At 30.3% G+C, this 144,179-nt stretch overlaps 9 protein-coding genes, 1 long non-coding RNA gene, 2 other non-coding genes and 4 pseudogenes across 29 annotated transcripts; 8 read left to right on the top strand and 8 right to left on the bottom strand.

Moving 5' to 3' along the window:
• Positions 1-1,165: 1,165 nt before the first annotated feature.
• Positions 1,166-2,422, bottom strand: LOC124830829 (heavy metal-associated isoprenylated plant protein 20-like). Its single transcript, XM_047304676.2, has 2 exons — positions 1,832-2,422; positions 1,166-1,536 (listed from the first exon to the last, which is right to left on the bottom strand). The coding sequence occupies exons 1-2, from the start codon at positions 2,193-2,195 to the stop codon at positions 1,391-1,393; spliced, it is 510 nt and encodes a 169-aa protein (XP_047160632.1). The 5' UTR covers positions 2,196-2,422; the 3' UTR covers positions 1,166-1,390.
• Positions 2,423-3,084: 662 nt separating this feature from the next.
• On the bottom strand, positions 3,085-3,158 carry TRNAV-CAC (transfer RNA valine (anticodon CAC)). The gene has a single exon. It is a non-coding gene; the product is annotated as a tRNA-Val (tRNA).
• Positions 3,159-3,381: 223 nt separating this feature from the next.
• Positions 3,382-5,574, top strand: LOC124830819 (large ribosomal subunit protein uL29). Its single transcript, XM_047304660.2, has 4 exons — positions 3,382-3,540; positions 3,650-3,785; positions 3,881-4,037; positions 5,385-5,574. Exons 1-4 carry the CDS (start codon positions 3,537-3,539, stop codon positions 5,457-5,459), a joined length of 372 nt encoding a protein of 123 aa, XP_047160616.1. The 5' UTR covers positions 3,382-3,536; the 3' UTR covers positions 5,460-5,574.
• Positions 5,575-25,591: 20,017 nt separating this feature from the next.
• Positions 25,592-27,736, top strand: LOC124830818 (exocyst complex component EXO70H1 pseudogene; annotated as a pseudogene).
• Positions 27,737-47,652: 19,916 nt separating this feature from the next.
• Positions 47,653-49,629, top strand: LOC124830817 (3-ketoacyl-CoA synthase 12 pseudogene; annotated as a pseudogene).
• Positions 49,630-62,467: 12,838 nt separating this feature from the next.
• On the top strand, positions 62,468-73,043 carry LOC124830815 (putative NOT transcription complex subunit VIP2). 14 transcript variants are annotated; one of them, XR_015780441.1, is made up of 17 exons: positions 62,469-62,661; positions 62,792-62,969; positions 63,320-63,458; positions 65,766-65,877; positions 65,952-66,133; positions 66,263-66,644; positions 68,306-68,515; positions 68,596-68,697; positions 69,670-69,758; positions 69,873-70,049; positions 70,206-70,625; positions 70,708-70,760; positions 70,845-70,886; positions 71,141-71,285; positions 71,396-71,479; positions 72,689-72,787; positions 72,904-73,043. XR_015780441.1 is itself a non-coding variant. In XM_088093376.1 (16 exons), the coding sequence occupies exons 3-16, from the start codon at positions 63,441-63,443 to the stop codon at positions 71,453-71,455; spliced, it is 1,869 nt and encodes a 622-aa protein (XP_087949502.1). In that variant the 5' UTR covers positions 62,468-62,661; positions 62,792-62,969; positions 63,320-63,440; the 3' UTR covers positions 71,456-71,982. The 14 variants fall into 14 exon arrangements, 13 of the variants coding, with proteins under 13 accessions (XP_087949502.1, XP_087949498.1, XP_087949496.1 ...); XM_088093376.1 differs by lacking the exons at positions 72,689-72,787; positions 72,904-73,043 and having other exon boundaries at positions 62,468-62,661; positions 66,269-66,317; positions 66,432-66,644; positions 69,876-70,049; positions 71,396-71,982; XM_088093369.1 differs by having other exon boundaries at positions 72,689-72,923.
• On the bottom strand, positions 65,794-65,877 carry LOC124830833 (small nucleolar RNA snoR35). The gene has a single exon (XR_007028209.1). It is a non-coding gene; the product is annotated as a small nucleolar RNA snoR35 (small nucleolar RNA).
• LOC124830814 (ankyrin repeat-containing protein At5g02620-like) lies at positions 72,803-76,735 on the bottom strand. 2 transcript variants are annotated; one of them, XM_047304646.2, is made up of 5 exons: positions 75,867-76,735; positions 75,428-75,507; positions 74,600-75,168; positions 74,108-74,517; positions 72,803-73,696 (listed from the first exon to the last, which is right to left on the bottom strand). In XM_047304646.2, the coding sequence occupies exons 3-5, from the start codon at positions 74,934-74,936 to the stop codon at positions 72,803-72,805; spliced, it is 1,641 nt and encodes a 546-aa protein (XP_047160602.1). In that variant the 5' UTR covers positions 74,937-75,168; positions 75,428-75,507; positions 75,867-76,735. The 2 variants fall into 2 exon arrangements, with proteins under 2 accessions (XP_047160602.1, XP_087949505.1); XM_088093379.1 differs by having other exon boundaries at positions 74,600-75,507.
• Positions 76,736-82,061: 5,326 nt separating this feature from the next.
• Positions 82,062-85,392, top strand: LOC124830813 (receptor-like protein kinase HERK 1 pseudogene; annotated as a pseudogene).
• Positions 85,393-87,041: 1,649 nt separating this feature from the next.
• On the bottom strand, positions 87,042-87,808 carry LOC124830832 (uncharacterized). Its single transcript, XM_047304680.2, has one exon. The coding sequence runs from the start codon at positions 87,788-87,790 to the stop codon at positions 87,302-87,304; it is 489 nt and encodes a 162-aa protein (XP_047160636.2). The 5' UTR covers positions 87,791-87,808; the 3' UTR covers positions 87,042-87,301.
• A 3,179-nt stretch (positions 87,809-90,987) lies between these two features.
• Positions 90,988-91,822, bottom strand: LOC124830812 (histone H4). Its single transcript, XM_047304642.2, has 2 exons — positions 91,677-91,822; positions 90,988-91,586 (listed from the first exon to the last, which is right to left on the bottom strand). Exon 2 carries the CDS (start codon positions 91,548-91,550, stop codon positions 91,239-91,241), a length of 312 nt encoding a protein of 103 aa, XP_047160598.1. The 5' UTR covers positions 91,551-91,586; positions 91,677-91,822; the 3' UTR covers positions 90,988-91,238.
• Positions 91,823-101,238: 9,416 nt separating this feature from the next.
• On the bottom strand, positions 101,239-103,459 carry LOC124830827 (uncharacterized). The gene is made up of 3 exons (XM_047304675.2): positions 103,053-103,459; positions 102,286-102,459; positions 101,239-101,721 (listed from the first exon to the last, which is right to left on the bottom strand). The coding sequence occupies exons 1-3, from the start codon at positions 103,386-103,388 to the stop codon at positions 101,497-101,499; spliced, it is 735 nt and encodes a 244-aa protein (XP_047160631.2). The 5' UTR covers positions 103,389-103,459; the 3' UTR covers positions 101,239-101,496.
• A 3,437-nt stretch (positions 103,460-106,896) lies between these two features.
• On the bottom strand, positions 106,897-109,010 carry LOC124830811 (uncharacterized). 3 transcript variants are annotated; one of them, XR_007028208.2, is made up of 4 exons: positions 108,770-109,010; positions 108,573-108,697; positions 107,563-108,436; positions 106,897-107,453 (listed from the first exon to the last, which is right to left on the bottom strand). It is a non-coding gene; the product is annotated as an uncharacterized LOC124830811 (long non-coding RNA). The 3 variants fall into 3 exon arrangements; XR_015780426.1 differs by having other exon boundaries at positions 108,573-109,010; XR_015780427.1 differs by having other exon boundaries at positions 107,563-107,685; positions 108,573-108,983.
• Positions 109,011-122,959: 13,949 nt separating this feature from the next.
• On the top strand, positions 122,960-123,941 carry LOC124830830 (ruBisCO-associated protein-like). Its single transcript, XM_047304677.2, has one exon. The coding sequence runs from the start codon at positions 123,007-123,009 to the stop codon at positions 123,808-123,810; it is 804 nt and encodes a 267-aa protein (XP_047160633.1). The 5' UTR covers positions 122,960-123,006; the 3' UTR covers positions 123,811-123,941.
• A 10,076-nt stretch (positions 123,942-134,017) lies between these two features.
• LOC124830809 (kinesin-like protein KIN-5D) lies at positions 134,018-140,661 on the top strand. Of its 2 annotated transcripts, XM_047304641.2 has the most exons (23): positions 134,018-134,171; positions 134,246-134,552; positions 134,665-134,794; positions 135,067-135,222; positions 135,311-135,787; positions 136,084-136,181; positions 136,276-136,432; positions 136,532-136,601; positions 136,773-136,849; positions 136,958-137,011; positions 137,100-137,180; positions 137,271-137,382; positions 137,573-137,659; positions 137,747-137,922; positions 138,012-138,173; positions 138,247-138,354; positions 138,427-138,585; positions 138,696-138,779; positions 138,865-139,070; positions 139,161-139,262; positions 139,332-139,441; positions 139,535-139,686; positions 139,788-140,661. In XM_047304641.2, exons 2-23 carry the CDS (start codon positions 134,377-134,379, stop codon positions 140,007-140,009), a joined length of 3,156 nt encoding a protein of 1,051 aa, XP_047160597.2. In that variant the 5' UTR covers positions 134,018-134,171; positions 134,246-134,376; the 3' UTR covers positions 140,010-140,661. The 2 variants fall into 2 exon arrangements, with proteins under 2 accessions (XP_047160597.2, XP_047160596.2); XM_047304640.2 differs by having other exon boundaries at positions 134,064-134,552.
• Positions 140,662-142,217: 1,556 nt separating this feature from the next.
• LOC148196801 (uncharacterized) lies at positions 142,218-143,204 on the top strand (annotated as a pseudogene).
• The last annotated feature ends 975 nt before the right edge of the window (positions 143,205-144,179 follow it).

The raw sequence follows: 144,179 nt of genomic DNA, 5'->3' as shown, positions 1-144,179 counted from the left end.
ACGAAATATGTTGTAATTAATGTTTTATTGGGACGTTATATACTGTAATTTTAATAATTTTTATAACTAAATTTATAATTTATTAACATTTTTTACCATCATAAAATTGAATTGAGAGAAAATTAACTTACCTAATACATGATATTAATGATTTTTATATTAAGTTTAACATTTATCAATATTTTTTTTACGTTCATGAAAAACTAAATTTACATGTTTTGAAAGAAAAAATCAAAGACTAATAATTATAATTTAAAAACAAAGAAACAGAAAACAAGTAAGTGAAAATGCACATAGGAATGATAGATTAAAGACATTACAGAGAAGTTAATTAAAGATAAAAGTTTTGTATTGGAGTTAGGGCTAAACCAACCTTAATCTTGACCTTAACCCACGTAAGAGGGGCTCTAGGGGTTAGACTATTAGTTAATCTGATGTGAAAATAAACTCATACTTATTAGTTCTTTGAGAAGGCTAATTAGATTAAGATGGATCTTATTGTACTGATATTACATTCTTTCAAGAAATTAAATTAATAACACCTTACACTTTTATAAACATTGGATTTAACCAATGTTGGACACATTCGTTGGTTTGGCTTCTGAATTGGGTCATGACCCAACAGTATGAGGAACATTAATCATTAGCTTGAAAAATGAATACGAGAAAACAGAAAGTGTTTGATGAAGAATGTGTCCCAGACCAGCCTGGCCTTGAATGTGTGCCTACCACTGACTCGCATGCATTACCCTGCCTCCACTGGTTTGTTATCTAAAAAGCGAAGCTACCATATTCGACCCAGTGGGGAAAATAAAAGACTGTAACGTTGGAAGTCCCACTACGAAATAAGGCCAATTTATATTATAAAGGCCTCACCTTATAAACTGGTTCTATTGAGTTAGGCTTAAAGTACATTTCTATATATTATATATTATGTAATGCAGCTGAACATGTGCACACGTTGTCATGTTTATGGTTACGGAAATATGTACACACTCAGACACATTACTGTTTAGTGCTCAACATCAAGATAATGAAAAGAATACCTCTCATTTTGGAGACAGAGCTGCTTTTCTTGGCTAGTTTTGGTTTGAATTTCTAAACTTTTAAACGTGACCATTCTCATAGATAACTGAAGTTTCACTTGAATATAACAATGCTAAAATCACTTAAAGAAACTACATATAAATTACTTGGAAACAATTCAACTTGAGCAATCAGTAAACACAAATCAACAACAACAAAAACTGCATTCCATTCACCAATCTAACTAGACAAACATCATAAACAAGCTTGACACATACATTGCACTAATACAAACTCTTACATACCAACAGGTGGGGTGATGGAAGAGAAGAAACTAAGAGTAACATGTTAATTTTCATCGAACTCACGTTGAAGGAAAAGATGATTTTGGAGATTGCCATAGCTGTGCATTCTTCACCTTTGACACACTTGCCAGAACCTCTAATGGCGTCACGTCTCCGATTACTGTTACTTTCTTAGCCTCCATGTCTATACTGAATGATGTTACTCCTACACCCACATAATTGCAAAAAAAAAATGTATATTAGATTCATCAACATAAACTTTGACCCTATTAAGCCATTGAAGAAACCATAAACCCCATAAAATGCATTAGCACTCGCTGTATTTTGCGTGCTTAAATATGTAACAAGATTTATGTCTGATAAATCATCACTGCTATGAACATTTTGAACAGTTTCTTACTTAACCCAAATACACAGAAAATAAGGAATTAAATTTATATAAATTTAGAAACACTTTTTCCTTAGCTTTTCTATGAACTACGGTGGATATGTAAACCGACCTTCCATTTTTGAGATGTGTTTTCTAACTTTTCCTTCACAGGCTCTGCAGTGCAATGACACCCTCAACACAACGTGGTTCTGCAGGGTGGGCTTGTGTGAAGGAATTTGATCAGAGTCAGACACCCAATCACCGAGGAGATATAGTGTGGAAGATGATGAACCACTGGAATTCTTACTGCTAGAAAAATTAAAATTACTGACGGAACCTTTTCTGCGCGCGTCACTGTGAGGCAAAGGGTTGATAGGTAACATGGATGAACAAGGAAGACGAGGTTGGATTTTCCTTCTAACACCGGAGTGCCTTTTGGTGCTTCTACGTACTGTGGAAGCAGTGGAACAGCAGAACAATTTCATTCCTTTCATGGCTGTGATAATATTTGTGTGAACAAACCCAGCAATGCAGTGAAGAATTTGAAGAGGTTGCTGAGTGTTGCAAAAGAGTCATGCAACTGATACCATAACTTGCTTTTGATTTTGAACTTGAAACAGGAAGAGAAGGGAAAAAGGAAAAGTTGAACGAAAAAAAAATTAGCAATAGTACGTTCCACTACTGCAAAGTAGAACTGGGTCAGCTCAGTTCCATTAAAATGTGTGTGCTGTATTACATCTTTAGACTTTTCCATAAAGAACTTGACTTCAATATATCATCCCTTAGAAAATTTTGAAGAATGCTTATAATACTTCACATTCAATTCTTTGAATATTGAGCATCCGCATTTTAATAAAGCTGTCAAATGGCTGCTGCATATTCATCTTGATCACTACCAACTTTTATCTTAATTTATCAGTTTTTTATGCGTAAACTTCACCATTATATAATCGACCAGGACAGAGCAATTGCATCTTTTGTTAGGCAAAAGGGCATGCATGGCGCATTTATAGATCAATGATAACGTGTATTGCGTAATCTACCATCACAATTGCATATGTTTTAGACAGAGATTCTTTGTTTATTTTAAACGAAAATTGAATACGTAAAAGTATTGCGGATAACGTACTAGTGCACATGCACTGTCGTTAATTTCTGGTTGGATGCAAAACAGAAACGTTCATTAATACTTTTAATACATTGCTTTAGCTGTGGTTCGGACAGTGAGTTCAATAATATAAACACTCTTTTCAAGATGATGTGTCTCCTTCATGTTTAAACACTCCCATTTTCAAGATTCTGAAAATGAACAGATGAATTTTTGTTTCCTCAGAGAAACAAAAACATTTTATGACAAAAACAAAACTTCAGTAATTGGAAAAATGTCTGAGCCCGGGTTCGAACCGGGGACCTCTAGTGTGTGAGACTAGCGTGATAACCAACTACACCACCCAGACTGATTTGGCAAAGTTGTTTTTTAATGGTATATAATACCAATAAAAAATGTTATCAACATACTTAAATAATTTTTAACGAACTATTATAAAAACTGAAATAATTTATTTTAAAAATAAAATAGAAAAGTACTGGAGGGATATTTTTTTACTTCAATTTTTCTAAAATAGGGGTGTAAATTTAGAAACAAAACGGTGTGGAATAACAAAATACACTGTTCTCTGGGTTATGGTTCAGGCCCAGATCCACTTGATATGTTAAACTTTGTTATGATTTTGTGGATTAGGGTTTAGTAAGAAAAAGAAGCAGTGCAACCGAGTAGGTAGGGTTTCTCTCTCTTTCGATCCTCTTATCAGCGCCAGGCGACCTTCGAATTAGCAATGGGTACGATTCAAACTATCTCTGTCTTCGCTTCTTCGATGCTGTTTCATTCGATACGGTTACGATTTCGTTTATGTATTTATATTCTAATTTGTTCTGTGCAATGCAAAAGCGAGAATCAAGGTGTACGAGCTGAGGAACAAAACAAAAGCAGAGCTTCTGAACCAATTGAAGGATCTCAAAGCAGAACTCGCTCTCCTCCGCGTCGCTAAGGTCACCGGCGGGGCCCCAAACAAGCTTTCCAAAATGTGCCTTCCTTCTCTTTTTGATTTCATTCAAATCCTTAATTCCTAATTCAATTCAAATTAATACGAATATTCATGCATTTGTTGTGTGAATGCAGCAAAGTGGTCCGGCTTTCGATAGCGCAGGTGCTGACGGTGATTTCCCAAAAGCAAAAGGCAGCGTTGAGGGAGGCTTACAAGAACAAGAAGTACCTTCCTTTGGATCTGCGCCCCAAGAAGACCAGGGCTATCAGAAGGCGCTTAACTAAACATCAGGTACCATTCATGTTTCGTTCTTCTGTTCTTTTTCCCTGCTCTACTGGGTTTTTGGATAGACCCTTGAAAAGTCTATCAAATTGGTCCCTGAACTATATAAAAATTTACCGACTTGGGGACATAAACTAATGAATATTCAATACACGTGGATAAATTTTATATACTTTTATTACTCCAAGAACTGTATAGGGGAGATTATTATCTCAGCTCAGGGAGGGACTGAATTGATAGCTATCTGTTATGTGTGTAAGGTTGATGGATGAAAAAGTGAAAAGGATGAAAAGTAAAGAGATAGTGTATCTGGAGAGGATTAGATTGTGTAATGGCTCGAAATTGCTGGCTGTGTTTCAATGAGTGTAGAAATAAGGGCGTACTTGATAATCATTGATTAAAAAAATCATAGGATTTGAAAGTGTCTAGAAATGGTGTATGTTTACAACGTTTTCTAATTGCATTCCTCATGCTTTTTTCCAAATAGTCTGTTTTGAGCTTAGCTAAAACTTTTTAATCTGAAGGGCATTAGGTGATAGGTTTGAGCATTTTTAGATATCAAATTGGAACTGTATTGGTTTACATATTCTCTTGTCTTCAACGAACTATCTTTTTAGCTGGATTGGTGGTTAAATGAAATACAACTATTGTATTAAGCTGTACATTCTATCATGATGATGATTGTAGATTGAAGAATTATAGTTCAGGTGGCATCTAAGTATGGTTTTTGCTGTTATGCGTGCATTATAAAACGTACACATATATACCCAAGCATATAGCTAGTTCCCAAGGTTACATTGTGCAAATGGCAATCCATTATTCGGCTTGATGCCTGTCTTCTGGACCTTTCAATAAATAATTAGATGATGACTGATTGTTTTCTATTGTTTTTATCTTCCAAGATTGCATCTATCTGCAGCTCTACTACATTCCTTAATCTATTCTTTAGAAAATCAATTATTAGTAGGTATGATGGTTGATGGTTCTGATATCATTTAATAAGATATTTTATTATAGTTTGTCATAAATAATTTTCTATTACCTTTGCTAAGGAACGTGATTGGATGTTTCACCACAATCAGGACTATAACTTGTCCTCAAGATGAAACAAGAAACTTGATTGGAAGTTTCACTGTTAAGCTTTTATGTTCTGTTTCTGGCTAGTTTAATATAAAGGTGAACATGCTATTTGAATTCCTTGTGTTGATTTGGAGGAATGGATCTATTTTGTATAATATTCCGCGTGACGTTTGCTGTGGATTGTTCTCCTATTTTGAGCTGCCGAATCGAGATAAATGTTTCTTGCCTTATAGGTTTCTGATATATATCTGAATGAATTCGCCGTCTTTTTTACAGGCTTCATTGAAGACAGAGCGTGAGAAGAAGAAGGAATTATATTTTCCGATGCGAAAGTATGCTATTAAGGTGTAATGTTAGATCTTAGTAAGGATTATAATTTTGGAGACACTTTCTTTTGTTATTTGAAGTACGATTATTTTTTCGGTCGCTCATTTCTTATGTCATTTCTTTCCGGTTTTCATTTTAATCATCGTTAAATTGAACTAAATATTAGTTTGTTTTTACTTTAGGTTGTTTTTCTTTGTCATTTATGACGATCTTTCGATTTTGTATATGCTCGTAAGTAACCTATATTCTTTTTATACACAATTCGCCAGTTAATATAATCCGCAGATCAGTTTGAAACTTTTCTAGTGGCGTGAGAGCTCAATTTAGTTGAAGATATATGATATTTGGTGCAGCGTTAAGTTTTGAAACTTCTCTTTTCCTCATTCATTCAATTAAGGAAACTGCCCTCAATTACTACATTTGAAAGGATGAAATGAATGTTGGTGTTTTACTATCTTTAAATGTTGATTTTAGTCCTTATTAAACTTTAACTTAATTTTAGTCCTTATTATTAAAATTTAGCTTAATTTTAGTCATTATTAAAATTTAACTTAACATGGTCATTGTATTTTAATCATAACAACAGGCTATTTTAATCATAACCACAGGCTTTTGTCCCCGTTGAAGGATTAAACTCACTCTATTTTTGTTGTATTTTTATTGATGAATATTAAACTCAAACGTTAAGAAATCAAAAACATTATTCGATGGTAATTGTGAACTTGTACGTCAATACTATAATCCCGTTGGAATTACAGCTAAACCTAACTTACTAAGTTAACGATCATACGAAGTCGATGCTCTGGTAAAATGGCTACACATTAACAGATATTTAACTTTAGGAACATGTGTTGGTGAAGGAAATGACATTGATGGAAAAGTGGTCGGTGGAAAACGTATGTCTTGGATTGGAGGTACTTTAGGAAGATAACAGGTGCTTTGATTGTTGGTGACTTTCCAATTTCCACCAATTTTCTTTTTCAATATTCACCAACATCCTTGAATTGTCTACTCCTTCACATTACAAAAATAATATTGTTGAATAATGGCAACTTAAAATTGTGTAAGGAATATATACAATAATAATATATATATATATATATATATATATATATATATATATATATATATATATTAGTGTGTATATATATATATATATATATATATATATATATATTAGTGTGTATATATATATATATATATATATATATATACACTAATATATATTAGTGTATATCCAGGTTAGGAGAATGGGATGATCGAGTGGTCACAAGTCCTAAGCAACTTTCAGCATAATCTCTAATCAAGCTTACATATAAGTATTACTTATTAGGCATTACGCCGTGATTATAGCTATGTTAATCATAAGCTCATCTCAAAACCTATAAATATCTGAGATAGGAGATAGATTATTATATTTATTGTGAATTTAAAACTTTACTATCATAACCGATCGACTAAATTATTGACTTAAGCGTCAGAGTATCTTTAACAAATATCACTCACACGACTTAGAGTTTAGACATAAAAACATAAAAGAATTTGACTAAGGATACATGAGATAAAGCCAAGTGACTAGAAAAAAAATGCGAAGAAGTGTTTGATTATGATCTCCAAACCCATATCCAAAACACACCCACATGTATATATATATATATATATATATATATATATATATATATATATATATATATATATATATATATATATATATATATATATATATATATATATATATATATATTACAAACAACTCAGTTAAGAAATATTAAACTTGCAATTGTATAAATATTTTCTAACGGAACAAAGTATTCAGTTTAAATAATTTTATTCTTTAATAATATAACTCAACTTTTGTTAATTCTTTCGGTTGTTTTCAAGTGTTCCTATTTGAGATTGTTTTGGTGCAGAAAAAAAAATTGGAACGAAATTTCCTTTTAAACATTTTAGAATAAATTGATTTTTAGTTTGTCTAATTTAGAAAAAAAGACCTCTAGAGGTTCAACAGATCTATTTTCAGTTGTTAGAGGATGACTATGTTTGGAAAGTAGCAAAAGAGTCTCAATATTTCCCACACATACATTAATGTGGCGCAGCAATGGAAGATTGAAAAAAAAGTGCAATGACTCTAAAATGTCAACTTGTAAGAAAAGCTAAGGTAGATAAGTTATTTGAAATAACACATTGCGTTTAATTTGTGTTGGTTTTCTCTGTTATCATTATTATTAGAAGTAATAATTCCATTTCGGACAAGTTGTGTTAACTGTCTAAGCGAACAAACTTGACTGCTTATATGATATAGGATGGTAGCTTTAATTAGATAGATAGCCCCCAAACATGTCCTATTCAATTGTGACGGCTTTTAAAATACCCCATTTTTTAATTAAATATCAATAATCTCGAACACATTCACCTTTCCTTCGCATTATGATTATGAAAATAAATATAAATAGTTTTTACGATAAAAAAATAGTTTTTATTTATGTTGTAGGTGATTTATATATATATATATTTACCACTGTGTCTTGTTTATAGTTCAGGCTTAAATGCTTACTTGTCCCACGTTAATAGGTGAATTTCTGTTTAGTATCCGATTTTAAAAATAAAGACATTGAGTCATATGTTATGAAAAATATATTAATAAAGTCTACAAAGAAAAAACAAGTTCAACAAATCATCAAAGAAAAAAGCTGAACAAGAGAGAAAAAGCTCGACAGCAGAAGAGAGAAGATAAAAAGTACGACCACATCAGCATGGACTTAACGTCGTTGATGTCAACTTAACGGACATGACTTTATTCATATATTTTTCATAACATAGGACCCAATGTCTTCATTTTTAAAACCGGATACTAAACAGAAATTCAGCTTTTAACATAAGCATAAAGTAAGCATTTAAGCCTTTATAGTTTTATAGTTTATTATTCACATGACCGTGTGATACACATAAACAAACAATAATACAGGAAATATTAATATATAATAATAGAGATTAAAAATATTATATATATATATATATATATATATATATATATATATATTACTTTGTTAAAATATTTTAACCTTTCTTATTTAAAAAACTAAAATCTTTAAAGAAGAATTACGTATTTCTTATGTTGATAAAATATTAAGTTTGCTATCCTTTGTAATGATACGATTAAGAAAATTATATATGGATTAATGAGGTCGATACATTAACACCTCTAAACATATTATAATACTGTACACAGGATTTTTTAAATGATTATGAAAGTATTTTACTCTTATTTTATGTAGTAAAAATAATGACTAATACTCAAACCGCAATTTCCTGAGGCGTGTAGATCACTGTCCTTAAGGACTTATCCGCGGTGTATTGCGCAAGCCCCCCAGGATACAACAGGAACTTCTCAGAATTTCTGAGGATCTCAGAACTAGCAAGGAACTCTAAAGAGAGTATAAGAATAAACCCAGAATAATTTTAGAAGAGGAAAAGAAGAAAAGAAAAAGAGAGAAGACTGACTTGGGATGTTTTTGGAATGGGAGAAAAACACTCTATTTATAGAGTTAGGAAAGAATATAATCAATAAAAGCCATTAAATATTTTACCGTTGGAGCACTTAATAAAATGAATATGAACGTTGTTGGCAATTAAAGTTTTGACCGTTGTAATCCAACGTTTTCTTTTGCAATAATCTAACATTATTACAACAATCCCCCACTTATTGCAAAAGAAAAAAATAAGAAACTTTTATTCTGGGTATCATAGGATGTAATGCATCAGAGCTGGTATAGCAAGCTATATGAACCAGTCTTAGATTTAGAAACTTAACACACAATGTAGTTGGTATAGCAAGCTATATGAACCAAAGACACTTGACGTGTGTTAGAGGTTTATCAATCACAATACAACCCCACAATTCTTGCTGTTATCGCTGTGTTGCGCTAAATAGGCCATGCGCGTGCCCGGTATTCATGAGTGCTCCAGAGATCATGCCAAGATCTCATGCAAGCGGCCCCACTCGACACTCATATAGGTGATTTCATCAAGTGTATGCTGCAAATCATACACCACCCATAAGGGATATGAAAATCATTAAAAACTTTGTTTAAGCTAAAATTCTTTCACCACGTAGAATTTTAATGACAAAGTTTAACCTCTCAATAATGCAGTCTCTAGCACTTTCACACACACCATAGGAAGGGACAAAATTGATTAAAATCAATTTAGTGCTATCAGAACTAACAAGTGACTTGTTTTTACCCATATGAACCTTGTTCATGGGATCTCCAATCACAAAGGTTGGGTTACCATCACTTGTTTGTTTGCAAGTGGCTTAAGTCCCATTCCCCTCGATGTTTCTAATAACATTTGTCTTCCCAGGGTTTTGTCAGAGGATCTGCTAGATTCCATTCTGACTTCACATAATCAATAGAAACAGTTCCACTCTTTAGTGGATGTTTCACCAAACTCTTGATTTTAGCTATAGCTATTGCCGATTGGCAATCACGGTGTATCGATACCGACGGGGTTGGTTTCATTCCTAATGGAATGTTCGCTAAGAAGTTTTTCAACCACTCAGCCTCATTATCAGTCATCTCAAGAGCAACAATCTCAAATTCATTGTTGATCTTACAATAATTGTTTGCCTGGCTGATCTCCATGTATTCGCACCACCCCCAAGTGTGAATACATAACCATTAGTGGATTTTGTCTCATCTAAATCACAGATTCAGTTATCATCATTGTACCCTTCTAGTACAACGGGAAATCCACGATATTTAATGGCATAATCCATTTAACCTCTTAAGTATCTCATAAGCCTAGCAAGTGCATCCCAATTTTCCTGATCTGGATATTGAGTATATCTACTCAGTGTACCTACTGCATAAGCAATATCAAGTATATAAAGCTCACCAAGTGCAGTAAGCTCCCAATCATATGGGCATACTGAGGCTGAGATAATGACTGTCTTTTATTTTTCACTAATTTAGAACTAGCATCATAAGAGGAACTCATTTGTGTCAGGTCATAAAACTCAAACTTCTTAAGAAGTTTCTCAATATATTGTTCTTGGGATAATAATATACTATCTCCCTTTCTTATGATTATAAGACCTAAAATCTTAGAAATATTTTATTTCTAACAACAATTTCATTCTCATTCTCTATCTGACATTATAGTTATCTAAAGTCTCATTCTAAGAATAAAATATGCTCAATAGGTTCTACTCAAACAATAGATAACCAACAATAAATAAATGTCATTCCAAAATAATAGATCATAATCATCATTAAAATCAAATTCTCAATTAATTAAAATCCCATCAACTTCCTTTTTAAATCAAATTAATTTCTCTTTCAATAAATTAATTTGATTTCCAATTAATTACTAAATAAATAGTAATAACTTTGTTCCCATAATTATAATTATAAATTAATACTTTCATATCTCTTTATAATTTAATTTCATTAATTAATTTCAATAATTACTTAATTCTATTTTTCATTTACAATTGATTATTATTAATTAAAACAATATTATGAGTTCTCCGACCTGCACCCAACTGGCCGAGAAATAGTCCGAAGTTTGGGTTTGCAGTTTAAGTAGTTCAAACTGAACTAATCCCAGACACCGGGTCAAACTCTGGCCTGCAGCCCAAATAGGTCCAAACTGACCAAACACAGTCCGACGATGTCGGAGCCACCACGACAAATCTCACGGTCAAAAAGGAGTAACTCCGCTGACAACCACCACGAAACGGTTGTCACCGCCATCGCAACCACCGTGAGAATCCAAAACGAAGGTCAGAACAACCCCCACATCTCAAGATCGAAAAACAAGAATAGAAAGTCCCAAAAATCTCCAAATGAAACGCGACTAGATCAAGAGCACAAGATTTCCCACACCAGAATTTTGACACTCAAAAAGTAAACTGGGAAACAAGAATGGAACTTCTCAAAATGCAAATTGAAAAACAAGAATAAAACACCTAAAAGAAAATTCTTGAACATGATCAGAAATCCCCAAAACGCAGTAGTCTCCTTCCTCGTGACTCAACCCAAAAACACAAAATTAGAAACCTCAAAATCCCCGAATCGAAACCCTAACGTGAACGCCATGCTCCACCACGAGAATGCCAACAAGCAGAGACCTTCGCCGCCACAGAGACGCCAGAGAGCGAACCCACACGTCGCGGAAACACCGCGCCTGAGCCACCAAACCTGATCTCCACTCCCAAAGAGAAATCGCTGGAATCAGAGAAGAAGAGAGGGAAGTTCCCTATTTTGATTCGAGCCTTGAACCCATAAGAGTAAGGGAAAGAACTTTCCCGTGCACGCCGCAACTCCCATTGCTTGAGTTCTTGGTTCAGCGTGAGACAAAGAGAAAAGGGAATGAAGCTTCCCTGCTTTACGAGCTCGAACCATGGCGAAAGAGGAGAAGAAAACCCTCCCTGGGTGGCGCGACGAAGAACCCTGAGAATCAACAAAGGACCACAAAATGCTACGAACAGAGGTAGAAGAAAGCCCCAAACCACAACTCGGAATCCTAATCCCCAAACACGAGATCTAAAATTCTCAAAACGGAACCTTCACTCAGAAGCCCTGTTACCGCCCGGAGGCCACCACACAGCAAACGCAATCCAGCTCTTCTCGCCGCCGTGAGGTTATACTTCTGCTCAAGACGCAGAGCCCTAAGATTTGGTTGTCCGAGAGAGAGTGGGAGAAGAAAGAAGCTTGAAGCTTCTGATGAGCAAGAGAGATTTGAACAGAGAGGAGAGAGACGGGAAAATGAACGAAAAAGGAGAGATGAGAAAGAGCTTTCCACCCTAAACAAGGTCTTCAGACTCGAAAAAGGAAAAGGCTGAATCCCAAATTAAAATAACCTCAAAACCCTAATTTTTTTTTTTTATTGTAATTGTCCTTAAATAAAACCCTACTTTATTATATCCTTAAAAAAAAACATTAATCTCTCCTGATATAGAATTCAATTACGTGAATTCTTATAGCATTTCATTCTGTGATTTCTTATAGAATTCTATTACGTAGAATTCAATTAGTTAGAATTCAATTTCTTGAATTTCAAAAGGATGATAACGTGATAACGCACAAGAAACAATACAATTTATTTATAATTACATGATCAACCCAAAAATTCATAAATCATTCTACCACACCAAAATATTCAATCATGATACTAAACATTCAATTAAATTAATCACAGTTTAAATGCAAAGATAGTTTTCCATAATCATAAGAAGATACTCAAGAAAATGTTCAATTCACCATAAAGTAAAGAAAAGTAAGCTTTCCATACCTTTTTTACTTTTCACAGTAATGAGATTGAAATATAAGTCCTTAAGATTGTAGTAAAAATAATGACTAATACTCAAACCGCAATTTCCTGAGGCGTGTAGATCACTGTCCTTAAGGACTTATCCGCGGTGTATTGCGCAAGCCCCCCAGGATACAACAGGAACTTCTCAGAATTTCTGAGGATCTCAGAACTAGCAAGGAACTCTAAAGAGAGTATAAGAATAAACCCAGAATAATTTTAGAAGAGGAAAAGAAGAAAAGAAAAAGAGAGAAGACTGACTTGGGATGTTTTTGGAATGGGAGAAAAACACTCTATTTATAGAGTTAGGAAAGAATATAATCAATAAAAGCCATTAAATATTTTACCGTTGGAGCACTTAATAAAATGAATATGAACGTTGTTGGCAATTAAAGTTTTGACCGTTGTAATCCAACGTTTTCTTTTGCAATAATCTAACATTATTACAACATTTTATACATATTAAAGTCATTAATATTATGAAAGCTAATTTCTAAACAACTATAACTTTATATATATATATATATATATATATATATATATATATATATATATATATATATATATATATATATATATATATATATATATATATATTATGATCTCATATTCTTTTATAAAAATAATAATAACATTCTCAATCTTGAAAGTATAACCGCAATAATAAAATTATATCTCATTTACAATTTAAAACTATGCAAATATTAATTATATTTCGAATGAAATTAGGATAATATTTTTTGAATGATTTTTATTAAATAGTTTTCAATAGAAACTAATACTTAATTTATAATAAATAATATTCGTACTTCTTTTCTATATGAGTGATTATTTTTTCTATTCTACAAAATATGATGCAAAAATTTCTACCTTCTCGCTACAAGACATTTTATTGTATAAGATCTAATCAACACTAAAGTTAGCATATCTTATTTTTTTTAATAGATTTTTTACTCAATGATATAACTAAAATTAGTTTATATATAGTTTCAGGACCTCATACAATATGAAAATTAATTTATATCATCTAATCTCATCATACATTATATTAAATCATACATATCCACAACACACACATACGTATATCACACATTTTTATCTTAATAATAAAAAATAACTTTGCTCTATGACCATAAAAATAAGACATCCAAAAAATTTATGCGTATAAGTTATTTACAACAAAATATTAAAAAAAAATTGTCTGAGGAAAATTGTACTTAGATTATATCATTTCATGCTAAACCATACTCATGTTTCTTTAATTTTAGATCTCTTTGAATAAAATTATATTTATATTTTCTTAAATTTTTAAATAAACATTCACTTGTATTTTTAATGAATGATATTTACCAAAATGACACCAATTTTCTTGTTTTATTTGAAAATATAATATCAACCAAAATTTAAATAAAAATATTAATAATTTTTGTTTTAAATAAAATTAAATATTTTTTTATAAATAACGAAATAAATATTTTTTTATAAATAAAATAAGAGAAGTGAGTACCATCTTATTATTATAAAACCATAGAAAAAATTAATGTGATTTACTAAAAGCAAGAAGAAAACAAATGCTTATTTAAAAACTATACAAAAGTTCAAATGTTATTTTACTAAAAAAGCAAATAAAAGATATATATTTATTTAAATATTAAATAAAATATGTGTTATTTAGAATAAGCCAAGATGGTAATATCAAGAAATACTTAATAAATATATTCGCAAGTTGACTTTAAAAGATAAATTTTAAACATAAAAATAAATATCAACGTACTTTTTTTCAGAATATTTAAAATATCATAACATTTCAACGAGTATACATATTTTTAATAAAAGATATATTTCATAAAAAAGGCGCATAGATATATTTTACTTTAATTTTAAAGTTCATAATCATATATAAATTATCTTAACATTTGAAATAATTTAGAAAAAACTTATTTAAATTTATAGAAAAATTATAATTCTTATAAGTTATTCTATAATTTGATTTGATTTTTTTGGTAAGTAAAAATGAAATGTTTTTAATTTAGTAAATTAGTGATTAAATTTATAACAAGATGGAGACCAGTATTCCATAAAGATAAAAACAATTTGCTATAAGAAAAAATCACAACTCTTTACTCTTTTTTAGTTTAAGTGAGACTTATAATACCCTCGCATAAATAAAAATTTATAATATAAAAGGTTTTTAGTACTAATACCTAACAAAATTTATTGAACTATAAATATTTTTAAAAAAAGTATTACATACAATATATATATATATATATATATATATATATATATATTATAATTAAAATGTTTTAAAAGAATAATTACAAAATTTCATATATAATAAATAAAGGATAATTTATATTTACCCGATAATTTTTAAACTTTAATTCATACATGAAGTATTTAGCATGCAACTCAAAACTTTTATTAGTTATCAATTTAAATAATTTATCTATTTACTTATCTCATCTCTCTATATATAGTATGATATTTTACGAACATTATTGAGTTATATATTAAAAAAAATCATATTAGGTATATTTTATCATATCATAGACTTAATATAATATTCATTTAAATTTCGTTAATTATTATGTACTCAAATTTGTATATATCTTATTTACATTTCGTTGATTATTATGTACTTAAATTTGTATGTATCTTTTAGTTTATTTGTTGAGTCTAGATTCAAAATGCAGATCCAAACATATACTAACTTAGTTACGTCAACACATACACAAATTTTTTATTAAACATTATGTATTCCCTAAAATAACGGTCTTTAACTTCCCTAACTTATGCATACATTTCTTCACATTTTTAATTATCTTTAACTCAAAGATAGTATTACTCATTATATTTTTTTAATTTTATATTATTTTTTCAAGTCTAGATAAATTTATACCTTTTCAATATCAATGTTGTTCATAATAATGAAAATATATATATATATATATATATATATATATATATATATATATATATATATATATATATATATATATATATATATATACATCTATATATATACATATACATATACATATGTATATATACATATACATATATATGTATATATATATATATATAGATATATGTATATACATATATATATATATATATATATGTATATGTATATATATATATATATATGTACATATACATATATATATATATATATGTATATGTATATATATATATATATATATACATATACATATATATATATATATATATATACATATACATATATATATATATAAAAGATATTTATGCATTAAAATATAAAAGTTATTCACCTCACAATATTAAAAGAATTTTTCTTTGTGAAAAAATAACATTAATAAATCCTATGAGCTAGGGACATAATATATGAAAAGGTGAGAGATAAGAAATTGAACTTGCATATTAATAATTTATTCCCACTTGCTAAAAACAGTATAGTATCTCAAAGAAAACTCTATAAGTTGACTTGTAAATTTTAATGTGTATACATGTGTTATGAGCTAAAATAAATTATATTTGGTTGATATAGGATTTATTGAAATTTAATGATATACATAACACTTGCAAAAGTAAGGATTTTTTTTATGAAAAGATAACGGAGATTATGAAATTCAAGCATTGATTATTCCATGTTTTAATGAAAAATTAGTTATATATATTAACAAAAATAAATAAATATAATCATCTCTCTTTATATAATATATATAATAAAATAGTTATATTAAGTGAAAATATTTTTGAGTATTTATTTAATAAGAGTAATTTTGTTTAAAGATTTTTTCTTTGACAGGTGGTTTTAATTTTTAATTGTATATTTATTTGGATTTATCCGTAAGGAGTGTATTAGAAATAATGTTGTCAAACAGGTCATTCAATGTTTGATCCACTTTGGGTTAGTTACTTAATGAGTCAACTCAACCTGACTTATTTATTAGAATCTAGTTCGGTCCACCACGAGTTGGTGGGTTAAATTTAACTCACTTAATTACAATTTTTTTTTTAAATTTAAAAAAATACAATTTTTTTATAATTTAAATATAAATAATTTCACTCTAAAAAAGATAATTCAAAATAAAAAAATTAACATACAACTCAAATGTAATCCAAAAGCAAACTCAAAAGCAAATAAATAAGTTTATAATGTTGATAATTTTTGTGTCACTTATCTATTTATAAAATGTCTTCAATTATAAATTTATAATATTTTGCTCTTTTGAATTTTTTTTTTACTCTTGTTTACAATACAATAAAAAAATGTTAACTAATAATGAAAAAGATATTTTTTTAAACCCAACCTAGTCAAATAGAACATGTAGTAAACTAGATTGGTCAATGGATTCTAACCCCACTAACTAGGAGCATAAACACATTTTTTAATATATTATTTCTAAAAGCTACAAAGGTAACCATTTTCAAGTAATAAATTATTTAAAAAGAAATAAAAAAACTCATTAAATGAATGTTTTCTCTTTATCAATTTCATATTAATTATGATTTAATAGTTTATTGAATAATTATAGATAATAACTGAAATTTCAATTTCTAATATTGATTTTGAAAATTACTAACTTATATTTTTATATATATGTATCATGACTATGATACGTGGAGCTAATAAATCTAGATATTATAATGTTTTGAAATATTCTAGTTATAAATTCATAATATATATATATATATATATATATATATATATATATATATATATATATATATTCCTAAAATTTATATATAATGTTTGATAACCAAAGATAGTTTGATTAATGAATATTATTAAAAACTAAGCGATTAATATAAATTTATAGTTTTTAAAATTAAAAAACATTAAAAAGAATATTAAATTTCTTCAAGAATTATAGACACAATTTAACATGATAAATTCAATGACCTACTTTTACACTTTGAAAAAAAAAATGATAGAGAAAGGAAGAAAAGTGTAAGATAAAACTGAATCTAAAGTTTAGCATTAAAGAGTTGATATATTAATAACAAAACAAAATAAAATTCATTTTAAAATTTTGAATTAAAATCGAAGTGTAAAATTTACTCTATTGATACTAATAAAAACATATGTTTACATATGTATTTCCATTTTTTATGATAATAAAAAGTAATAAAATTATAATTATAAAATAAATATAAATAAATGTTATAATTTTATTACAAATAATTTTTATTTATTTAGTAATTATTTTATTATAAATAGTTATTTTAATTTTAAAAATAGTTAAATTTAAAAAAAAACTTTAAATTAAAAAAAATAAATTAGAAAAAATTCATTAGAAATTAAAATTAGTAAAACAATTATTTTAATTAAAAAGGTAATCAGTTGCTAAAAAGTACAATTCAAAAATAAATATACAAACTAAAAAGTTAACCTCTTTTGCATAATAGTATAGATAAGAAAAATAAATAAATTTAATATTTTTAAATTTTAAATAAAATGTAATGCAAAAATTCTGTTAATTTATTCATAACCTATTAATAAAAACTAACGTTTTTTTCTTGTATTTCCAACTGAAAGATAATGTAATTGAACAAATTAAAAGAAATAGGAAAATATATTAGAAAAGATAGTAAAACATAGTAAAGTCTTTGAGTATTATTTTCACGTTTATTAAAAAAAAATATGAAAATGAAATGATAAAGCAAGTGGCAAAAGTAATAGTTGACTATTAGTGCATATGAATATATAAGTGTAATGAAGCCAAAATTGCTGACCAAGTAACTCCAAATAGCTAGAAAATAGGAACAGAATTCCTTAAAGGAGGGAAATGGTCCAATTTAATTAACACCAAACCTTAATTAATTAACATGTTTTACTTCACTAATTTCGAGTTTATATGATCTGCATGCATTATTTATAAGACTCTCATCCTATCTGCTGCCCAAATTGAACTTCCCAGTCAACTATTTCAAGTGTTTCATTTTTTTTTAAATCATTTTACATATTTTTAATAAAAAGAGAGTCTGACTATCTTAAGAGTTACAGGGTTGTTACACAACAAAGACTCGTTTTCCATTATTTTTTTTTCTATTTTTTTTTCTATTTTAAAATATCAAAATCAATATTGTTAATGTATTTTGAAGACATAACATAAAACAATCTCAATAGAAAATATAAATTCCTCAGTATAACATTCAAAACTCAGAAATAGTTTTTTCATTGTGATCATACCAAAAATGTATCACACCCAATTTGTAATTTTTAAATTTTAATTTAAATTTTTTAATTCAAATACTTTTATTATAAATGACAATAAAAATGGATGTGGATTTGAGTTTTTTTATATTAATTCTCAAAGAAAAAATTCATGTCTCTTGTTTTATATCTAATGAGCTTGAAATTCTTGCTTCATCCCTACATTCAAAATAAAGATACATGTCATGGTCATATATGATATTTATTATTTCAAATATTAATTAAATATATTTTACAAGAAAAATAAAGATTTACAATAAAAATATTATATTATTAAAAATCATAATTTAGAAAGATATTCATTTTTTTCTTTAATATTATCATTATAAAAACATCAAATAACAATTAGATAAAAAAAATAAAGATTAACTAATTATATAAAAAAATAAAAAATATTTAAATGTATATCTTAAAAATAAATTAGAAACCTAAAAGTAAAATAAAATTCAAATAATATTTATTATATTATTTAATAAATTAAAGATATTTTATTAATTTAAAATAAAAATAAGTACAAACACAAGGACAAAATAATATATATATATATATATATATATATATATATATATATATATATATATATATATATATATATTGATCTCATTTAAAAATATGTATTACTCATACTTAATCAACACACAAAAATTTCATCAAAATCAAAAACAAATACAAAATAGTCATAAAAATTCATCTGTTTTCCTACTTTCTATTCATAAAAAAACTTAAAAAACAGAAAACAAACATGCCCAAATAAAAAGTATTTGATTTTCACATTTGATATATAGAGAAGTATATGTTTCGTATATAGTTAATGTGATCGGATGTTAACCCCTTATCACCTTTATTCTGAGTGTCTTTCAAACCTAGCTACCTACTTCACTCAAATGTAATATATCATAATTACGATAAACAGTTGACACTTTTTGTTGAATTTAACACATTATTACAATCTTCTTTTATTTTACGTTTCTCACACTAAACTTCTCAATTTTTAAATTTTTCCCAAAAATCTCTCTTATTTTATAAATATTTTACACTTCAATAATCATTACTTTTGTATATATTTGAGAAATATGTCATAGTTATAAGTTTTTCTTAGCTTACAAACCCATGTTTGCATGAGGATTAGTTTTCCGCCAATTCATAAGTATACTAAAACAAACATTAAATAATTATTTGAATTAAAGAAAAGAATAATAGATTATAAAGTAAGGTTATAAGAAGTGAAAAATGAAATAGTTTAAACCAAAGAAGAAAAAGTAGGTTAAAAAGTATTCTGAAAGAATAAAAATGTGTATTAATGATATAATTAAAAAAATGAGGTACATTGTCTTTGTACTAAAATTTATATTTAATCAAATACGAAGAAATGTTTAAATACTCATAACTTATATTGACTTAAAAAAGTATGTGTGGTACTATTTTGATATCTTCTTATAAAATAAGAGTTTATTATTTAATAACCATTAGTATAATTATTTTTTAAAATATTATTTAAGCAATATATGTTGAAATAAATTTCAAATTAAAATAAAAAAATTCATCACAACGTGTTAGTAGTAGAAGAGTAGATGAAAAAAATTGAGATTTTACCTTCAATAGTTTAAAATATAAACTTAAATTCATATACCATCAACAATACTACATAAAAGGGAATTTCACATCAATAGAAAACAATAGAAGCATATTGTAATTTTTTTTAGAAAAGAAAAAAATTGTAATCATGTATAAAAATTAAGTAGTACATTAGAATTAAAAAAAAATAAAGATATGCAAATATAAATTAAATTACAATCATCCAAAATTAAAAGATCATTAGGAAACAATAACAATATAGTTTGTGGCTTTTGCATAAGGTTGTTGAGATTTATAACCTCTATACATGATAATGGAAAAACATGATGTGCATGGTCAAATATGAACATGGTCAAATATAGGGACACTACCATGTACATGGTCAAATGAAAACAAGGGCAAAATGGAGATCCACTAATATTTTTCATTAGTTTATAATAAATGAAAAAATATGTTCGAGATCACATATTTATTTTTGAGTGAGTAATAATAGGATAATATATATTTACATTTATTTAAGATTAGATGATAAAAAAAAACTTTTGTATCATTTAAAATTAAAAAATAAAATATAAAAAGATAATACTAAATAAATATAAAAATTTATATGTAATATATATATATATATATATATATATATATATATAATTTTCTTTTTCTTTTTCTTTCATATATGAATGGACCAACCATGTACAAGTATGTCTGTCTAAAAAAAACACCTTTTTGAAAAGTATACAAAATCTGGCTTAAATGTTATAATTCAACTTCTCTGTTACAGTAAACAAAATTATCAAAGTATTAATGAGATGCAATAAACTAATATTTCAAAACATATTTTTAAGAAATAAACAATAAAAACATTAAGTCACATGAATAAGTATTTATTGTTTTTTTGCTTAAATTAATTTTAAACAATCCTTGTTTATTTTGTAGGACTAATTCTCTTTTACTTCTTATTAACTTGATTTTTATAATTTAATTAGTCATGATTTCGCTTGTTTACTATTGCAAAAGTGTTAATTATATAGTGTATATACAATATAAAGAGTTCATATGTGTTGAATAATAAGAAAAAAAAATTATGATATTTAGTGAAATAAAAGAAAATCTGAGAAGTTAGAGTAATTTATTTTGATAAATTATGACTTGCAAAGGGTTTGAAAATATTAAAATCATGTGATAAAATTATGATAGTTTAAAATAAAATTGAATTTAGTTTTTTAGAATTTCAGGTTAAGAGGTTTTAAATATTGAAATGGAAAAAAATGGAGATGAGAGACTTTACAAACTGGTCAACCATTTTTCAGTAAAGGTAACCGTCAACGAAATTAATTAACATGTAATATATATAGTGATGCAATAAAAAATAATATGTAACAGCTGTGATGTAGTAAAACAAACGATAAGTTCCATTCTGACTGATTCGTAACATTATCTTATCCCACTATTCCTACTAATATAAATTAATTTGTATGTATTATAGAGTATATGGGAGAAAAACTGAGTCGTAAAACATATTCAAAGGAAAATAATAGCTACAATTATAATAATAAGACGGCATTTCAACTATATCTTTTTTCATGTTTCCTTGCTCTGTATGACGGCAGAGACTGGGTCGTTCAAGTCACCAGCACACAAATTCATATTAACACATATTTTTAATTTTTTTTAAAGAATTATACACTATACATTGTATTTGATTTATAAATTATAATTATACAAATCATTAATTATATAAGAGTAATTTATTATAAGTGATGTTTTTATAATTTACATTTTAAGTAATATTGATACTTTAATCTCAACTTATTTTAAGTAATATTTTCTTTTAACATTTTACTATTTAATATTTTAATTTATGGAGTTGGATTCTCAATGGAAGGTAAGTTAATATTTTCTCAATCTAAATCATCTCATCATACATATGTATTGGTTTTATATACATATATCTTCAATATTTCATTCAAGTGTGTGTATCATCAAACATAGTGTGTATTTTTACTTAAATTGTGAACTTATTAAGTAGTACCTTATTGCTTAAATGATTCATGTTGTTTAAACTTTTAAAAAACTTTAAGAAGGAGATAATTGATTCATTTTCTTCCTCATTTGAGCTCTCAACTTCTAATAAAGATTCAAACTAACATTCACTCTCACATCAGACAATAACACATGTCATTGCATAAATGATATAGTTATTGTATCAAGTCAAAAACTATCATAATTCATTTGAGAAGTGTTCATTCATTACTTGGGTGATTTCATAGGAAATGTTTTTTTGGTATCTTTAATTCAAGTTATAACTTGATACATGAATATTATTGTTAAGCAACTACACGCTCGAGCCATTTTAAAGTGGGTTGAACAAGAATATTCTGTCCAAATGTTAACTATCATGAAAAATGTAAAAATTAATATATATATATATATATATATATATATATATATATATATATATATATATATATATATAAATTTTATGTATACATAACATGATCCAAACAATGATATTGATGATCTTAATGGTTTTGACATAAAAAATTCTAAGTCTGTCAAATGACATCGTTAGAGTCAATTATCACTTTTAAGGTATTGTTCGCTTTGAAACTTGAAATTATATCACAGTTTCATCTTTAACAAAAGTCTCAAAGGGTGAGAGCTTGAAATTATGTCACAGTTTTATTTTTAAAAAGCGTCTCAAAAGTGAAAGAAAGAAGATATACTAAATTGACTTGACCTCAACTCTTAAGTGATGTGAAGGTGTATCGAAACATAAACCCCAAACTAAGAGGAATGAGGATTTGTCTCCTAACGGAGGATTAAAGAGGTTATTTGTTGCAACAAACACCAATATTTTAATTTCAAGTTCGTCAAATAATATCGTTAGGATCAATATGTATATCCAAAGTATTATGTACTTTAAAACCTAAAACTTCGTCACAATTTTATCCTCAAAATGCATATTAAATAAAAGTATAAAAATATTAAACTTTCCTTAGTCTCAATTCCTAAATTATATAAAACTATTGTATATATCAAAACATCTCATACTTGAATTATATATTATAACAAATTCAAACCTATCTCCAACACAAATAAATCAAAACAATTTCATATGTAGATTATTTGCTTCCAAATTTTATGCAAGAGTAACTCCAATGCCTAAAATCTATAGAAATTCTTGAAGCACTCATAAAAAAATTCCAAGAATTTAATCCATAAAATTATCATCTTTAGTTACCGAGATTATCGAAATTTTTTATTCTTTAACTGATTCAGACAAATAAAGTATAAGCATCCCACATACAAAGAAAAAGAGAGAAAAAAGATATAATAAAACCATTATAAAAAGCTAAGAATTTACCTTCATCGAGATCATGATTAGCCTATATTAACCTATATGATTAATAAAACATAAACAATCAATAAAAAAAATATAAGAAGAAAAAAATAATTTTTTAAAACTGATCTAAAATCCTTTTTAAAATACTTTTTATTTTCATTTAACTTAAACTTTATTATATGAACTTAATAAAATCAGTTCTTTCACGTGTCTTAAAATTATATTTCTACTTAATACCCAAACATATATTTTTAAACTTAATTCTTCGAATAATTATTCTTTGGAAAAAAAAATCCTTTTAAGCTCAACCATTTTTATTTAAAACATGTTAACGTTAAAATTTACTATATATAATAATCTTTATACGGTACGGTCCTCATGGGGCCGTCTTCCCGTGACTGTTCTCCCGTGGACGTTTTTCCGTGGACGTCCTTCCGTGAACATTCTTCCGTGATTGTCTTTTTGTGATTGTTCTTCCGTGGTCGTCCTTCTAAGGTCGTCCTCCCATGACCGTCCTTCCTTGGCCATCCTCCCTTGGCCATCCTCCTTTGGCCGTCCTTCAGGTTTGTCGAACGGTAATAATTCATTAAGTTTCTAATGCAAATTAAGGTGTGATTGGATCTTTATTAGGCTAGCGAAAGGTAAAGGCTCATCATCAACTAGTATAAATAAAAGTTTCAGGTATGACTTTCGAGACACGATGCACATTACACACATCACTTGCTTAGCTAACCGATCGATTATATTATTAACTTGATCGTCGGTGTGCCTTTAACAGGTACCTGTCTGCATGGTTTTGACGAGAAGGAGAGAGAGCGAACACAACTTGAAAGATGGAAGACCACTAAGAAGTCTGTCTGGTCTTTAAAAGGACTTGTATTGCTTTGAGTAAGGGACTTCTACCCTATACCTTTGAGTAAGAGACTTCTACCTTATACCCGAAACAATCTCAATAAAGTAGATGTAAAGAAAAATCTAGAAGGCTTGGGATCTCACACTGCGGTATAATTAAAAGGCTAGAAAAAGAATTTTTTTTCCGATCTTCAATTCGTATTTAAATAATCTTGAAAGTAGTGTAATAAGACTTGTTTATTCATCCCTCCCTAATTTCAACTAAAATAGGAATGTTGGTTTTTCACTTTTATTTAAAAATTAAATAATAATTTTAGTTTAAAATATTTTTTAAACTGAAATCATATCAATGTAATACCACTTTTTTATTTTTATTTAAAGTTTGTATGTGAGTATATACATCTACTCACTCATTGATAACATAACACAAACTTCTTGATAGTCATTGGTGGACCAATTTATCCTTTAAATTATGAGGTATTTTAGTAAATATAAACATAACTTAATTTGTTTTTGTTTTATGAACATATATAAAGTAAATTTATTCATTAAAATCATTGATATTGATCATCAGATGTGGATAAATATCCATGCTAGTAATCGATGATGGCTGCTTTAGAAATTAATTTGAAAACAAAGTTGCGAATTGTGAACCACAAGTTTCCCTCCCTCGCAGGTCACTCGTTCAGAAGAAAAATAAAAATAAAGAAAAAAAGAAGAAAAAAAAAAGGATTAACATTTTGTACAGTTATACTATACCGCGTTTGGTTTGCAATCGCTATCCTCGTGCCTTTACCTCCCTCGTTTTCATCTAAGGAAGGAATAGAATCTTGGAGTGATTGAGGTCTATAAATACCCGCCAAGCTCAACTCAAAACCACCAACACCAAGCCAAACGCCAAATAGAAATCAAAACGCAAACTCATTATTTAGTTGCAGTGGCGTTTGGCTTGCCCTGTTCTCAACTAAAATGCCGAAAATGGGACTCAAAAGCTTATTCCTCTTTAAAACATCACCATCACCACCTTCTGCAAAGCCCTTCTCCCACTCCTTATTGGACGAAAACATTGAAATTGCACGCTCTATCATTTCCAAATGGGACCCTATTCCTTCTTCTCACCAAACTTCTTCTCTCAAACCAGCAACCGTTCCTCTTTTCAGCAACACGCGTCAGGAAGCCAAACAGTACCTTAAGGCCGTTACGAGTCTGCAGTCCACTATGCATCACCTCGTTGCACTCGATTCCTCCTCCGAGAGCCTCGTTCAAGCCCAATTCCTAATGCAACTCGCCATGAAGAGGCTCCAAACCGAATTCTATCGGATTTTAGCCGAAAACAAGGACAATCTCGATCCTGAATCCGTCATTTCCACCGATCGACGGAGCAGCAGTGTCTCCGAGGACGAAGACAATTTTTCAGAGGACGAGTACCGCTTCGCCGGCAGCACGGTATCCACTGTCGCCATGGCGGATTTGAAAGCCATTGCGGAGTGTATGGTTTCCGCGGGATACAGCAAAGAGTGCGTCAAGATTTATATCATAATGAGGAAATCGATCGTGGATGAGGCGCTGTATCATTTAGGAGTGGAGAGGCTGAGTTTTTCTCAGGTTCAGAAGATGGACTGGGGGGTTCTGGAGTCTAAGATTAAGTGCTGGGTGAACTCCATCCAGGTTGCCGCACAAACTCTGTTTCGCGGCGAGAAATCGCTCTGCGACTACGTTTTCGGTTCGGCGGAGAGGAAGATCGCGGACTCGTGTTTTGCCGCGATTTGCAGAGATGGCGCGGCGACGCTGTTCGGCTTTCCGGATAACGTGGCGAAGTGCAAGAAAACGACAGAGAAAACGTTCAGGATGCTGGACTTGTACAACGCGATCTGTGAAAATCAACAACAAATCCACTCCATCTTCTCGTCCGAATCAACCTCCTCCATCGTATTACAGGTGTGCGCTTCAAAGGCGAGGCTTGGCGAGGTCATTCGGACGATGTTAATCAACTTTGAATCCGCGATTCACAAGGAATCTTCGAAGATTCCAGTGCCTGGAGGTGGAATCCACCCGGTCACGCGCTACGTCATGAACTACATCGCGTTCCTCGCCGATTACAAGGACGCGCTCGCCGAGATAGTTGACGATTGGCCGCAGAATCCGTTGCCGGAGTCTTACTACCGCAGTTGCGATCGCGAGGGAGTGAATCGCTCGTCGGGGATAGCGGAACGGATCGCGTGGCTGATATTGGTGCTCCTCTGCAAACTCGATGCCAAAGCGGAACTGTACAAGGAGGTTGCGCTTTCCTACCTGTTTCTCGCAAACAACATGCAATACGTCGTCGTAAAAGCGCGAACCTCGAACCTAGGGTTAATCCTCGGCGAACATTGGTTAACGAAACACGAGCTGAGGGTGAAAGAGTACGTTTCCAAGTACGAGAGCGTTGGATGGAGCAAGGTTTTTTCGACTCCCCCGGAAAACCCAACGGCGGAACAAGCGAGGGCAATTCTCGAGAGTTTCGTGTTCGCATTCCGTGAAGCGTGCAGGGCACAATCATCGTGGGTCGTGCCCGACCCGAATCTGCGTGACGAAATAAAAGCATCGATAGCTACTAAGTTAGAACCAATGTACAAAGTGTTTTTGGAGAAATATCAGCTCGGGCCGGATGCGGTTTTCGGTTGTTCGCCCGATGATTTCGAAAAAACTATCTCAGATATTTTAACGGGTTGCGTTTCGTCGTCGCAGACAGCTCCTTCTCCACCGCATCGCTTCAAACGCCGGTGATGTTGGAGCACGCAGTCGGTTGGGCCCACACATTGTTTTTATTGTTTTTTTGTTAACGGTAAAGGCAAGAATGTGGGTGGAGTGGAATCTTAGATTCGTCTCCAGTATGCAGACAGCTTATTTTATTTTAATTTACTTTTTCCGATTAAGGAATAAGTTTTAGGTGAATAATCCCCCAACCATGGAAGGATAAAGTATATTTTGTAATTTAAACTCTCACAAATTTCAATTTTTTTCAAAAGCTAATTTTATTTGGGTTGCACCACTGTCAAATTTTGCATCCAAATTCGTTTGACATTTTAACAGTTGAATAACTAACTATTAAGAAAATCTACATAAACCAGAAGATAAACACATTTATTATCTTTTATGAAGATATGAAAAACTACAAGTCTTTAACATTTTATTTCTTCTATCTTTAAGAAGTTATAATAATACAAAGACTAATTACATTTCAACCACACCATGGAAAACTTCAATCCAAATCTGCATAGCAACATACAAATCATTATATAAAACACTACGCATTCACGTATAAGCTGAAAATGTCCTTATATAATGACCTCTATCACCCCTCAAGATACCAGTATTAGCCTCATGTCATCGAAGAAAATTTACCTGTCTCTTAAATATGTCATTTAATAAAATCGAGTGTAGAGTATACAAAAACAAAAGTGGTTGCTTGAATTTCTCATGATTTATGATCTTCCATATGATCCACACAATATGCAGATTTATGTGGTTGGTTAAAAATATTGGTCCCTTGCACGAGTCTAAATAGGATGGTTGGGGTTACAAACATAATGTTGTTGAAAATGAAGTTCAATCTAATTTAAAATCATTTATGTACATTACAGCTTTGGTTAAAATTGAACCAAGAACTCTCAAGCGATCGATCATAAAAATATCAATACAAACACATAAATTTACGTATCTGTCCAATCGAAGACACTACTGGTATTGAAGGCAATGACCAATATAACTGAGTTATCTTTATAATAAAGTTTATGATGTCATTAAGTCTTAACTGGGCTCTCAAAAAGATAAGAACCTTAGACATTATAAATAAAAAAAAGATAAATAAGATAGTTACAAGTGTCTTTTATTATTTACATATTCATTAGTGTTGGAAATCTAGTGTGAAATTTTATATTGGATACAAATGAAAAGGTATAGTAGATGAAGATCTATTAATTCATTATCTTAAGAATTTTTATAGAGTGTATATAGTTTGACTCAAACCTCATTAGTATTTGTATTTTTTTCATAAACTTTTTTTTCCGATAAATCCAACAATTAGACTATCTAAAACTATTGGTTGAGTTTATTCGTCTGAATTTATACCTAAATGTTGTAAATCCCATGTCATGTAAATTATTAAAAATTGTGAAACTTTCAATAATCTTTTTAATAGTATTAATATTTATAAAATTTTGTTTTATATTTCGTATATGTAAATGGGATAAATAAGCTATAATTAAATTAGTTATATAGTTAAAGTTTCTATAATATGATATTATATACCATAAAATTTTGATACAAACATATTTAATAAATCAATTATACGAAATTTAAAATGATATAAATTTATAACTCAAAACAATGAAAGAAAAAACAAATTCTAAATAAGTTGATGTTAAACATCAAACTTTGACATTTGAATTATATTAATTTTTCAAAATCTATCATATATTATCATAGTATGAAATTTTATTAAAATAAAAAAATACATAAATTTTACATTAAAATCATGAATAAAAAAAATTATATTTCATAAAACATAAACAAACTATATATATTTTAAAAAAGTATAATACAAATACACGAAGCTTAAAGATTAAACCACTAGTAAAAAAATCTATGTGGGTCTTGAGATAATTTTCTTCAAATTTTTTTTAGGTTTAATGTCTCGGTAGGTTCCTATTTTCGGCGTGAATCTCAAATAGGTCCCTTTTCTTTTCGGCGTCTCAATTGGGTCCCCATTTTTGTAAAATTGTAACAATTAGGGGTCTGCCGTCAAATTGAACAAACGGCCGTTTAATTGTTTGTTACGTGGCATGAACAGTGTTTTCAGTAATCACACGTGGCATGATTCCCATCTCACACTGACTTTGTATCAAACACCTTCTCTTCAACCTTGCCACGTTAGCCCTATCATCTTCCACCCACTGAAACCCTAACCCTAGCCGCCACTGCCGTTCCGCTTCCGCCGCTCCCGCCAATGCCGCAAGTCGTCGCCACGGCTAGAACATCATCTCCTTCCTTTCTCGCCGGCGCATCAACGGACCACAACGGTGCCTCAACCAAGACCGCCGCCACCTTCCTTCTCCTTCGCGCAAGGGTTCGAAGCCACCACGACCGCCATCTGCGAGTTCGTCTTCGCATCACCAACATCTCGCCGCCGTCGCACAAAGTCACAGTCCTCTTCTCGGAACCCAATCGCACCTTCATCTCGGATCATCACCTCGCGATCTTCACCAACCATGCCGCGACCACCACTAACCTCCCTCACCTCGCGAGCTTCCTCGCCGTTGCCCAACCTCCATGGCAGCCATCACACGCCACCGCACCTTCCCGCTCTATAATCGAACCTGCATAAAAACCAGACCTGCAAAGAAGAACCCAACAATCACAAATCGCACACTGTTAGGCGCAGGACCCATGGCTTCCTCAAGCGGAACATGTTCGGGTTCATCCTCTCTGCTTCAGAACTCGGGTTGTGTGTGAGAAGGAGAGGGGAAGATGAAGTGGGAATTACCACTGTGCCCTTTCTCTAAAGCTGATTTAACTTCATAGTTTTTAATACAAAACTCTTTTTTAATTCCACGTATGATTACTGAAAACACTGACCATGCCACGTAATAAACAATTAAACGGCCGTTTGTCCAATTTGACAGTAGGCCTTTAATTGTTACAATTTTACAAAAATGGGGACCCAATTGAGACGCCGAAAAGAAAATGGACCTATTTGAGATTCACGCCGAAAATAGGGACCTACCGAGACATTAAACCTTTTTTTTACTACCCCCAAATTGTTCGAACTTTGAACGCTTGTGGTTTGCAAACCAACTGGACCTTTACTTTCACTCTGAACTATTAACGACAGTCTTTTTATTTGTTATTTGTTTATTTACCATAATTAAAATGGTAACTTTTTATTAAGTGAAGTGTTGGTATGCTAAACTTAACATGATTTCAATAAAAAAAATTATTCAGAATTTGTATTTTATTTTCATACTTAGAGCATGTTTAAATATATGAGATTATATATTATATACTTTTTAAATATTTAACATTATTGTTTAATAGACATTCTTTACAATAGCCCATCATCATCTACACTTTTCAGCGTCTCTCTTTTTCAAACCGAGTGTGAGTATTTATCAAAGAGTCAATAACTTTGCGTAATAATGTTGTAATAAAGATGAGTAATCAGAATTAATTACCTGACCTCTTGTCAAATATATATTTATAAATCTTATAATGGACTTACAATTATGTTTAACACATTGATTATCAATAAATAACTTTCATTATTCCTATTAATTTCCAATTAACAATTATTATTCTTATTAACTGTCCATTAATAGTTGTTATTGTTCTTAATATTATCAATTAATGTCTGTTCTGGACCGATCAATTATTTTCTCGCTCGATGGTTGACCGCCCAATTCTTACATGAGATGGTCATACAATACAAAAATTAATTTTGATAAAAATACATGAAAAGAAAAAACAAAAAATTTCTCTAGCCTTTATGAGACCTAACTAATATTAAAAGATAGTTCATAATATTAATCTTGTCTTAAATTTATAGATATTTTAACATATCCCTAACATTAATCAAATAAGTACAATTATTCTGTTTTAAAATAATTTTACTAAATTTATCATTTCAAATCTCTCTCACAATTAATATATTTACTAGTTGAGCTTCAATTTCAATATACAAGATGATAAATCAACAATTAAGGTAGTATTTAATAATTTAATTTTAATAAATATGTAAATGCATTGATTATATGATTAGAGTAATTATATTATCCAATGTAGTATACTTGTTTAATTTTATAAACAAAACTACAATATATGTATAGTAAACATGTATTTTTTCAATTAAATTCTTGAGAAATTATTATTAAATTGAATTAATTAAACAAAATTTGATCATAGCTTATACATATTAAAAAAATATTAAAACAAACTAACTATATATGTGTATACGCGCGCATGTTAATAGAGTACATAAATTTATATATAGAATAATTAATTCATATTATTTTATTTTATTTATTATTATTTAAATAAATTATTTTAAAATGGGCTATACAATTCGAGAAATATTTGTCTTTATTTATATAATTTATTAGTGTTTATAAAGAATTTGACTGCATTAAAACATTGTGGTTGAAAATATAAAAGTATAAAGTGAAACTGACATAAACAAAGAACGATTAATTTAGGCCTAGTATTTATATGGTTAATTTTTATCTTTCTTAATTTCTGTAAGTGCATAATTAAGTATAACAAAACGGTAGTATTTATTAGGAGACAAGATTGAAGATGAAGTTTCGATATTTTGGTACAAATTGAAAATATAAAAAACAATATTTTGTTAACCTTCTGCAGTGCTCAATAATAATGGCCATAAAATAAAACGGAACAAGAAGCTGAAGAAATTAAAAAAATAAAAAAAAATCTAAGAAAATATTTCTCACTTAGGACTTTAATTTGTTTCAAATTGTGATTTTATAGTTTAAAAAAATGAATAATTTTGTTTAGATATATCACAAATATTTTAGTTAAATTTTTCGAAATTTAGAAGTAGTTTTTAATTTTGCTGTAAGGAAAAAAAATGATGATAGAAATTATAAACAAAAACTTATATTATTAATGAACATAAATATAGGTATAAATATTCTGACTTTTTATATTGTGGAGAAGTTTTTCCACAGCTTGGTTAATTGGTTTAGAAATTGTGGAAAGTTGCTATAGAAATTTAATAAGAAAATAGGGGTACCTAACATTTCTCTGTTTAGTTTAAATTAAAGTAATTAATTAAATAAACAGATTAAATTAAAATAAATCAGGTAACATCATGTAATTCAATGATTATTAATTGATCTGACTCGGACTGAGTGCTTTAATTTACACGGTCCACACCACACCACATATAAAAAATAAGTCACTTTTATTTATATAATTAAAAGACATTATAACTTTTAACAAAATTAGATCATTTTTAATTTTGTTCTCCCTTGATTTTAATTTTTTAATATCAGACTTTCAGAATCCGTAATTCATATTTTAAATGGATAAAGTTTTATAAAATTTTATAAAACCTATTATCAGACTAAAATTTTATGTTAAAAAAATTATAAAAAAAATTTACATCATGTGTATATTTATCAAATAAAAAGAAACACACATTCATTCTTAATAGTCATCACTACTAATTCCTTAAACATCCTGAAATATCTGCAACTCACGTCAAAATGATAATTATCACAAAGAAAAAATAAAAACATCAGAAGTTATTTTTTCTTTTAATTCACGAAAGCCATTTTAAAAAAAAAAGAAAAACTATTTGTATGTTGTATATTCTAGAAGCCATTTTGGAAAGTTATTTTTCACTTTCAAATTTAAAAAAAAAAAGGAGGTATTTTTATATGGGGTGCAGAAAGAAACAAAATGAGATGCATGAAGAAAGTGTCATATCTATGCCTGAACATTATATTTGACGTTGGGTCCTTTTTGGGTTTTCTTTCGGTTTACAGAGTGTTTCATTCTACATCTTTTTCAAGATCTCATCTTCTAAAAATTTTGACATTTCTCACCTCCCACATTTTTAAAACTTTCAATTTTAACTTAAATAAATATTTTTCCATTTTCTTTTCTTTTTTATTAAAAACAATTTTTACTAGCATAATAATAATTTAATTTAATTTAAAATTTAAATATTATTTAAAATAATTTTGTATTTTAATAATTATTAAAATATAATTTATATTATAATAATAGTTATATTAAAAACATAAAAATAAAATAATAATAATAATAAATAATAATAATAAATTTAATTTAATATATTCAAATATATTAAATTATAATAAAGTATTAAAATATATTTAATAATTATTGAATTTTAAATAAAAATGAAAATTTTAAAAAACTTATTTATATATTAAAATCTGTAAAATACGTTAATATTTTTACTTTTTATTTAAAATTTAATAAATATTAAACTTAAATAAAATTTATAATATTACTTCTTATATTTTTATATTTTAATAATTAATAAAACATAATTTATATTTTTAAAATAGTTCGAAAATTAAAAAATAATATGAAAATAAAAATAATACTTAAAATCATATTTAATATATTAAGTTATATTAAAATATTAAATTAAATTTAATAATTATTAAAATTTTAAAAAAATAAAATTTTGAAAAATTTGTGAATCGATATACATATTCGATAAGTTATGAATCGGATATCATAGCCGAATGGTTTTTAAAATTTTATTTTATATATAAATTTTAATAATTATTTAATTTAATTTAATATTTTAATATAATATAGTATATTTAAATATTTTATTTAATATAATTTTATTTGTTATTTGATGAATAATAATTTTAAAATTTTATTTTTTATTTAAATTTTAATAATTATTTAATTTAATTTAATATTTTAATATAATTTAATATGTTTAAATATATTAAATATTTTATTTAATATAATTTTATTTTTATTGTTATTATTTTTATTTTTATTGTAATTATTATATTTTTATATTTTTAATATAATTATTATTATAACATAAATTATATTTTAATAATTATTAGAATATAAACTTATATTAAATAATATTTGAATTTTAAATTTAGTTATTATTAAGGTGTGTAGAGTTTTTTTAAAAAAAGAATAACAATATATTTATTAAATTAAAAATATATTTTTTTATAAAATTAAAGGTGTAGGATAATAATGAAATTTTAAAAGTAAAATTTTTGGAAGTATTAGAGGAAACACTCCTACTTATACTTATATAGCGGTCCAATAATAAAAACAGCAATTACTTGGTGTACCCTCACAATTTCCTCCCTTCAAATTTTCAATGTAATCATTTTGCCCTTTGTAAAACTAACTTCCCGAATATATATTCTGGAAACTTTCTAAATCAACTTTACACTGTAAAATTTTTGAAATATTATTTTCGAAACTCATTAAATATATTTTGGAAATAATTTTTTCGAATCGATTTTTCAGAACAAACTTTTTTGAGAATGAATTTTTCGAAACATCCCTACATGAGTTGCAGATCAAGTTTTTTTCTGCGCTTTTTTTTTTAAATTTTCTCTGCAACGATTCTTCTCTCCTCTTCCTTTGCAGTAGTGTTGACGAAGGATATTTAAGTTTTTTCCTCTCTTACTATGGGGTGCAGCTAGAAATTTCAGTGGCGATGAAGGATATTTAAGTTCTTTCCTTTTTATTGTGGGCTGTACTTAGTATACTTGTGGTGCAGGAAGCAATATCCAATGTAACGAGGTTAAAGTTGTGTTGCCACCAAGAAAAGAGAAAACGATAGAATTTATTTTCATCCATAAAATTTCATCCGTAATTATAAAATTTTTTATACTGTTTGTATTATCAAATTGTTTAATTTAAAAATATTTTTCTTTAATATTTTATATATTTTTCTTGTATTTAATACAAATGTTAACCAGCTCATAAATAATTTAAATTTTAATAACCCAAAATCACATGACACATAAAAGTCATTCATTAATACATACACGTAACGTGTTAAGCTATTCCTAATCCATGAACAACTAAATTTGAATTTCAGTGTTTGTAGTATTTTTAATTGTAAATTTCAAAATCGGTATTTAGTATTAAAGTTTATTTTAAATAAATAAATAGCATATATTAAAAAGAATATAAAAATTAAAGATTTCACAATGTTTACATAGTAATACATACAGGAGTAAGTACAACTAAAATTCTCATCTTACAGTCACATAAGTTTATGTAAAAAATAAATGCATGATAGTTGTCGTACAAAAAAAAAATACATCAGCAGTCAATAAGACAGGGTTTGTTTTCAGTTATAACATTCAAACGAATTCTTGTTTTTTTTCCTTAATTTGTTTTTCTTAATTGAAATGCAAACTAGCATTAATTAAATATAATAATTTTATATTTCTTTTTTAGATAAAATTTAAACCAAAATTCGTGGATTTAAATACTCATATAGGTCTAAAGCTTAAAAATATACATATATTTTTAGGAAACATGTCGAAAATACGTCCTGCACTCCCCCAGAAAAAAAATCTATTTTCTCTATCGGTGAACATAAATAAGAAGTTAAATTATTTCTAAAGCAACTCTAAAGGAACTGAAATTAGATTAATCAAGTAAAATATATATAGTGATTTTGATAAATTTCATCTTAATTTTTCTATATGGTACTCTGGAAAGAAATGTGTCTTCTATTAATTTTAATATTGTAAAAAAAAAACATCCATATTGTGAGATTTTAAATTATTAGAATACATCAATATATATCCTTTGTTATGGCTAAAATTAAAATTAATAGGTTCGAGGAAGAGAATAATAATTGAAGTTTCATCCAATAGTTCGGCTATGGGTGGAAAAAAATTAAATGTGTTCATTATTTAAAATGTACTTGGAGAACACTAAAACTGAAATTGACCACTTCCCTTGTGGGTTGTTGGATGCTGCAGCAACTCCACGTTTTCATCCACCATGCAACTTACAAGCCCATTAATTTCAAAGCAAACAACTTGAACAAAAAATCCACAATCAAATCAATGGATAAATGTGTAGGGAATATCACATCAACTAAGAATAAAATAAATTTTCATATATTAAAATTTATTTTTATGATATTTGTATAGTATAATTGTCTTATCAGCTTAAAATCGAAGGGTTTTGCAAGTCTGAAATTTCAAAATATCTAATTGATTAGCCAATTAATTGGACTAAACGAAGATTAATGTTATGAACGATTTCATTAAACTTAAACAAAATTATTATCATTTGAGTTGTAATTAAGTCGGTGCTAATCTAAAGTCTATTTCGGAATCTATAAATACAAGTTTAAAGTATTATAATAAGTTGGTTATATTTAATACGCATTTATTGTTAGTATCGCTAAATAATGATAGCAAATATGGAGTAGAAGAACAAATCACAAATCAAAACAAAAATTATTGAATCTAATGTTGTCACTAGTTATTAAACCAGCTTACAAAGTGAATTGATGAAAATAATAACGTAATTTCATCAAAGTTTGGTTTCTTGTTTAACTTTTATAATTTTACAAAACTTTACATACGTTTTTATACACACTATTTTTTTCTGGATGTTTTATGTTTTGTTTTTCTGGTTTGGATTGTCTCTATTGAACTGATAAATATCATTAATTTTTTTGGACACATATCGTTTAGTAGATAAAAGTGTTAAAGTATACACTTTTTATTTATTTTTTCTTTGTTGGTTTCTTGTATTGTCCTTATTCAATACATTTATTTTTTTATGGTAAAAAAAATGCTAATTTGTGTGAATCTTTTTTTTGTTGCAAAAATGTCCATTAAAGCAATTTTTTTTAGTAAAATAATTAGGGGGGAAATCACGGGATTAAATAATTTTTCAGTAATGGGAGATATTTTTTTTTCGGTAATATCTTCTTTAGATATAATTTTGTTTAAAAATATGGTTGAACACTAAATGAGTTATAAATGAACCTTGGTTTAACTAGTCCATGTGCAACATTTTGATATGCATTGCATGAATATCAACGCATTTATTCCCACCACGTAAAGCAAATCAAAGAATATTAATAGGATAATTCCATTTTTTTGCCATGAAAGAGAGATACCTAATTAACTACCTCTGAGATAAATCTGATGACAAAAAGGGTATAATATTTGTTATATTTTTGTATTAATCCACCTTTGTTATTATTATCAATCCTTCATTGTGTAACGTGAAAATGTTAAACAGAATATATAATACAACTAAAAAGGCAAAAAGAAAATGCTGATTTGAAGTTCTGTACGTGACAGACACAATTAATATATCTTTTTCATTCTACCTATTCACAGGTTGCATAATCTTACTAATAATAGTATAATTATGTATTATAATCCATGACAGAATCATAATTAACATTACAAACCCTATATAACACGTTTTTATCATTAACAAATACTAATTCAAAAGCATGTCATTTTAGGAATCTCATTAAATAGTTATACTCATAATTTCGTAATTGTTTAGCAAGTCTGCGCCCGAAGAATCATGATTCATTAAGAGGCCATGTTCATGGTTGGCAATGTACCACTCTATTATTACTATTACTGTTCCTAGCAATGGAAAAGCAAATTGATAGCAACACAATTACATATATATACGTAAGGATTGATGTATACATAAAACTAAATTGGTTCGTTATCATTCATGGCAGACAACGACATGGAAACTTCGTCGTAAACAAGGAGCTTAATTACAGCATTATCTCACTCATTAATTTGGCCGAAAATGTTTGGTGTTCTTCTTCTGCTTCAAAAGTTTTCCATAGCTTTCTGCAAAATTTTACACTTAATATACTCGCTCCATGATTCTGTCGTAATGGAGAAACTACTAAGTATTTTAAATATCATGATGTTTATTAATTTTTACATGAGATTAATTAAATAATATATTTTTTAACATATTTAATTAGTAATTTGGTGTTTATATTTAAATTTATGATTAATTTTGGTCTGGTATTAAAACAATTTGAGAGTGTTACATGTTAAAAGAAATTTCAATATAAAAAATAATTCAGATTTTGACTTATAACACTTTTTAAATAAAATTAATATTATTTTAATGAAAAGAATTAAATTGATTTTATTTAAAAAAAATTGGGTAAATTTAGAAACAACAGAAACTTCGCTTAAAAAAACTAATAGTTTAATCTTTTGTTCTAACCAATTTCTACGATTGATGGTTACAGTGTTTAGAAGAATTTGTAAAGATCTTATGATATAGATAAACCCGAAGAGTGTAGGGACTTCTCCACTGAATTATTGAGTTGGTTGTTCTAAGAATTTGGCTCATGTATTTATTGTTGTCTGGTCTTATTAGAGTTCTAAATAGGTTTGTCTTGGTGGGGGAATTTATAACTTTTATTTTTCTCATCTTCCATTAGTTTAGTTTATTTATGGCTTAAATATATATATATATATATATATATATATATATATATATATATATATATATATATATTGTCAATTCTATTCGGTAGAATATTTTTTAATGTGATTTTAAATTTCGTATTTATGTTTAATTTGATATTTATTTTTTATGACATTATTTAAATCGTTAACCGCAGATTATACACATTGGCTGTGTTTAAATGAGTTTATGGTTGCTTACGTGATTGTTCTAAAAAGTGAGAGTTAATTATGCTGCCATCGAACCATGTTGTCAACTATCATTGGAGCCACCACTAGACCAGTTTCGTTCTTTCACCACCGTGATGCATTTGATTCCACCACCATCGTGAGTGCAACACCAGCCAAGGGAACCACAAACCACCTTGCACCACCAGCGTCTTCATGTTATCTCCTCCACTTGCACTTTGAACCACCGTACGTGAGCCTTTAACGCAAAATGTGAATCCATCTTCTTGAAGCCCCTAATAGCAAACCACACCTAACAGATATCCATAATCAAACCACCACGAGACAAAAATAACGACGAACCACCAAATAATCGTGATAGTAGTACAAGCAGCATTTCAACCAACATTGAATCCTAAATCACAAAATCCCAAATTGTGAGCTTCACAAGATGAACCACCTCACGAAAGCAACTTACCGTGAGTATTAAGGATGACAAAAATATTCGTACTTACGGGTATCCGTGGATAAAATTTGTCATAAATAGTTAGTACCTTTGGGTATTTATTAACTGCGAGTAACGAATAGTAGGTATTTTAACATCTGCTTATGAATGGATCGGTTACAGGTATCATACTACTCGTACCCACGAGTATCCATTACCTATAAAAAAATAAAATAAAAACTTAATTTGTATTTTATTAAGTTAAATTTAATTAAAATTAAAATTAATTTATATTTTATTAGGTTGAATTAACTAAAATTAAAATTAATTTATATTTTTATTAGGTAAATTTAAATAAAATTAAATTTGAATTTATATTTTATATTTTTTTATTTTTATTTTAAAAATTATAAAATATAATTTTCTAAATATTCGCGGGTATCCACATGTACTCGCGGATTTTAAAATATACGCAAGTATTTTTTAAACAGGTATTCAACGGGTAATGGGTGAACTTTTTTGTTGCGGTTCGGATAATAGGTAGGGCTATCTATACTCGACTTGAACCGCTATCATCCTTAACGAGCATCGAACCACATTGTTATCCACCACTGGAACCACCACCAGAGCAACTTTGTTCCTTACCATTGTGACGCATCAGATTCCACCACCATAGTGAGTGCAACACCACTTAAGAGGAACCATGAACCACCTCGCACCACCAACGTCTTCATGTTATCTCCTCCACCTACACTTTGAACCACCATCAACCTTCATCGCAAAATTCAAATTCTTCTTCTCGAAGCCCCTAATCTCAAACCATTTATCACATATCTAGAATCGAACCACCAACCAAACGTGACAACAACATAAGAAAAAATTCAACCATTATTAAACCTTAAATCAAAAAACCCCAAATCATGAGCTTCACAAAAAAAAAACACCTCACGAACGCAACTCATCACAAGCAATCAACCATCACAACAATGTCAATGTTGTGTCGCCGCAAACTTGAAAACGCAAAAGAATAATTGCATCAAAACACGTATAAGAGCATTTTGCAACCTAGACATAACTAGAGTTGTAACCTCGTCATGGTCTGTTGAATCAGTCTCGTCGTCGCATAAGCAACTCTCCCTGTGTATGACGGACCATATAAGCAACAACTCATTCAAATATTATCAATATGTAAAGTATGTCGTTAACTATTGAAACGGTGTGATGAAAAAGATCAAATTAAAAAAAAATTGAGAACATATCGGACATCCAAAAAAAGTCTCACTTTGAATAAATTGTCAAAAGTAAGAATAAAAAAAGAGTATTTTATTTTTAACAATCTTTATTGATTTGATTTATTATAAAGTGGTAATTTCCTTAAAGTTTGGGATCCGTATATTATATTATATAATATTTAGTAAACTTGCGACTCGTTAATTGGACGAAAAATGTTCTTGGTAGTTACTGATTTATGCTACATAAGGTCATTGTAACATGCTTAAAAGAACAGGGGCAGAAAGGGGAATGCACAAATAAAATAAACACGGAGCAAGAGATGGCAGAAAATGCATGCAGCAAAACCGTTAGGAGAAGCACACGTCACAGGAAGAGAAATCAGTATTTGGAGGATTTCGTTTGACGGAGGACACATGTGTCTGATATGAATCTTTCTCTCAACCTCTAGACTCTCTGAACTTTCCCTCTGCTATTTCCTGCTCACTCTGAAATAATTCTCTGCATTAGGGTGGATCATTACGCTTCCAGATCAGCCCTCACCGACTCATTACATTATTCTATTACTATTGCATTGTTGCTGTTTGGTTGTAATAGAATAGAAACTTCACTGTTATATATATACACTCTGCTATACAATTTTACAATAAAAAGAATTACATACGTTTCATTGGTGCTTTCATTGCTCTTCATGGCTGAAGCTACACGGTTGAAGGATCTTCAAGCTGAATTAAAAACCCAAGGTAGTGAGATTCAAAGGTTGTTGGACCGATTTGAGCTGCGAGATCGTCAACAACGCGAATACAATGCACAGAAAGAGGCGGAAAATCAGCATCGATTTGATCAAATACAAGCAACATTGGAACGCTTGTTGCTGGAAAAATCAAACCATCAACAGCATGAAGAGTCGACGACGAACGCTTCACCAGGCCCGTTGAATGTTGCGCTTCCTATGAGGAATATTTCTCTGGAGTTTCCTCACTTTGATGGAACGTCATCCGTGCTTAGTTGGATTTTCAAGGCGGAGAAATTTTTCAACTATCATAATACTCCGGATTTGTCTAGGGTGGAGATAGCGGCTATGCATTTTGAGGGTGAAGTGGTGCCATGGTTTCAGATGTTACAAAGGTTAGCTGCTGTGAAGACGTGGGTAGATTTAACCCGTGCTCTTGAGTCGCAATTTGGACCTTCGCCCTTCGATTGTCCAATGGCGGAACTGTTCAAACTGCAACAAATAGGTTCGGTATCTGAATATTATTTGCAATTTACGTCTCTGGCAAATAGATCAGCAGGTTTAAGTGATGAGGTGCTGTTAAATTGTTTTTTGAGTGGGTTAAATGTTGATATCAAGCGAGATGTGATGGCCCTATCCCCAATTTCATTGTTGAGAGCGGTGGCTTTGGCAAAGCTATATGAAGATAAATACAACCCTACAACCAAACCATCTTTCCTTAAACCTATGGTTTCCACATCTGCCATGAAACCTCTGTTTCAACCTCTGCAACAAAATTCTCAGAATCAGGGAAGTCCTCTGAAAACAACCCTTCCACCTCTGTTAACCACTCCGAGTATTCCTCAACTAAAAAATAGCAATGTGAAGAGAATTAGCCCGGCGGAAATGCAATTGAGAAGAGATAAAGGCCTTTGTTATTTTTGTGATGAAAAATTCACTTTTAATCACAAATGTAGCAATAGACAACATCTTTTCTTGCAATTAGAAGAGGAGGATGTGACTGGGCATGGGCAAGATACTGTAAAGGATCCAAAAAAAGTGGATATTCCAAATCTTTTAGTGGAGGAGCATCATCTATCACTAAATGCTTTGAAAGGGGGAATCAGTGTGGGCACTATTCGGTTTTTAGCTCACGTTAATCAACTTCCTGTGCAAGTCTTAATTGATGGTGGTAGTTCGGATAACTTTTTGCAGCCAAGGATTGCAAAATTTCTAAAACTTCCAGTAGAACCGGCTTCCTTGTTTAAAGTGATGGTGGGGAATGGGAATTACATGACAGCTGAAGGAAAAATTGACCAACTTAAGGTGCAGGCACAGGGTCATTCCTTTATTTTGCCTGTTTTCTTACTACCAATCTCAGGTGCAGATTTAATTCTTGGAGCTAGTTGGTTAAAAACAATTGGTCCTCATATTGCAGATTATGATGCTTTGCAATTGAAATTACTTCATGAGGACATGTTTATTACATTACAAGGAGACAAGGAATTGGTGCCAGCTCAAGCCCAATTAAATCACATCAGAAGAATGGTGCAGACTGATGCTATAGCAGAAATTTACAATCTGCAGTTATTGGACGAAAATCTCAACTCTAGTACCTTAATGGCAGCACAGACAGATATGGAACCTGAGTTAGCTCTTTTGTTGCAGACTTATGGTATAATTTTTGATACTCCTCATACATTACCTCCTCCCAGATCACATGATCATGCTATACCCTTGTTGGAAGGCTCTAATCCGGTGAAGGTTAAGCCTTATAGGTATCCTTACAGTCAAAAAGAAGAGATTGAAAAGCTGGTAGAAGGAATGCTTAAGGATGGTATTATACAGCATAGTAAAAGTCCTTTTTCTTCTCCTATTATTTTGGTCAAGAAGAAGGATGGCTCATGGAGAGTTTGTACAGACTATAGGGCTCTTAATGCTATAACGGTCAAAGACAATTTTCCCATTCCAACAGTAGACGAACTGATAGATGAACTTTTTGGTGCTTGCTACTTCTCTAAGTTTGACCTTAGATCTGGATATCATCAGATATTATTGAGGCCAGAGGACCGACACAAGACAGCTTTTAGAACCCATCATGGCCATTATGAATGGCTAGTTATGCCATTTGGATTGACTAATGCGCCAGCTTCCTTTCAGAGTTTGATGAATGATATATTTCAAGGGTTGTTAAGGAGATTTGTGTTGGTTTTTTTTTGATGATATATTGGTGTATAGTTGCAATTGGAAGGATCATTTATACCATTTGGAAGTTGTCCTTAGCATCTTGCAAAGGCATAAACTCTTTGCAAGGTTTTCTAAGTGCAGTTTTGGAGTGACACAAATTGACTATCTTGGGCATACCTTGTCTGGTTATGGAGTAGCTATGGATGATAGCAAACTCGTTGCAGTTCGTACCTGGCCGCAACCTTCAAATTTAAAACAATTGAGAGGTTTCCTTGGCCTCACAGGATATTATAGAAGATTTGTGAAACAATATGCGACTATAGCTGCACCCTTAACCGAGCTCCTAAAGAAGGATGGGTTTCACTGGACTGAAAAAGCTACTGCAGCTTTTGAACAATTGAAGATGGCAATGACATCTGCTCCTGTATTGGCTATTCCTAATTTTAAAGAACCTTTTGTGTTAGAAACGGATGCTTCGGGAATGGTAGTAGGTGCTGTCCTAAGTCAGAACCAGCATCCAATTGCTTATTTCTCCAAGAAAATGTCACATAGAATGCAAAAACAATCTGCATATGTAAGAGAGCTGTATGCAGTTACCGAAGCCTTGGCTAAATTCAGACATTATCTCCTGGGCCACCATTTTGTCATTAAAACTGATCAACAAAGTTTGAAGCAATTGTTGGAACAAACTCTCCAAACACCTGAGCAACAATAGTGGTTGCCAAAGTTCTTAGGATATGACTTTGAGATACAATATAAAGCTGGGAAGGACAATATTCCTGCAGATGCTTTATCAAGAAGTTTTTTCATGGCCTGGTCCGAGCCACATTGTGTATGGCTTCAACAGTTCGTGGAGCTTACAAAAACATATTCGAAATTGTCTAACTTGTATAACCAATGTATTCAAGGTCAAGGTCCCAATTCCGAATATTCTGCCAAGGATGGTATTCTTTTTTGGAGGGGTCGTATCTTGGTGCCTAATAATTCCACGCTTATTAACCAAATCCTGCAAGAGTTTCATAATTCTAAGATTGGAGGGTATGCAGGTATCACCAAGACAGCTAGCAGAATTGGAAATCAATTTCATTGGCCTAATATGCAACAGGACATTCGCAAATTTGTCAATGAATGTGTGGTTTGTCAACAAGCAAAGGTGGATCACGCTTTACCTAAAGGGCTACTGCAACCGTTGCCTATTCCTCAACAAGTTTGGGAGGACATTGCAATGGATTTTATCACCCACCTTCCAGCTGTTACGGGGTATACAACAATCATGGTGGTGATTGATAGATTGTCCAAGTTTGCTTATTTCATTCCCTTAAAATCAGATTTTTCCAGCAAATCTGTTGCCGAAGCATTTATTGCTCAAGTGGTAAAGATCCATGGAATTCCCAAATCCATTGTATCTGATAGGGATAGAGTTTTTATTAGCTCCTTTTGGCAACACTTGTTTAAATCTCAAGGAACAACTTTAGCCATGGGATCCGCGTATCATCCTCAATCCGATGGTCATGAATGTGAATAGAATAATATCGGTATTAAAGTGAATATTTAGATTGATAAAAAGGTTTTGATTATTCATTTGCCCAACTTCTTGATTTCTCGGCATTTTTATTGCAAACATAACTACAATTTCTTCCTCCACCACTCATGTGCTTTTTAAGATACACTGATAATTTTGTCCCTTGCATATATCTCTATTTATTTACTTTTTTTGCTGTGCTCTTCGTGTGTTTTTTCCTTTAAAATTTTTGTAACCATGAATTACTCACTTCGTACCTTTTGACTAAGTTAAAGGTCATCACAAAGATTTCTTCATACGCGTAATGGTAGGCCAGCCCGGTTGAGCTAGACCTGTTTTGTGATTCCTAGAATGCATGTTACTATAATTTTGATTGTAACTATCGGATATGGGTAGTATTTGCAATAACCATACTAAGATGATAAAGAGTCTTTTGTGAAAAGAAGAATAGTAGTAAAAAGAGTTAAACTCAAAATTTCTTTTACTCTCTTTTTTAATTTTTATTACTAAATTAATCTTATAGCTTCACAAACATAAATATATAAGTTATTTTTATTTTTATTTTTATTTTTTAAGGCAGTATTTGTAAAGAATATTTAAATGGTCTATTTCTTTTCTTTACAAGCGTTGTCTTCTTTCTTCATGAAGACGTTGACTTCAACGTCAGAACCAAAAACTTCTTCGGACAATAAATATTCGGCTGAGGAAAGACACACGAAACTACTCAAGCGTTGTCTGTTTTCTTTATCTTGCTTGGCCTTCTGTTGACTTTATTCAAAAGAAAATATAACTTATCCATGCATTAAATTGTGAAGGACGTATTAGGTGTGCATCGATTAAGCTATTAAGTGCGGAGTTTATTTCGTTAGCTAGGATATTGTTCACCTAGTCTTAGATCGAGATGCGAAGATAAAAACTTTAGTTAGTTTTTATTAAATGAAAATATGTTTAAAAACCTTACGTATATTAAAAATTATAAACATATATAAATTCTTATCTTGAAAATATATAAAATTGAATTAAACTTAAGTTAAATTCTTAATATGTATTAAAGTCATTAAACCTGATAAAATTTATTATTTATTAAATCTATTTGATATTGTAAATTTACATAACTTGATTGTCTTTTTAGGAGGAAAATTTTTAGATACTAGAGTATATAAGCTTGGTCTATTTATAGATAGTAGTAGAATATTAATATTTTACTCCTCAAAAGTCTAGGTAGTATATGCATTCGCCCTAGGTCATATTATATAGAATATGGAACACGTTGATAAGAAAGTGTGTGTAATTCCAACCATTTAAATCTAGGTATTCTTCTTTTTGTTTCTTTCGTTTACTTTTCCTTTCCTTTTTCAGTGGCACATATGCACTTTGCTTGTGGCCACTAGACTGCAAAAAAGGTGCACCGTAAACTTCAATTTGTCTATCCTATATAAATTCATGTCACAAGATTACGAAAAACCATTGCAAACAATTTCAAATCATTTTCTGAAATTCTCATGTGATGGGAGATCAACAATATTAGAGGATGTTTTGATGTGATTTTTGTTGATAACGAGTTAACAGCAATGAAAACTGACTAAGCTAATAAGATGGCGATGCTCATGAGGTCTAGGTTTTTATAAATATATATGGTCATCTTTCATCAAGACATCATATGTAAATATCATATTAAATTATTTATTTTTATCATAATATTACACTTTATAATGATCTGGACTTCCTTCAAAAATTGAAATTGACTTAATTATTAAAATTTTGATAATTTTTTATTGATTTTTCAAACTTCCCTTGTCAGAAGATTTAACATTTTTTATACATGAGTAGCCTACATGAAGAAAATATAATGACATTTTCATTTAAATATATTAAAATAGACTATGATACCATCAATGTGTTTTTATAAAGAAGGGTCTTTTATACAATAACAATAAAATATTAACCTAACTCACATACAAAGATACTAACGACATTTTCAACATAAAATTTTAAAATAAAAAGTTTATGAGCCTTTATTTTTTATGATATTCAACTTTTTTTATTTTTACTCAAGAGCTAAAATTAAGAGTCGTTTAAATTTTGAAAAAAACTTCACTCCTAACATGATATTTTTAAGAATGTATGAGAATAATAATAATCATTTAATTTTATTTCTGTGCATTGGTGTAGACAATATGTTATAAATGAGTGTTGAATGATTTTATGTATATGTAAGATTAGTGCGTATTATATCTACGAATAATGCACCTTCTTCCTTAAATGAGGATAACCATATGACAAACCTACCATTGATGTGTCATTTGATTTCTATACTATTCCATGCAACTTGCTTATTACAGCCTATATACTAGCTGGCGTTGTAACATTTGAAGAAATTGGAGCTTTGATGAAAATGTCCTATTATGGAATAAAGACTTAACCACAAAACTCTTCCTAGCATGCTCATACTGTGACCATTGCTTGCTTGCTTTCTAGTAATAAAGGTTGACACGAAAGCTTCAAAGACATAAGTTTGTTGGGGGTTGAGGTAGCTATACTAATACCAATGCTATTACTGTTCCTGTTGAGCATTGACATTTGGATTACCGTCTACTTTTCACATTCTCTCATCACTCTCACACCTTATAAAGTACTGCCATTATTTGAATTTCCAACCCACCAAATTATTTCTAACCCTTAAGTTCACTTTCTCTTTCTCTTTCTCTCTCTCTCTCTCTCTCTCTCTCTCTCTCTCTCTCTCTCTCTAATGGAGTTCATCATATTACTTTATGGTGCAACAATGCTGTACTTGTGCTTCCTGATCTGGAAATTGTTTGATCAGAGAAGAGACCAAGAGTGTTACATATTGGACTACCAACTGTACAAGCCAAGCGATGAAAGAAAGCTTGGAACCGAATGCTGTGGCAGGATCATAGAGAGGAACAAGCATCTGGGTCTGAATGAGTACAAGTTCCTCCTCAAAGCCGTTGTCAACTCCGGCATTGGTGAGGAAACGTATGCCCCAAGCAACGTCATCGAGGGTCGTGAGGCAGCTCCGACACTGAAAGATGGTGTCACGGAAATGGAGGAGTTTTTTCATGACAGCATTGCCAAGCTCCTTGCAAGTTCAGGCATTTCCCCCTCGCAGATCGATGTGCTTGTGGTGAATGTCTCTATGTTCTCCGTTGTTCCTTCCCTGACTTCAAGAATCATCAACCGCTACAAAATGAGGGAAGACGTAAAGGCTTACAACCTCACTGGGATGGGTTGCAGTGCCAGCCTTATTTCGCTGGACATCATTAAAAACATTTTCAAGTCACAGAAGAACAAGTTTGCTGTTTTGGTGACTTCCGAGTCTCTCAGTCCAAACTGGTATAACGGCAACGACAGATCAATGATGCTTGCCAACGGTTTGTTCCGGAGTGGTGGGTGTGTCATACTTTTGACAAACAAAAGATCCTTCAAACACAGGGCCATGATGAAGCTGAAGTGTTTGGTGAGGACTCACCATGGGGCTAGAGAAGATGCTTACAGTTGCTGCAATCAGAAGGAAGATGAGGAAGGCAGGCTTGGGTTTTACCTTGGCAAAAACCTTCCCAAGGCAGCTACAAGAGCCTTTGTTGATAACCTAAGGGTGTTGTCACCCAAGGTTTTGCCTACTAGAGAGTTGCTGAGGTTTATGGTTTTGTTCCTCTACAGAAAACTGAGGGAAAGTAGTTCCCTTAAGTCTTCGAGTGGGGGATCTAGTAAGTCTAATAACAAATCTCCTTTGAACTTCAAGACTGGGATTGAACATTTTTGCCTGCACACAGGAGGAAAAGCTGTGATTGATGGGATTGGAATGAGCTTAGATCTGTGTGAATATGACCTCGAACCAGCAAGAATGACACTGCATAGGTTCGGCAACACATCCGCTAGTAGCCTGTGGTACGTGCTGGGGTACATGGAGGCCAAAAAAAGGCTCATGAAGGGTGACAGAGTACTGATGATAAGCTTTGGTGCTGGCTTTAAATGCAACAGTTGTTTGTGGGAGGTAATGAAGGATCTGAACGATCGTCCTAATGTGTGGGACGAATGCATTGATGACTACCCACCAGAGTCCTTGGCCAACCCTTTCATGGAGAAATTTGGTTGGATCAATGATGTTCAAGAAGCAAGCAACTTCAAACTCCATGATTATGTCAAGTAAGGTTTCATGTGTTGTGTTCAGAATTTCTATAATATGTCTTCAGAAATTTAAGAGTTTTGATACTGTCGTTATCAAGAAACTTTCTTCCAATCATATAACAAAAAAGAAAACGGTATCAAAATTCTTATATTCTCTGGATACTATAGAAATTGTTCAATGAAAGAAAAAAAAAAACTCCAAAGTTTAATATTTCCTAACAGGCATGAATGTCACACACCATATTTGCATCTGGATTAATTTTTTCTGTAAACTATACTTATTATTGATGAATCTCTCAAGGGTTCATTACCCAATAAGTGTGCCTTCCTGTCAAAAGGGTGTTATAGTTTCCTTTTGCCTAGTCTTATTTGTTTTAATAGGATGTGATATGATAATACTTTTTTTTTCTGTGACAAAATATTATTGTACTCATTTTTCTTATATATATATATATATATATTCCTCAAATATCGTCATAATTAAAGTGAAAGGATGGACCCGAGAATATGTGTTGTGGGGGTTGTGCATGGATTCTACCTTTTTATATTTATTTTAAAGCTTAACCAAGATATGTTAACGGGTCATTAATTTTATGGTCACGACACTGCAACTTACACTCGCATTGAATCCTCCGTTCTGTCGTTGTCAATATTACATCGATAATCTGTTTTCTCAACTCCTTTATACTGCACAAGCTTTTCAAAACTTCAACATATAGATAGGTTAATTAAGGAAATTGTGATGTTAACTACTCTAAACTTGTATGAGAAACATTAACGTCATGATTAAAGAAAGTCAAAGACATAATTATACTAGGAACCAATGACTGTAAGAGACTCGTGTGAAGTGAAACACAGTTTGTTCAGGTTTTTATAGTAATTAATCCCGTGGCTTGATTTATGAGGAGTTTGAGTGTGATCATAATTTGAATGTGATAGATATAAATGAGGAATTTAAATTGTGAAACAAAAAGTTAATGTCAATTCTACAAGACAGTTTCGTGTCCCCTTGGATGGTGAAAGTAATCTGACACAAAGAAAGGAAACTCTTCCGTGCATCTCAGAAGAAGGGTCCCCAGCACCATGAATATCATATACTGAATTTGGTGTAAAGTACTAAACATTAGGTGAACACTCCTTCCAAAATCCAAAATGCATGCTAAAACATTTATTATTAGGATCGATAATTGCCCTTAGAATTTGTTTTGCAATTTTATATTTTCATTATAGTTTGTATAAATTAAGAAATGTTTAATATTATTTATCAACAAAAAATAAAATAAAGAATTAAATATGTTTTTATCAAAAAAAAAATTTCAAAATTTTAACTTGATTTAGTTTCACAATTTTAAAATTTTTTAAATTTAATGTTTTTAATTAAATTTTGTTAAATTTATTTTTAAAAACTTTATAAATTAAATAATACATAAATTAGTTAAAATGAATAAATTCTCGTAATTCTAAAAATGAAAAATTAAATTAATATAAAATTTCAAAAAATAACTAATTCTAATTTTCACTAAAAAAACAAAAACATATTTAACTTTATAAATTTATAATACATACAAATTTTATTTTATAAGTTTAATTTAATAATTAAACTTAAAATTTATTTTCTAACACAATATTATAATAATATAAAATATATTTTAACAAAATTATTATTTATTAAATTTATGGTATCATCCTAATCACAATCAATTTATTTATTAAAATCCCATCATATTATATAATGTCATCTCATTATATAAATGCAGCTTCAAATTTGTCGGAATAGATTGGGTGTCCCTGAGAAAGTGAAAATTTGCAATGAAACCCTAGTTTCAAATGCGTTTTTGGTCCCTTGCTTTAAGAAACAATGAGAAAAGGTTCTCCCAACATCACTGGACTAAATCAAACAGAAGCAGTGAAAGCTTTCGAGTATTTGGTTTGTGGATTGGTACTAGGTTTTGGGGTTCCAACATCTGGGGCATTCTTAATTCCATTGAAAGATAAAGCTATTAACTTGAATTGAAAAGGAAAAGGAAGAACTTGACGTTTTGTTTTATTTGTTTCTTGTTGATATTATTAAACTCATAATAAGGTTTATAATAAATTGTGAAGTGAAAATATGGTGATGATGGAAGAGAATTAATAGAGTGTTTGAAAGGGAATGAGATTTGGTCATTTGTTGCAGAGAAGTTGACGAAAGTGTGTGATTCATGAATGTAGGGTTTGGGATTTATGTTACGAAAGATTCAGAAATGGAAAAACCATGTGATAGGAACAGATTGACAGCTACTACCACAGTAGCAACTTGCCACAACGAAACGTGTCATAAATTTGCAACACTTTATCACAAGTTAGTGTCACTCTTCAAAGGGAAAGCTTTTACTTTTCAAACCCTACTTTCAATTTTTCTAACTTACAATTTCCCAATATTATTTTTACTGTAATCAAAGTTTTATCAAATTATAATATAATTTTTAATTATTAAAATAAAATATTTTTTTTAAGTATATATAGTTTAAAGTTTCTCATCATATCTTTTTTAAGAAAACAATTGTGTTTATAAGTTAATTAATTTAATTTTGATTTATAGAAAACAATGTAGGTGGTTTAATATTTTACCATCATGCATTTATTTATATATTTTTTTTCGTTTACATTCTGTTAAGTGTAATTTTTATCATAGATTCAATGTGGTCCTCATGTTTTATATTATATTTGTTTAATAAATTTAACAATATGACTTTAAAGAATTCAAATTTTCTGTAGAATATTAATAATATACTGATATCAGTACTTTAAAAATATTTTTAATGTATTTAAAAGTTCGAAATCGATTCTTATTAGTGTATTTTAACATCACAAACATAGAAACAACACATAAAAAACAACACATAAAATGCTTACTATAACTTTATTTGAAAATAAAATGTTTTTATAAAAATATAATTATAAAAGTAAATAATTTTTTATAATTTTACTATAAATAATTTTTATTGTGTAAATAGTTTTTTATTATGATTAATTATTTGAATTAAAAAATATTTATTAAAAGAGTAAAAGTGAAAATATTTTTTTGAAGTAATTATTTAAATTTAAAAAAAAAGTGGTTACTAGATAGATCGTTAGAATTAGAAAAATTGTGTATACAGTATAGATATTCACAATATTTTTACATTAAAATGTATTGTAAAGAAAGTATTTTTGTTTTTGTTTTTGTTTAATTAGAATATTTAATACTGATTTTTTATTTTAAAAATTACAAACTCAAACACTTTTTTAAACCTATTTTTTGCTGTATTTATTTATAAGATAAAATTATACTCACCAACACTTCTATGATTTTTATATGAACTATAATTGTTTCGGTGTAACTTGATTGTTCATCTTATACCATTTCTAAATAGTTTTTTTTTTTAAATGACATAATTTCTTTTTTAGGTTGAATTACATTTTCACCTCTCGATTATCACTCTTCCGCAAATCTTATCACATGCGGCCTTTCGAACACATTTTATCAATATCTTAAATAATGTAAGATAATTCACCCCTTAAATGTAATAAATAAATTTGTTTTTGTCCCTTCCTTAAACTATTTTACTCCTCTTTAATGTTTTCTTAATGATATAGAAATTGCTAAGAATATTTTTCTCTTTTTCTTTTTCTTTCTTAACGAGAAGTAAAACATTTTTTATCTTTTGTGATATTTAACCAATTTTAATAAAATACCAAAATACTCTTTATTGAAGTAAGAAAAGAGTAATTAATTTTAATAATTTTAAAATAATTCCTATAACTTTAATACCTTATATTCTAATAACCATTACATTAGAATATTTACATCAAAGTTATATTTTAAATTACATTAATCAATTCTTAAATTAATATAATTTAACAAAATAATGATACAGTTGAGTGATAAAATTTATAACTAAAGCGAATTGGCATATTTTATTTATTAATAAATAAAGTATATTTAATCATTTTTCGTATATTTTTAATATGTTATTTGTATTTTGATTTCAAACTTGTTAAGATAATCCCTTTCGAGATATTATTTAATGCATATAGAAGAAAGCACTTGTATATAAGTTATATTTTACATCATAATCTTATGAGATTTTCTTTTACTTCTATATTTAGAAGGTCATTTCATGCATGCATTCCAGAAGAAATTTCAGCATAATTGGAAGTAAGTTTTGGTATGATATGACTCTTTTGCTTTATGTCAAACAAACTAAACTACATCTCGAACTTCCTTCTTAGTAAATTTCTGAACATATTATCAACATAGGTGGACCATACACCGATTCGCTCTTACACAGTACGAGATTTGCGAGAAAAACAATGTTTGAGATATATAATGAGGATGCAGTTATTTTTTAACTACATTATTTACTTGGTAAAATACTGATATAAATATATAATTGTTGTATGTTAGGATGTTAAACTATCATGAGTCGTACATAGATGCTGATATTAATGTATAATACGTTTTAAAGTCTGTAAAAGATAATAATTTATGAGTAGAATAATTTTGCTACACTAGGGTAATTAATTGAAGCATGATATTTTAATAATTTGTTTTAATATCTTTTTAAAAATAGACTATGTATTATTATTTTATTAATGGATATATCTAACCAAAATCAATCACAAATTACAAATTATTATTGTATAAATTATTGTAAAAAAATTGTCAAAAGATATTAAAAAAACATTTTCCTAACTAATTAGCTTGTGAATTGGGCAGAAAAAATGAAAAGAGCATTAAAAGGAGCAATTATGGTGTGAGAGAGAGAGAGTCAAGTGCACATCAATGAAGACGCGTGAGACCAGTTTCCTTTACAACAAACTCACATGGGTGTTCATTGCCCAAACTAAACTACTAAATGATAAATAACAAGGTACACCCTTGTTTTTGGCATCGATACGTAATCAGGGTAGGTGTAACTACTTATTATTTTAAGTCTTTCAAGACAAGTGTCTTAAATAATGTGTAAGTCATAATTGAATTTATAAGTTTTAAGTTATTTAATTTCCTATTTAAAGTACAGAATTATATCTTTTTCTGTTTAAGTAGCTAGGTGAGAATATTACCTAAATGATTGGTGTAACAAATAAAATAATTTAGGCTTGGACTAAAAAACAAAGTCAAAATGAGGATTGGATGAATAAATATAAACAAAATTTTAAATAATTTTTTATCTCATTTTTTTGTTCCAAATTTCATTTATTTGTAAGAGATTATTGTGTGACTTTATTGTGTTATAAGAATTAGATTTTGAGTTTAAATCAATTTTATAAAATCGATTTATAGAATGAAATTTACATTTATATATAGTTTAAATTAACTTTGTCTTTAAAATTTTTAACACATTCTTCTTAAACTGAATAATATATATATATATATATATATATATATATATATATATATATATATATATATATGTGTGTGTGTGTGTGTCTGTTATATATATGAGACTAGACGTTAATGAGTGGTTCGATAGCAATCTTATAGTGAGTGTAATGATATGTTTAAACACAAATTTTAGTAAAATAGATTTTAACTCATGATTTTGATACAATATTAAATAATAAACTTTAAGCCTAAGTTAACTCCACAAAATCAGTTTGTAAAATGACGTTTGCATCGATATATATATATATATATATATATATATATATATATATATATATATATATATATATATATATATATTTTAAATTAACATTATCTTTATCGATTTGAGACTTTCAACATATTACGACGTATGTTTTATGAATTAAAGCTTATTTAGTATTTTTGCTTAAAGTTATAACTTTTAAAGTGAATAAATAAGATTTGTTTTAATGTTTTTTCTTAGGTTTCTTTTTCAATGTTTAAATACCCTCAAGTAAAACTAAACACGAGATAATATAAACTAGTTTTATTCTATATTAGAAATGTTATAATCTAGATGATTATGTGATTTAATCATAGGAATAGATTTTGTAAGAAATTTCAGTTTGAGTTTTGTTAAAGGTTTTAGTTTTAGAATTTTGACAATTTTTAAATTATGTAAAGTTTTTCAAATGACTCAAAGTGTATTTTTTTTCGTTTCTAGACGTAAATTAGTAGGCTTTGATGGAATGGTTTGGTGTGAAAAACCGTAATTTTAATTAAATTGTACAAGCAATATAATGAGTTGGATTAGGATATACAAATTTGATAATTTGAGCAATTTTTTAGTGTAATTGATGTGCCAAGTCTTAAATTGAGATAGAATATTTAACCGTGAATAAAATCAATCTGTGACATAGAAGCTAAATTATAAGTTTAAACATAGTTTCCTTGAAGGTAAACAGTGAATAATATATTGAAAGTTTCATATCGATTAAAAATAAAATTAATTTATAATATATAAATAAGATGCAAATCTAGTTTTGTGGGGTTTAATTAGGTTTAAAAACAGCTATTTAATATAATAAGAAGAGATTTATTTTTTTTAAGGTAAGAAGGAAAGATTTTCTGTTTGTAGCTTTGAAATACTAAGGGCACACACCCTTCGCTAAACATTGAACTTGGATTTTCTGTATTATGTTTCGTCCACCGAACCCATAACTCGGTCCATCTTGTTTTTTACTCATCTCACCACTCATAAACTCACACACCACATCATTAAATGAATTAAAATTAAGTATAAATTCAATTTACCTATAAATTTTTAATTATTTCATATTCGTGTTGATTACATAAAATACAATCCTTACAAAAAAAAAGTATTAGTCATACAAGTTATCTTATTATTAGTTGTTTGTTATCTATTTTGTAAGAGGAGAGAATGTTATCTTAATCATTTAAAATATTTATTATTTATTAACTAAAACATATAATTAGATAAATACATTTGGTTAAAAAATTTATCGTAACAGTTTTGTAAGAATTATAATAAAAAGACAAAAAAAAAATATTTAAAACAGTCTTTCCCGTATATGGGACTTAAAGGTGATATACAAAACGATTTATATTCTGTTTCCTAAAACGATTATGTGATCGTGAAATTAGAAGACAAAAATAGAGGAAGAAAAAAAGAGTTTGTAATAAAGTAAGAAATTAAAGTTTTTAACAGCATAAAAAACTAGAGTTTTTTTTTAATCTACTTTTTCTTTTTATTTAATAAAATTTTAATATTTCATATTTTTTTTAAACTCTGTTATTTTACCAATTTTTAGTACAAAAATGGTTTATAACAACACTACTTCCACATGGCATGATCCAGAATTCAACATTAAAAATATGCTCTCATAATTTTGTAAATATTTTTTTCAAATATCTATGAAATTGATGTATGTTGTGTAAAGAACTGACATTAATTTAACTTTTAAAATTTTAGAAACAACATCAACCTCCTCCCTTTTCTTTTTTTTGTTTCCATGAAATCTTGTACCAAAGTGTAGTGATAGTGTCAAACTAATAAGAGCAACTCTTTCAAACTATTTTACTCTATTTTATTATGTTGGTGTTTGTTTGGGCTCAAACTTTTATTATTTCTTATTACATTTCATATTAACGTTGGTGTTTTTATTTACTAATTGTTGTTGTGTGTCCTAAAGGTTGTATTTTTAAGTTAACCATGATTTTGTAAAATTCATTAAATTAGCTAGAAAATTATATTTTACTTTTTCTTTTGTGGTATTTTTTATTAGGTTGTATTTAAATAGACTATTCACCTTTGACATATTGGTCACATATTCAAAATTGTGAAAATTTGATGCTAAAAAACTTCAAATGATCATAATTTTTGCTATGAATCTACGATGGAGAAAAAAATTGTTGGGAATGGTGACAAATGCCTAAGGTATATTTTTATTTTCTTAATATTTTTCACCTATTTTTCTATATTTTACATTTTTTATTTTATATACGGATACTACTTACAAAATTCAAAAAATATTGTGGTGTATTTTTGTGTTGTATAATGATTTCCATGGTTCGAGTGGAGACAAATATTGGTGAAAATTTTTAAAAAGAAACCCAGAAATTGATGTATGTTGTTCCTGAAATACACTTTAATTGACGTTGCTTTAAAAATAATAAATTTCAATTTAATGTCTCTAATGATGTCAAACCTTCAAAAGATTTCATAAGTTTAAAATAACAGACATTAAAAACCTTTTTGTATTAATGAATATATCATAATATATTTTTACTTATGGACAAAAAAAAAGTGAAAAATGAAGATGTCCAAAAATGAAAGTTGTTGAAAATGAGGTGACAAACATCTAAGGTATATTTTTTTTCTTAGTATTTTTCACTTTTTTTTAGATACTCGTACTATTTCTAAAATTCTGGAAATTTTTGTGGTATTGTATTATTGTATTATATATTGACAGAAAAAAACTCACATAAGATTTGTTGTCCCTGTAACAAACCTCAATTAACATGTTATAAATGTAACAAACCTTATTTGACACATTTGCTAAGAGACAACAAACATTAATTTATTATCTCCCACTATGACTTTGAATTTTCACCAAATGTCAAAATAATTAAAATAACATATGTTAAAAACTTTTTTTGTGTTAAAGTAATATATCATTATATACTTTGACATGTGAACACAACAAAGTGAAAAATCTTAATACTTCACATAAATCACACATGAAAGATTTTATGACCAAATTATTTCTATTTTTTGTTTATATACTTAATTAAAATGTTATAAGTTGTAATAGAAATAAGATATTTCTAAAAACTTATCCTACGTAAATATTCTTAAATTATTCATATTAATGTATTATTTTTTTGTAATCAGTCTTTTTTTTATCTCTAATTGTTATCAAATGCATCTCTGTTTAATACACTACGAAAAATTCCTATATTATTGATGATCGATGAAAATAATTTCGTCAATAAAAAAACATTTAACATATTTTACTAATGAAAAAAAATCATCAATAAAATATAATTTACTAATAAATTTTAAAATTTCAAAATATCAAATTGCAATTCAACGCCTATATCCATCATGGTGAACATAAACTTATTGAAAAGATAGAAGAAGAGGAAGTGGATGCAATATTGTACGGGCACTCTCAAGTATTTGTGCAATAACATATTTGCTATGGAGTTGGATTAATCAACAGGCTCATGAACAATCCAAGAATATATATTACATATGGCACTACTAAACCTATATTAAGGTATATAAAAGTCACATTTGATATTGGCTTTTCTTTTCGAAAAAATCTGGAGTGTATAATGGAGTTGGAAATGTTTTAGAAGCTTAGTCTAATTCTAAATGGTGTTAAGAAGTAGACTTTAAATCTAACTCAACTTTACAAAACTAACTTATAGGGTGAGGTTTGCACCCACTTATTTTTATATATATATATATTAAATTGACTTTATCTCGATGTGGAACTTTCAAGAGATTATCCTTATACCGAGGTATATACATCTCAAGTATGAGACTAGACATGAGGGGTTCATATCGGATGGAATAATATGTTCAACAAATAATCAATTTCGCTAGAATACACTCTAACAATGATTCTGATACCATGTTAAAAAGTAAATTTTAAGTTTAACTCAACATCACAAAATTGGTTTGTAAAATGAAATTTATACTCACTTATACACTATTAATTAACTTTTTCTCTAATCGATGTGAGACTTCTAATCATATTCAATTATATTTTTACCATGTATCAATATTTATTTATTTAAATAAAAAATATTATATTCTATTTTAAATAGTTTTGTAAGGTTAAATGTAAGGAGGACCATAAGACAATGAACATGGCATACTTGTTGTAAAGTTTCATACTTCAAAATAAACAATATTTCAAACGTGTAATTACTCCTAACTGTATCACAAAAAAAACTTTGGAATCAAAACACACATGTCAATCTTAATAATTTATTTTATATTTAATAACTGTGAATACACTTTATCATTTAAGACAGGTAATTTTTAACCTTTTCAAAAATCTTAAACGAAAATATTACATTTTACATCTAGTATTATTTTTCTTAGAAATCTAAATTTTCCAAGTACATGTTTAAACAAGCAAAGCATCCATGATGTATATTTATAACAGTTAAAACTGTGAATAAAAATATTATTTAAATTAATTGTTTTGACAAGCTGTAACATCCCAAAATACAGTAATCACTATAATTCAGAATTAATTACAATTAACAGTAATCACAAACAGTCTTTACATTAAAACTGGATTGAAAAGCCTAACGGCATCAGTACAGAGGACGCGTGTAAACGCATACAATGAAACCAAGAGTGAACGCTCTTAAATATATAAACTAACGTGCACCAAAATACAAGCAGAGATGATTAAGACGAACGGCCTTACAAAATAGGTGGCCGAACGTTATAACTATGCTAACATATACAGCCTAAATCAAACGAGCACTCTAAGGCTCGACCTTTACTTCAACTTCAACCAGATTGGAGTCGTCCAAATTTTCTTCTTCCAGCATTGCTTCAAGGGATGCACCACCATCTGCTCACATCCACAACGGATGATCATTGCATTTGACAAGACGGACGTACATATACAAGAGACAACACAATGGAAATGCAAGGGTAAGCTTATAATATTTAATTTATCCAATTAACACATACAGTCATAATTCAATTCAAGCATACAACATGTAACTTATCATAAAATTAGCATATCAATATACATATAAGACAGACCGTCCGGACCGTATGAACCATGTAGTTACAAGCGTCCTTGCACCCGAGTGGTGTAGTAACTGATCAAATCTCCCAGCTACCACTCGAGGTTAACCCTATCTGCCCGAAGTACTCAATGGACTAGGGTCTCCTGCCATTCCCACGCATGAATACCCCCTTCTACTTGAAGGGGCGTATCACGGAATATCAGGATGGACCGCGAGGCTTAACTTATCCAGGTTCATACTTTACCATTCAATATTTCACACATCTGAGACGTTCCTCCTTGGAACGCTCGTTAAAAATCCATTTCCAATAATTCTTTCAAAGTATCATTCGCCCATAATAACAAGTTCCCTTTATTCACATTCTCATTCTCTGTTCCATTCTCATATATTAACAACAGGCATCCTTTAATCAAATAAGAACGAACTTATTACAGTGCATTTGACTTCACGTTTCTGAACAAAAGAAACGAACTATAGTCCACTTACGGACGTTAAGAATACTAAAATAGTTTAAATGGGATTGAGTTTAGAAAATCAGAGTAATACTTAGAAAATATTGAGTACAAAGACTTTAGGTTGAATTAAGAGAATAAATATCTTACAGAATAACTTAGATAAAGAATAGCTTAGATAAATAACCAGAGAAGTTAAAGTACAGAAAACAACTCTTACTGTAAATGAACGAACGTTCAGAAATTTATTTTGGACGAACGTCAATTTCGTTCGCTCAGAATTCAATAATAAGGACGAGCGTTCAGTTTGAAACCGAACCCTGCTTTGGACGAACGCTAGGTCAATGACCGAGCACAAATCAGAACGAACGCTGGATACAAACCGAGCGCTATTTAGGACGAACGCTTCGGTATAAGACCGAACGCCAATTCAGACGAACGTTCAGTATAAGGGCGAACGCTCTATAGAACGATCGTTCGACATAAGGCCGAACGACATTAAGGACAAACGCTCGACATGAGGCCGAACGTCACTGTGGACGAACGTTCGACTTAAGGCCGAACGTCACGTATTTATAAAGTTTCAAATATTTATCTAAGCTGAGCTGAAACGAACGCTCATTCACTAAATTGGGGACGCTCGTTCTCGAGCAGAATTCATTCCAAATGAACGAATTCCAACTAAGTTATTTTAATGAAAAACCGAACGGTCTATGACCGTACAGTGACGAGCGTCATTCATAAAAGGGAAGATTAAAATTCCAGATTTCTCAAACTTAACAGAATTTTCCAGATTTCATTTTTTCCAACTTTATAACATTCATTCCAGATTTAATTCACCTTCAACATCATTATCATACAGTTTCAATATCCAAATCCTTCCAAATATATCATAAACATACTCCATTCATACATAATCAATTCAACATGCTTTTTAATCAAGATCAACAACATATATCATACATAAAAGTCAGTGTTCATCCATAACAGATCAATCAAAACCAGAATTCATATCAGATCTCAGTAACCATTCATAACAGCTCAACTTCATGAAATTCATACATGCACAATAACAGTGATCATCCATACAACTCAAATCTTATATTCTTCATTCATGCAACTCAGATCATTCAACATACAGTATAAATTAAACATATAAGCTTCCCTTACCCGGATTGGATTTCAAGCTTGTCCTAGATGTAAAAATAGCTTCGTCCAACTATGTTTTGCTCAGGTTCCTGACTCTTCTAGAACAAACTCTAACCACAGATTATAGATCACTCAGTATACAAGTTTGCATGCAACTAAAACCCTATTTTTCCAGAAACCTAAGGACGAACTACAGTAAGGGGACTTACCAGGTTGGGTTCAAATTCTGTTCGGTCCAAAATGAAGATCACAGCTGGACGAACACTTCTATGGTGCAGAAATCGTGATTGGAGAAGAGGTGTGAGTTTTACAGTAAAGAGAAGTTTACTGGTGCAAGAGAGAAGTTGGAGAAGATGAGAGGTTTGGTTTTCTGAGGAAGAAGATGAATGGTTCAGGTGAGTGGAAAGATTTTCGAAAATTCATTTTTGTCCCTTCAAATTCCAGACGAGTGAGCGTCTCATTTTCGGACACCTGCAACCCCCATTCTGATTTCAGAAACTTCCAACGTGACAAGTGGCATGCTTGCATGCAGAGTTTAGTGCGTTTTAATGCACTGAGTGTGTAACGTGATGCGTGTTTCAGAGAATGATGAGCGTGGTTCTTCGTGCACGTCAGAGAGGGATAGGACCAGTTTAGGGAGTGGGTTTTAATGGCTGGGAATGAGGTGGCAAGCATTAATGGTGAGATGTCAGGATTAATTTAGGCTAATTATTAAGGGTTTCACACAAGCTATTATTTTAATTAGAAAGACACATAACTTCGTAAAATGAAAATATGATATAATATTTTTTTAAATGAAAAAGGAGATCTCGAATCTAGTATAGGTATAGTATACTTGTATAAATTTACCAAATACGCTTATAAAGCGAGTACAATTTCTATATAATATTCATTATTATTATTAAATTTTACTATAACAGTTAAGTTAATCAAATTATAACTTTCAATATAATTATTTAAAAATTAACAAAATTGTAATATGATTTCTGGATTTTAGATGTATACATTCACACGTTCCGTTGATTAGAGTAGGATAGTGAAACTATTCTCGATACTCTATTACGCTTTATCGTCTCTCAACCCAACGCAAGCCAACAACTAGTTAGATTAGAGGGAAGCTTTTGTATTCTACTTGCAACTCTCTCTCTGCATCGCTTTATTGTTCCGATTAGGGCACCCAAACTCGCTCCTTGAATCACAACCTTATCGCTCATCTTTGTTCTTCGGGTACTTTCTCATCCTATTATTCTCTTTGCGCTTCTTGATTCCAAACTTCGATCCACTTCATCGTTTCCTTCTCTACGGTCGTCCTTCACCGTCACTAATTAACGTCGTCATCACTGATTAATCTTGTTAGGTTTCTCGGAGGCACTTGATTCCGTGGTTCCGCACTTTTATAGTGTGGTTTATCATTTTCACTTCAAATTCTAAACGGAATGGGAACTGTGAAATTCGACGGTTGATCAATTTATGTGGAAATGCTTTAATTTGTGGTTGATTGCTAGGGAGCAGTACACGAAATTCTGTTGAATTTGGTATTAGTTAGCGCTGTATTTAATCACTCTTAATTTATCGTGATGTCGTTCGTCATTTCTGCGCAACCTGTTTAAAAGACATTTTCTTCTTGTAAATTTTATTGTCTGTGCTACATATTCGACGTTTTCAGTTTGGTTTAATGTTTGGCTTCTAGAGTCTGCACATTCTTAGACTGCAAAAAGGGGATAAACATATGTTTATGTATGATAATCTAAGGGTTAAGGCTTAATGTGACAATGAAATTCACTGTGTGAGCTGTTTTGCTTACTTTGTTATATAGTTGGATACGTCCTTTTAACGGAATCATATCGCATCTGATGTTGTTTTATTCGCATTTTGTTCTGCCCAGGTTGTTCATTGGTTTATGAGAGGAACTTTATATTGTTCACACATCTGTTGCTGAATAAAAAAGGGACGGGTGTTTTTCAGCACAGTGATGCCTTTTGGCTTGACGTTCTGAAATCCATGCAATGTCGAGCTTACTTAATGTAATTACTCATGTCCTGCAAAGCAAGAGGCTATGTTCGACAGTCTATCTCATTCTTTACTCAGTTTGCATTGTCATAGATTGCCAAGTTATTATAATTGAGGTCTTTTATTCATCTTCGTTGGATACATGGCTTATATGATGGGCCGTGTGTGATTTTTTCCTCAGACATCAACTTTTATATCGAAGTTCTTGCTTGCATGTTTTCATTACATCAAGTATAATCTCCTTGTCAATTCTAATCCTTGATCTTTGGTACACGATATCATGATTGTGTGATTTGAATTGTCTAGGCAATTACAGTGTGATTTCAAGGCTAAAATATGTTGTTAAAAAACAAACGTGGCATGTTGTAGGACTATTGTGCTTCACACTTGTGTGTATATTAGAAATGTTTTTGTCATTAGAATCTTTCTTGAACGTTTTGATTGCTAAAAATCTCATATTGACTAGAGATATAGTCAAATTATAGGCCTAAATATGTAGTTTTGTATGTTGAGTTAAGCTTAATTCCACTTTTTAAGATGAAATAAAAGATTTTCATAAACAGGAATTTTTGGGCTTATCGTGACACCCACCCTTAGGTCACCATGAGCCATCTCACAATATATAGTTTAGTGCTCAAGATATTCAATTCTCGGGTGAGAGACTATGTTGGAGATCTCACTGTACCTAGAGATACGATCAAATTATAGTAGATATAACTTGGTGCAAATTCAAATTTGCAAGCTAGTTTTGTAAGGTTGATTTAGATATAAATTCATTTTTTAAGATTGATAAATCAAAATTTGGATGTTTGAGATGTATCCCATTATCAAAGTAGCTTCATTTCAAATATTAACTTGTTTAATTAGAGCAGAACCGGGGTGATGTGGAACAATACATCTAGATTCCTCCTTAGACATCAACAATCAGCTTGGAGTATCAATCTAAGCCAGAGCTTGACTAGGATTTCTGATGCTCTATTATGACGAAAAGGAATATCAAATATGAATAAACTACGATTTAGGAATCCAAAAATATTTGTAACTAAAGATTAAAAATTCTTCTTAAATCCTAATAAAAAAAAACTCAAACTAAGGTACCCCATGCCAAAAGGCTTCTTATCACCTAAAGTTTTGAGGAAGGGACAAATTGATAATTATTGGTCATCAAGACCCAACTTTATTGTCTGTGCCAGGGCTCACCCTTTAATAAAATATAAAATCCTAATGTTCCTTATATATGAATTCCTTGTTGAATCCAAGTTGGAAATCTTAACATGATAATGTTTTGCTAAGAAAAAATAATTGATTTTAAATAACTCTTTGGTCCCTAAAATATAAGTTTGTTTTCATTTTGTTTCTTTCTTTTTTTCTCCTGATGTAGTCTGGATAATTTTTTTGTTTCGTTTTAATCCCTGATGCTATTGTTTCGGTCCTTATATAATTATGAACTTCTAATATAGGTCCCTCATATATTAGACAATTTTCCTTTTAGTTCTTGTTATTTAGAAAATACGGGGCCTGTTTTGTCACCAAAATTAAACAAAAATTGTTAGTCATGTTATCGCTTAACAAGGACAGGGATCCAGATGAACAAATTTTTTGTGTGAATCACAGCAGGTAATTTTTTAAGACCAAGTGTAAAAGGCCCTATATAATGGGGACTAAAAGGTTATTTAAGCCTAATCTCTAAATAACATGCTACTATTTAAATATGTTTCTGTTTCTGTGAGTAGAGAATCCAGGCATAGGGAAAACTCACTCTCTGTGTGTTTATATATTAATTGGAAATCAACTTTATATTGCCTTAAACTGAACATATAATCCTTGCTATATGTTGGCAGCCACGTAGAGTCATTCAATGTTGTAAATAGCCTGGCATTTTTCAACCCCTCTGTCTTAGGCAACTTGTGAAGGGAGGCCAACTACGATGGTGTTATAGGCCGCAATGGTGTTTTTATATGTTGGAATTTTGGCCTTCTGTATTGTCTGCTATCTGCCATTGATAACCTCGGACTCATTATATTCATACTTGTACTTTTTATAATGAGTGCTAGCCATTTTGTGTGTGCAATTTACTGGCAGTTGCCACTTTATGTATGGTTAGCATATAGTTGACTGCTGTGAACATCTATTAAAAGGTAAAATTTCTGTCTCTTGTTCAATTTTTCATGCCTGATACATGTTGAACACACTTTGAATGAGCAAAACTTTTTGTAAGTTCTCATACTATTATTGTTATTATTGTTTTGTGTAAGAAATTGTTTTCCACTTCTGGAACGGAACTGTCTTCGATGTAAATTTTAACAGAGTTCTGTTTGCAGTCTTCTCTGAACGGATCTGCTTCAAATCTTCCAGATGGTGCTGCTGGACGTTCCTTTGCTACGTCATTTTCTGGTCAGTCTGGTGTAGCCTCGCCAGTTTTTCATCACTCTGGTGGGAAAATTTTGCTAGAGTCAATCCTTTTTCTCCTCTCCTTTAGTTATATAACTGTCAGGTTCTTGCTGCAGGTTCTATTCAGGGATTGCACAACATTCATGGGAGCTATAATGTACCCAATATGCCTAGTTCACTTACATCAAGAAACTCAACGTTAAATAGTTTACCAACTGGGGGAGGAGTTCAACAACCTTCAGCAAGCCTTTCAAGTGGACGATTTGCATCAAATAATTTACCCGTTGCTCTGTCACAGGTGAATGCATTTGTGTTTGAACATCTTTAGAGTAGTACCTGAAGTTCTGAGCCGATTTACCTCTCGTGTCTGTCATTTATTTTGTGCTGGTGTATAACATGAATGTTTTCATTTGTCTATGCATTGTAGTTGCAGCTATCTCATGGAAGCTCCCATGGACATTCAGGAGTCAACAGTAGAGGAGGTATAAGTGTTATAGGAAATCCTGGATTTAATAGTAGCACAAATGGAGTTGCTGGTCCTATTCCTGGGATTCTTCCAACTTCTGCTGCAATTGGTAACCGAAATGCTGTTCCAGGATTGGGAGTATCCCCAATTTTGGGAAATGCAGGTCCTCGAATCACTAGTTCGATGGGAAACATGGTTGGTGGGGGGAACATTGGGAGGATAAGCTCTGGAGGATTGTCTGTTCCTGGCCTTGCTTCTCGTATAAATTTAGGTGGAAATGCTGGATCTGGTGGTTTAGGTGTGCAAGGACAGAATCGATTGATAAGTAGTGTTCTTCCACAAGGTATGTTTTGGTAGTCACAAGAGCAGCATTGAATTTGTGTTAATCTTTTTTTTCTAAGCAATACCTGATTGTTTTTAGTTGAAATTTTCTTCAAAAGGGTTAGAATTTTGATATTAGAGCAATGCAATCTTTGTTGCACATTGTTATTTCTTAGCTATATAATTACTTTATATCCAGCAAAATTTATTAGCTATAATATAAGGATGAAATTTTCATATACTAAATTGATTATCATGAACATAATTTTCCTTGTATCTACTTTATATAATCGGATGACAAGTTGTTTGAGCACCTTGAAATTAGTTATTTGTGACATTCATTGGTCAACATAATGTTTCTTCAGCTGTGACCACTGGACATTTTTTTCTTAAATTATTTTCTTTACATATGACTTGTAATAAAGATTAGAAAATAGTATCTTACCCAACCCTCCAGTTTTATTCACGGGGAACAATGAAATGCGGAAATTTGTATTCAAATACTTTTTTCCTCGCTTTATAATAATTGTTAATTTTTTATATTCTTCCAATACTTTGAAAAGTGAACTACAGTGTTGTCATTGGTACACAGAGTTTGGTCCCAAAACTGCCTTGATGTGATCTCTTTGATGGTGGATGCTGTGGTGGACATTACAAAGCAAGGAGGCCGATAAACAAAGGCACCCATAATTTCATTAGAAATAAATAGTATAAATCAGGGCAAGTGTAGTAGTATCCCTTATTTTCATCTATATTCAGCACATGGCTGATGTCATTGTGCTGCTTTGTTGAAGACACCATTCCTTATTGTAGGAAGCACCCCCCCCCCCCCCCCCCCCCCCCCCCCGCCCCCCTTCTTCTGTTTGAAGTATCCTTGTTGGACACGTTTCTGCGACCTCTTCGACCTTTTGTTTGAGATGTGTATCAGTTACTTCCCGTTGAATGCCCAATGAAACAATTGTCTTGTCTGTTTGGACACACGTAAGCCTACCTCTTGATACAATTAGGACAATTGAGTTGACACGTCAATATGAGTTGTCCCACACTAATATTATTATAAAATTGTACTTTTGACTGAGAGAAGTCAACTCAAAATAATATAAAATATTAAAAAATAATACCTCTCACATTTTGTGAGCCTTGTTATTGTAGAATAACTTATAATTAGAAAGTGACGTACCTTTTTCAATACTACGTATAACCTCATTCTTATTTCGGGTTTTTAGTGAAGTGATAGAGTTCTAATACGGAGTGATATAATTAGAAAGGTGGATATTATCAATTTAGGTTTTTTTTTTTTTTCATGTTACTCATACTTCATTGCAGAGTATTTGTTATGTTTGAGTGTCGTTGTTGTGTCTGGTGTTTGTGTAGTGGTCCGTGCTTTATAGCTTGTTTCTCTACTGCTCTACTTATTTTGAATTTGTTGTCTCTTTTATGTCACAGTACTGTAACCTTTGTTCTGCCAAATTTTACTGGTCTGTCTTTAAAGTAGCAAATATACTAGAGATAGAGATACAATACCTATTGAAGAACTGTTTATTTTTAGAATTATATAAATTGTTGGATTTAATCGTTTATTTGTTTGATGAACATTAGGTTTTTAAATCCCTTTAATATTAAGTTTATTTGATGTGTAGATTAAATGTGCTACATTGTGGTGACAACCACTTTTTGATTCAGGATCTCCACAGGTAATTTCAATGCTAGGAAATTCCTATCCTAGTGCTGGAGGTCCACTTTCTCAAAGTCATGTTCAAACAGTAAATAACTTGAACTCTATGGGGATGCTGAATGATGTGAATTCCGGTGACAGTTCACCATTTGATATCAATGACTTCCCTCAACTGACCACTCATCCTAGTTCTGCTGGTGGGCCTCAAGGACAGTTGGGTGTGTGAAGGAAAATGTTGTTTTGCTTGATACACTGTTCACCTTCCACAAAAAAGAATAATGTAAACTATAAATTTCAGGTTCTTTACGAAAACAGGGTATTGGAGTTAGTCCCATTGTCCAACAAAACCAAGAGTTTAGTATTCAAAAGGAAGACTTCCCAGCTTTACCAGGATTCAAAGGTGTTGTATGTACATTGTTTTGTTAATATGTGTGAGCTTGTGCATTCAGTTGGAAATTTAGCCAGCTTAATCATATTATTTTCTTGTTTTGAAGATTACAAGAACGAAAGCCTTATTTCACTAGGTGAAGTTGGCTCTATGAATCACACAATGCCATCTATCTTGATTATAGATCAAATCTTCAGAGATATTATTCACCATGAGATCTCTCAACAAATTTTCCTAATGTCCTTTTATGTCACCTTCCCTTCTTCATATGACTAAAAACCACGCAATGTACATTCCCTCTTGGTGCTTTCAGTGACCTTTTTTTAACCTGTCCAAACATCCTGTACCAATTTTCGGTCATCTTTCCCTCAATTGATGTCATAAAATTATTTGGACTGTCATTTTGTTTCCTGTATTTGTTGTATGACCTCATATTCATTTTTTAACATTCTCATTTCTTCTACCCATCTTTTTCTCGGCTCCTTAGAGTCCAAATTTATTATCAGAGTACGGGTAGATGAATTGTGATTCATGTATAATGAAATCTATGCTGCTTCTTGTGGAAGTGCTTCTTGATGTTTGCATGTACATTTACTTTTTGTGTAGCATCACTAGGGTTTTGCACGAGGTTCTTATCATTGTGCATTCTGCATCCATGTTTTGTTCTAATGTTTTTCTGATTGATTTTTATAGGAATAAGGGCACTTTTCTTTGTGTTTGTTATGTGTGTGACCAGTCATACATTTAGTGAGGATGCTTTAATGGTAGTTGTTTGTATGTGATGACATATTCTGATGATATCTTTAAGTTTGCACTTGTGAATCTTTGATGGCTTGTTGGGAATCACGTCTTAGTAGTGTTCTGTGTGTGATGTCATATTCTAATTATTTTTGGTCAACTTTGTTTATGGAACTGAGAACTGTAATTGATTAGAGGGTAGTCAGTTCTTCATCATTTGTTTTTGACCATGGTATCTGCACATAGGTGGTAATGCCGATTTTGCAATGGATATGTACCAGAAAGAACAACTTCATGATAACACTGTGTCAATGATGCAATCTCAGCATTTCTCTGTGAGTTTTATGTTGCAAAAATTGAGTTATCTTCTCCTTATACATTTCCGTGTGTTTATAGAAATATTACTGGATCAAAATACATTCTCAATCTCAATTGCCTTTAATCTGCAGCAGATGGGGCGATCTTCTGGTTTCAGTTTGGGGGGATCATATCCATCACATCGCACACAGCAGCATACCCCTTCAGTCACTAGTAATGGTGTCTCCTTTTCATCTGTAAACAGTCAAGACCTCCATTTGCATGGAACAGATATGTTTCCATCTTCACACTCAACTTATCATTCCCAGGTCAGTTAATTTTCTACTTATAAAAATGAGGCACGTGCTTTGTGTGGCAATGCACTGAAACACTGAAATGAGAGTAAGTGCCCATTTGAACTAAAGTCAGTATCTCCACCAAAGCAAGTTCCTGACATTCTTATGACTCAATGGTTTTTGGTTTAGACCAGTGGACCTCCTGGCATTGGACTAAGGCCTTTAAATTCTCCAAATACGGGTATGGGTTCATATGACCAACTTATTCAGCAGTATCAACAGCAGCAGAACCAGTCGCAATTCCGCCTTCAGCAAATGTCAGCCGCAAATCAGTCTTTTAGGGATCAGGGCATGAAGTCCATGCAAAGTGCACAATCTAGTTCAGATCCATTTGGTGCACTTGGCTTGTTCAGTGTAGTCCATATAAGTGATCCTGACCTGAAATATCTTGCTCATGGGATTGATCTCACAACGCTTGGGTTGAATTTGAATTCATCAGAAAATCTTTACAAGACTTTTCGATCACCATGGTCTGATGAACCAGCCAAGGGTGATCCAGAGTTCAGTGTGCTACAATGTTATTATGCTAAACAGCCGCCTGCTCTACATGTGAATGTTCTTTATTTTGCTTTATAATTTCATTGCCCTTAGCGTTTTGTGTTCTATTGAGGCCGAGTTTTGTGTTATGCAGCAAGGTTATTTTTTGAAGTTTTCGGTGGAAACATTGTTTTACATATTTTACAGGTGCTTTTTGAAATCTGATCTTGTTTGCATTCATATTTGACTCGCTTGATATTATAATCAGGGAAAATTGTTCTTTTATTGCAGCATGCCCAAGGATGAAGCACAATTATATGCAGCAAATGAACTGTATGCATTCACGCTCTTGTACCGTTTTTGTTTGGTGTTGTTTTTGGACGATTTAGTCTTAGTTCTGAATTACTTTAGGATTATTACATTGACTGGTTTCTTGGCAACAACACTTTCAATTTGGCAATTACTACTCATTGTTCGATGTGATTAGTCTGGGATTCGACTTATTTTTTCTGGAGTATTTAGATTGTTGTTCTGTGTTTCGTTTTATCGGAGCATAATTGTTAACGAGGCAGGGTTGTTGCTCGCAGTTACAAACGAGGTTGGTTTTATCATAAAGAACACCGTTTTTGGTTTATAAGAGTTGCCAACATGGAGCCGCTTGTCAAAACAAATACATACGAGAGAGGATCTTACCATTGTTTTGATCCAAATACCTTTGAAACAGTCCGGAAGGTTTGTTTTTGTACTTGTATACTGCATGAATGGACACGTGCATGCACCTGAAGTTTACAAATTATTTTTTTTCAGTATAATTTTGCCTCTAATGGACTGCCTTCTTGCAGGATAATTTTGTTCTTCATTATGAATTGGTGGAAAAGAGACCGTCTTTACCTCAACGTTAAAGGGGAAAAAAGAAAACCTTCAATGTAAAGTTTTTACTTGTGGATCTAGTTTGTAGGACGCAAGTCATTTCTCATCATTAGTTATCCTTCAATTTGGCGTTGATCTTACATTCGCTTCAATCTTGATGCACTGAGAGATATTACTTTTTTTTCCCTCAGCCATAATACAGTTAAAATAATGGACGTTAGGATAACCTGGCTGTCTGAAAGTAGCAGATATGGATGACCCAATGCACAGAGAAATACACCCCAGATAGATTGGATGCGGTGTTATTAGTTCTTTACAGCATACATGAAAATTCAACTCTGGAAGGGGAGTTCTTTTTAAAGATAAAAGTAAAAAGCATTAGTTTTGTTAAAATTTATCCTCCCTATTTATGATTAATATGCTTTACCTTTCATTCTAAGGTGAACTATTCACTTTAAGAGAAACACTGGGAATATAATCTGTGACTCTTTCAAGTAGTCTACAATGTTGTTGAATTATATTGAATCTTATGAAGTAATACAGGTTTCACTTTGTAGAAGTCTGTCTCGTGGGTTTTTAATTTGTAGTATATTTCTCAATTGTAGTGCGTGGGAAAGAATTTATTAAGAGTTGTACTAGCATCAAGAGACTAAATAATAGTAAAAAGAACAAAGCTAAATACTCAACAAATAACCCGTCTAATGTGTGCTTTCTTTCACTAAATTCTTTGTGCAGGCATAGGTTTCAACAGAGCATCATGCATAAAATTACTATGTGGTTGAATTAAAGTGAGGTTATAACATAAAAGGATTGACACCAAATTTTGCTCCCAAATATACTGTGCCAATTGAATCTTGTGACAAGTAGGCGAGGGGATAATGGAAGTCATTTTGACTTGAAATAATTTAGAATCCGTTAGAAACATGCTTTTTAACCTATACTAAACATAATAATTAAATTCATTGAAAATATGTGACGCTAACAATTTATATATTAAAAGCTGATCAAAACTAAAAGAATATAGTTTCATTTGGTTTATTTTTGTTAGGCCACTCCGACGCTGTATCTAATTCAGTGATTGCTTTAAATGTAAAAAAAACTCCATTTCAGAGACAGAAACGTCGGAATTGGATTATCTGTATATGCTTTGTTTCGATAGTCAGATTCACTCACCATTTTCATTCTTTTCTTCGAGGAAACTGTTTACCACTATGATTTATTTTGTACGTTATTAACATAAGTCATTTGTTGTTGTTCATATACAGATTTGGAGGTTCCACTTTAGCTGGATATAGTTCCATTTGGGCCGGTGCTTTTAAATTGGACAACGAAAGAAAGCAAGTGCTAAATAGGGAACAGACTGAGTAAGTTGGTTCTATCTAAATCGCATACATTTTCTTATAATACTCACTGTTTAATAGCTCAGAATCTGAGAACGCTGACACTGAAAAAGACTTATTAGACCTGCTTTGCAATGAAGATTTTCGAATGCTCCTCAAATTTGAGGCCTCGATGCGATGCCTAACGACCCAGTAACACATAGTCCCCAAGGTCGTAGCCATTATGGTTGTTCCTATAATGGACACTCCTATGGCCAGCCACTTCTCTTCCTTCCCCACCACTACAAATGACAGCGCCAAGAACGCCACCGAAATGAGAACACAAGCAATCCACATTAGCTTGTTTATCACTGCCATCATCTGCTTCTTTGCTTTGCTTTCTATAACCACAACCGAGGTCTGCACCACCACCACCGCCAAAGAGATAAACAGTGCAACGGAATCAAACACAAAGAAAATTATGAAAGGAGGTTCTGGAGCTATGTTTGCCTCCCCAAGGGACATCCCTGGAGGAATGTCATGTGGGTTATCGACGAATTGGCCAGGGACTGTGAAAATAGCCGCAAAGGCCACAGTGGCAATTAGGACTGCCACCACGGTTGTGGAGTTTATTGCATTGTTGAGTCCTTCCGTATGCATTTTGTTAATACGTTTGGCAATGCCCTGGACGCGTTTTCTGGTTTGGCGTGTGTGTTCCAACTGGTGGTGGACCTCGTGTTTTATGTCACTCACCGTCTGTTTCAACTCACGGGCTGTAGTAGCCGTTGTGCCCTTAGTGGGCTTTATGGCCCTCGCACTCTGAACACCATGTTCAAGAAGAATGGCTTTCACATCATTGTTCCCCGTTTTCTCCGCAGTGTCTATTGCTGTTTCCCCAGACCTATTCACTGCACTTGTTACCGTTTCCTTCTGTTCTAAAAGCAACTTTACAATCTGCACATACAACATAATTAAGACAACATACCTTAGCTTCTCCCTCTAACTTGACATATATAATTTATTTGAGGAACATCAATCAATGTAAAAGATTTTTCTAATGTTATTCAATCGCTACTACTCATGAATAATAAATGTACTGAAATTTACAACAATAGTTACATTACAAAGCATAAAAACAACCATTTCTGATTATTTGACTTGATAAATCATTCAAGCTGATAGCTGGACCAATCAGTAGATAATTCTTTCAAAACATGGAGACACAAACCACAGAAAATAACACATTCATCCAGAGCAGGGGTCATGATCTAAATTACCATTCATTTGTCATCACAACATTATACATACATGAAGCTTATAGAAAATTAGAGTGGAAATTATGGCAAGCTGTGGCCCAGTTTTTACCTTACTCCTGCCCTTCCTGGTTGCTATATGCAATGCTGTGTTTCCCTTAGTGTCAACCATGTTCGTTGATGAAGGGTCTGCTTTTATCAACTCTTCCACCACCTCAAGCTTCTGCCCCTTCACTGCCATGTGAAGTGCTGTCTGGCCCTTCTTATCGATTCTGGTGGCAATCGCAGGCTCTTTCTCAAGAAGTGCTTTCACAACAGCCACATGTCCATTTCTTGCAGCAGAATGCAGAGCTGTTTTCCCATTACTTCTAGCAATGGTTGCCAGACTACTTTCTGCTTCCAATAGAAACTTCACTATCTCAGTGTGCCCTTGTATTGCAGCTGTATGCAAAGCTGTGGTGTTGGATAGATCCACAGTCATTGACAACTCAGGATGACTTTCCATCAGAACCTTCATTACATCTACAACAAAGCAAAGAGAACTGAGGTTTCCTCCTAAATCAAACAAGCAGATATTGATGTAAAACCTGACCAACCACATTACCTAAATCCCCTTGTTTGGCAGCAATATGCAATGCATCAAAACCATTTCTAGCTTTAATTCCAGCATCAGCAAGATCATAATACTGAATGATCTCCCTAACTACATCAGTGTAACCATATTCAGCAGCAACATAAAGGGGAGTTTCTCCATCTTGATTCTGCTTGGCCAATAATTCATGCAATTCAACCTCATTAGTTCCGCAAATGGAATCCTTCAGCACAGCCAAATTCCCTGATCTTGCTGCAGAATGCAAAGGTGTATCGTCCCTTTTTCCCGTCAATTGTTTTACCATTTTTTTCTTATAGGTGTTTATTGCCGGCACCCCTGGTGTCTCCATATTGGCTTCTTCACCAACCTATTAAATTCTACTCTTTTAATGCTAATTATTAGTATGTCAACAAAACCTTATTTCCATTGTTCCTCCAAAATCCCAGATCAAAGCTAGAGTCTTTCATTCCACCGCAACTCAACGGGGAGGATAATCCAATCATTGTGAAATATATATTTTTTATTACTTTCTTATCTCTTCTACCTTCCAAAAAAGTTAGATATTTCCGTTCTTCCCGTGTCTGTTCACGAAAAAAAAGAAGAAGAAAAAAGGGTTAAAAACATTGCACCTACATATGTTTTCTCTCTGCATTATCATTGTGTTTAAAGAGAGAGATTCTAAAGAAGCAAAGCAACCCCACACCCTAGGATTTAAAAAAAAAATAAAAAACACAAAAAAGAAAGAGAAAAAGAAACAATTATTGTTTGGTTGAAGTATTCCTTAAATCATTTTTTATGTGAACGGAAAAAGAAGAAGAAAAGGTTGAAAATGAAATTTACCTGGGGTTGAAGGAAAAAGCACGACCCTCATCGCGAAAGCCATGGAAATGTGAAATCAGGTATGAGCTTGGAAGCACACCCTGTAAGGAACATTAATTGAGGATATGATATATGCACATATATTAATAATAATAACAAATTATATGAGAAAGTAAATATTTTGGAAAGAGACAGACATTAGAAGCATTGCCATATCATGATTAAGAAATGAAAGAAATGCGGCAAGCTCAGAAATGCAGGTGTAAACAACAGTTTTATGGCAATCTAAATCGCAGACAAATTCTAATACACGCACCAAGCTCACCCTTAATGGAGCAACTTTTACAAAGGTTGCGATTATGATATTTCTCCAGAAACTGAATATATGATCAAATATAGCCCTAAGCATGAAAGGTTCATAAGGGAGAGAGAGAGAGAGAGAGAGAGAGAGAGGCTAAACCTGAACAGGTGACAGATTAAGAGAAAAACGGAAATAACAGAACCACTGCTCAATTGGATTTTTGGTGGCGCCACCCAACAACATATCATTATGTTTGGATCAGTTCTTCACTTATGTACATAAAATTAAATAAATAAATAAATATTTTCTTATATTAAACTTAAGTTATACATAATAAATTGAAAACATAAATTTGTAGAATTTAAATAAGACAAATTAACTTCATTTTAGCTTATAAAAAATAATTTAAATTATTTTTCTAATACAAAATTTATAATTAGTTTCATGTGATCCTATACACTGGGTCCAATTATTTTTACTATTTCTTGGGTCAATAACTGTTTTTCTGATATTTTTTTAGTGTTTTTTTAGTATATACGACTTTCTTATTTATATCTTTACTCTTTTTCATTCTCTATACATAAATAAAACAAAAGTTTAGAAGAGAGAAAATATCCGTAATTTAAAGTCTTATATAGTTGTATAATACAATAATTTAGGGTTTGCCATACTGAGATCTTTTTTCTAAAATATCCGTAATTTAAAGTCTTATATAGTTGTAACTATGAAAAACATTTTGAAGATTAATGTTAGGTAGATCCACTACCAAATACTTTGTTAAATTCTTCAAAATAAAGATATTGATAAAAGTCGAAATATGTGAATCTAATAATTATGAGATCATGAATGAATTTATATAAAAAGAATGTAATGTTACTTTTAATTCAAAATTTTAAAATAATGTTTTTTTTTATATAGTGCTTATCTTCATTCACTCAATAAATATGAAATTTTTAACTTGATATTTGAATTCTTCATAATTGTTTTTATTGTTAATCAGTGTCTTGTGACGGTTTGTTATCTTAAGGTGCAAGTTATTTCATTACTTTTGCTTTAATCATTGATTCCTCCTTTTTTTTTTCATTGTCTCATTTATTATTAAGATGGAGAATTTTTTTTGTAAAACTTTTGTGGTTAAAAGGTTTCTACGTGGGTTAAGCATTCGCAATATATTTTTTTAGCATTGAATTTTTTTTTTCTTCTATCTTTTTTATTTTTATTTTTGTCATGTTCTTCTTCAAGTGGGTAATCAACCAACCAAACCATGTTTTGAACAAAATTAGACTGAAACTACATCGTTTTTGTTATTGCTTCAAGAGCAAATAACCTAATCTGTATTAGCAAATTAATGCGCAAAATTACTTTTAAATAGACCTTAGTTATATATATATATATATATATATATATACACACACACACACAATTGGATCTCAATAATTTTATGATTAATATCTCTAATTAGTTATTTGATTTTTTTTAAATGATGTTTCAAAAATGATACAGGTAAATAGATTAAAAAACTTAAAATAAGAATTTAAAAAGAAATATAACTCGTTTACGCAATAAAAAATAAATTTAAAAATTAAATGATTTTATGCTTTATATTGCATACGAAGAGAGAGATCTGAACACCAAAAGGAAAAAGAGAAAAATAAGTTGGACGCAATGGCATGTGGCTTTGATGCTCTCTCAATAATATGATTATTAATTTATATGACAATAATTTCATGCAAAAAGCACATCAACCTTCTCCTTAACTGACACAAATTCAAAATAATATTATAAGATTTAATTTTAATATATTACTTTTAAGATTTCTTACGATTTTTTGATTAATGCAAGAGTTTTAAAAAATATATATAATTTTTCATTTACATTTTGATGAAAGTAAAACGTTTTTAAAAAATATGATTCACGATTAGCGTATTTTAAAAGTGTTGTTATATGAGTCACTTAAGAATGTGACTATAATTTGTGTTTAGATATCTTCTACAAATGTTACTGCCTCAAATGGTATTATAATCAATACTAAGATAATTAATTCTATAATTAGTTTTTTTTGTTACATTTTTAACCTTGAATATTTTGCAATTTATTTAACCTGTTTACTCTTGTGTCATATATAACAAATTTTCACTAAGAAAACATTAAGGATATAAAATACAATATGGTATTATGATTATATCACTTTTATCATATTATCTTAAAGTTCATAAAAATTCTCTTAAAATACATCAAATTTAATTAACAAAGTACACTTACATCATCTCTAAATTAATTATGAATCATCAAACAACTAAAAATTATAACTTAAACAACACTTAAATTATACAAAAACCTTTGGTTTAGTAAGTAAAACATTAAAGAATCAACTCATAGTTATAATTTAAACCCAATAGCACAATTAACATAAGTTTAATATATTTTCCAATCAAATTAAAAGTCAAACAAATATGACATCTTGATTAAATTTTCTACACATGCAATCATTTATATTACTTTTAACTTATTTGGTTATCTGCTCTTAAATTTACATATAATATAAGTAAATTTAAATTTGGAAAATCACACAAACTTTTTAATCACTTCAACAGTCGATCCTAACCATTAAAACACCTCAAATCAAAAATCTAAACTCTAGACATTTCTTCTCCAATGAACCACTGCATGCATAATTTAATAAAATGTTAAGGGAAATTAAACTCTATCACTGTATACTTAAAATAAATATTTTTTCAATAATAACATTCTGCATCGTCTATATGAATCTTGTGAGTACAATTAATATTTCTTAATGAATATTCACTAAATATCTTATATTTATAAAAGATTCAAATTTTCTTGTTCACTCGAGTGTTGAAAAGTTTTTTGCATATAAATTTTCTTTTCCGAGCAATAAATAATTTTATTCCGATCATCAAAAGTATTCAAACTATTGTCTGCATACTTATGTTCAAAATCCCGGTAAGATGGTAAACTAATTTCAAAGTTGATGTTTTTTTATCTCAAATTTTAATTAAAAGATTAAAGTTTTTATGAAAGAAAGAATAAAATTTTAAGGTTTTGAAAAAAAAAAGGTGAAGAATAAACGAGGATTCTATTTTTTGGAAATAAGAAAGAATTTAAGAATTTGATAATCCCCAATAACTAATACACTTCTTTTTTTCATTTTACTCTTAGAAAGCCCAACCCATCAAATCCAAACACTTTTCATTACACTTATCGTTTAATTTCTATCCACGCATATTGAAATCATTCTTAATTTGTTTACTCAAATCTTCAAACTCATAATTTATATATTTTTTTAATGACTCATTTCCCTGCCCTCATTGAATACCACTTCATACGTAATAAAACACAATATCTTTACAATAAAAATAATATTAATTTTATCATAAAATATTATTTATGCATATCTTATAAAGATTGTTATTACCTAACAAATTGTATAACATATTTAAAATATATATTTTAAAATATATTTTTATTATAAATTGTATTTTTTTTCTTAAATTTCTTAACCCAACGACTAAGTGTAATTGACTGGAGTTAGATTATCAAATAAAAGTAAAAAAAATTTAGCTCAAGTAAATCTATTTGAGTTACAAAATAAGTTAGATTAAAGTCGAGTTAATCTGATCAATTACACTCCTAATTTTCCTCTTTTTTTTTCATATTTATACACATACCCATTACAAAATAATGTTTTTTTATTAAGTTAAAGTTTTTTATTTCGGTAAAATAAATATCCTTTATATTTCCCATTATTAAAATATTTTAAAATAATGAATAATATTAAATAAATGCATTACTTTTTTAATATGATATCAATACTTAATGAGATATTTACACTATTAATATATTTTAATTAAACATAATTTTATGGCTAAACAAGATTATTTCTATCTCTATAAATATAATTATTTTATACCTCAAATATTTCGTACTCAACTTTCCAACGTTATTTTTAAAATTATTTCTACTTGCATAAATGTAAAAGGAAAAAAAAAAAAGTCTCTGAAACAGAGAAACGTGGATGACATACGTATTAATTAGCGGCAAGAAAGACGAAATGCGCATTCGGACACGGCCAAACATACGGAAACAATATGAATACAGAATTGAAATAACCTAATTCAAAACAATCACAATTGTATTTTTGAAAATAAGTCAAATCAAAATACATTTCAATGGTGGGTTTAAAATACACGAAACAAATGTTATATAGGAAAATTTAATTGATTTAATTTTCAAATTATAATTTATAACAATAATTATTTATAGTAATATATTTTAAAAAATTAAACAACAATAATAAAATGATAAAATAACGTATATTTTAGTATATTGTAAATATATATATATATATATATATATATATATATATATATATATAATGTCGATTTTAATTATATAAAAAGATATATTAAATAAATTTAGATTATTATCAAAATTAAAGATGATAATGGGTTGACACGATTTTAATTATCTTATCTGTCTTAATTTTTAAGAGCGGGTTTAATTTAGCATATAAGTATAATTATGAGAATTACTTTATTCTTTAAGTTAGATATATACGTGTATTAATATTTTATAGATAATTTAAAAATATATTTTATAATAACCAGTTGTATTTTTACTTTTGGTAAGTAAATAACACTGATCAATTTTACCATCTTAATTAAAATATATTAATTTTTATTTAATGTAAATTACCGGGCGGTGATAAATATTCTTTAAATCTTGACATTAATTTTTGTCTTTATATGTTTTGAATATGAAATTGACCTAATGTACTTTATATAATAAAAAAATAGCAAAAAAAATATTCGAGAAAAGTACAGTGTCACTCATTTTGATTGCCATGTGTCAAACAGAGAGGCGTACTGTCTGAGGTCCACACAGAAAACAAAAACCTAAATCAATGCTACATTCACTTCCCCCACGCGTTCTCATTTTGCTGGCTAACACTTTTTTTTAATGTTATTTATTTTTAAGTCATTATGCTTTCAATCATCAAACTTTATATTAAACCTGTATTTATCTACCTTTTCTAAGTATATTTTTTATTATTTTATGACTATTATTTCAATAACTCTTATTAATAAAAAAAATTCAATCTAGACTCGCCTTAAATTTCTAAAGACATAATAACTTAGTCCATCCACCGAAACATACATCAAATTCATCACTTACACTTTACCAGACAAAAGTTGACCTACTCACATACGTGATGGGAACTATCATTTACCTGTTAAAAAGAATTAAAGTTTTATATAATTTTAAAACCACCATTTACATAGTATAAATAATTATATTAATATTAAAAAATAAATTTTAAAAAATAATTTGTAAAGTAAAATTTACGTTTAAAATAGATTCTAATTATAATTCTGATACTAAATTAAAAAATAAATTTTAAATATAATTTAATTTTACAAAATTAATTTATAAGATGAGATTTATATTATTTATTTAACATTTTTATTAATTAAATTCTTAAATCACACACCACAATTATTGTCCATCTATATCTCTTGGAAGCATTTTCAAATCGGTGGGAGAAATTTCGTATAATGTTTGAGGACGGCCTCTCCAAAACAATAAAATCATCTTTTAAGAAAATAAACCAAGAATTTTTCATTTTAATTGGGAGCAAGTCAACAAAAGATTCAATTTTTTAAATTATTAGTGAGAAAATTTTCAAGTAATAAAAGACTAAATTTGGTATCATGGAATGGTAGTAATCAATTATCAAACTTGACATTGGTAATTTGTTCACGTGCTAGAAGAATTTCGTATTCCTCCGTATACGCAAGAATCTCCGGAGAGAGTATACACAATACATTCTCTTATTACTTTTAAGGTATGTTGTTCAGTAGAATGAAAAATTTTAGAATTATATTTTTCTTGTGTTCATAATTTACATGAACAATAATTTTTTAATAAGAAAAAAATTAATCTTTTAAAAATGATTAGTTAATTACGACCAAGTTTTGAAGTCTTGGTAGTTAGTGGAGTTTGAGAAGCTTCAGTTTCACGCGATAAGATTACGCTGGATTCAACTTTTCTCCACTTTTGCATGTTGGCACTTCTACTATCATGTTTCACACTGCAACAACGACTTTCCCTTCTATTATTTGCTTCATCCATTTCCATTTTCACATCTACACATCAATTTACTTTAATGCAAAAAAAATAAAAAAGTTTCTTTAATAAAATAAGATATTAAAGTTCAAACTACGTTACCAAAAGAACCAAAATTGTCAAATCAAACGACTGAGATTTTTTTATTGTTAATTTTATAATTAAAATATTAGTATTCTTTTTTTCCTTTTTATTGCTCTGGAACATCTTACCTAAACACACACTACCTGGCCTATCTCAGTTTTGTTTATTGCAAAACACATGCTTTCACCGAAAAATCTCTCGCAACAAACCCTTGTGTTCTGACCCTGCTTCCACCGATTTTTCCTTCACCAGCTCTCTGTTTCTTTATTTATTTATTTGATTTCGGAATATTAAAAAAGTGTATGAATGAATGTGTCAATAGTTAAGGTTGTCATCTGGATAATTCCAGCTTGTGCTGAGCTAGATTCTTGCTGAAATGGATTTATTCTTCTCGTGTCAGTAGCTGTACTGAACTTTCTCTCAAAACAACAAAAAGGGTCACTTCAGAATTCAGATTTCCCTTTTGCTCCTCTACCTTGATTCAAGTTGCTTCTGCATAATAACAAAGGTGCCATCTTTTTCTGTCTTTGTTATCCGTCTTTTTCTGTTGTTTGACTTGAATGATTTTCTGGTTGATGAGTGCAAGGTTTATCAGTTCTTTTCCTGCTTGTGCCATAAACTTCAATTAGCTTCACACTGAGAGAGAGAGAGAGAGAGAGAGAGAGAGAGAGAGAGAATTAATATCCCCAGTGGTCTCTATTCATTTGTTGAGGCCACAATGATTGATCGGAGAAATCTTGGTTTTTTTCTCTGTGCTTTATCGATCTTCCCTCTTGTATGTTTTTCTGCCACCTTTGTTCCAGTTGATAATTATCTTATAGACTGTGGAGCATCTGCAAATACTACAGTAGGTAGGCGCAATTTCACAGCAGATAATTTGTTCAAGGATCTCCTTTCTACACAAGAAGATATTCTTGCCAATTCCTCCTCAAAATCAAGCACTTCTTCCTCTGATGATTGGCCTCTCTATCAAACTGCAAGAATCTTCAATGGACCCTCGAAGTACACCTTTCCAATTAGGCAAAAGGGGAGACACTGGATCCGTCTATATTTCTTTCCTTTTACTCACGAAAAGTACAATTTGGGTGCTGCAAATTTCACTGTCGCCACGCAAGACCATGTTCTTTTCAGTAGCTCCAGCATGCAGAAAGATCCTGTGATGAAGGAGTACTCTGTGAATGTAACCTCAGACAACCTCGTTATCACCTTTGCCCCTTCTGGCAATTCCACTGCCTTTGTGAATGCCATTGAAGTTGTTTCTGCTCCCGATGACCTAATTGTTGATGTTTATTCCGGCTTAGATCCGTCGGTAACCTTATCTGGGTTGGTGACGCAATCACTGGAGACAGTTTGGAGGGTTAACATGGGTGGTCCAACTGTGACCCCCGTGAATGACACCCTTCAAAGAACTTGGATTCCAGATCAAAGGTTCCTTTTGGAACCTAACCTTGCCAAATCTTTTAGTAATATCGCTGCTGTCAAGTATGAGAAAGGTGGTTCAACAACAGAAAACACCGCTCCCGCTACTGTTTATGGTACCCTCTCAGAGATGAACTCGTCCTCTGATCCCCGAAGTAATTTCAATGTGACATGGAAGTTTGATGTGAGTCCTGGATTTCAGTACCTTGTTCGATTTCACTTCTGTGATGTGGTCACCAACGGTCTCAATTCACTCTACTTCAATATTTATATTGACTCCAAGATGGCTGCTGCTGATTTTGATCTCAGTACTCATACTAATAATGCTTTGGGGGTTCCATATCATATGGATTTGGTTACACCGTTGGCTGTGAACAATACACTTCGTGTAAGTATTGGTCCTTCTGGTTTAAATAAGGATTACCCGAATGCAATTTTGAATGGGCTGGAGATCATGAAAATGAACAATTCGATGGGCAGTCTCATCACAGGAACAGTACCTGCAGCTATTGGTATAGGTTCAAGTTCTAAGAGTATTGGCATGATTGTGGGTGTGGTTGTTGGTGTAGTTGGTGCAGTTGTCTTGGCTGGACTTATCTTTGTATTGTGCATGAGGAGACGAAAGTTGGCTCGGCAAAGGCAGTCAAAGACATGGGTTCCTTTATCCATCAATGATGGAACTACTTCTCATACCATGGGAAGTAAATATTCTAATGGCACGACACTAAGTGTTGCTTCAAACCATGAGTACCGAGTGCCTCTTGTTGCAGTTCAGGAGGCTACAAACAACTTTGATGAGAGTTGGGTTATTGGGATAGGTGGCTTTGGTAAAGTGTACAAAGGAGAGTTAAGTGATGGCACAAAAGTGGCAGTTAAGAGGGGAAATCCACGGTCCCAGCAGGGGCTTGCAGAGTTCCAAACTGAAATTGTAATGCTGTCTCAGTTCCGCCATCGCCATCTGGTGTCTTTGATTGGTTATTGTGATGAAAGGAATGAAATGATCTTGATATATGAGTATATGGAGAAAGGAACTCTCAAGAGTCATTTATATGGCTCAGATCTGCCTAGCTTAAGCTGGAAGGAGAGGCTTGAGATATGCATTGGATCAGCCAGAGGACTTCATTATCTTCACACTGGCTATGCTAAAGCTGTTATTCACCGTGATGTGAAGTCTGCAAATATCCTACTTGATGAGAAACTAATGGCTAAAGTCGCTGATTTTGGACTGTCAAAGACGGGGCCTGAAATTGACCAGACACATGTGAGCACAGCTGTGAAAGGTAGTTTTGGGTACCTGGATCCAGAGTATTTCAGGAGGCAACAACTGACAGAAAAGTCAGATGTGTATTCATTTGGGGTAGTTCTGTTTGAAGTTCTTTGTGCAAGACCTGTCATAGATCCAACACTTCCCAGGGAAATGGTAAACTTGGCAGAATGGGCAATGAAATGGCAGAAGAAGGGGCAGTTGGAGCAGATCATAGATGAAAGACTTGCAGGAAAAATCAGACCAGAATCTCTCAGGAAGTTTGGAGAAACTGCTGAGAAATGCTTGGCTGATTATGGTGTTGACAGACCTTCCATGGGAGATGTCTTGTGGAATTTGGAGTATGCTCTCCAACTTCAAGAGGCTGTGGTTCAAGGTGATCCTGAAGAAAACAGCACCAATATGATTGGTGAACTCTCTCCACAGGTCAACAATATCAGCCAGGATGCAAGTGCTTCTATTACACAATTTGAAGGCACAAGTCTTGATGATCTCTCTGGTGTTTCTATGAGTAGGGTCTTCTCACAATTGGTGAAGTCTGAGGGTAGATAGATGGCTCTGGATTTATCCAATCTTATAAATTATGTCACAGTGCTCTTATGTTATGATTTTTATTGTTTTTCTTCTGATCACTAGTTCTCTTCCTGCACATGGAAGACTAGGCATTTCATAGATTTGTAAAGAAATATTGAGTTGAAACATGTATGGTGAAAATCTTGTGTAAGTTATGCAGAAACACCTGAACCAAAAAGTGTGGCAAAGTTTGTATAATTCCTTGTTTGTTTAATCTCTTTAAAAAAGGGTTCTTAGTTTTCTAAAATTTAAAACTAAAAATACAAACTTTATACGTTTATTCTCAGCTAAAGTTACAGAATTGTTTTCCAAACATACGAAACAGAAACAGGTCGTATGCAGCTGGAAGCAACTCAAATCTGCATTTCGTTTCTTTTTGTACACGGATAGAATTGCATTGCAAAAGATGCAATGATTTACTTTCGTTTAGAAAAATGTTTCCCAGGAAACAAGTTTTCATAACCGAGTATGTCTTAAGCACTTAAATTGTTACACTTCTTTATACTTTGTCTGCTACTTAGTGGTTCATATATGACAGAAAAAATGCTGTACTTTAAAAAAATGAAAAACAAAATGAGAATGTTGAATTTAGGTCCTTCACTTCCACCACTTCCAATTCCACTAACTTCTAACACCCTTTTCACCTACTACCAACATGTTACCACCAGCAAGTCATCATCAACCAAAAAGTGCTCATAGCGTTACACATAGAAATATCTAGAGAGAAATATCAGCAACACATTCTTCAACCTACTTTTTATCAGTTAAAAGATTTATAAGAATGAGAATAATCATGACTCCTGCATCTTATTTCATTATGTGTTTCATAGTTTTATAGTTTCAAGTAATTTTAATGATTATTGTTTATATGTGATGTAATTTTTTATATCATCATCCAAAATTGTCTTATAATAGAAAACTATTAACTTTTATTGCAATTGTTTTAAAATTTTACTTTGAACAGTTCATAACTGGTTGATTCTGTGAAATTTTTTCATTGATGATGCATAAAATTACAATATATTATATAACAATATGACAAATATAATATATCGGTTTCATAGCTATTGAATAATCTTTAGTAGGAATATTTATTTCAAATAATCATGTTATCTTTGGGTGTGAGTTATTTTCATAAGCTTGCTCTTCTTATGGTCTCATACTTTTTTTTTTCAATCCCAAATTACTGAATTTAATAAATTTATTGTTTTTTTTTTTTTTATAATAACATGCAATGCGGTAAATTTAATTCTTTTTCCCCAAACTTGTCACCACGTGCCTCGCCGGCTTTTGCGACGGAAATTCCAAAGGCCACCACGTTAATTCAATATTTCCGATAAATGCTTTTATAATATTTTTTAAATATGTATATATACGATCAAATCACTATTTTTTGTAATAATCATTTTAAAAGTATATTCTAATTGCTCTGATTAATTAATATAAAATGATTTTGCATTAAATGCAATATAAAAATAAATATAGAGCGTAAATTACACTAAAAACCTCGACAATTAACATGATGTGTTCTTTTGTTTTCAAAATTTGATTATGTATTTTTTTCAGATTGATATGAATGTTCTCCACTCCATTATTTCTTATATTTTCCACCAACGCAAACATTTCTTAGTTTCTATAGATATAAGTAACTATCTCTGTTAAATAAAATGTCAGAATATTTTTTTTAATTTTATTCGCATAACTATTTTTAATTCTAAATAAATCTCCTATCAACTAATCATGTAAAATTACGTCATAAGATTAATTTCTCTAACACAACATAACACCTCGTACGCAGTGGAAAGGGCCAATATACTAATAATAATAATAATAATAAATTAGACGCATAAACAAAAAACATATTATTTTCATTCAAATTCTCACACAATTACAAGTGGTAACAGCTGTAAATTAATCTGCAGCAGAAAGAAATTAGCAAAACACTGCTGCAATTCTGCTTCAAGTTTTTATACAGCACTTCGTTATCTTTGCCTTACAAAAAATACAGGAAAAAAAAAGCAGAAAAAAGCACACAGAAGAACATAGTTTAAAGCAGAAGAAGATGAAAAGGAAAAGAAGCATATGATGATAAATTGGAGAAGATGAATTAGAAATCATGAAGAACATCAACCTTAGCATAGCAGGGTAGAAAGGTTTGAAAGATTGAGAAAGCAGCATAAGTAACATCTCTGGCTCTCCCTAGAACCTTATTCTTACCCTTCAATTTCAGTTTATTACTCACACAATTCACACCTTCCTTCAGTCTATTCAAACACTTCAATGTCTTCTCAGTCACACCAACTTTCTTCTTTGAGAATTTGTAGCTTCTTAGGTACATCTGCCTGCACGAGAAGCTATCAACTTCTTTTGCTTGCACATCAGAAACTACACTCGCGTTACAATTCAGTGATACTGCTTTATCTCTGATTGATGTAGAATTTCTCATAGTTTTCACAAATTCTATATCAGATTCTGGCCACTTGTAGAGGTTCAGATAGGTTGGTCTATGGGGAAGACGTGTTTTGTTGACACAGTCAGATATGAAAACAGAAGCCATAGGTTTTGGAAATGTTTTCACAGAAGAGCATTGTAGCATAATGATAGTAACCTCATGAACCCTAGAAAGAACATGCTGCAATGGTTTTGTATAAGATAAGTGCTTGGGGATGTGACAGAATGAGTTTTTTAATTGTCAAACTCTCTTTTGAAATTGATCTTTTGGTTCATAGAAATGATTCATAATAATACACTTTTATATTTATTTGATATATAATATAAGCATAAAATAATTACAAATAAATATTCTTTTATATTTTTTAAATAAAATAATAATAATGACAAATAAATATAAAAAATTATGTGTTAAAATATTATTTTTCTTTCATATAATTTAAGAAAAATAATATTCTAATCCACATAAATTTTTTACATTCGATATTATTTTTTTTATTTTTTTATTTTTTTAATATAAAATTTTTATTCTTATACTATGTTTCATGTCAAATGAATGAATGTAAAAATAAGTCACATTATTATTACTCGTACGTTAATAATATTTACATATTAATGTGTGATATTACTTGTTCAAGAGTTCATAATGGCTTTTCGGATTTCTTACAAACCTAACGCTCTCACTAAATTCTTAACTATCAATTTGATTCTGAGCAAATCAAAATATGCAATGATGAATGCAGTCTAAAATTTCCCTTGAGACGTTTCTACGTCATGCTTGCATATTCCCTGTGTATTATAATATAAATTAGGTTATATTAAGTCTTCCTATAGAATGTATATACAATTAATTATGTCTTTAGTTTTTTCTTAATACTAATTTTTTATTTATTATAATAAAATAAATAATTAAAATAATATTATTAATAATTAAAAAATAAAATCATATTAGTTACTTTTTCCTTATTAAAACAATTTTATTTTTTATTCCTTTTTTCATCTGAACTCAATCTAAATAAATCTAAAGATAGTATCCTACTTAAAAACTCCCCACCAAATCAAATCCAAAGTGTGCCAACATTATTTCTACTTGTACTTGGCTATCTTGTGTACTTCAGTATGCTCAATAAGTACATTAAATTAAAAGAAAGTCCCATCATATTAAGTGTATCATTTTTTGCATACAAAAATTATTGATGTATATTAAAAAGATTCATCAATATAATAAAAATGAAAAATTAAATAATGTGATAAGAGATTTATAACGGAAAAAACAAGGTATAATTATTGGTTTGATCTTCATTTTGGTAGAAAAAGTCTTAAGTTCATCATCACTTTTTTTTAAGTTTCAATTACATTCTAACTTCTGAAATAAGATAATTTTAAAAAATTAATAACAACATTAATAACATGTCACATGTATATTTATGACTTTTTACAACAAAAAAAATTGTAAAACTTTTTGTTGTCACATGATCAAGTCCCTAGTTTGATTGTGATATTGTTAGTATTATGTAACAGATAATACTGTATGTTAATGCAAATGTCAAATATCATTATCTTAATTTTAGTATAAATTCATTTTTTTTCAAAAAAAATAAATATTTATCATTTTCAAATCAAGATAAAATTTATTATTTCTATAAATATTATACTAATATTTTTTATTAAAAATATTTGTTTAACATATTATATTATTATATATTTTTAACTGTTAATCATAGCTTTTATTATTAAATTTTAATATAAATATTAGTATAATATTTATATGAATAATAAATTTGATTTTCCTATCAAATTTATTATTTGTATAAATAGTATTAACTTATTCTTATAAAAGAAATATAAACTATTAATATATTATTTTTAAATACTTATTTTTTATAAAAATATTTATATTTAATTAGTTTTGATCTTATAAAAAGTATGAATTAAAATAATATATAATAATATATGTTAAAAATTTATTTTTAATAAAATATCAGTATAATATCTATATAAATAATGAATTTGGTCACAGAAAGAAATAATATTATTTTATTTTGATAAAAATTGTAACTAAATTAAATCAACAAAATATAAAAACTAAATTGAAAACATTAATAATGATTTATCAGTGTGATGTCATATAGTATTGAGAGTAACATATTACATTAAGAATAAGATACATGGCAACAAAAATTTTATAAAAGAAAATTAAAATATCAAAATTTAAAAAAAAAATCTACATGTTGACACATGCTACATTGTTAGTAATTTCTTTTTTAAATAATCTAATTAAAACACTTTTTTTTATACAATTAAAATTTTGCTTAAAACCACTGTTATCATAGTAAATTATGATAAGTAATCGTCGTATTTGCATCACTTATGTGAATATACGATTACGATTAGGGGAATTGTATTTAAAAGTGACTTATTTTATTAAAAATCCTCTTAGCTTAAACAAATATATTGTAACAAAAAAACACAACCCACTTAACAACAGAAACATACACTATTCGAAAATATCTAAGAACTACGATTTCTTGGTTACTACCAAGATATTATTTAGAAAAAAAATAAGAAAAAAAACTGGAACAAAACTCCTTCCTTCCATAAGTATATTATCTGTAATTTTTATTTGTTTAAAGAGTTTCCCTCTATTGATTTCCAGAATTTATTTAAAATTTAGATTTTAAGAAACATTTTAAAAGAATTACATATACAAGAAAAAAAAATAAAAAAAAATGAAAAACGTTAGAAAGGTGCTATTAGAGTTTGTAGGAAGAGAGGTGAGCTAAAGACAGAGTGTAAACAATAACTAATGTAAGATTTTCACATCATAAATTATCACCAAGCACCTAACACATACAACTCTAAAACAAATCGATAAATACGTAATTGTGTAAATTATATTCTAGAAAATAAATTACATTGTGCATTATCCTTTAAGGTGTAGGGTTTAGGAAAGTCACATTATTTTAAAACGAAAAATAAAATCACCTTCAATCTGTTTATCTTCATCTTCCTAAAAAATTTAATTTTCTCCAATCAAATAGTTATACCAAGGGAATTAAAAATATATTTTTAAAAAACAATGATTTTTATAGAAATTAAAATTGTCGTACAGTCAAACTTACTTTTTAGCTGAAGAATTTCTTAAAAAATAAAATAAATAAAAAAACGATAAGAATTTTACATCATTAGAAAATTCAAAATTTATATCACCATTACGTCCCTTTTCTACCTCATCTTTTCTATCCTTTCTTCCACGTCCAAAAGTCTAGATTTTGAAGATACTAATTATCAATGCTCTTAATCAGAAGAGAAAATATAATGCTACCCAAATTGGATATGCAATGAACTGGGAACTGAAATCTGATACAATTCTCAATTCCATCAAAAGTAGTTACAGCACATCACAGAACCAACAAAACAAAGTAAAACACCTATCACCAAAACATATATCTGATAATCACACCTAGCCTTACCCTTTCAACTACAAAGACAACAAAGAAAACCAAAACCTAACTTCAATCCTTGCCATTTCTTTTCTTGACAGCAAGACTTTTCCCCAGAGAGGAAAATCAAGCGACATAAAATCCAAAACCCTAACCCCCAAATCCATAGAGAGTCCTTCCCTGCCTCTTCAGAGCATAAACAACATCCATAGCAGTAACCGTCTTCCTCCTCGCATGCTCCGTGTAAGTAACGGCGTCACGGATCACGTTCTCCAAGAAGATCTTGAGAACCCCACGGGTTTCCTCATAAATCAAACCGCTGATACGCTTCACACCACCTCTGCGAGCCAAACGCCGAATCGCCGGCTTCGTTATTCCCTGAATGTTATCGCGAAGCACCTTACGGTGACGTTTAGCTCCTCCCTTTCCCAATCCCTTGCCCCCCTTTCCTCTTCCAGACATCTTCTTGAATAAAACCTCAACGAGTCAAATTAAATTCTAAACAAAATCAGAAAAATTGATTTAGCACCAGAAATTGAATAAATTAACTGATAATATGCAAATTAAGTATTAGTGAAATTGATTTACCTGTGAAGAAGAGTTGAAGAAGAAGCTCTGCGTGTTGTTGTATTATGTGGATTTGGATGTCGATCCGTTTTTATAAGGAGTCAGTGACAGTGTGTCGATCCGTGTGCTAGGTTTTCAAGTGCGTTGTGGACCGTTGATTTTTGTTAATGTACGATGAAGATGCGAAAAGAGACTCGGTGTGGATCGATGACGTGGCCTGGCTCGTTTAATGAAAGGATGACTTTGGTGTTGGCGGGTTTTAATAATTTTGGGGCTTTGGTATGCCGCCAAGCAAAAAACGCCTTACCCACCCATGTTTTATTAGAATCACAGATTTAAATTACGTTTTCAATGCGAAGAAAATTATTATTCTTATATATTTCTCTGATTGAATTGAAAGGAAAAAAGAAATTAAGTGAATGGAAACAGTTTGGTCGATAAAAAAATATTATTTTGTTTAATTTTATTCATTTATTTATTAATACTATTGGCATAATAAATAAGTTAAAAATAAATTCGTTTTGTTTAAAAATTTGTGTCGTGGTTGATTAGGTCATGTGTTGTGATTATTTGTGTGCTTTTCTTTTACTTTTACCAAAAACATATTTTTTTGGATTTTACTCTTTTTCCTATTTTTGCTATTATTTTATTATCGAATTATTTTCTCCCATTCGTTTTATTATCTTTTTACTATTTTTCGTTCTCTTTCAACTCTACCGAACTAGATAAATTGTGCAGTGGAATATCATCTCGATAGTTCACTAGTTAGCTACCAATCGATCGGTAAAATGCTCAATGAATAAGACTAATGACATAATAATAAATTTTGTAGTTAAGTCTTCTGTAGATAAAAGAATGTCATAAATCCATATAAAAAAATATTTAACATTTATGAGAATTTTAAGTTTAAAAGATTTCGCAATGTTATAATTATATATGTTATAATTATATTTAGAATTTGAAATTTTTAACCGAACTAGTAGTCAAATTAGGTTGGATGGCAAATTTTGTTAAAAAAAAAAGTACTTTAAAAATTTGAGTTTTATGTATTATATTATTTAAAAATATAAATATATAATAATATTATAATTTAAATTAATAATACTTACTTACATAATTTTCTCTTTAATCTTGTTATTTTTGTCACTCACCTATCTTTTTTTCTCCACAACTTTACTTTTTATTCCAATCCTTTTTTTTTCTCCACTAGACTTCTCTTCTCATGGATTTTCTACCACTTCATGTCTTTATAGTTTTACATCCATGTGCATCATCACCATCAACACCTTGTGATAATTTTTTTTCCACCTGTTGCTTCGTAAGATGGACTTTGAAGAACAAATTTTCTCTTTCCACAAAGATAATAAAATACTCATGCTAACTTATGATTTAGATATATTAAGCGCTATCATCTTCACCGGTATCACCACCAAAATTGGTGGTGGTGATAACTTCCTCCAACATAAGGATTTCAAGATTTTTGTACATTTATTTATTTTATGGTATTTCACATTTTATGGTATTTCATGTGTGAGAACAAGGAAAGGAAAAGAGCTAGAGTGAAGAGTTTAAAGATAAAGAAATCTCTTTTCTAAGTTATTTTCATCAACTTAGTTTGTAATTTTTATCTGTCTTTTTTCTTTATGTCCGTTTCACTTCTCTTCTAACTTTATATTGAATCGGATTGCATTGAGGAGAAATTATTTAGTCTTGACACAACTCATGATCTCTTATAAAGAAATTTCTTTACCAATTAACACACTGATAAAGAAGTAAATAGACTTATTGTCAAGTTTTTGTTAGTTCTTAAAATTATTATTGTCTTCCTTTACTGCTTTTCGCCCACGGTCTTTAACACCACTCACAATCATATCTAATACATCTTAAGAGCCAAAAATGACCATCATCTTAATTTGTCAATCCTTAAAAATATTCTCATCAAAAACATGTAAAGCTCCTTGGATGATGTTCCATCCTTCTTCCCTCCTCTGATTGAATTTTCGCATGGATCCCACTACTCTTGACACCAATACACTCGTTCTTAGATTATTAAGACAGTCTCTAACTCAATACATTATCTACTTGATTTAGTTACCACCATTGCACGTCACTTACACGTGTTAGTTTATTTATGCTTTTAATTAAATAAAGTTTTTATTTCTTATGATTGAAATAGTTTGATCGTTAGCTAGCTATTTTGTAGTTATACATGACCTACTTTTAGATATGCATTTAGAATCAATTATGATTTAGAAAGAAAGAAAGCAATCACAATTTTATGTGACAACAACTTCATTATATCTAAAAATCTTATCTTTCACGAGCACAGTAAGCACATTACAATGAGGTTTCACTTTCTTAGAGATATAATAAATGATCACGTGGTTCAATTGAAATATTTCAATATTCATTAACAAGTGATTGGTATAATGACTGAAGTTGTGAAACTTGAACAATTTAAGGTGATTCGACAAAAACTTAAAGTAGTCAACACTACCACGATAAACTAGAGCTTAAGGGAGGAATTCAATTTATTTATGTTTTTAATTAAATAAAACTCATTTTTCTCCGGATTGAAATAGTCTTAGAGCTAGCTATTTTGTAATTGTGAGTAACCTACTTTATGACCATGCATTTAGGATCAATTTTTCGATTTTTTCATATAAAGGCTTATAAAAGCCATGTTGTTCTGATTTAATAAGGCAAAGTATTATTCTCCATACAAAAGTGTGTGTAAATTGTATTCTAAGTTTTAACAACACCAACTTGACTTTATATATCGTGTATAACTTTGCATGAATGTTTTTCATTATTATGTCCACTATATTGTCCGTTAATGTAACAATACAACAAATCTAAAAAAACAGAACAAGATAATAAACTTTCTAGAATACGTAAAATATCTTATAGGAAGAGGTTTTTTAGAATATTTCTACATGATATTTGTTTCAAAAAGAGCTTTTCAGAACACATTAAATATGTTTTGGAAAAACTTTTCAGAATATCTTTCCTTTTTTTTTTTGCATTTTCTCTCTTCTTTGCATGCAGCATGCTCCTATTTTTGTTCTTCCTCTGCACCAGCGTGACGATGACGGCAGCAGCCATAACTGTAGCATTAGTGACAGTGGTGAATAATGTTTGAATTGTTTCTTCTTATTGTTGTGGGTACAATTAGTAATCGTGGAGATGAACGCAATAGCCCAGCGTTTGTAATGTTAAGGCCCACGAATATTAAATGTATGTACGTTCTATCTACTTAATTGCTTTTCATTCTTTATATGACATGTAATGTTATTTTTACCTTAATTTTAAACTTTTTAGTTTACTTTTTATAATTTTATATTAGCTCGTACCTTTTTATTACATAATACTAAAATATATTTAATTATTATTTTTATTGTCACAATTTAGTAATTCATTCTAAATCAATCATTCGTATCGTCGTTCATCTGAGTCGGTCATCAAGACAAATCATCGACTCTAATACCATTGTTGGATCTATTGAGGAGGAGGTTGACCGAGGAGACACAATACTAATGAGATACGAGTCCAACTATATAATAGATTGACATCATTTTCTGTCTAAACCTTAAGGTAATGAGTTAATGAGTTTTTCACCTTTATATAGAGTTATACTCTCTCATTTCTATCAACTTGGACTCGCACTTAAATTCCCATTTTTAAAATTCCATATACATGAGTCTTGGAAATATTTTATTGACCACTTCAACCATTTGATTGACATTTGTTGACACATACTTTGAATTTGGAGAGAAAACAAGAAAAAGGAAAATAAAAATAATATTTTCTATTATTTGTCATTTGATTACTTTTCTACTATCTTGTCCTGTTTTTTTCCCTCGTGTATTTTCCCATCATTCTAAACAAAGAAAACACCCTTGTATTTTATATTTTTCGTGTTTTTCATGCTTGAAGTACATTCATTATGTTCATAAAATTTTAAAAAAATAATTTATAGTTCATTTTGTCTCTTTAGTCTATCAGATAATATGTTATTTGTAATATAATTTTTTTTTTCCATCAAATCGTGTACTTATAAATATCTTGCATAAATTTTAGCATACAGAATTACAATATAACAGTTTAGGAATTGAACTAATTTGGTAGAATTTAACTTTTTACTTAAATTTATTAGAAACTGTCAATTGATTATGAATGCATGTAAGCAAACTTTTACAACGGTATTAAGTTTATTCAAATGGAATTGAGTTTGATTTCCTTAGAAATTTTTTGAAGTGTAGTTAATAGAAAAATACATTTTTAAAAATCATCATTACAAATGTTAATGGAAAGTCAAAAAGTTATATTGTCTTTTTTTTTTAAGCTAATAGCTATCTCCCAATTATGACTAACATAAAAAATATTTTTTATATCTTATATTTTAAATTTTTTTTATGTTTGACTTAAGTCAAACGTAACTGTGAAGACATAAATTTGCATATGATAAAATATCGGATGTAAATTTATGATGCATACATAATAAAGGTAAATTTACGTCTTTTCATATATGATAATGTGTAATTTAGACCATTTCTATACACTAAAAGAATACACACTAAAAGTTTCATAATTTTGTAACTAGTATGTGTATCTCAAATAAATAAGTAAATCAAATAAATAAGTAAAGTATAGAAAATTGGTTAAAATAATATTACGAAAATAAAATAAAAAATATGGAAATGATTGAAATTTTTAAAATTCTGAAACTTCAATTTCCAATAATTTTTATTTTAAAAGTGTCTTTTTTTGATGTATAAATTAAAATTTATAACCATTTAAAATTTTTTAACCATTAAATTTTGACAATTCACATCGATTAAAGATAAAACTAATTTATAATATAAAAATTTTACTTTATAAACTGATTTTGTGGAGTTAAATTAGGCTTAAAGTTTACTATACATTTAAATATAATTTTCTATCTAGTTTTAGTAAATTTTACAAAATCAAAATTATATGGATAAATTAAAACAGTCGTACACAAGGGAGAAAATGAGAAAAACCAAAAACACAACTTTTAAACACACAGGCACACACAATACTTCTATTCATGTATTTGAGTTTTTGTTTCCACAGTGTAAAAAGTGAAGAAAAAATGAGGACAATATAATTTTTTAAACAAATTTATGTGTGACATGCACAAGTTAAGATATAAAATCTAACTTTAACATTTGACAATTATAGGTCAAAAAGTAAATTTTAACAACTTAATTACAAAAATATTACTGTACATTTTTTTACGACTAATTTATTTATCTCAGACATAAATGAAGAGACGTAATGAACATATTTTATATTAATGTATTAATGAACAAAATACCTTAAACTTTAAACCAATAAAAACCAATATTATCCATAAGTATTAAACTCAATACATATTTATAGGCTTCAAATTATCAAACTATGTAATTTTTTGTCATGTGTTCTCTTTATGCTTTGTAATTTTTTTAATAAAATTTTATGTTAAAACAAATAATTGATGAGTTTTAGAGTATGAGTATAATTAAGATGTTAAAGATTATAATAATATTTAATTTAAGTTTATTTGAAAATTCTCATACCTTGTAAAAAAATACTTGTTGATTAAAGATATATGTAAACAGCCTTTGAATATTAAGAGAGAATTAAATCTAGTGAAAAGCGGAACCAAAGTAATGAAAACTCAGCGAAACTTTTGTTGTTGTGAAATTGTAGATGTTGTGGTGAGACCCCTGTCGTGAAAGGAGAGAAGTTTCCAAGTAGTGGTCGGACCAAATTGAAATTGGTAGGCATGTGCTGTTAATATTTTTACCATATTTATAACTTTGATGCTTGGTTTCTGGAGCAACACTTGTACCACACACACACATATATAGTTTTCTTTTCATTTTGGAGTGGCCCCTCTCACATGATCTTCTTACTCGATCATCATTAATTAAGAAACCCTTTTCCAACCTTGTAGTTGTAGTTGTAGTTGTACATGTCTCATTTTATAGCTAGCTATAGTACTACATCATTATAATGCCATCCATTATCCCTATATCATCCACTTCTTTATTCTTTCTTCTCTAGAACAACCTCTCAGGTGGGGCTCCCATAATTCATCACCCACCCTTTGCTTTTTTGCCTCCAACCATACTCCATTTACAACTATATGTGTATATATATTAATATAAGAAGTTTAATTTTAAAATTAACAATAGATTTTGACTTATAATTTTAAAGTTTTGAGGTCAAAACAATACATTTCGAGTTTATTATTTATACATAGTTTGAGAGTGAGGTCAATAATCTCTATTAAACACCCTTTCACATTTTTCTCATGATCTCTTTAAGTTGTTCTAAACGTACTTAATCAAAATTTTCCTTGCTCACCAAGTTAAAGCTCCAAACTGTATGGGTAGATACTTGTCAAAGACACTTTGACTCTCAAGTCAGTAATATAACTTAACGAGTGTCACAGTAAAATCTTAAATTCACAAATAAATGCAATCATCTACCTTTTTATCTCAGACATGTATTTATAGATTTCAAAACGAACTTATGATTAGCAAAGTTGTAATCGCGACTCAATACTTAATGAGTAATACTTATCGATAAACTTGATTAGAGATAATGTTAAAGGATACATATGAATCGAAAGTGTCCGTCCATCTACTTTTATTTAGTCGGTCTTTCTTTGTACATCCATACGGACGTATGGTACAACACCTTTCATAGCAACTTAATTAGATATAAAAAATTAATTAAAGTATATATACTTTTAAACATTATATGATGACCTAACTGTAATTATTGGATAACACATAAAACAATAAATTCAATAAACAATAATTTCCATTACCATAAATTTTAACTTATAACTTTAATATTATGTTAAAAAATATTTTAAATCTAACGCAATGTTACAACCATATCACTTTTGCCTTGCACAGTATGAATCTGCATTATACATAATTACCAACAACATTAACTTCTGTTTTGACTCAAAGGAGAAAAAGTGTAAAAAACCGTGGATCCGAAAAGTTTGGGTGTTAAGGTTTGTCATTGCTCAAAACTCTTTAACACAATTTTTATTTTTATTTTTTTAAAAAAACAAATGATCATTATATTATTTTTAATTAGCACGTAGCCAAAGATAAAAATAAGTAGGAAACAAAAATAAAGAGTAACAATAATTTGGTTTCACTTTACTTGTAATTTTGTTGCAATTTATGGATATTAAATGGAGGCCATTAACCTAGTGGCTAACACACCGCCGGCTGAAAAAGAAAGAAAGAAAGATGAACATGGCCGTCCTCCCACCTTTGATTGTTACCTCAGAAGCTGTAGGTAGCCTTTTTCTAGCTTTCAGAGAGGAACACCATTTTCATAACCCTATATTTTCCATTCATTTTCAAATTCTTCTAGTTTTTATCCGTTAATTTCAAATTTGAATCTTGATTAATTATGCAGGTTTGTTTATACTAGTTAAATTGTATTACTTTTTAAAGTTATTCATGGATGGCTTGTGAAATTAAAAAATAATATTTTTGGATGAATTGAATGGGTGTGTATTGTTAATTACTGCAGTTTTTTTTATACTTAACGATAAATTATCCTTAATAATGTTTTAAAAATATTTTCTATAAATGGTCTTATTTATTATGTACGACTATTTGTGTGTGTGATTAAGATAGTGTATGAGAATATTTTATTTTTTTATTAATGTTTTTTATTATTACTTTTTAAACAGTGCTCAGAAGAGATTTGCTATGGAGATACTATATATTTTGTATTAGCCCTGAATTTCACAACTTGTTCGGGTAGTATCTATGACCTCCTAACTCCTAAGTAATGATGAGTAAAAAGTAGAAAACAGTAGCTAATTAATTCTGGGTTGAAGTTAAATATTCCGAAAGGAAAAGAGACCATGAAAAGCAAACAATAGAAAAATGGAGGTTGCTTGCTTTGCATGCTAGAACATGCCCATAAAACAATTTATTTCAAATATTTACACACACTTGGTTGTCAAAAAGTGTAGACTCATTCATATTTAATAAAGCATTAGTTCTTTATCGATGCTTTCTTAAGGATGAGACAATATTTATATCATGGACATTTATTAGAACTTGCATGGAATATGTTTAAAATTTTAAAACTAAATTATGTTTTTTTTTAATTTGTGGTTTACTAATTATTGTGAAATTAAACTCTAATCTTGTTGTAATAAATCTTATAAGCAAATATATAATAAGTAAATATGTATGTTCTGACAGAAATTTAACATAGTTGAAAGTTGACATATAATTAAAAATAAGTAAGATGAATAATATATAATATAAATTAAAAGATTTATACATTATAAGGAGACCATACATTATATGAATATTGCATTTGTCATACAAATGACACCTACAATACATTTTATAATGAATGGCAATGTTGTTTTAAATAATGATAATGATGGTCGAATTTAATCAAATAAACTAAGATTACTTTTATTTGAAATGAGTTATTTTTTGAAGGATAGGTGGTGGGTTAATCATAATCCTTGAATCCCATTAAGATTGTTATGAATGTGTTGTGTCTTTGACCAGAAAACGCACGAAGCATGTCTTGTGGAAGTGATTTTGACCCATGGCTTCACTGTTTCAGCCAAAGTGCATTGTTCAAAAGATGGAACCTTCAAAGGACATTGCTTATGCCTTATGTTGTGCTATGCCTCCAACCTTTTTGACTCTTCAGTCCTTTTTGGAGCATTAAAACCTCAACATTTATTAAGATATGGCAACACGCCACATCTACCTTCTGTTTCATTCTTCTTCCTGTTCTCGCTAAGGATGAGCAAAACCTATAGGATCATGTATCAAAATAAATCAATAAAACTTAGTTTAGTTATTTTTTTCATTTCAAATAGTATCATATTTGTAGTAATGAAGTATAACATTAGAGTCTCGGAATAACAAAGATGTCAAAGTTAATACCGATATGATAAGAAGGTGTTTGATAAAATATTTTATTGAGGAAAAAATTCACTAGGAAGATACAAACACCAATGAGATATGAGTCCAATCATATAAAGTATTGACATTACTTTATCCAAAACCTTAAGGCAATGAGTTAATGAACACCTGGAAGCCTTCAACAAGAACTTTAAGCTTAACTCAACCCTACAAAACCGACTTGTAAAGTGAGATTAATAGCTACTTATATATATTCTAAATTGTTCTTATCTCTAGTCAACTTAAGACTTCCAATAATATAAATGTCAAAGTTAATACCGATGTTTCTGCTATGAATGTCTTTGATAAAATATTTTAGACTAATAATGATTAAAGTTTGAAATATGTGACAAGTATGCAAGGCCATGAATAATTCTGAAGGTAAAAGAACTGCTTCATTGGGCTTGCAGTTGGCATGACAATGTGGTTGAAGTTGAAAACAAATTGGGAAGGTTTGATTGTTGTTGTGTCCCAAATCCACAGTGAGAAAAAAGTGATAGGTACATCCCCTCAGAGTGCAATGCAAGTGATGGTCACTTTCTATTCTCTTTTCAAGGAAGTGCTTCAACAAAAGGGATGTGATAATACATGCTGCAGACTTTAACCACAAGTACAACAACTATTGCCAAAGTTTTCATCCAATAATACATTGCTGCTGAATCCTATAAAAAGTTACAAGGGCACTCAAAAACATCACCCTAGATTAAAAGGCTAATAATAATTGCATTGACGACTCGGAGAACTATATTTACATTACTACTTTGATCTAACCTAAACAAAGTGCACCACAGTGCTTCTTTGAACATGGAAAACAAATGGAAAAACAACTGGGTTATCTTATCAAACATGCAATTATTCTAATAGAATACACCAAAGGAGGAACAGCTGCCTTGAGACTCTTGAGCAAAATTTGCAGCAACTAAGGAATCTAAGATGGTGAACCAATTCTCATCTTCTTCATCCTCTTCGTCTCCACCACTTTGGCTCCACTGAATTGAAGTGTTCTTGTCAATTTCATCATTCCTTGCAAACCTTCCTCTGATGCGTGGCCTGCTGTCTGCCAATGTTTTCCTGCAAGCATACTGATTCAATGCAAAAAGAAGAGAAGTTAACATTTTCACTCTAGTTTTTTCATCCGTTGAAAACATTATAACATTGCACTATAAACTGAGGTGTAATATAAAGGGCATGTTGTTAATTACACGTTTGATTGAGCCTGGCACTAATCTTAAAGAATAAGACAAAATCTGTGGGAAGATTTTCATGCTTAACTAAATTCTGGTCCTGTTATCAAGCAGTGAGTGTGGGGAACAAATTGTCAAATTCCTGTCCTGTTATATAGAAAATGTTTCACTTCTATTCTTAATCAGGATTTTGTCATGTGGATTATCTTTTAACTGTGTCTCTTAACTTGTAATTCAACCTTGGACATGATTTTATTTTTAATCATAGATCATGAAGCCAAGCACAGTGTTGTCCACTATATTCTTAGATTTGTGGTCCTTTTGGAATATATATTTTTGGTTGATGCAGATGCAGCAGAGGACTCTATTCACAACAGTAAAACATTGAAAGCTACTCTAAGTAAGTAAACATGATCAAAACAGTGAGTGTGAGTCAAAACATTTTAAAAAAAAAAAGTGAACCTTGATTTTCTTGTTGAAATTCCTCTGGTTCCTCTTGCTTCTGTATCTCTCAATTCTCACCTTCTTCTCCTCTGGGCTATATCTACAAGCTCTGTTCATACCTTCTATAATCATACTCCTTTCGCTTGACAACGGACTATCCGAGAGGTGATTGTGTTGAATTCCATTAATCCCCTGAACAAAACGTTCCATATTATAAAAACTTATCAAAATAAAATAAAAATCACGTTGCTACAGATAATAAAGAGGAAGTAAGCATAAGCAAAAAACAATATAAAGAATCTTCCTGATTCTGTTTGACATAAAATTCTAGTACTAAAACAATCTACCTCGGTGATCAAATCAATTGAACATAGCCACACAGGATTCGATGAACACACTAGTCTTCTATTCTTTGATACATTAAATCAAACTCCTTTCATTCGCGGTTACGCTTTACCTATTCACCAGTCCTTATTACGTACCAGTGTCTCGCAAAACTTGACTACTCACAAACAAACCGTACAATAATTTTAAGCTGAAAATAAAGTTTGAAGTGAAAGAGCAGAAGGGTACACGGGAGATATCATGATCAAAGTTGAATTTTTTAAGTCTGCAATTTATCGACTTTTTTTTTCTGTCACGGTCTTTTCAACCTACCAGAGTTCTTACTTAACCAGTTCGCACACCCAACAAAACCAGTTTGCACACAGAACAAAGATTCTTCACAGAGTGATCTGCACAACATGTGACAGTGAGTGCATGAAATGAAGAAGAAAAAAATGTACCTGAAGATCACCAGCACTGCAAACTCTCCGAACAGGAGCATCATGGGAGTCGAGCAATTCAGCGAAGAAAGCAGAGAGAGGGTGGTGGGTGCCATTGTTGGTGTAGTTGAAGGAGTTACTACTGACACTCCTCTGCATAAAGGTGGGAGTAGGAACAGAAGTGGGAGAGCCACCATAACTGCTATAGCCACTGCTACAGTTACTGGTACTGTTGTTGTGGTAGCAGTAACTGGTGTCGGAGTTGTTGAGCTGGGAGAGGGTGTCGAAATGAGTGAGCTGAGGGAAGAGAGAAGAAGATGAAGGAAGGGGTGAAGCAGTTGCAGAGTGTTCAAACATGGTGGAACGAAAGGAGTTTTGTCGTTGTTGGTAATGAGAAAACTGATTGAAGGAATGAAGATAAATGAATGGTTCAGTGAGTGCAAATGTCTGCATTTAAACACCTGTGAATTATGCAGACTGTAACGCAAGAAATTATTACACAATTTTAAATTGGAAAAGGTTTCTTCGACAACAGATTTTTGACAATAATTTGACAACGATACGTGTGACATTATCATTGGTTGTTTTTATCAAATTTTTTTAAAAGTTTCATTTTGTCTTCGAGGGCATCTTTGGAAAGAATGTTCAGAAACATTTTGGTACTTTTCACTTTTTGAAACAATATTCAGAAGAAAAACCTATTCCTCTCTTCGAAACTCTCTCACCGCCTTCGACATTCCTCATTCGAATCTCCGCCACCGAAGTACTGTGTTTATCCACTGTTGTTCGTTCGTTGCTTGGATCCACCGTTGTCTCCGGAGGAAGTCGTCTCTCTCTGTCAGCCATTGAAGTGTTGTCTTTGTATCGCTTGGGTCCACCGTTGGCGTCATTTCTCCAAAGCTTTCGTTCTCTCGCTCGTGCTATTGTTCCTTCGTCGGTTGGAATAAAGTTTCTCTTAACATGGCCTTTTCTTGGGGTAAGTTGTTGTCTATTGGCTTCTTGGTTGGGGTATTGAAATTATCAAATGTGTTAGTAATCTTTATATCTCTTAGTTGTTTCTGCTTTTGGAAAATTATATTATTTTTTTAATTATTTCTCTATATTTACATATTTGGAATTTTTGCAGCCCAATTTTTTGGTTCTTGATTTGAGATATTTGTTTCGCCCGAGCAAGGTAAAGTATGTAATCTTTTTTATAGACTTTTGTAATAACTAATTTATTAGGAGCCTTGGTGATTGAGAACATTAGGTATTATGCTCATCAAATATATGATTTGTTGATGTTTGATAATAGATGTTTCAAATATAATTTGTTGATGTGATTAACTAGTAGGTGTGTTATACTTTTTTTTGTTTTTTTGCATTTCCCAGGCACAAAACCTTGAGTTATTATTTGGTATGTTGTTAAAAAATTGAATGAGAAAAGTATGCTTGATCACAACAATGTAAGGATCAGTAACTTTGTTAAAAGACTAGATGATTTTGGTATTGTGTTAATTTTTTAAAGTAACTTGTGTTGATTTCAGGAGCAGTTGCAAGTATTTAGACAAAAATATATATGGACTGGATTCTACACAATGACAACGTGTGAAGAGAACAAGTGTTGCAACACTTAGGATTTTATAGGTTTTCAATTATATGTTTATTAGTTGCCTAGATATTTACATTGTATAAGCCTTGTACATGTTTTTTGTAAACAAAAGATTATGATTATAAATGTTAGGTAATATGTACTGATAATATATTATATAAATAAAATTTCAATTTTGATAGAGTACCATACGTTTTCTTCCAGTGTTGTTCGACTATATATATTGAAACCTTTTTTTGGGGAGCAGTGTTCATCTAGCTGGGGAGTACCGTTGAAGTTTCTGTACAAATTATCCTTTTTCCTCTGGATAATTTGTACAGAAACTTCAACGGTACTCCCCAACTAGATGAACACTGCTCCCCAACTCTGTTTTTCTGACCTTTGCTACTTGTTTTGTTCTTAACTTTCTCCACCAAACTCCAAATGACTTGATTCTTGTTTTGTTGGAATCTAGACTCAAAGAGCTTTCCAACAAAACAAGAATCAACTCATTTGGAGTTCGGTGGAGAAAGTTATGAGCAAAACAACCAGCAAAGATGAGAGGTGGTAGAAATATATAAAACGTTAACTTTAAGGAATTAACTGCATCTACTCAGATGTCCAAAAATTATAAATTAGTAGTCATTGGAAAGATTTTTGAGTCTACTTTCTAATAAAAAAAGAATCACATCATTTGGAGGTCTGTGAAAAAAGTTATGATTAAAATAGTCAGCAAAGGTCAAAGTTGACAGCATGGGTTATGCACCTCACCTCAATTGGAGAAAACCACCTAAATGTACATTTTTATTTTGAAGAAATCAATGACCTAACCTCATTATTAGTGCAGGGAGTACACCCAATAACATTGAAGTCACTCACCCATCTCAAAAAAGGAAAAATTCAACAAAAATAGAGAATGGGGAGCATTGTTCATCTAGCTCGGGAGTACAGTTGAAGTTTCTGTACAAATTACCCTTTTTCCTTTGGTAATCGATTACAGGGGTCTTGTAATCGATTACTACAGGAAAAAGTGTAATTTGTACAGAAACTTCAACTGTACTCCCCAGCTAGATGAACATTGTTCCCCAAAGTTGATTTTGTGTCCCCAAAGTCATTTTTCATTACTCAATACCCTTCATTATTTTGTTTATATTTGTTTAATATTGAAGTATTCCAACTTGAAGTGTTCCATTAATGATGCATCCACAAAACCTTCAAAAGACAGTCATAACGAATCCAAAATATTCCTGGGGAGTGCTTAAGCCACGTTTGGGTAGCACTCTTCAACTTTCGGTACAAAAGAAGATTTTTCTACTGGTAAGCGATTACCAGCTCCCTGTAATCGATTACAACATCAGTCTTGTGTCAATGATGACGAACAAACAACTGCAAAACAAAATTAATATTTGTTGGTACAAATAACCAACGTAAGTGACAACCCAAAAGCAAGACACACCAAAAAATGACGAACAGATGCAAGACCAAAATCCACTCCCCAAAATACAAATACCGAGACTGACACTGTGATCACCTGTACTTGGTCTTCCATCAACAACTGACACTGACCTAACTTGAAAATCCTTCTTTTCCACACCTTCATCCATGGTTAACCACTTCAAAAAAAAATTAAAACACAGTCCTGCAGAGAGTGGGGAGTTCTTCAGCCGAAACTGGGTAGCACTAGTCAACTTTTGGTACAAAATGGCATTTTTCCAATTGTAAACGATTACCAACACATGTAAGCGATTACAACTGCATGTCAAAGGCTGTCCATGGTCAATGGCCTCCCCCATCAACCCAAGATCACATGTACTTGGTCTTCCATCAACAAAGGACTCACCTAACTTCAAAATCCTTCTTCTGCACACCTTCATCCATGCCCAACTTGGTTAACCAATTCACAAAACACTCAAAACACACTCCTGCAGACAGTGGGAAGTTGTTCAGCTTAGACTGGGTAGCACCCCTTTAATTTTGGTACAAAAGGCCATTTTTTCAATGGTAAGCGATTACCAGGCCCATGTTAGTGATTACACTTGCATTAACACACTGTAAAGGGCTCCCAGGGAGCGATTAAGCTAGGCTTTGTAGCACTCATGAGGTTTTGGTACAAAAACAATTTATCAAATAGGTAAACAATTACAACTTCTCTGTAATCGATTACAACCGCTTCAGCTCTGTCAAAATTGTTCATCAATTCAGCTGTCAACTTACAAACACCCTTAATGGGTCTTCCCTACATATAGGGGTCACAGAAATGGACATAACTGGACATTTGTTAAGAACAACTAAGGATGAAAATTAAACAACACTACCAATCAATAAATGGAATGAATATTACAATAACAATTCAAATAAGCATTTGCTAACAACCACTTTCTTTATTAACAAACCAAATCTTTGTTTCAAATACAAATAAGTTCCATAATTAAAGTTCTACAAAATACTACAGTAATACAACTATCCATAATTAAAGTTTGGGACTATATCTGGTGTACGAAGTTTTACAAACTGCACTTTTGAATCGCTTTCGGTGCATGTAATACTTCATAACAATTTCATTGCTGCAATCTTCTCCCTACATCCAAAGTTGTTGCAATTCTCATGTTGGTTACATGGGGTACTGTAACCACCATAATATTTATTTTTCTCCTCAAGCAACTTAGTCTTCAATGCTTCAGACTCTTTTTCAAGTGCTTTAATTTCAACTACTTGTTCCTCTAAAACACCATCTAAACCATCATCAATATCTTTTTTCTGTTTTTTATTGGTTGCTGACCTTGAATGTGCTTTCTTCCTTTCTTCCTCTCCAGCTGGACTAAATGATGCTCTCACAAATGGCTGACTCATTTCTGTTATTGATGCACCATAATCATCAAGAGTATGCAAATTCATCAAAAACATAATTGTATAAATTAAATCATTAAATCAAATATGTTAATAAAACCACTGATTACATACCACACCCGACTCCATTGTAGATTTTATGAAATTGTCACCTACATTCACATTAATCCAATGCAAAATTCTAGGGTATTTATGAACTAAATTATTAGAAGGAACGAAACGATCACAAAACCAAACCTGAAATACATTACACACCATAATTAGTATACATAAAATGCTCACTAAAACATTATACATTTATGAATTCAAACATTTCAAGGAATGAAACAATCCATATAAAAGATTTACTTGGAACACGTACACACAACCTTCCACATACATAGTCCTTGCACCTTTTCCTCCATTCCAAGCTGTACAAGCTTTGTTGAAACTACTAAGTAGATATTGGTATACTATACGACCCCAACAAAACCTACCCAAATCATTTATTTTATCAACTTTTTCAAACAAAATTGGGAATATTGTTTTGGTACGATTGGTAACAATATCTCAGAAATTCCTACCAAAATGTATAGCCTACAAACATCTACTGAAGGCAACTTCTTGTGTTTTTTCAAAATAAATTCATATATAACTTGCAATTCATATTTTCCATTACCTTTTGCAAAGTACTTCCGACAATCACTTTTTTCAAGTGTTTTTTCATTCAACATAATCGGCTCACCAACTAAACCCAGCCCTAAGCTTAACGTAACATCTACTTCCTTTAATTCCACAAATTTTTCTCCAAACCAAAAACCACCCCTCTCATCATCCCACCTTTCTAATAAATCGCTCAGAATATTCCTACCAAGCTTAATGTCATCATTTAGTTCTAAAAACCATTGAAATGGAGTTTGTGAAATACTAGCCTTCTGTTTGTCAGTCAACATTTCTTCAAACCACCAATAAACTTGGTTTTCATTGAATGTCGAACAAACAACTGCATCTGAAAATAAATATTTTTTTCATGTATTAAGTCGCGATAAAACACAGAACCCATAAAAACCCACAACCCATAAAGACAAAGCTTCAATATAACCAACAAAAACACAATGAATACCTAAAATGAATGAAGTACATACCTTGTTGGAGGAACCAATGTCAGGGGTCGAAGCCATTGTACAAAATAACGAACAAAGAACCACAAACTTCAAAAAACCCTTCCATTGAGACCGGTTAAAGCAGACCACGAACTCCACAAACAAAACTGCACCACACCAACTCAAATGGGTACACAGTCAACACAACAAACACATAAAATGAAATGAAAATCAAAAACCTGAAAATGGAAGACGAAAAAGAGAGTGTGAAGGAGAACGAGAGTGATGGAACAGAGAACGAGAGTGGTGGGGCAGAGAAGAACGACTGTGTGAAGGAGAGACAACGAAAATTTGAAAAAGAAATCCCTAGCAATGAGCACCAACTATTCTGGACAAAGGATTAAGTGAAAAATGAAGCAGGGCAGTTTGGGAAACTCATCCAAAGCAGATTTTCTTATTAAGAAAATAAATTCAAACCCAACCAAGTACAACGCGCCACGTGGCGTTGTCAAAAGTGTTGTCAAAATCCAGTTGTTGGAATATCGCTGCCCTTTTAAATTTCTTATTACCGAATGTGTGAGTGACGTGGAGGATGACGTAATCGTTTGATCGAAGAAGGGAAAGGGTCGTTGACCTTAACAACGTCTTTGTCTCTGTACTCAGAGGCTGGGAATCAGAATTAGGTTAAACCTCTGAATTAGTCACACTCAGCTTCTTTCATCCATTTAACTTGCCATACCATCACAATTAGTAGCTGTTTACCAAATAAATAAATAAATTATCTAAATGATGTTCATCTTTCTTTCTAAAGAAAAATTTACTGTCGAATAATCTTATTATTAGTACGAAATTATCAATAATTGTTTTTTTAAAAAGATATATCTAGTTATCTTTTTCTTTTAATTACATCTTTTATTATTCTCTTAACATCAAATTTGTCACCCTATTTATCTTCTACTGTATTTTCAATTACATATATTAACAAGGATTAAAACTAATCACTTAATTAGACTCATCACGAATTTAAATTAGATTGAATAAAAGTTATAAAACTTAATTATAAAGTTTAATGAATATGAGAGATGGTATGAGTTTAACTCTCCCACTAATATTTATACAAGATCTATAAAATTGGTTTGGGATGTTTAGAATAGAGAATGGAAAGTGGAAGATGTATTAACATTTATCTATAAAAGAAAATTATATTGGGTTAAAAAAATCAATGTTTGTTATCATGAATTAAATAAATTGGAATTGAGTCGAAAAAAATTAACTTATAACTTATCGTCAATAATCTTTTATTATTATTTTATCAATATTCTTTTAGTATTTTTAAGTTGAGAATACATTTTTTTTAAAATTATAATATGTTGTTTAATAATGTTTAAATAATTTAAATGTTTATTTTGTTTGTCAAATTACATATTATAATAATGTTTACTAAAATAGACAAACAATTTTTATTATTAAAAAAATAAATTTAATCAATTTATTTTAATTACACAATAATAAATATATAAAATAACTAAAAAATAAATAAAATATCTTTAAATCAATCAATCTACCAACCCATAATAAATTACCAAATTACAAAAATATTTTATAAAAACATAAACATATTAAATCAATTTATTTTTATTTCAACCCATAATAAAATTACCAATCTTAAATTCATCTAATTCGATATATCTTGCAATAACTAAATTAATGGTCCATATAATTGTAGCTGGAAAATAAATAGAGTGAGAGTGTACTTTATAACATGCTATAAAATTCATTTTTCTTTTTTTCTCATTTTTTTTTTTAGTTTTGCTATAAAATGCTAGAGACATTTTTTTAACAGGTTTCACCGCTGAAAAGATTGGAAAACAAAGAATAATCTTAATTTATCCAAATCTTTTACATTTCGTGCTTTATAAATATATTTTTGTATATTTTCAGGATTTTTGTAAATATTTTAAAGTTTACAAGTTGTGTAAGATGAGAATATCACATGATAACGTTTGAGGGGTTTTATATGTGATTTAATCAATATTAAATCAAATTATTTATTAACTATTTAGAACAATAGTTTCAATTATTTAGTAACTTTTTCTTCTTTTCTACACTTACTCAACAACACAGTAACATTTTATGTGAGTTGAAAATAAAAACTTTTTTTTTTTTGCTTTGGTGAATTGTTGGAAGTGGGAGGTCAACGAGACAAAAAGGGCAGAGGATACCCCATAACATAAAGACTGTGAGTCCAAAACTCCATAGTCATTTCACATTCTAACTCACATCACATGCTACCAACTTTATGCCATTTTTTTAATACTTTCATGCAACAGACAAATCTTAATTACTTTTCCGTTTAATACACCCTTAATTAACCAACTTAGTTCAATAATAATATATACAAATAATTTCAATTTTACTAATACTTCTGTTAATTTATAGTAAGTAAAATATGCTCTTCATCACGAAGATTTTTTTACACACTTCAATACTTTTAATGGTCGCATTTACTTTTTCTGTTAGCACCTTAAAATTAATCTAATATCTATGTTTAATTTATCATCATCTTAGGTTTTTTAATTTTTGAGATTTACAAAAAAAATGTAGTTGTAAGATTTAAAAATTATTCAGATCAATTTACGATTAAATAATTTGATTTAATATTGATTAGTACAAAAATATTTTTAAATGTTAAATTGATCTTGGTATCAAGGTTTCCATCAAAAATGATTTTTTTTTTCGTGGAATATATCTTCTGTAGAAGAAACATATAACACTATTATCAAAGAAAAAGAAAGAAAACCCTTATATAAAAACAAGAAGAACAATATATGAATTGTTAGCACAATATATCCAATAATTAGGTTATAGAATTGCACAATCCATTTAGTAATTATTTTTTTACCTTTGCTTACAAATCTTTTTCTCTTTTTTGCATGGAAATGGTTTTAGGTCGACCAACTCTTTTATTTTTTTCTATGTTTCCAATAAACTATATATACTACTTTTTTTTAGGAATAATGACATTATACGTAAAAAAAAAATCATTTTTAACTCCAATGGCCTATTTCAATTTATTTAATAACATAAGTAATCAGGAAAATAAGTGACATAAAAAGAAGTATATACAATATATATAAATTCAGAGAGAGACCTGTTTAAAACCTTAAACAGTGTAAAAATAAATGCACAATTCTTCTCAATAAACTTGATATCAAGATAATATTTAAGATAAGTGTAGTCTTTTTCAACATAATATAAAACAAGTTTTCATTATAAATATATTTTTTTATAATTCTCAATAGTTCTAAAATCAATTGTGATTGCGAAGCTCACTAAGCTCTCAGTCTCACGCATGGTCAAAGAATTTGTAGCACTTTCTCGTGTGGTCTTTTTATTTTTTATTATGTATAAATAAAGAATTTGATCCTACCACTTGCTATGATTAATTACTTTTCAATATCCCTTACATGTGAAATCTCATGAAGGTCAAGAAAATTTTAACATTTAATGGGTCTAAAATATAAAACTATATTATTATTTTACGATTATAGTAATTAAAATTTGTTTTCATCGATTATACTCGAAGGAATCTCCATAAATTTTGATTTTATGGATTGGATTTGGAGTTTTGATATACTTAATATTATTTTAAATGACTCTAGCATTTAAATATTTTAAAATGGAATATTTCATTACAAACACTATTTTTATACTCAAATAAATACAAAAGTAAAACACTGCATGTGAGAAATTTTTTTTTTAGGAAAATGTAATTTTGTTACTTTATTGTTTAGATAAATTATAATTTAAAAAATTAATATAGCTTAAAATAACTAAAAAAATCAAATTGAAATGTCATCAACTTTTTTTTTTTAATTACATTCTTTACTTTTTATTTTGATATATCTAATAATATCTATACCTTTTACCAACTGCCTTCTGAATGAACTTTAGCTATACTTTTTTTAGTTATGTATTGGAATGACTTATTTATTTTCATAAATACCAACCGCATAGTATTTTGTAAAGTTTGCATCATTAAAAAAATAGTTTTTTATTTAGTTTTTAAGATATGTTTAACTATTTTACTGTTACAAAATGAATATTTTAATATTATTAAAATAACATTAGTTATAAATCCATGTACAATATGCACTTTATATATTAATTAGTAATAACTAACGATTGGAATACGATTACAGATTAATAAATTTTTTTAGTATTCCTAAATAACTTGTAAAAAGGAAACAGTCAGAATCAAACATTAAAACATAAACTTAAATAAAACATAAACATAAATAAGTAAGTCACACACACACGCATATATATATATATATATATATATATATATATATATATATATATATATATATATATATATATATATATATATATATATATACACACACACACACACACATTTGTATATGATTTTAAATTTTTTTATCATTTGTTCATTTATATTTTCTTCGATTCTTCGTAAATAATGTTTTTCTCTCTAACTACTTAGAATATAAAATAAATTAAGAACAATGTATTCATGTATAATTCACTAAATTAAAAATACAATTAACCTTAATTGGTTATTTCAAGAATTTGTAATGTTGTATACTGCTGTAAACGATATCCAGAATATGAAATAATAATCACAACCATATCTACTAAATTTTCTACCAACTAAAATAAAGTATAATGTCGATTATTCAAAATACATACTCTTTATATTTATGATTATATGGGAATAAAGTAATTGATGTAGAAAATTATAGATAGTTTTATTTTTATAACGGTGTTTTCCTTAAACTTTAAATTCTCTAAAAAGGTGAAGAAGAATAATAAGACTTAAAAGTGTTTTCTGTTCTTCTATTCCATTCGCAATCTGATCGTTATCGGATCATCCAATTTATATTATCACGCACGAGATATCTATACCTCGGCGTGAAAGGGGTGTGTTGGGAGTCTCACATCAACTAGAGATAAGACCTTAAAAACTCACTTCTAACATAGTATCAGAACCTGGTTAGAGCCTATCCTAACGAGTTTTAAATGAACATTTTATTCTTCTATTCCACCCACAATCGAACCATTCTTGATTTTGTGGGTTAAGTAAGGCTTAAAAACTCACCTCTAAGAGTGCTTTTACAAGTTTTAATAAGCTTTAATCCAAACCAAACGCAATAATTCAAATAGCAATGCAATGTTACATAGTAGTTAGCTCCGAATAAGTGAGCTCAGATATTTAGTTAGGTTCTTAATCATGATTAGGCCGAGACAGAGGTACCTAGTTTTAGGCTGTTAGGGAAGATTTAGGATTTGGAGAGGGAGATTGAATGTTAATATTTTCTTCACCATCATCATTGGGAAATGAATAGCACTATAAATATCTAGCATATCTACAGCTTTATGCAACTACTAATCTGATACTCTGGTGCATGTTGTTATCAAAATGAGAAACCCATTTTAAAAACTCGATAAATCAGAAAACATTTGCATATTATAATATATTATTACACCAAACTATTTTCTGGAGATTATTGATTATGTTTTGAAGTGGTTTTCATAAACTGAGATTAATTAAGGCAGCCCAAAGCGTATTAGGCTGACATTAGAATTACATTTTCTTGACCATGTTTTTGAGGCCCAATAACTTTAATGACTGAACCTGGATTAAGCCGCTTTTATATTTTCTTATCAATTTGAAGTCTTCAAACACATGTCTAATACAAGTTTTTTTCATCTTCCCAAGATATGCAGAGAGTATAGATATGTCAAAATGTTGAGAATACAGAGATATCAAAATGAGTTTAATCTTATGAGCTCTCGAGTTATTAAAAAAAAAAATTTAAATGTGATTAAATTAATTTAAAAGTTAAATGTATTTGAATTGAGTTGAAGATACATTAATTTATTATTTACGAATAATAATATTTTTTTTTATAATTTTTTTATCATAATTATTTATTATTTTAATTATGTAGATTGATAGTTTGACTTTTTTAAAGACTATAATGTTATTAAGTAATATTTAAATAATTTAAATATTTAATTTTGTTGGAGACTCACGGTTACCAGAGATAAAAACGAATTTAAAACATATAAATTAATATAAATATACTTTATTGACTGATTTTATAAAGGTTGAGTTATATTTAAAATTAGTTTTTTTTTTAAATTGTTTGTTTGCATAGATAAAAATAATAAATCATCTGATAATAATTTATTCGAACATATTAAAATTAAGAATAACAAAAAAAATACGATATATTAAAATAAAATCCGTAAAAAATAGTTAATATTTATATATTTACGAATATTTTAATACTCGTTTATAAAATATAGATATCATGTTACTCATGATCATAAATATTTATTATACGCAAAAAAATTAAAATTAAAATTTAATTTATATTTATATTTAATTTAATGTATATTATATTATATTATATATAAACAATTTTCATTTTATTTAGATTTTATTTTAAAATTTATAAAAAAATTATTTTTTAAATGTGTGCATGTATTTATGGATATTCACATATTTTAAAATACTACATGTATACGAGGGATAATTAATATATATATATATATATATATATATATATATATATATATATATATATTTTTTTTTTTTTTTTTTTTTTTTTTTTTTTGAGTCAGATGAATAGATAAGTATTATTTATGTCCTATCGAATCAGTAATCACCCCTAATTAAGATAGGTTGCAAAATTTTTATGTCAAAAAATTAAATGAAATTGATATTTGTATATTGACTTTTGTAATATACAGAATCCACAGCATCCTATAGACAGAATAATAAACTCGTATAGCAATAATGAAGTTTAATTGTGGAATGTTGAGGATACTAATGAATACCCTTTTACACTTTTTATAGTATTTTATTTGAAAGTGAATAAGGTATACTCTGAATTGTGAACAGAGGCAGCAACTTGGGGTTCTGGTGGTACTAATTGATGTCTGATTAAATGGTAAGCTGACAGATTTCTTATGATTTGGAAATGGAAAGAGGTTTTTTCAGTAAAGGCAAGTGGGAAAATAAACGGTGATGGAGCATAGTTGAATAGAGGCAGTAGGTCCAAAGGAATCGTCCATTATAAAGTAATTTGAAGAAAAGCATGAAATGATTTGGCAGCTAGACTTGAATACTTGAATGAATGCAGAAACAGAGAGTTGCATGAACTGATGAAACTAGAATTTGGGTGTGTCGTTCGGAAACAATGTTGATCCCAAAGAGCAATTCAATGCATCTTATGATACATCTTTGTCACCGTTTTCTGGTCCCCACAACACGTTCTTCTTCTGCACATAATCTTTTCTCTAACTCACTTCCGTAGGCCACAGGCAACTTGATTTGACCATTTCTTTTCTACATTTACCTCATTTCATATCATTGTCATGCTTTTCTCATTTAAACATCTACTACCCATATCTCATCTACATTATCACCTACCTCCTACCACTTCCTTCACTTCTTCAACTTTCCAAACATTTTTATTATTCTAATCATCATCACTTTTTTAACAACAATTTATCCAGAAAATACAATACCAATAATGAAAACAAAATTATATAAGAATCTGATAGCATATTTTTTTGTTAAATATGTTATTAAGATTAATTATTAATTCACATCACTTCCAACAAAAAATATTTCAAGATATTAAATTTATAAATATTCTCTTATAAAATACTCAACTTTTTTTATCTTTAACCAACATAATAAATAAACTTACACCCCTAACATATTAAGATTTTCATTTCTAAACAATTATCTTCTACTTTTTAATTTATAAACTCCTGTATTTTTGAAATAAGTCAACCCTACTAATACCAATTGAAGTATTTTGTAGGAATGGTTTTGCCCAAAAACTTTCACATCAATGCTGAATTTTCATTTAGGTTGACTTACTTACGTTGGAAATAGTAAAACATTTGTAATTAGCAATTGTTGGTGTTGTATAATTCTTAAACGATGACAATCTCATAAACTATTTATTGATTAAAAATCATATAAACTCTTCTTATGTATGTCTTAAAATATTCTTTTTTTCAGGTCTAAACTATCTCTGTACGTTTTTATTTTGTTACAATAATATTGTATAAATTTGGTGACGGTCATTAATCGAGAACATAACATAAAGATTTGGTTGAAAAAGCATAAGAGAAAGTGTGTTTACAGCCTCCATATGGGTTGACTTTTGTTCAAATGTTCCATCAAAAGGTCAAACGATATTCTTGATTCGTAGTAGGAAATGAATTGGAGGTGGGGTCATTTTTTTGTTTATATAATTGAATTTTTGTAAAAAAGGGAATATAGGTATAAATAAGAGGAGAAAAGAAAAGAATCTTGAAGCACCGGCCTAAATGGAAGTAATGTCTATGTAATGATGTGGTGTTTTGAGAAAATAGGAGTGGGGCTTATGCTTCCCAATGAATAGTGGACACCCAAACTACCTATGGCCCAATAAGGCCTTTTTCTACAGCTTTGTGGGCTCTTTTCAACACCATTCACAGTCTCCCCCACTCACTTCACTCATTCATTTTGACTTTCTTCCCTTTCTCTTCTATATAACTTTTTTTTTTTTTAATTTCACAAATTTCCTATTAAACCTCTTTTTATTCATTCATAATATAATTCAACACACCTATACAAAAAATTACTACCATCAGTACAAACGATTCATCGTCATCAATTTCAAATTTAAGTTTATGTATCCAGTTGTGTCATTACAAGAAAAAATATTATCATCTACGGTCAAAATCTGTATATAATAACTAAAATTTGTAAATAAAATAATGTTATCTACTAATTATCTATGGAAAAAAATATTAACATGTTAAATGTACCAAAAGATAAATGTACCAAAAGATAAATATAGTATAGTTTTTACTTAACAATTAATGTGTCATTGTAAATGTACCAAAAGATAAATGAAGTGGTAATAGCCCTAATGTTAATAATAAAAAATTTAAAGATTGATAGTTTTAAAAATTATATAGAGAAGAGAGAAAGATATAAATTTGATAGTAGGAGCTAAAAGCACTAGTAGCTAGAAAAGTTTAAAAGAAAGTTGAGTGATGCATGGTGGCTCTTGTATTTTAGCAATAAAAGAAGAAGAATTATAATGGATGGTATAGTGGAATGGCAACAGTAGTTTCTTGTGATTGAGAAAGACAAGAAGAATAAAACCCATACCCTCAACACAGTAACACAAAACTGGCAATGAAAACTGAATCATAGTTTGTGTTTGATGTCCATGTAAAACATATGGGTGCATTTGCTTCGATGTCTTTTCCAAGAATTTTAATATGGATAGAGATGAAATGGTTACACAAGTTTAACCAGTCATTTCATACCTATCACTTTCTTCCTTGTCACATTGCTAAACTTTGTTGGCTCTCCTTTTCTTTCTCAACATTATTTCTACTAGAAATCATCTCATTGGGCTTTCCATGTACCATTTCCCAATGCCTCTTCTCATCTGTCATTTCAAATTCCACCTCAATGGAGCTTCGTTTCTTGGCCCCTTTCAGCTCCAACCTCCACGTTCATCCTCATTTTCTGTTACACCATCGCTATGCTTTCATATTCTAAATGGTCAAATTCATACAGACATGTTGAAAGTTATATAGATTAGAATAATTTAGGGTATACGAATAAGTATAAGTTAGACTAGTTTTTATGAAGTTGAATTAGTTTTAAAGTTGAAATTATTTGTTGAATATATTATTTTATTAATTATTGGATAGCTATTGAACATGAGAGAGTGTGTTGTTAGGGAGGGACAATATATATATATATATATATATATCCACGGTAATATATTGTCAGCTCTGGATCAAATTTTCACGAATTTGTTTTTGGTATCATTTTAAAAGATCTCTTACCAATAGAGGTATCGCATGTGTATATAAATTTATGTTCATCTATTATTTTATTTAACGAAAGAACCTCTTCTACAATGAAAGTCTTTTTTATCCAAGAGTACACTATGGTTTATAAACTCATGGTCAGATCACTGATCATCTCTTGCTCTCCATCTCTTGCTCTCTATCTCTTATGATTTATCTGACTGTCTGTCGTCGATCGTCCGTCAGAGTTTCACCTTATCATAGATGGACATACTCGTCTGAGTCTGATCATCAGACTTTAACCATAGACTCCGTTACCAGATAAATCATAGAAGGTTTCAGTAGAGATTAGACCAATTTATAATATATAAAAGAATAACTATTTATTGGAAAACATTGACAAGAGTAAGAAATGGAAAATAAATGAAGATGCCCTGTTCATCCAAACCTCCCCAAAATAAAATAGGCTGTTTGTGATAGAAAGCATGTTATAGTTGGGAATGTGCATAGGTCAACTAAAATCTTAGTTCTCTATAAAATAGTTAGAGTTGAAAGTAATGAATAAGAAGATATGATTGTGGAATGTTGAGTCAAAAGGGCCTTCTTTCGATGCTAATTCACAATAACAAGTTTTGCAGCATCAAGCCTTTCTGCTATGTCCACCGATTTAATAATCATTCATGCATCTTAATTTCAACATAACCATTCGCATATTTTCGTTATTGTGGGTTTCAAACTTTATCTTGCAGTAATAATTTCCATGCCTCAATCATTCAAAATACAGCAATAAAAGTGCAACCACTAATTTTTTTCTTCTCAACACTACACGTATTTACATTAATCATCAACCCTTTCTCACAACTCAGATAAAAAAAAATTATATATATATGAATATTTTTTTTCCATATAACCTTTACAAAAATGGGGACTTAAAATTATCCTTTTCTTGATTTCAACAGTATAATGAATTATTGCCAGCAAATTATACGATAAAAATTTATTTTATGACAAAATTTTAAGTGAAACAGTGATGTGATATAATGAAAGTCTTATATTTGGAATTCAAATATTTTATATAAAATTAAATTTTAGAAATAAAAAATATTTATTTGTTACAACTAATTTAAACTTTAAAGTTAAAAAACAAAATAGAGTACAAATAAAAAGTCGTAAAATTTTTAATTTTATGAAATCTAAAATTTGCCACAAAGTTTTACAAATAGTTTAATATGGTAAAACTTACTTAAATAAATAAAAAAGAAAACTCCTTGATATTATAAGATTTTGCATTAAAAATGTGGGTGTTGCTTCCTCTACCACCACACCTTTCTCCCTGCACCTCCCCTTTACTATTTTGTCCCTCAGTAAAATTTTATTTTTAGGATTATTATTTTTTAATTTTACCCATTCACAACCTATAAAATTATTTTTAGGGTTATTATTTTATTTTTTAATTTTACCCATTCTCGTCTTGCAGTATCGCTCTCGTCTTGCTCTCGTCGTGCAATATCGCTCTCGTCGTGCAGTGGTGCAGTGCGTGTCATGCTTCCTCGTATTCGAATAAACCTTGAAATAAAACCCTAAAATAAAAAAAGTAACCTTTAAACGTGATATCCTTCAACGGATGTCAACATCCGTTTAAGGAAAAACGGATGTCGACATACATCCGTTTTACCTTAAACGGATGTTGACATCCGTTGAAGATGTCACCTCCGTTAAAGGTTACTTTTTTTATTTTAGAGTTTGTTTTTGATGTATACTTCCTCACGCTGGTTGATGCTCTGAACGCTCCTCGATGTTCCTCCACACCATGGTGACGTCGCTCCTTCACACCACGGTGGCAATGGAAGCTTTCAAACCAAAAAAAAACTGGGAAGAAAAAGGAATGGAAGTGCGGGAGGTGAAACGAAAATGGGGAAAGGGGAAGAGAGTTCCGTGGATGGGTGCTGGAAAAATAAAATTAGAGTTTCAAATTATTTAAAATAGGATAAAAGTAAAAATCTTTTTAACTATAATTGTATTTAAAATAATGTGGGGAGGTGGAGGAAATATAGGGCGGTGGTGGAGGGAGCAACACCCTAAAAATGTTCTAAGTATTATACGACGTTAAGCTAGAAAAACGAGAGAATAACACGTTATTGGGCTTTTATATTTTAATTGGGCCTTCCTTGTAAATTTACATGTTAATCTAGCTTTTGCTTTTTGTTATCCTAAATAGAAAAAAAAAATGTTTACATAGTTGATGTAGAATCATCTAAATCTGTGTTTAATTATAGTTTAATGTAATTTAATTAAATACTCGCCTGTTTATTGTTATAGTTTAAAGTAAATGCCGTTTAAAATGAATTTTGAGGGGAATTAATGATATTTTTTTTAATAACTGAAACTTATTATTATCTTATTTTAAGAATACTAATACATATATAGCAAAACTCTATTTTATGAAAAAAAATTACAAATATTTCTCAAATCAGTGTGAAAGGGAAGAGGAGTTATTTATGATTTGGACACATTAAATGGCCCAATGGGTATGTCATAAAGGGATCACCCACGGACCTTTTGTATTCTCTGCGTTTCGTGTTCCTTAAGAAATCCGTTTCTAAAAAATAATATTTGAAATGCATATTTATATAATTAATTAAACGCTAATTCATTTTCCAAAATGTATTACATTGTAGAAAATAAATATCAGCAGCAAATTAAAAGTTTAACAAAATTATGAAAAAAATAATTATAAAATCATAATTTTTTTAGAAAGAGAAAAAGTTGATCACGTGCATGCTTTCTCCAACACGTTATCAGTAGCTTGTTATCTTTCTTTTTCTCACTTTTAATTATTATAACAATTGATATTTATAGGCATGAACGAATTTATTTAGGATTATCATAATATAGTATTATGTGAAGGGTGTAACTTTCTATGTTAGGACACTTCGCATTTATTATAATATATTTTCTACATTTCGAAAATTCTAAAATTCTAATGGGGTTTGTCTAAAAAGAATGGCTAATAACTTAATTTTGTTTTGTTCTTTCTACATATATATTGTTCTTTTTTTTTGTAAAAGTGGATTGATTTGAAATTAATCACTGATTATAGTTGACTGAGTTTAAGTAAATTGTGCTTTAAAACCTAATTTTTAACAAAGAAAACCGTGTTTTAATCAACATTTAGTTTATTTTCTTTTAAATATTAGAAGTTGTGTTTAAGATATAATTTCTAATTTTTAATTTTTAAATATTGGAATCATTTCTTAAAACAACTTCAATTAAAATCATGATTAAAAACATAATTTTAGCATTTTCAGAATAAATAAAAATATAGAAGTCGTGACAATTAATAAGATATTTACCAACGCAAACGTAAAGGAAAAAAAAATCATAAATAGAGAACAAATTGTATGAGTACAAGTCAAATTATTTTTCATAGTATCAATAATTTATATATAATTTAACTTTTTTTAATTCATGTTTTGAATTATAATTTACATTACCCAAGTGTTGGCATTGTTTTTTATTAAAATTGAAGACTATTCATATATAATTTCTTTATACTTTTTAAAACTGTATAATCAATTTTGATTCATTGAAAACAAATATATCATTGCAATATTTTACAAATATGATCTGTATAATATTTTTTTTATGCTACAATAGATTTGAAAATAAAATCGTTCAATCTACATTATGAAATACTGCAACTATGAAAATATAGAAATTTAGCGATCCTACACGTGCTGGAGCCCATCTCCATGTTTCATTTCTTCAAAATTATAAGAAAAATATTGAAATTTATTTTAAAGATAGAGTTTTGTTAACAAATATTTCATATACATATATAAAAGTCAGAAACTAGCCTATCCAATCTTTTCATTTATTTAATACAAATGCATGTATTTAATGAAGTGGTAAATTTTCTTTATACACATACATATTTAAATTTTTGTTCCGTTTTCGCTTTACTTATTTGTTGATGTGTAATTTATTTTACGTATTTCATTTTCCTTCAAAACGAACAATAATCTGATAATGGTATATGCCAGATGATTTAGGTATTTTAACTTTCTCTTTCTCTCATGAAAAAAAAACCTAAACTAAGATTTTAAAATGAAAAATTAGACGAAAAAATAAAAATTTTGGTGAGAAATTTAGAAAATATTTTGACATATATTATTTTTAGATAATTCCATTTTGAGAAAGCCATGAAGAGGAAACTAAAAAGGTTTCGGAAATCCAGGACCACATATCCAAAAGTAGCCAATGAAGAGGAACTTATTTTCTTTTACTTAGCCAGAGTTGGTGAAATCGTAGCATCACATTGCCGTTTCATTAAGTTCCATATCATTTCACACTAACCCTAAACCTTGCCTTTAACTTCTTCCTTTTCTCCCACATTATATCTACTAATATATTATTTAATTCTACAACAAGAACAATAATAATAATTTCATTTATAATTTTAATATCTATCTATATTTAGAAGATTAAGGACGTATGAAAAAAGAATAACATTATGAAACCCTGCACTGCACCAGTATATAAGGAGCAACTTGGGTATCCAATTTCCCAAACACAAGCTGCAACCTTAAACTCTTTCCTTCACACAATGTTGTCCATTTTCCGTCAATACACCTTCGACGACTCGTTCGAACAAGTCTTCGTCTCGAACAAGTTCCTGAAGGAGTACCAGATCGCACTCACCTTCGCCACCGACTACGACGACGACGACCATCCCACCAACGGCATCTTCCGCCCCACCTGGGACCTCCAGAAGGTGACACCGGAAGCCATCGAGCTGTTCAAGGAGAAGGGCCGCAGCATGGACGTGGACGTGAAAGTGTTCGTCTCCATCGGCAACCGCGGCACCCACCAGCCCTTCAAATCCCTCGACAACAAAACATGGATCGCCAACGCCACCCAGTCGCTCACAAACCTCATCCAGTGCAAGGACCTGAACCTCCACGTAGACGGCATTGACGTGCTGTACGAGCAAATCGATGCCTCCCCCGGTGACTTTATCCAGTGCGTGGGACAGCTGATAAAGAACCTCAAGGAGAATGGGGTAATCACCGAAGCTTCGATTTCCCCCACGTTTAACCTGAACAAGGAGTTCTACTCTCGTTTGTACAGTTCTGTGTCGTTCTTGGTTGATTTTGTGGATTACCAGTTCCAGAAGGAGGTTGATTTTGTTATGAATCCCGGTGTGCTGTTGCAGAGGTACAATGAACTGACCAAGGTTTATCCGAGAAGGAAGCTGTTGGCTGGGTACAGCGCAGAGAACGAGGACTGGACCACTCTTTCACCCATCGTCTTCTTCCTCGGTGGCATGGACATTCTCAAGAAGAGAAAGGCTCCTGGAATTTCCATTCATTACCATAATTTCTATACTCAATCTTCTCCTCAACAATGAACATATCATTCCATGCCTGCTCTTATATATTACCATCATCATCTTATTCACTAGTTAACATCCCTATCCATTCCCCCCATATATATAAACATTATATCACATCTATATATGTATACACATATTCTTCTTTATCTTCTGTTCTTTTCTTTTATCACTCACAAAAAAGTCGTATCTTGAGAGTTGAGGTGAATGATGTTGTCAACTAAGAACGAAAATTAAGGCAGACATTACACTATAATAACATCTCTATCGGAGACGCAATAATGCTATACTTGGATTAATAAAAAGAAATGAAAATGAAACCAGATACTCTTTGATTGGTTATTTAAAATATAATTAAATATATTTCTAATTCTTTATGCAAAATTCAATTCATCTCATCTCTTGTTTTCGAAAAAAAAAAATCTTCAAATTTAAAGATGGATATAATACTTTTAATCTAATTATATTAATTTTTTTTACATGTTAAATTATGTTACAAACTTGTACTTGAATTAAAATCTGTCAAATAATATAAATTCAACCATAAACCTACAATATATTTCCAACACATAGAAAAATAATTAATACAATTAAATTATATGAAGATTATATTTATATATTTTTAAAGTTTAGAGATCAAACTCGACACAACCACGGATTCTTACATGTGTCATAATTTAGAACTAAAATATATTTAATCCTTTCAAATAAAATAAGATATTTTATTTCCCTGTGTCTATTTTTTATTTCTATTATTTAAATCTAAAAAGAATTACTCATTTTTATTCTAGACATAATTAAATAATTAAGTAAAGGTTATTTTCCAGCTAAAAAATGGCCCGAAGATGATGATCAATGGAAGACAAGGAAATGGGTCATAGACCCAAACCATATATTACAATTATTAACAGTTCAAATATAGAATGAAAGTGCTTCTGAAGCAATTACCAAATATGGGAAATTCTTAAGGCAATACAGCATTGTCCATTTTCTATTATTACTGCAAGGTAACTTTGCTTTCTGATTAATTTTTCTCTTCAGAGATTTGCTTTTAAAGAGAATTATAAATGTTTCATAAGAGAATATAAATTATGTAGTTTCAGTAAGAAATATTATAATTTTATAAGATTTATTCAATTACTTTAAAATTTATTATTTCATCTTTTATTTTAAATAAAAAATATAGAATTTTATATTTTTTAAAACTTTTTTAGCTTTATTTTAGTCTGGTGTCATTCATTTAATGTTGGTTTTCCATTAGAGTTGGTTAAAATTAAAATATTTTCAGTTGATATCAATCATAGTTGTTTTTCAACCAGTTTCAATAAGAGTTATTTTTTAGGTCAAGATTAACTATTAATTAACAATCAAAGTTTGGGAGATTATTTTTGTGATGTCAATCAATATTTTTATTAATAATCACCCATAAAATACATGTTATCATTTCTAGAATTATTAGTTTGTTAAAATTTATACTAATATTCATTTTCAAATAAAGAAAAAAAATATTGGAACCACTTGAATAATAATCTTTAAATTAATTAATTTATTTTTATCAAAAGTTAGTTTATTCGTAAACTTTGCCATGATGTTAAGCTTCAGAATAAATTGTATTAGCAGTGGTAATATACCCGCAAAACATCATTCAGATCTATTTGGTAGAGAGAATATAAATAAAACATAATAAAAATAAAATATAAATGAAAAGGGTTTTATGAAAAAATAATAACGCATTACAATTGATGGACACCATAACATACTCAATATAATACATAAAAAAGAAACAAAAATTTGGATAATGATGCGAATTTAATCACTTTACAATACTCCTAAAAAAAAATAATGATACTTTGACAACATTTTAATATCATCCACGTGTGATTATGTGATTGATCCAAAATTACTTCACAATCAATAATAATATTCATAAACACCAACATAGACTAATCACAGAATGACACGTATATGAGGTTAAAATGTTGTCAAAAAATGTTGTTAAAGTATGATTATCCAAAAAAAAATCATTATTTTCTCTTTCCAATTTGTTCACAACCAAACAATTATTAGTGGGAGTTGAGTTACAAAGGAACAGGGTCCAAAGCCTAACAAAAGAAAGATAAAGACCCAAAAAAAAGTAATCTCAATTTTGTTATAATAGTGAATTTTGTTTACAATAGTGTTATGGCTTCTGAGCTCAAAAGCCCATTTTTGAGAGATTTATAAACGATGATAGTTTTTTTTAACCCTTTTGAGTTTGCAGGAGGTAATAAATTTAGGGCTTAAATATATATTTTTTCTTGAAAAGTTGCAAATGTCCTTCTTCTTGAGAATTTAATTTTATTTAGTTCCTTTATTTTCTAAAATAATTGATTTAATATTAAATTTTATCAACGTGATAATCGTAAATATCTACTATAGTTATATGTGTTGAATTTTATTTTTGAATAATTTTTTTTTAAATGTGGACAATCACTCCGAAACTGAACCTAAAAACTCAAGTCATAAATGGTCATATTCATGTAATAATTTGTAGTCCCATTAATTTTATAATTTTAATTAGTCTATTAAAAATGTAAACTTGTCATTAAATTTGTCTTTCCACTACTTTAGTCATGGGTGAGTTTGAAAATAGTTAGCGTGTCGTTGAAAAAAAAAAGGTTATTTTGGGAATATTTTAATATTTTAAAAATTAAGATTGTTTTTACTTTTGAAAATAATTTGAGGAAGAGTGAATAAATGAACTTTGGTGGATTTAAGAGTAAATTTTGTGTATGTTTTTTTTGGAAGATAATTAGGAGTGAAAGTGAGTGAATATAAAAATAAAGTTTGTAAAATTTTGTGAGTGATTTGATTTATGTGATAAATTAAAAAAAAGTTAATAGAAAAAATAAAATTACTAAGTGTAACATCTTAAAAATACAGTAATAAACCATACAATAGAAATAATTACATTTAATAATGTATCGGTTCAGTCTTACACTAATCAACGTACGCTTACGGCCGAACGGCCTTACATAAGTTTTCCAATTGAATTGTACAAGATAAGAGAAAACATGACCGAACGGTTTACAAAAGATCCTACCGAACGGTCAGATAAAATCAAAAGAGGGGAGGTGACCGAACGATCACCTCACAATAAGACTACTATCTACTAACCGAACGTTCTACTGTTCGGTTTTGACTTCAACCTCCACCAAGTTTTCTTCTTCCAACGTCTCTTCCAGCAGTTCATCTCCATCTGCTCACATCCACACGGATGATCATTGCAACGACAAGGACGGACGTACAAAACCAGACAATACAGGAAAATGCAAGGTAAGCTTATGTAATTTAATTCAAGTATAAACATACACTTCAAACAATCAAACGCACAAGGCAAATTCAACATATGTAACATACAATTTCTAATACTAGACTGACTGTCCGGACTGTATGAAATCTGTGTAGCTACGACGTTCGTGCACCCGGGTGATGTAGTAACTGGAATACTCTCATCAGCTGCCACCCGAGGTTAGTCTTATCTGTCCAAAGTACCCCTAAGGACTAGGACCTCCTGCCGTTTCCACACATGACCTACCCTCCTCTACGTGAGGACGGGTACTCACGGAACATCAGGATGAACCGCCAGCTAAGCATTACCACATTCATACTTTACCATTTCAATATTCATCCAAGAGTCGTTCCTCCCTGGAATGCTCGTTCAAAATCCACAACCTTTCATTCATCTCATATACTCTTCATCTTTTATAATTCTTCACTTTAGTGTCATCTTTATCACAAATTCTAAGAACATCAAATACCGAACGTTCAGCCCTCTTCAGAACGAGGACAAACGATAGGAACGAGACAGAGAAATCTCCCGTTCCAGAATAGAATAAGACCGAAAGGGTTACTGTTAGATTTAAGAAATAAACCGGGTACAATTATACAATATATGACGAACGTTACTTACAACATGAATCGGTTAAATGAACTGACTCTCGTAACTACAACCAACATTCAAAGAATACATTAAGTACAGGAAATCTAGATCGGAGACAATGAATGTAGATGGGTCAAAACGTTAAAGAACCATACGTAGAATAATTCATATACAGAACCTAATGCTGGTTAATGACCGATCACGGTAAAGGAGATTCTATTGCAAGTGGACGAACGTTGTTTCATCAAGATTGATCAATTAGAAACGAGTACAAACGCTTGGTATAAGACCGAGCGCCACTCATTACGAGAGCTTGGGTTGATACCTATCACTAATTTAAACTTATAATAGAAACATTAATAATAATAAATATAATAAGATACGATGGAGACAATGTTTAAGAATAACTAAATATACAAATGCATGTTTACAAGATTTTCAGTTCCTCACATAACACTCAGGTGCATCTACGCTTGGCCGAACGCTCAAACATAGCACTATTACAAGAAGACGCTCGTCCTCAACTAGAATTCTTTCCAAATGAAAGAATTCAATTTCAAAGAAGTTTACTAGAAACACCGAACGGTCAAGGACCGTTCAATGACGAACACACATTATCATAGTGAGGATTTCATATTCAGATTTTCATTTATCTTCAACTCATTTTCCAATACATCATTTCATAACTTTATAACTTCACATAAAACATCAATTTACATACTTCGTAAAATCTATATCATGTTAATAAATCATACTCCAAACAAATACTCATATTCACATTCATACACTCCAAACATCTCAACCATCATGCATTATATTCATTTCAGTCAATTAGCGATCCTTCATACAACCAAATAAACAGACAAATTAAATTAAATAACCTTCCCTTACCTCTAGCGTGAACGATCGTCCTAGAGGCAGAAATACGGTTTGCGAAAATACGATTTCTTCTACCCTCAACGCTCGACCAACTCTTCTAATTAAAACAAGTTATAGAAAACCAAGATTGGTTCAGACAAGATGACCGCATGCAACCAGAGCTTGGTTTGCATGTTCACAAGAACGAACAGTTAGGGACAAGAAACTTACCGATTTCAGAACCCAGAACTGTTCGGCTTAAATCGAAGCTTGGGATGCCGGGAGTGCTCCTACGGTCTCTGAATGATGATCGGAGAAGAGAAAGGGTGAGTTTTCTTAGAGAGAAGATAGAGTTTCTAGTGAGAAGGAGGAGAAGATGAAAAGTTCAGAGTTTGGGAAGAAGGGTGCATGCAGAAGAGAGTGAGACGGAAGTTTCAGAAAACAATCATTTTCTTCCCACGTTCAAACGAGCGTCTGCTCTTCTGTCGACACCTGCCTTCCACTATCTGATTTCTATCCTAGTTACTTGACACCTGACGTCCGCACAGAGGATTTTTGGATGCGTTTTAATGATGTCTGACACTAAACATTAACATTAAAAGTAATATAGAATGATATTTAGATGAGTTAGATTTATTTTACAAAAAATATTTAAATGAATACAATTTATAAAAAAACAATTATTCTAATGCCCTGTCGAGGCCATGAAAAATGTTCTATATAGAAGCAATAAAAAAAACTATTGCATGTATGATCTCACAAACGTTGATTTACCTTTTGGTTGTTGCTTGCAGGTGTTATGTAATACATGTTGATCAGTACGAGAAAATAAAAAAAGCATTATAAGTACCTATATTGTAATTTGATTGAATTTGCATGAGAAAAAAATTAAAAAAATATATAAAATTACTTTTTAAGTTAAAAATATGTTTTACTGTTGAGTTCGTTATTTAAAAAACATAATAATATTTTCAACCATTTATTTTATTTAATTTACGACGCCCTAACCTTTAGTTGACAAAAACACTTCAACATAGTTATTTAAATTAAAAATTTTCAAATTTTCAGAGTTAACAATCATCACAATAATGCGATACAGTAAGAAATTCAAAATAAAAAATAATATTAAAAACATTTATTGTAAAGTAACAATTATGTTTCCCTAATTAAAAATTTATGTTTAATTTATGTTAACACAATAAGTAATTAAAAATTTATGTTACCCTAATATATTACTACCTTATTTCTTTATTTAATGCCTGGCAGTTAAGGGTGTTAAAAAATAATCAATTTAATTTAATTTAAATATTGAAAAATTACAAAATGAGAAAAATGAATTCATTGTGTTGTTTCTTCTCCAAACTAAACGGTTTGCCATCAAACTCTGCACTAAACATTTTATTTTAGGATTAAATATGTTTTTAGTCCCTAAACTATTGGCCGTTTCTGGTTGTTGTCCTTTTTTCAAAATAAGGTACAATTTGGTTCTCATTCTTTTCGAAACGTTCGTTTTAGTCCTCGAAAACCAAAATTTCGAGGACTAAAACGAACGTTTCGAAAAGAATGAGGATCAAACTGTACCTTACTTTGAAACAGGGACGAAAACCAGAAACGGCCAATAGTTTAGGGACTAAAAATATATTTAACCCTTTATTTTATACTTATTAATTTAAGTTATGTTTATTACTAAAACATAAATAAATTTCACCTATTTATAATTAAACTGTTCATTAAATTTAATTATGCTTTAATATATATACATAGAGAGAGAAGGAGATGTATACTTTTATATTTATGAATTAAAATTATTATTGATGTTACTCTTATTGGAAATTAAGTGTTATGGATTACGATTAATTTTTTAAATTAATATAAAATCAGTTAAAGTAGTTAGTTCATTGTGAAATTATTACTATAATACTAAAATAAAATTAATTTGAATTAAATATTTAATTTCAACAAAGATAATGTGTGGTAACCTAGAATGAGAAGTATTTCCTGTAAAAATAAAAAATAAAAAAATCAGGTGACTGTCTAAATTGACAAAACAGAAAAAAATGGGACCAAATTTATTTCTTTAAAGTGTACATTCTGAGTGTTAAAAAGATGTTAGCACATGGAAGACCATTATTCAATTTACATATTTGTCCCATGGAACCCATGCTTCCAACTTCGTCAACTTCTTCCAAACCAAAATAATAGAACCAATACTTCTTTTTCTTTATTTCTTTTAATTTTACTTATAGTGTTTTTCTGTCCTCCGTTCAATTGCAATTTACCTCGTGAATTTCAAATCACCCTTCAATTCTATACACCAAATACGTATTTATTATAATATAAAAAATACCAAAATATTTACTTCAATTCTATGCAGATTTGATATTTTTAATTTCTTTATTTATATTTATTTTGTTGTCTCATTAAAATTATTTTACTCTTTTATCAATATATTTTATTTTTTATTATTTTATTTACATTTATTTTACTAGTACATGTGTATATAAGTTATTTTACCTTTTTATTCATTTATTTTATTTTTTATCTTTTAATATTTATTTTATTGTCATATATACATATATTTTATTTTACCTTTTTATCCATTTATTTTATTTTAAAACTATTTGTTTTATTTTTTAATTTTTTTATATTTATTTTTTTAATAATTTTTCTATTATCTATTATCTATTACGTAAAATTAAACTAATATTTAATATCTATTATAAAATGATAAAAGAGGATTTTGGATACTTAAAAAAGTTAAATTTAAAAATATATATTATATTTTTTATTTTTTTAAAATTTCATCATTTAAAAAAAATAATAATAGTAATACCTTCATCTTAAGAATAGCTATAAATAATAAAAAAATTATATTAAGTTATAATATATATATTTTTAATTATTGAATATTCTTCATATTTTAGTATGTAAGGTTTAAATTGATATTACCTAATAAATAATTATATTAATGACATCTATATTATTTAGATACTTAAAAAAAATTAAATTTAAAAAATATATTTTATTTTTATTTTGTAAAATTCTATCATTTAAAAATAATAGTAATAGTAATAATTTTATCTTAAGAAAAAATATCAACAATAAAACATTGTATTAAATTATTATATATATATATATATATATATATATATATATATTTATATTTATTATTGAATATTTTTCATATTTTATTATGTAAAGTTTAAATTGACATTACCTGATAAATAATTACACTAATCACATCTATATAAAATTTTGTATTAAATAAGTATAACAAAAATCATTAAATAAATTATTTCATACGTTGATTACAAACAATATTATATTCTTTTACAAAATTATATCTTATCATATCATCATACAAGAATGAAAAAGGGGTTTATAAGGAGGATGAGTAATTTCTTTTACAGGTATGTTACAGGAGTTAATCATAAATTGTATTAATAAAAATGATTTGCTGGTTAAGAAAAAGAGTTTATTAAGACGGTGTCCTGGAATCAGTTCATAGTAGTTAAATTTTGGACTGTATCACATTCATTTTTTATATGTATTGTTCTTTTGGGGTGTATTTTCAATTGTATTGGCAGGTTGTGACAATTTACGTTTGTAGTAGGGTTGAAGTATTTTCGAAATTTTACTTAATTAACTAGCTTGCGTAATTTGGAGGAATACGGGACTGGTGGTTGTTGCTATTGATTTGGGAACTTTCACAGAGCAAACATGACATTGAAAGATCGGTTATGTTTGCAAAAATGGCAAAGAACCAAATTTTGGAGGAGGAAACAATGAGAACCTAGTCATGTGTTCATGTCAGAGAAGGAGCATCTAACTCTTCAGCAAATCAAAAGGAACAACGCCGTACATACCAAGCATAGACATAGATAGAGTATGTCTTAAGTTAAATATTTAAGGATAGTATTCTCATACATAATCGTATCACTTTAGTACTATTAATGGACCAAGTTGTAACCAGAAAAGTGGTGCATTCTGTATGAATATATATATATATACACCTTTAATAACAGATGAGATAACTTTATGCTGTAACTTTCCTCTTTTTTCACATGACATGATTTCAGCTGTTGAAAAGTGGATACGTATATGTTTGCTTCAACAGACATTTATATATTTATGTTCTTTCTCAATCTCCGTATATATATATATATATTACTTTATAACTTGGTTTTATAAAATTAAGGTAGAGTTAAAATTTGATTGAGTCAACCTTAAAGTTTTGGGGGCACTGAATCAATCTTAATCTTAGGTATGAAAAATGGTCCCTCCCTTGATGGTTTGGAGACGTTTTCGGGATAAACAACGTTGCAGGCCATGTTTTTCTTTTGTGGGATGCAGGCCATGATAATGTTACAATAGGGGGTGACAGTTGTTCAATAAGCATTAATTGAATCCACACGTATTTAAATATATCATTTGTAAATTCAGTTATTATAAAGTGAACTCAATAAACACAATTAATGTTTATTACCGAATAAATAATAAATAACAATACTTGTATACATTTATAAATAATCTGGTTAATACACAGAGACAATTAAAAATAGATTATTGATAAGAATTTAGCTGTGAAGCAACAAAATTAGAAGGTAGTATAAGAAACGAAAAGAAGAAAAAGGAATGGAAGATGGAATCACAGAAACCAAGTGGCATGTGACTCACTCTACCAAGTGGGGCAACTTGTATCACTACTATACCTCAATGCTAAACCCCACTCTGTCTTTTCTTTCCTCACCCACCAAACTTCATTCTCCCTCTCATCTCACTCTCTAACATTTTTCATCTAATTTTTCACTTTTTCTATGCATGCTTTCATTATTCTCTCTATTCCAAGACAACATTTCAACAATATCTATCACTTAATTATGTTTTATTTTATTATTTTGACAGTTTCTCTTCAATTTTGAAAAAAATAATCACCGGGTAATTTCCCTGTAAGCAACCAATCATGCAGTGGGTCCTTACGCATGTCGCTTGCTTTCCTCCTCAGTGATAGGAACCTTTTCTGTAGAATCATATCATAATACCAATAATAACTCCACGCAATAAGCGCAGGAAAAACCTACTTCTTCTAAAACACTGATCAAGGGACCTACTTCTTCTTAAACCGAATGTAATACCCAATCTAAGCGCACTTACAAAATAATTAATTACAAAGACAAAATTGTAATTCAAAAATATTCAAAAGAAAATGTTAATAATTTTTCTCTTCTTCTCTTTATAACGGTCGGATGATGTGATACCAGAAACGTTCCACATAGACGCCGTCATCCCGACCCTTTTCCCGGTAACTTTCCGTCACTTATTTTCAAACGTCCCTTAACGGTCTTCAAATTCAATTTCCATTTTCTTTTTTTTTATATACATAGTTTACTTTTGTCTAATTGCACCACTCTTTTTTTTTTTTTCCTTTCATTATACTCTCTCTTTACACCATGGGATATATACATTAAGCATAAAAAAATAGAAAGAAATATCTTAAAGGCATTGGTTGTGTTGTGTGTCATGTACAACAGTCTTTGACTCCACGATTTCTCACGTGAAGTTCCGTTTGAAACAGAACACACTAGAAGGCCGGCACACTGTAAGTTCCGATTTCAACTCCGCAGCAGATTACTCTTCCTTCTCGATCCACACATTTCACTCTTCTCTTCGCAGCCTCACTCTCACACCACACATTCACTATTCCGTCTCGCGGATCGCACCGGAAATCGCACGAAGTGAAAGGTCGCCGGGAGAAGTGTTTCACTGATCGCGATTCGCCGCGCCGATTTAGAAGTGGAACCGCAATGGAGGCGCAGCAGAGAAGGGGAGGAGGCGGAATGATACCGTTGTCGCCGTCGCAGACGCCGCGCTCCAGCGATAAGCCGGTGCGAGATCTGCGATCTGCGGATTCGAATTCAAACAGTCACAGCAAGTATGATAAGGACAAAGGCGTCAATGTGCAGGTCCTCGTACGGTGCAGGTGAGTTTGACTCGCTCTAACTCGGCGCTGATTCGGTCATTGAGCTTGTTTAGCGTTTTACGGCTCCGAAACTAAAAAATGAAATAAAATGGAATCGGTGTCGTTTTTGCAGGCCATTGAGTGAAGATGAAATGAGGCTGCACACGCCGGTTGTGATATCGTGTAACGAAGGTAGACGAGAGGTTTCAGCTGTTCAGAGCATCGCCAACAAACAGATCGATAGAACCTTCGCGTTTGACAAGGTTTTCTGCATTTTCCTTTTTTTAAGTTATTGTTATGTTCTTTGAATTGAAGATAAGAAAGTGTTGTTGTAAATTGAAGGCTCGAGTTAAGAGAGAGAATTTCTTTAAATGTACGTTCTGATTTCTTGAAGACAACACCGTTCAGGAATTAAATTTTGAATTTGAAGTTCTTTTAATTATTGTGACATTATTATGCACCAACTCTCTTATCAATCGTAATCATGATATTGATAACCGTGCGATTATACTGATTTTGGTTTATTTTGGCGTAGGTGTTTGGTCCTAACTCTCAACAGAAAGAACTGTATGAGCAGGCAGTGTCTCCTATTGTGTATGAAGTGCTCGAGGGCTATAACTGCACTATTTTTGCGTATGGACAGACCGGGACAGGGAAGACTTACACAATGGAAGGAGGTGGAAGAAAGAAGGTTATTCATGTCACTTAATAAACTCTATGTCATTTTCTCATTGCTTTGTATTGAGATCTGTTTCTTTCTTTGCTGCTTGATTTTGTAGAATGGTGAATTTCCGAGTGATGCTGGTGTCATCCCGAGAGCCGTGAAACAGATTTTTGATATATTGGAAGCTCAGAATGCTGAGTATAACATGAAAGTAACGTTTCTAGAGCTTTACAACGAGGAAATAACTGATCTTTTGGCCCCTGAGGAGACAACAAAATTTATAGATGACAAGTCTAGGAAACCAATTGCTCTAATGGAGGATGGGAAGGGGGGTGTTTTTGTTAGGGGTTTGGAAGAAGAGATTGTTTGCACTGCAAATGAAATTTATAAGATATTGGAAAAGGGTTCTGCAAAGAGGCGTACAGCTGAGACTCTTCTTAACAAACAAAGCAGTCGTTCTCACTCCATATTTTCTATCACAATTCACATTAAGGAATGCACGCCAGAGGGTGAGGAAATGATTAAATGCGGGAAGCTAAATCTTGTGGATCTTGCAGGCTCTGAGAATATTTCACGATCTGGTGCAAGAGAGGTACAGATGATGAAATGTTGGCACATGCATTTAAATGGTAAAAATGGGAAAAATTCCTTGTTTGGCATACTTCATGGGAGATAACTTATTGTGGTCAGGATGTAAGAATATTGATAATGTCAAAATTGTGTTAATATCGCTTCATTGTATTTCTGAAATTGAATTACCATTTGGGCCTTGTCTATTTATTTAGTGTTTTTCACTGCTGGCATCACCTCTGCCTCTTCGTTCTATGGCATTTGTCTGAAAAAATCATAACTTTAGAGCTTCACTATGGAAAAAAAAAATACTTGCAGAGTAGAGCAAGGGAGGCTGGGGAGATTAATAAAAGCTTGCTTACACTTGGTAGAGTGATTAATGCTCTAGTTGAGCACTCAGGTCATGTTCCATATAGGTATGAGTAACTGCAACTTTTGTAGTAAAGTTTCTTTTTCCTTTTTTGATTATTTTTAAATGTTGAGAGTGCTTTTATTAATTTATTATATCAGGGATAGCAAATTAACCAGATTGTTGAGGGATTCCTTGGGTGGTAAAACCAAAACGTGCATTATTGCAACAATATCACCTTCCATTCACTGTCTGGAAGAAACCCTTAGTACCTTGGATTATGCACACCGTGCAAAAAATATCAAGAACAAACCAGAGGTGACTTTTTATAGTTGCTCCTTCGTTTTGATTAACCTTTTGCTCCTTTTAACAGGCAGCAGATGATTTCTAATAGTTTAAAGTTGATTGTTTTTTCAGATTAATCAGAAAATGATGAAATCTGCAATGATTAAGGATTTGTATTCTGAAATTGACAGACTAAAGCAAGGTTGTTGACTGTTCCATATTAGTGTAGCTTATGTCTCTTTGTTTTTTCTTTGTGCTCTTTTTTCTCTAAATAGAGAGAAATAGTCTGCTGGTTGTTTCTTTCTCTTTCTTTCCCTATCTGACGATTCATTTCTGAAATGTAGTGTTTTTGTTTTGTTTTTATGTTAAACAGAGGTGTATGCAGCAAGAGAGAAGAATGGAATCTATATACCTCGCGATCGCTACCTTCATGAAGAAGCAGAGAAGAAGGTTTCCTTATAAGTGTTTAAATATAAATTCTGTTATAATTTGGGAAACATAAATTCTGTTATAATTTGGGAAACATTCCTAATCTTAAATTTTTACTGTGTTTTCTAGGCAATGGCTGAGAAGATAGAACGCATGGAACTAGAAGCAGAGTCTAAGGATAAGGTAGATTTCATTATTAGTTATACTACCACATTTATTATGTCTATTGATTACTTAGCTATTGAAGCATGAACTGGCCTTATGTGTGTAGCAATTGATGGAGCTTCAAGAACTCTACAATTCTCAGCAACTTTTGACTGCTGAATTAAGTATTAAACTTGAAAAAACTGAGGTAAAAGTGGCTGTGCTTAACTGCATTCTTTAGTTCTGGACTTTTTATCTATTCAAGAATTGAACTTACTTCTGACATCTGTATTTTCAGAAAAGTCTAGAAGAAACTGAGCAGTCGTTGTTTGATCTTGAGGAGAGGCACAAACAAGCAAATGCAACAATTAAGGAAAAGGAATTTTTGATATCAAATCTCCTAAAATCTGGTTAGTAATTGTGCCATTTGTGTGTTTATTAAATACGTTTTCTGGGTCGGTTCCAATGCTACTTGTTTCATGCCTTAGGTCATAGTTCCAATCTTTTGATACACGTGTAGAGCATTGGTTGAATATTGTTACACGTGTAGAGCATACTTCCAATCTTTTTGATTTTAACAACTTTTCATGCCTTTTCCAGAGAAAGAACTTGTGGAGCGTGCTGTTGAACTACGAGCAGAGCTTGAGAATGCTGCATCAGATGTGTCAAACCTGTTTTCTAAAATTGGTGAGTACGATTCTCTGGTGGTTTTCTGAAATTGGAGAAGCACGTAGTTCTGACATCAGAGATGAAATTGCCTTTTCCAATCTTCAGAGCGGAAGGATAAAATTGAAGAGGGAAATAGAATACTTATCCAGAAATTCCAGTCTCAGTTAGCTCAACAACTTGAAGTTTTGCACAAGACAGTTTCAGCTTCAGTAATGCATCAAGAACAGCAACTGAAGGACATGGATGAAGATATGCAGTCTTTTGTATCAATGAAAGCAAAGGTGGGATTAACAAAGGATGCAAAATTGTATTCATTTGCTAAAATTCAGGTTCTCAGATTTATGAATTTCATTATGGTATGATTTTGAAGGCTACTGAAGATCTTAGAGAACGAGTAGGAAAGTTGAAAAACATGTATGGTTCTGGTATCAAAGCTCTGGATGATTTAGCTGAGGAGCTTAAAGTAAATAACCAGTTAACTTACGATGACTTGAAATCTGAAGTAGCCAAGCATTCATCTGCCTTGGAGGATGTAAGTTGTCTTTGACCTTAAAGTTGGTTAATTAAGATTTTTGGGCCTTTTTAACTTAATTTATGTGGTTCAGCTTTTTAAAGGAATTGCCTTAGAAGCTGATTCATTACTAAATGATCTTCAAAGTAGTCTTCACAAGCAAGAGGCGAATTTAACAGCTTATGCTCGTCAACAACAAGAGGTCTGTTATTTTTAGTGTTTTGACTGAACTTCTGTAACAGAGATCCTGAATTTTCTGCTATTTTTCATTCAGGCGCATGCTAGAGCAGTAGAGACTACACGTGTGGTTTCTAAAATAACGGTGAACTTTTTTGAGACAATAGACAGGCATGCATCTAGTCTGACGCAAATTGTGGAAGAAGCACAATTGGTAAATGATCAGAAATTGGGTGAACTTGAGAAGAAGTTTGAGGTGATTGCAGCACCTTCTTTTCTGACAATTGCTTAAATCATGGTTTGATATGGTTTACACTCATTTTCTTTTCTAACCTTTGATGATTCTCATTCTTTGCTGGGTCTTAGGAGTGTACTGCCTATGAAGAAAAACAACTATTGGAGAAAGTGGCAGAAATGCTAGCAAGTTCAAATGCAAGAAAGAAACAACTGGTAGCCTTTGCTTTTAATTTACCTGTAATGACGTCCACGAGTACTTACAATGAACATAACGTTCCTTTTGATATTATCATTTCAGGTTCAAATGGCAGTCAATGATCTTCGAGAAAGTGCAAACTGTAGAACTAGTAAGCTGCGACAAGAAGCATTAACCATGCAGGATTCCACTTCTTCTGTCAAGACAGAATGGAGAGTTCATATGGAAAAAACAGAATCCAACTATCAGGAAGATACCTCTGCTGTAGAACATGGGAAGAAAGACCTTGTGGAGGTTCTTCAAATCTGGTATGTATGACCTAGGAGAATGCATATTATATTTCCAGTCTACTATTCTCTTCTATTTGGCATTCCTGTACTGAACAAAAACTACTGCAGCCTCAACAAGGCAAAAGTAGGTTCACAACAATGGAGAAAAGCTCAAGAGTCTTTGCTTGGCCTGGAGAAGAGAAATGCTGCTTCTGTGGATACTATTGTTAGGTAGGTATTGTATTCCCCAATAAAGATGTAGTCGAAAGACAACCTATTTTGACATTGCTATATGGCCAGGGGAGGAATTGAAGCTAATCAAACTCTACGTTCTCGTTTCTCAAGTGCCGTGACAACTACACTCGAAGATGCAGGAATAGCAAACAAGGATATTAACTCATCCATTGATCGTCAGTATTTTGCGTTACATCGATGCATCATCATTGTTGCCTAGGTTTAGATAATTCCATAAATGTCATCTGACAAGTTTAAAACACTTGCAGATTCGTTGCAACTTGATCATGAAGCTTGTGGGAATCTGAACTCTATGATTATTCCTTGCTGTGGTGATTTGAGAGAACTAAAGGGTGGTCATTACCACAAAATTGTAGAGATAACTGAACATGCAGGGGAATGTCTTCTCAACGAATACGTGGTAAGAAAGAGACTTAAGGACCCAAGTATATGTTTTAGCCTCGACAAATATTCACTGGTTACTGGTTTCTAATTTTTCATGTTTAAATAACTGCCATACAGGTCGACGAACCATCTTGTTCAACACCAAGAAAGAGACTCTTCAATTTGCCCAGTGTTTCATCCATAGAAGAACTAAGAACCCCATCGTTTGAGGAGTTGTTGAGGTCATTCTGGGATGCAAGATCTCCAAAACATGCAAATGGAGATGTTAAACACATCGGGGCATATGAAGCCACTCAATCAGTTAGAGATTCCAGAGTTCCTCTTACTGCTATTAATTAGGGACAGTCGGAATTCTGTAAATAGCATATTGTTCAGATATAATTGCATAAAAATATATATTCATTTATTTTATTTTTTGAAAAATAGATGAAAAAGGAAAAAAAGAAGCCGGAATATGTAAAAGGTTGTCATTTTGAGATTGGTACGCACTACATTAATATAATTTTTGGGGGTGTTTGTATTAGTTTTTGACATTGCCACACCGATGGATTTTGTAATAAATTAGTAGTGGGAGACACGCAGTACAACAGTACGCTGAGACAAAGCAGGATAAGATGAGCATGAACGTAACGTTTCATCTGTGGGTGCCTAAACAGATAAAGGAATTTGCTTCGTGGTTGGCCTAAATACGGGTGTCAGGAATGAGAGACAAAAACCAAAGCTTGTACAGGCTGGTAACATGTGAACACATAATTCTCTTCATAATTGAGCGTACGGTCAAGGGAACAACTAACTGTCCAAGGTTGTGCTGGGTTTGGTACAGATAACTGGGTCCCAGATTATGCCTGTCTGTGAAAAAGCTGCAGCTTCTGATTAGAATACTTTGTACCTTCTGTTTCAGGTTAACAAACTCCATGTTACCAAGGTCTACCACAGTTAGTAGAAGCTGTTTGTTTTTTTGGGCATGTTATGTTCATTCAGTTTGTGGTCAGTTAGAGAAGACTTTTTGTTGGAAAGAGTAAAAGTTCTTTGGTTAATGTTTATGTTACACAAAAATTAGTTTCTATCTACGGATTAGGAAATATTTTTATGAAAAAGGGCAAAAACATGAATGTAAGTGACTTACAACTTTTTTTCAAAGACTGATTAGCCCGTTTTTAACACTCCATAACTATAGTATTCGCTTTTCTATATCTCTGTTTTTCTTTTCTTCCTTTCCTTATTCGAAGTACTGCACATCGACAAGACTCGTGCATTTGACACAGGTGTGGTAATCAACTAAACTAATTGGTGTTAGACTCATACACGGACAACATATTGGCTTATATTTTGAGGCATCGTCAAATATGCTTAGGGTCAACTATTGTGAAATATGACAATTGAAGGCTTATTTCATTTGTAATTCATTAATGTTATTCGACACTTAATTCATCCTTCTTATTGAGGCTCACATTCTTTCACTAGACACTTCACATCAAATAACTGCAAAAACTATTTATGGTTGCTTCCCTGTATGCGTATCCTATCTTTCAATAAATAAATAAAAGTATTAATAATTATAATAAATAAATATAAAACAAATATTATTTTTCTAAAACAATCTCTTTTTCTTTTCATTTTCAATTACTTCCTCACCCTCTATCTTTTATCATTACCACTTACATACAATAAGAGAAAATAAAAGATTAGGATAAATAACGAGTGTGTTGGAAATAAATCAAGTAAGTGTGACCTACACTTGCTTTAATAAATTGTTTGCAAGCGTAAGTTTTTTCAACACCAACTAAAGTTGCAATTTTCGTAAAGTTGTAATTTCCGTGAATGCATCTACCAAAAGCTAGCGTATTTTGTTGTTTTGTTTATCTATGTGTGTTGAACGAATAAATGAGAAAAGCTTTGGTTTCTTTGGGTTTCAAGTTTCTGAGTGTAAGTTCCATAATGTCTCACTGATTCAAATTAGTATCGGAGCTCGTTAGATCTAGCACTGATTTCATGAGTTTGAGAGCGTCAGTAAAAAAATTGAGTGTGTGAGGACCAAGAAAGTTATCACTTTATCAAATTTGTAGAGTCGAGAGAAAAATGATAACAAATTACAATATTATTTGGTCTGGTCTCAAATTATATGAGAAACTATATTACACTCGTTGGATATTGTTGATGTCCACCTATTTGAAAGCTCAAAATATTTGAAACTTTATTAAACTAGATATACAACAAGGAGCTGATGATACAACTCAAAGAAAGGAATGATTGACGTTATCACAAATTTACCAAGGTGTAGACTATTCAATTTTTGGCAAAATAGCAAATGCCAAAACAGTCAAAGAAACTTGAAACATTTTGAAGCTGTCATACAAAGGAGTAGAGAAAACTCAGAAACTCAAATTGTAATTCATGAGTCGAGAATATGAAAGATATGAGATGTCCAATTCATAAACTGTGGAACAATATTTTTCACATATAAAAAACCTTGTTAATAAGATTACGGTATATGGAGAAGACATTCCTGAAAACAAGGTGGTGGATAATATTTTATGCACCTTGCCAATGAAGTTTAATCATGTCCTGAATACAATAATTGAGTCCTACAACACATACACCATGATAGTTGCAGAATTGCAAGGTAGTATTGAAAGCCATGTGAATAGAATTTTAGAAAAAACTGAAAGAGAAACGGAGAGGCCTTGAAAATCTAGGTGAGATCCAATCATAGTAAAGACAGTAGAAGTCGTGAAGGTGAAAAGATAAATTTTAAAGGTAAAGGTCGTGACAACTTTAAAGGAAAAGGTCTTTGTAATTTAAATCAACAATGGAAAAACAACAATTTGAAGCCCCTAATCAAGAAAGAAGTGGACACAATTTTAGATCTATCAATCATGGAAGAGGAAGATGAGGCTTTAACTACCAAGGAAAGATAAATTTCAGTTGCTACTAATGTGGAAAGTTCAGACATAGAGCGACAAATTGCAAATTCAAACACTAGACAAATATAATAGAAAATTAATATGAGCATACCGTGGAAAGTTTGGACATAAAGCAACAAATTCCAAATTCAAGCAATAGACAAATATAATAGAAAATCAGTATGAGCATACTGGTGAAAGTTCTAATAACCCATATATTTTACTTTTAGTAGCAAATAATCTTATCGGCGATGAAAATATTTTGTACTTAGATACTAATTGCAATAACTACATGTGTGGGAAAAATAAATTATTTACCTTACTAGATAAAATTGTAAAATGTACCGCGAAGTTTGGGAATAATACAAATATTCCAATTTTTGGTAAAGAAAAAATTGATATCAAATTAACACATCATTCTCATAATTTCATCTTTGATGTCTTCTATTCTCTTGGTTTTCATGAAAACCTGTTGAGTATGAGACAACTATCAGAAAAAGGCTACAATATGTAGATTAGTAATGGATAATGTACTTTGATTGATAAAAATGAGAGATTTATTGCCAAGGTAAAAACGATTCCTAATCATTTGTTTCCTTTAAAAGTTCAACATAAAGATGATTGGCTATGACACATGCTCTTTGGACACTATCAATTTTCTGGATTAAGTTTTTTTTGTCTAGAATAAAATATGTATCTTTGGACACTATCACTTTTCTTTCTGGAAAATTCATCAAATAGATTTTAAATCTGATGACCTAAATGATACTTTGGAAGAAGTGTATGTTGAACAACCTGTAGAACATGAGATTGAAGACAAAGAAATAAAATCTACAAATTGAAGAATTATATGGCTTAAAGCAAACACCTAAGGCGTGGTATAAGAAAATTGATTCATTGTACATAATGATTTTCAGAGATGTCCATTTTAAACTTACTTTATATACTAAATTTGTTGACCCTAATAATATTCTTATTGTATGTCTTTAGGTTGATGATTTGATTTTTACTAGTAATAATCTAAAGATGATTATAAAATTCAAGGAGACCATGATTAAATGTTTTGAGATGACAAATTTGGACCTTATGTCATATTTTCTTCGTATTGAGGTCATTCAACATGATGCAATTTTCATATCTCAAAAAGGGTATTCTACCGATGTTTTGAAAAATTTAAAGCCAATATCAACACGGATTGAAGAGAAGTTGAAACTAAAATGATAATGGTGAAAGAATAATTAATTCAACATATTACAAGAGCTGAATTAAAAGACTTAGATATTCTATTACTACTAAAATAGACATTGTCTTTGGAGTTGGATTATTGAACATATTCATGGAATAACCATGTGCATGTCATTTACAAGGAGCAAAGAGAATTTTTAGATATATCAAAGGTACCATGTTGAGAAATTTTAATAATATGAAACTTGTTTATATACAAATAGTGATTAGGCATGAGATGTTGAAACAAGAAAAAGCACGTAAATAACATATTGTTCTTTCAAGAGTCAAAGCTACATGGCGGTAACTAGTTGTGCAACTTAGACAATATGGTTAAGAAGAATTCTTAAAGTTGATGTATCAAAAGTAAGATACTTTCACA

The sequence above is a fragment of the Vigna umbellata genome, chromosome 6 (genome assembly GCF_029865625.1).
Source record: "Vigna umbellata cultivar VRB3 chromosome 6, Vumbellata_1.0, whole genome shotgun sequence".
Lineage (NCBI taxonomy): Eukaryota > Viridiplantae > Streptophyta > Magnoliopsida > Fabales > Fabaceae > Vigna > Vigna umbellata.
The sequence above is the reverse complement of the archived record's forward strand: the minus strand, read 5'-3'. Positions and strand labels throughout refer to the sequence as shown.

What these genes read in the sequence shown, in the direction of transcription:
- LOC124830815 (XM_088093369.1), top strand. An exon ending in AAGTAGTGTTCTTCCACAAG is followed by an intron (nt 66,645 to 68,305) that starts GTATGTTTTGGT and finishes TTTTTGATTCAG; the next exon opens with GATCTCCACAGGTAATTTCA. An exon ending in ACTCAACTTATCATTCCCAG is followed by an intron (nt 70,050 to 70,205) that starts GTCAGTTAATTT and finishes TTTTTGGTTTAG; the next exon opens with ACCAGTGGACCTCCTGGCAT.
- LOC124830829 (XM_047304676.2), bottom strand. Translation starts at nt 2,195, where the DNA reads ATGAAAGGAATGAAATTGTTCTGCTGTTCCACTGCTTCCACAGTACGT. An exon ending in ACACATCTCAAAAATGGAAG is followed by an intron (nt 1,537 to 1,831) that starts GTCGGTTTACAT and finishes ATGTGGGTGTAG; the next exon opens with GAGTAACATCATTCAGTATA.
- LOC124830809 (XM_047304641.2), top strand. Translation starts at nt 134,377, where the DNA reads ATGGAGGCGCAGCAGAGAAGGGGAGGAGGCGGAATGATACCGTTGTCG. An exon ending in ATCAAATCTCCTAAAATCTG is followed by an intron (nt 137,383 to 137,572) that starts GTTAGTAATTGT and finishes TGCCTTTTCCAG; the next exon opens with AGAAAGAACTTGTGGAGCGT. An exon ending in ATGCTCGTCAACAACAAGAG is followed by an intron (nt 138,355 to 138,426) that starts GTCTGTTATTTT and finishes TTTTTCATTCAG; the next exon opens with GCGCATGCTAGAGCAGTAGA.
- LOC124830832 (XM_047304680.2), bottom strand. Translation starts at nt 87,790, where the DNA reads ATGCTACAATGCTCTTCTGTGAAAACATTTCCAAAACCTATGGCTTCT.
- LOC124830814 (XM_088093379.1), bottom strand. Translation starts at nt 74,936, where the DNA reads ATGGAGACACCAGGGGTGCCGGCAATAAACACCTATAAGAAAAAAATG. An exon ending in TGCCAAACAAGGGGATTTAG is followed by an intron (nt 74,518 to 74,599) that starts GTAATGTGGTTG and finishes GCTTTGTTGTAG; the next exon opens with ATGTAATGAAGGTTCTGATG. An exon ending in CCAGGAAGGGCAGGAGTAAG is followed by an intron (nt 73,697 to 74,107) that starts GTAAAAACTGGG and finishes TTGTATGTGCAG; the next exon opens with ATTGTAAAGTTGCTTTTAGA.
- LOC124830830 (XM_047304677.2), top strand. Translation starts at nt 123,007, where the DNA reads ATGTTGTCCATTTTCCGTCAATACACCTTCGACGACTCGTTCGAACAA.
- LOC124830827 (XM_047304675.2), bottom strand. Translation starts at nt 103,388, where the DNA reads ATGTTTGAACACTCTGCAACTGCTTCACCCCTTCCTTCATCTTCTTCT. An exon ending in GCAGTGCTGGTGATCTTCAG is followed by an intron (nt 102,460 to 103,052) that starts GTACATTTTTTT and finishes CGTTTTGTTCAG; the next exon opens with GGGATTAATGGAATTCAACA. An exon ending in ATTTCAACAAGAAAATCAAG is followed by an intron (nt 101,722 to 102,285) that starts GTTCACTTTTTT and finishes GCATTGAATCAG; the next exon opens with TATGCTTGCAGGAAAACATT.
- LOC124830812 (XM_047304642.2), bottom strand. Translation starts at nt 91,550, where the DNA reads ATGTCTGGAAGAGGAAAGGGGGGCAAGGGATTGGGAAAGGGAGGAGCT.
- LOC124830819 (XM_047304660.2), top strand. An exon ending in CCAAACAAGCTTTCCAAAAT is followed by an intron (nt 3,786 to 3,880) that starts GTGCCTTCCTTC and finishes GTGTGAATGCAG; the next exon opens with CAAAGTGGTCCGGCTTTCGA. An exon ending in GGCGCTTAACTAAACATCAG is followed by an intron (nt 4,038 to 5,384) that starts GTACCATTCATG and finishes TCTTTTTTACAG; the next exon opens with GCTTCATTGAAGACAGAGCG.